Below are 129924 nucleotides of genomic sequence, written 5' to 3'. Positions count from 1 at the left end.
GCTACAGGTGTTTTTAATATCTGGGTCACCTCATCACAGATCTGACCTGTAACACTTGGCCTACTGGAGTCACTTGTCTCCATGGAGAAGGATTAATTCAATGCCTTACTGTGAAACATTCACATACACATGATCACCTCTAAATGATCAGGAAGTAGGCTAATAAATGACACATGATCAAGGCAATAAAAGCTTTTTCTCTGATTCAGATTCAAAATAATGTATGGCCAAGTGACGGTCAGGCTAGTCTTACACTTAAATATTCTACTCAAACTTACTCTAGTGACTTTAACTGAAGGCTTTTGTTTGTTATACACAAAGCATTGATATTCATTAAACCAAACTTGCCCTTGGAGGCCTTAATCCCTTCTCAGTTGTGGAGTCAACAGAAGGGCAGGTCTGTCAGTCATTATGTCACCCTAGTACCCAAATATAATAATTTAGAACACAAATGCATACAGTTTCTTGAGAAGAATGAATGAATTAATGTATGAAAGACTTGAAAGTGTTTTCACAAGCAGGTAGAGTAAGTATTGATCCGGTAACCTTTGCATTGTCCGACATCAGCCCTGTGTGTTAGTCAAACATTTCACAGCAGCTGCAGTCCCAAGGGAGAGGCACTAATCCCACTCGATATAATAGCTTTTCATTAATTATCCCAGTTAGTAGTGCCCTATTACCTAACGTCTACACTATTTACTTGACGATATGGCTGAGAGATGGGCCCTAAAATAAGCCAAAGACAATTTAAAACGATATATAGATTTTGATCTATATATTCACACACACACACGCAGGAAGGAAGGAAGGGCTCTCCAAACCTTAGAATAAGACTTAACTCTTTGAAACAGTGCATTTGGATAACAACACTCATCAGGGAAACAACTTTAAATGAAAGCAGTGACGCTGCACTTGCTCTGGTCTAATCTAACATGTGAGCCCATGTCTATGCCAGGGATAATCTGGAGTTCACTCTCCAGTGCCTCTGCTCGGGCCTGCAGCCTGTGTCACATCAGTGATTATAATGAGATGAGCTGAGAAGCCGAGCGAACAATCATTTGTTGAATGACGAATAGATAAAAATATCTGACAGCAGCTGACATCTCTGGCACATGTCAGATGACAGTAAGAAAACTGTTTGGGTTGGTGAAATGTTTCATTTTGAAAAACAATACATTTCAGATACATGTGATGGTACACTGAGCCACAGACAGGAGCACTCATAATTGAAGGGTTCACCTTAGCTTTGTATATTTTCATGTTTTATGTATGATTCTGTTTCCCTAATTTACCAACACAAGAACATCTTTCATTAATAAAGTATAGAGCATCCTCTAATACATCAAACACGTTCAGTCTATTTATCACCACAAGATGGCACAATTGACTCCAAAAATAATAGTTGTGTTGTTTATAATGTAAAATAAATGGTACACTGTTGCATTGGGGTGCAAATGTGTGGACCCATGGTCTGAAGCATCATGTAAAACAAAAGCCCAATGCAATGATACTTTTGTTCCACCAACAGGAGTTTCCATGTGCACTGTGCCATTTACCTGTGGAGTGCCCCAGGGGTCAATTCTTGGGCCCCTCCTCTTTACTCTAGTTACCCGAAGAAATGACATTACCTTTAATTTTAATGCTGACGTCAGCCAATTGTATGTACCACTGAAATATGTATACTGCATAAAGCAACTCTTAACAGTGCATTGATTAAATTATCATGCATGGATGTCTTGAATTGTGTTTAGACTAATTGTTCAGTCCAAATGCTGCCCCCTGCGTCGATGTTGATTTTGAAACTAGACAGTGCTCTGAAACTTGACACTCGCTGTGGTTAAATCCAGCTTATTCAAGCTCTGGCAACTACCCAAAGCCAAACCGTGTGTTCCATGGCATCAGTTTGAGATTTTAATTAATGCGTTTATTACAAAAATGGTTTAGATTACTGTAATTATGTTATGTCGGGCTTAACAATCCTCATTGGCCCGACTACAGCATGTCCAAAATGTGGCTGCTTGGCTTTTAACTGGCACTAAAAAACAAGAGCACATCAGCCCAAACTTAACATCTTTGCTCTAGCTCCCGGTTTCTCATCACTTTTGTTTTGTGTGTTTTTAAATGTCTCCATGGCCTTGCCTCTCAGTATCTGTCCAACCTGCTGCAGCTCTACACTCCATCACGTTCTCTCAGGTCGACTCACCAATCTTTAAGTGTTGTCCCAAAAACAAAGAGAAATACAAGGGGGGACTGAGCTTTTTCTGTTGTTTCAGCTTTGACAGATTGAGTCACTTTCTCTTTTTAAGTCTCCTTTAAAAACACACATTTTCTATTTGGCTTTTAAACACAAGTATTAATGCTGACTTTAGTTTTTTTTTTATGTTTTTTCAGTTGTTTTACAATGCACTTTGGTCGACTTTGTTGTTTTTAAGGTGCTCTAGAACATAGTTGAATTGGCTTATGTTATTTTTATTAAATCACTCATTCATACATTTAAAACAGCCTTAATTTGTCACAACAGAGTGAACATATTGCACAGCGCCAATTTCTCATGGGTATATATCTGTACCCGCTGATTCATCTGATCATTTTCCATTAAATTGGATGTAGTTAGAAGTAAAAACAAATACAATCATATGTTACAGTCAACGATGAAGTTAATGCATTCCCATCAGACTTTAAACAGTTTAGTGCATCTTTAAATTGAAAGTAATTTTTACATAACAAGTAGAAAATGAGCCTTTGCGTCACAATAATAAACAGTTGTATATTTATACTTTGTCATAGTCTTTTTAGAGTGAGCCTCATTCAGACCAGAGACGTGGTGCTTTCGGGGTTGATCCGGACCGGTCTGGTGCTCTTCCTCAGGTCGTGGAGCTGTTTGGCAGGTTTCCCCACGCTCTCCTCGAACCTGAACTCCACCACGGGCAGCACCGTGTCGTGAAGGAACGTGGCATTCTGGATGATGAAACTCTTCTTCTCGGGATCCTGCTCACAGCGGAGACTGTAGTCCACGTGCTGCACTGCCACCAGGATGATCTCTCTCAGACTCTCAAGTAAAACCATGTGGAGTTCAGGGAAGTACAGTTTGAGACCTCCCTCCAAGAAGCTCATCATTTGCTTGGTGAAGGCGACCACAGTGTAGCTCAGGTTCACCCAGCAGTCCTCGCCCGTGTACTGGTCGAAGGTGCCGATGCCGCAACTGCGCATCTCGTCCTGGAAACGTTCATGGAGGTGAGTGAAACTTTCAAATAAGTGTATATGGTGATATTTTTGCACTGTTGTGATTAATTTGACAGGCATTTCACATTTGTCTAATAATGAAACTTGAAACTAATACACCTATAGACATGTTTTAACACATTTCTTTTGGAGTGACATCATATTATCAAGAAACTCCCAAAAAATATCTAGTGAAATCCATTTTAATTCATTTTCGTCCACCCCTAATATAGCTAATTCTTATGTGTAAATTTCAACCATGTAAATATGAGACCAGCAATAAAGCAATATAATAATTCTCACGAACTGGATGTACTATTCTATCGAGATCCAGAAAAGTGTGCAATAATAATAATAATAATAATAACAAATATAGCCGCAAGCGGCAATGATCGGCCCTCGCTACGCCGCCGCCACGCCGCAAGAGGAAGGGGCGCTAACGCGCCCCAATTGTCCTTTTATTACGCCTACTGCTGAATCTGTGACGCTGTCACATCTTCTCCCCTTTGTTTTACCATCAAAAAGCAATTTTATTTTGAATTCTTGGCAAAATGTGCGGCTTTGCCGCACAGACACCGTGACTCTTTGAATAAAAATGTGGATAACTTTTGATGGTCCACACCTGAAGATGAGTCTCACCAAATTTCAGGTTAATATGTCTAACGCCCTAAGAGGAGTTTGTGAAAGTCTAAAGTGTAAACATGTTCTGGCGATTTCCCCATTGGAATAACATGGAAGGTTTCGGTCATCGTTACGGCAACGCCATAACAATTATGACATGGGTCTCATTGACTTTTTTGATGGGGATGCTAAAATTGAGTTGTGTGTCAAATTTCATATAATTTCGCAAAACTAAACATTTAACCTCCATATAAAATCTGTAGGGGGCGCTGTGGCGCCACATTAATTTATTTCACTTCAAGTAGGTTTAGGGCAAAGAGTTTAACAACTGATTCTAATTTGACGCAATTCAGACTTTATCTGCGCAAACGGCAGAAATTTTAATTATGGGAGATTTCTGAAATTCTAGCTACAGTTTGCAGCTTCGCCGCACAGAGACCGTGAGAGGTATCAATGTAATTTGAATAACTTTTGATGTCCCACTCCTCAGTAGCATTTTCACCAAATTTCAGCTTTTTAGGGCCAACGCCCTGGGAGGAGTTCGTAAAAGTACGACGTTTGGAAAAACTCTGAAGTCATGTTTAGCCACTTTTGAAGCAATATGGCCGACATTTGGTTGGGCGGACGGCGTTGCCGTAATAATATTTTTTACTTCTCTTGTCACCATCTACCTCTGCGCCAAATTTCATGATTCTACGATCAGATTTTTTTTGGGTCATTTCCCATCTCTCAATGCATTTTTGGTACATTTGGGGGCGCTGACGCGCCAATTTTTTTATTTTAGAAAAGGGAAATAGCCAGAATGTAGAGAGGCACGATTTTTAGAGGTGTGCAAATTTTTGTGACTTTTCGTCAATGTTCACTGGGTGAAAAATAGGGGGGTTGGTCCCGAGAAGAAGAAGAAGAAGAATATTCCGATGCGAAAACAATGTTTCCCATTTTTCAAATATCATAAACTATACATTTTCGGAAAGCGCTCGCGCTTTCCTACCTCATGGTGTGGGTCCCTGGTCACTGACGGGTACTTTCGTTAATTTTGAGTGGGCTCCGCCCACTTTGTGTTTTCAATTTTTGCATTACATGCTTATATGCACGGAACATGCAAGATATGGGGAACGTATTCGTGAGCTACTTAGTGCAAATGAGTGCTTTATATGGGGATGACGACCGCGAAATGTAGAGTGCTCGTTTAGTGCGCACTTTTGCACGGGCTTTGCCCGTTTACAACGGTAATGTTCCATTTTCCTACTACTAATTAGTATGCACGGGGCGTGCGTGAGTGAAGGAGTGCGTTAGTGAGTGTTTGGAAGTGGGCGAGCGCTTCTACGTGCGCACTTTCACAGCCGTGCTTTGCACGGCCTTACGAGATTAATAGGCCTCTCGCCAGCTTGTGGCGCTCGGGCCTAATAATAATACTGCAATATACTTTGGGTTCATTTTCAAGACGTTGATGTCCTAAATAGCAAAAGGAAAAGCCTTAGCTCTACAACATACAACAATTAACATGTTACAACTTTTGACATTGTAGTAAGAAATGGGATTCAACTTGGTGCGATAAGAGAAGACATTTGACGTTGGGCCAGTTTTGCTTCATGTGAAGTGATTCAGTAATTGGAGATATTAACAATCAATCAGGTCAAATCTGCAATCTTAATTTTTTAAAGGCAACTTCTACTATGGAACTCTTAATTGTTCCCCATCGCAGTCATAATTTCATTAATCTGAACACAACCCATTATACACATACTGTAGGCCTAGTCTCTTACCAAAAAAAGTCTTAGTCCCAAACAACTACAATAGCATTAGCCATATTCCAATAGTGCAATATATTTTTTGTGTACCTTTAGTTTGGCCAGTGCCTCTGGTGTCATAAGGTTCATCCTCCTCCACATCTCTTCAGAGTTCCTGTGCTTGGTGGCTTCAATGATGATGTCCTTGTAGCTCTGGAGAGCTGCTTTGATGTCTTTGACCAGGAGGGACTGCAGAGTGAAGGTCAGGTCCAGCCCGATCTCCGTCAGCTGTTGGCAGTGCTCTTTGGCCACTTTGACACAGTCGGCCGCAGTGGACAGGCTTTCTTTACTGTCAAACACCTGTGAAAATGTACTGCAGTTAGTCTTGTAAAGATCAGATACATTAACAACCAAGACTATTGTAGAAAATGTATCAAATGAACAATGTTTTAAAAAGATGTTTTTTGACATACATTTGAAACGTCCGAATGACTTTAAACAGTGAGGGATTACACTGACTGAAACCAAAACTATTGTAATAAATGCAGATTCATTTTAGTTTTCATGCGATTAAAAAAATATATAATCAAGAGTCAAAAGATGTTTATCTAATTTGGGTCAACTTTTAAAAACAGGTTTATCATCATCATCATTTTGCATTTGTACCATTGTAAAATAGAATTGTGGTTCTAGATTTCTTTCTTTTAATGCATCTTGTTACCGCATATTTACTTGAATATTTACACTCTATAGGCAGTTTTACACTCATTCCATAATTTCTTGTCACCTCTTATCTTTTATGCATACCTGCTTACTGAAGGCATTCATAAACATTTTCATGGCCGATCCAGACCACACGACGAAGGCCGAGTAGCAGCCTGTGTTGCCTGCAAAGTCCATCTCAAACTCCTTGGCCGTCTCTAACAAACTGGTGAAGAAGATGTTGCAGAGTTTGTGGATGTACAGCAGAGTGGCGCCTTCGATTCGGAGCTGTCTGATCGCAGTCTGGACCGCGGCAGCACGATTCTTCAAAAACAGCTCACAAGCCTTGGTGGACTGGCCTAAAATATGTTCAAAACAACACAATTTAGATTCAAACATTACAAGTTTTTGGACAGGAAAGTCTCTACATTATTTTATTATTTATTCTCACAGCTTACATTAAGTTGTACTGGGGCCATGTGTTTTATGTGTCAATTTCAGTCCAAATACAAAATGACTTAATTTAAAAGTATTTACGGTATACCTGCCTCATGTTACTTAAGCAATATACATCTAGATCTGATAGACCTTGCAAATCCTTACTGAAAACCTATACATGAAAACACTCTTATAATAAACAACAAACTGATTGATTTGAGTTTGACGTATTCATTTTAAATTAAACAGCCTGTTTGAAACGGTAGCATTCAGCAATTCATACTCACGTACAAAGCTTAAGCTGTTTAATTTGAGTAAGTTATATATTTTTCTCTAAAACAGACATGAAGCCACCTTTTTGGTTTGTATTTTTAATTTCCTGTTGTTTTGTTAATTATATCTTTTAAACCATGAAGCGTGAAAGAGTAACTTTTAAACTCTTTGGTCGTAATAAGTGCAACTCAAGAGCTTGTAAATGTGCTTGTAAAAGGCAGAATTGACAAAGCCCATAAAACGAAACAAGAGCAGAGCAAAAGAGCATAGAGAGCACCTAGCCTGATGAGCTGGGACACGGCTCGTCTGGTGGCTTTGGGCCCCCCTCGCAGTGACCGATCTGGAGACAGCTCAAACACCAGCACCTCGGTCAGCTGGCGCACCCGCTCGTCCACTTTGGCCCTCAGATCTTTGACTTTTGGCGTCACCGGCTGGTCTTTCAGATACTCGTTGAGCTTGTCCAGAAGATCCACAGCTCCCTCAAAATCCCTCTGAGCAATGCACACGTCTAGGTCCTCGGGCAGCTCCTGGATCCACTCCAAATGCAAATTCACATAGTCATCTGCGTCTGCTGCTGGCTCGTCGTCCATCTCAAAAGGGTTGGTGGACACCTCTGCCCTCACCGGAGAAGTGGGGACCATCTCCTCCTTTATGTGCTTATCTTTTGACACTTTATTCTTCTTCGTTTCGTCCAAAATCTCAAGCCATTCCTTTTTAATCTTGCTGTTTTCTGCTTGGAAGATGCGGCTGTCTGGGAACATCAGTATCTTGAACATGTCTTTCATTGGGGGGTTGTCTTTCACATTGACCACAGCGAAGCTCTCCAAGTCGTACAGAGCATTATATTTATACTTTATAGCGCCTCTGCGATTTGGGAGCCATGTGGCAATAAGTAAGCAGTCATTCATGAGGAAAGCGTGCACCCTCTGTATGGGGGACATGTTATCTACATCAAACTCAGCCAAGTCTCCATTGTAGATGAGATGTCTGCCTGGTGTGTCCATGATGTTTTTAGCACCTTCTACCTTCTCCAGCAGTGAGGTCAGTGTCCTCTGCTTGACCTCCTCCGTTTCTTTGGGGAAAGCTGCTTGCATTTCTTTGGAGGTCTCATCTTTATCAGCAGAAAGCAAGGCCTGCGTTATGCTTTCCATGATGCTCTTTTGCTCGGTTAGGATGTGACTCAACTGATACATCTCGCTTTCCAAATAGGAGATCTCCTTGGCGGTCTCTATAAACTGCCTGTAGTTCTTGTAGACGTTCTTCTTCAGGTTTTGCGCCGTTTCGTCCGCCAAGTTCTGGATCTTCTGGCGGTGCTCTTGTAAATCTCTGTCGCCATCGGACTGCTGGGAGAGCTGCTTCACGTAGCTCTGCGGCTCAAAATTAGGCGACTCGAGAAGTTTGCGGAGTCGGTTGCCAGTTTCCGACATTTCGAACGTGCTTTTATTACTATGAAAGACAAGGAAAATAAAGGTTATGCAGACGCGCGCAAAAAAAGCATAGAACGGTCCCTGGTTAATTTCCGTCAAAAGGCAAAACAGGAACTGGGGCCGGAAGTGCCGCTCCAAGTAGTCACGTGACAATCATCACGTTAGTTTTTAATTTTATTTTTCTATGAACAGTTTCTAAATAGAAACGTTCAACATTCTTCCACAAACTATATTCATGATATTCATGAAATGAATAAAGACTACAGTGTTTTTACTAAAACGCTTGAAATTTGGCGTCATCCATATTTCAAATAGGGGGGAAACGCTGAGAACGCTACTTTAAGATTTTAAATTCTTCAACACGCGTAAATAGTTGTGTGTTGATTTACAATGTACTTTTGGAAACACAAAGCGTTTTGTAGTTTCAAAATTGATTAACAAAGTATGAACACAATCTCCCTAAAAATGTGAGTTTTGGTATCGCCCACTTCCACCACAGTGACGTTGGCGCTCGCTTAGTGACAACAAGCTCTTGTTATCCAAATGTCAAGGCTCCTATCTCTGTTTGCAAAATGTGTCATCGCTAGATGCTCTTTCTGTAAATTGAGATGTTCGCGTTATGTTTTAGTGTGGGTCTTAGAGGATGTTTTGACAGCTAACGTTAGCTGATTAGCAAACTAGCCTGATCAATAGCCATAGCTGCTGCTTGCATCGTTTGTTTCTTTCTTTTGCCATGGACGCAGATTTGCTACTTGCCATAAAGCTCCAGGAACAATTTGACAATGAATACCAGACATCCGTATTCCCCTCCGATGGGTTTGAAGACAATCCGTTCGAGCAGAGCAGCAAGAAACGTAAAGTGGAGACGGATGGAGGAGGTAGCGGCGGTGTTCCCTACTGGAAGCCGAAAGTTCAACCCGAGAGACCGCTGTCGATTGTGGACCAGACCTGGGAGACGCTGGACCCGAACCCCGATGTCAGATCCATGTTTTTGGAGTTTAATGACACGTTCTTCTGGGGGAAGCTCAGTGGGGTCGAGGTGAAGTGGAGCCCGAGGATGACACTGTAAGAACCTGCACTACACTTGAACTAACTTGTGATTGAGCTGCATTATAATGCTGTTTTGCTCTGGTTTTGCAGGTGTGCAGGGGTGTGCTCGTATGAGGGCCGAGGTGGGCTGTGCTCCATCAGACTGAGTGAGCCTTTGTTAAAGCTGAGACCCAGGAAGGACTTGGTGGAGGTGCGTTGACTGTCAAGGAAGCCACAATGTCCATGTGATAAATGTTTTTGTGAAGAGTTTTATCAGGGCCGATGCTGATGCTGATGAAAGAACAAAAATCACATAAATAAATTTGACCTTTCCTGAACAATTCGAATGATCCTCAGCTCTAGTATAAGACCACATGGAAACAAAAAGAAAGTACTATTGTTTTGTTGACAATTACACTCTATTACTTTATTTTTAAAATAATAGACTTCTTATAGAGTGGTACTTATTATCATTATGGTATCGACTTGAGTATCAAGCCTTATTATCAAAACTGAGACATTTTTGGGCTGACAACTCTAGCCAATATCGCTGTTTTTGAAGTGACGGCAGCCGAGTTGTTGATATATAAGATAATAAGATAAGATAATCCTTTATTGTCCCACATGGGGAAATTTCATTGGTGCAACGCAGGTAGATACAGAGGTAGATACAGAAGAACAGATCACTTCTGAAAAACACTTTCAGTAGAAGATCTCCTATAAATAAAAACTCCCACAGACAAATAAATTACATACATAAATACCATTGCATGTGATCACGACAGTAATTGCACATGAATATGTGTCACGACAGCACATGGATTGCACATGAATTTAACAGTAATTGCACATGAATTCCAACAGCAATTGCACATATGACGGAATTGCACATCAGTATTAGGTTAGGTCAGTATTGCGAGTGTTCAGTACTAACAGTGTTTGTTATAAAGGCTGACAGCAGCAGGAAGGAAAGACCTGCGAAATCTCTCCTTCACACAGCGAGGGTGGATCAGTCCCTCACTGAAGCTGCTCTCCAGAGCGGACAGCGTGTCCTGCAGGGGGTGACACTCATGGTCCAGCATAGATGTGAATCTAGCCAGGATCATTCTGTCCCCCACCTCCTGCACCGAGTCCAGAGCACAGCCCAGGACGGAGCTGGACTTCCTCCTCTCCCTCTCTGTGATGCTGCTGCTCCAGCAGGCCACACCGTACAGGAGGGCTGATGCCACCACAGAATATATAAGGCAGATATTGATAATTTACCCCAAATTGCACGATCTTTAATCAATATAAGCTCAGTTACGTTACTACAGGGCACTGCTCTACATAAACAGTATAATAATATAATATTTCTATAGTGATTACTTTTTACATTTGTACTGTGCTTTCTTCTAATGTTGTGAAGTTAATGCTGCACTGCAGTTCAAATCTCCGTTAGTGAGACTTTTCCAAAAAATTGCTAATGCCAGATATTTTGGGCCTGTGTCTTGTCCAGATAAGCTTGTGAATGTTTTGCTTTGTCTGTGTTTTCGAGTTCAAGGTTTCAAGGTTTTCACTGTATGTCCTGTATGTTATTGTAATGTTGTTATGTTGGTGTATGTTATGTGAACTCTGTGCAGGTTTGAAATATATATACTGTATTCTAACATTCTATAACCACAGTATCAGCCAACCTATATTTATTGGTCTTATCTCTAATAAGACATTATATTATTTACATGCCTGTATCTCCACAGACACTGCTCCATGAGATGATCCATGCCTTGCTGTTTGTGACTCAAAACAATAGAGACAGAGATGGACATGGACCTGAATTTTGTAAACATATGAATCGTATAAATCAGGACAGCGGGACCAAAATCTCGGTGAGCATTACTGTACAAAAGGCCCGCGGCCCCTGTGTTCCTGTGTTCTTGTAGTTCCTGGAGGTGGCACTCATGGTCCAGCATAGATGTGAATCTAGCCAGGACCCTTCTGTCCCCCACCTCCTGCACCGAGTCCAGAGCGCAGCCCAGGACGGAGCTGGACTTCTGCTGTATCTACCTGTGTGCCTAAATAAAGCTACCACCAGCAGCTCGTCTCTTCTCGTCTTTCCGATCCTCATTCCTGGACTCCAGTAGTGCTCTGACCGGCGCTCTCGGGCAGTGACTTCTACAAACCAGAACCAGCACCCTACAGTCCACCCAGTCCGGAGTTACCTCTCCAACAATTACAATATAATAATCAAACTTTTCACCACATTTCTTAAACTTTAATGTATCACCTCACAAATACAGCATCATCATTTTAAACCACATTCAATTACTATTTTCCGTAACAATATTTTTTTCATAGAACCATCATATTGTTCTTTCAGATCTACCACAGTTTCCATGACGAGGTTGACGTTTACCGGCAGCACTGGTGGCGTTGTGATGGTCCCTGTCAGAACCGTAAGCCCTACTTTGGTTATGTGAAGAGGGCCATGAACCGTGCCCCATCCCGCTTGGATCCCTGGTGGGAAGACCACAGGAGGACCTGCGGCGGAACCTACACTAAAGTAAAGGAGCCTGAAGGATACGGCAAAAAGAAGGGCAATAAAAAGAATAAGGCTGCTCCAGAGAAACCAACTTCTATCTCTGGGAAAGAAACGACTGAAAATAGCAAGAACTCAACTTCAGGTGATTGTTTTTTCCTATTTAATGGTCTAGTGTTTTTATTTTCTGTATACTCATAGATTTAATCAACACATAATACATACAATAAGTTATAAAGAAAACTCAATCTATGCCCACTTTTTGCTAATTTTAAATCTATAATAAACTCTGCCCTCTGCTGGGCTTTCTTGACATGACATACACACAGCTTTACACATAAAGTTACAATTTGGCTTTTGAAAAAAATACCACTGTATTATAAAATAAAATAATGAATAAAGTATTAGTTGTATTATTTTTAACCAAATATTGATCTTGCTCTCAGGTTCTCAGGACATAAGAAACATAATCCCATTTAGTGGAAAAGGATTTCTTCTTGGAAAGGCCCTGCAGTCCACATCCTCCTCTGCATCTTCTCCACCATCAGCTACTGTCTCCTCTCCTCCAAAAGCACTTATTACATCTCCTGTTAAAGTCTCCACCCCTTCACCGATTCGCTCAGGACTAGAAACCAAAGCAAACTCCAGTGCCTTTCCTCCCGTGAGACCAACTCCTAAATCTCCAATAAAACGGTCTGTAAGCAACACTAAAGTTTTTGTTAGCATCAATGGCTCCCCTGTTAGAATATCCAAACCACTTAAAAGCAATACAAGCAGTGATGGGACGGAGAAGGTGCGCCAAAGATCAATTGGAGATCTCTTCAAGTCAAACTCTCAGTCTTCAACATCTGTCCCGAATATGACCCAACCCAAATCGACGCCGAGCAAGTATCCGCCGGTCATTCCAGCCGCTGACAGTCCAGATAAAGCGGCACGCTCCAAGTATTTTAACGAAACAAATGCCAATAGAGCTTCAACCAGTGGTCAGGGGTCAAAGAAGAGGACGTGGGAGGAAAGCAGAAGCTCCGCCAGCATTTTCGACTACTTCCAAAAGACTGTAGGGGGAAACTCGAGGGATTCGATAAGTGCAAACTCATCCAAGCCAAAAAGCGATACAGCCGCAGCTTCAGCCTCATCCTCCTCTTTGTCAGCAGTGATGGTCAGCTGTCCCGTGTGTCAGGTCAGGGTTCAGGAGGCCAAGATCAATGAACATTTGGATTCTTGTCTCTGCTGAAGTCCAAGTAGTTTGAAAAGTTTTGAAAGTTTTTTTAAAAGTACTTTTTTAGCAGTGCTTGCACAATAGTTAGTTTTGTCAGCTGCCAGGGAAAAGTTCTTGCTAAAGGGGAAATGCATCATTCTTGTTCTAGTGATTTTAGTTATGTTTGATGTGTACCAGTGAACTTGAGGTGACACTGATATTCGACATCCTATACAAAAAAAAAACACAATATAATGCAAAATGGTAAAATATGTTAAATTCAGGTGCCATAAATCAAGTTCTGGCAGAGTTAAGTTGACCGTCTAAGTGCCTTTGACCTATAAAATGCCAGTGTTTACAAAAAAGAAAAGTGTTATACTTGAAGTGTTGTAGACATGATACACATATTTATACAATTATAATCTTATCCACTGTTTTAAATGTGTTTTATTTTGTGTTTGGTTAATTGTTTTAATAAAATGAAAAGCTCTTGAAGTGCCTTTGATGGTTTATCAATCAACAAAAACAAAGATTTTTACTTTCAATTTATATTTCAGCTCAGTAAACTCACTGCTTCCTTTGAATGGCCCGGCAGCATAAAGATGTGGAGTGTACTCGGTGTACTCGGTGTACTCGGTGTACTCGGTGTACTCTGATCCTGCTCCAGAGCTCACACTGCTCTCCAGAAGCAGCACTGACCTCTGCTGATCTCCGGAGTCTGGTTTCACACTCGGCACCACCTGCACTGCCTCACATTTATCATGCAGCTCGACACCATCTTTGCGCCCATTCGAATAATACACATAAGATCTCTGGATGAATCAAATATATGTGCATGCAAATGAGAAAATTATTTGTAACAAGCATTGATTTTGCCATGTGTTTTACATCCGATGACCTTTTATAAAGAGGACTTCCATTCATGTTACAGCCGTTTTGTCTATGCATTGTGTTGTTGATGACACGTGGCTAGAACTCCATCTAATTTAGACTTCAGAATCATAATCAGAAAAGAGAGAATTCACAAGACTGGTTACATGAAAGTTAAATCAAATGCACAAATAAAGACAAATCCTCCATAAGGTTAACTCTAAGGTGGCTCTACCATCAGATTTAGTATAACGTTATTCAATGCACTGTAGACTCCCAATTACTATGTGTGAAACAACAGCCCTATTTATAACAGCCACATGACATCTGAAGTGATATAATTTACACCTAGAGTGAGAAACTGTACAACTCATACTCTATGTTCATGCACACCACACACTCGTCCCATCATCTTATTGACTAATCTTGTTTTTTGTCTATTTTTGTGTTTTCAGCCGGCCCACAGACCACACACTTCCACCACAAAGCCTGACTCATCTTTCACACTCCAAACACGGGGGAGCAGACAGCAGACTGGCGGTGGGCGGGGTCACACAAGAGGGTGGAGGTCAGAGGTCGCCGTGGTATGAGACCAGCTGCTGTTCGGGACACGCCCCTCGTGTCTCTGCAGACGTGGGGTTGGACTGGAGCCATTCCACCACTGCATTTCCTCACCGTCCGGAGGCAACAAAGTACAAAGGTAAAAGTGCGGCAAGCCCACATAAGTCACTTTTTAGTGGATACTTTTTCACTTTTACTTCACTACATTTGAGAGCAGGTTTCTGCATTTTCGACTCCACTACATTTTTGTACTGGACTGAAAAGATGGAACAAATTGTTATGTGGTTTTGAGGGATTGTTTAATGAATTAAAAAAGTACTTTTACTTGAGTATTTAATACTCAAGTAAAAGTACTGTAAGATGAAAAAGTAATAATATTGCACATATATTTTGAGAACTGTCAAAAGTCATGATAATGAAAAAAGAATTAGCAGTTAAAATAAAAAAAAATTCCCCCCTAGTACCGGTAGTATGTATATTTAGTTTTTCTCTGGGATTGGAACTCAATCCTTCAAGCAGGAGGTCACCATGAATACACCAAAAATAACCCCTGAAAATATTTGGAAAATACTTTTTACTTTTCAGTCCAGTTTAAAAATGTTGTGGAGTCCAAAGTACAGAAACCTACTCACAAATGTAGTGAAGTAAAAGCAAACATTATCTAAAAAGATTTACTGAAGTGCATATACCTACAATGTTACTTAGATACAATACTTTTTAAAGTACTTTTCCAGCACCGTACCTCATCAGTGCATGGCAGTGTGGGTGTTATTGCTCTCTGTGTTGAAATGGCATAAGTCAACTGAAGTGTAATTTATGCTGAATATATTTTTTAGTTTATCTGAGTACGTTTACATTTAAATAAATACGTTGATATTTTGGACAGGAATTTCTTTTTAGAATCTTTCACGAATTGAATTGGGCACAAGATAACTCTATTTATTCAGACTGGGCCAATAATAAAATGTAAAAAACAAAATACTGGTTTGTGACACGTGGGCTACGTTCACAGATGTCCATATTTGGTCCTGGTTTTATCCCAATTTAGTCCTGATGTAGAGCTATCTTGGTCCAGTCCAAGTTTAGATTAGTGCCAATTTAGTCCCAGCGCACCCTTATTTCTATAGACTTATACATTATTTGTCCATTTGGATACAGTATTATCTATGCGAGCAGATGCTATGCAGCCTTTCTCTGAGGGCGTCGTGGACATAAATCATTACTAACCGTGGGCCCTGACATTCACCTACGGGGCATTTTTAACCGGAGAGAGCAGGAAAAGTGTCAGCGCAGCAGCTGTTCTCAGGGTCTAAACTCCTTCTTGACTTCACCTTCGGAAACTGACCACATCCACTACATCCTGCCTTCTTCCTTTGGCTTAAAGAAGGAGTATAATTCTTCCTTCTTCTACTGTCATTTCATCTGCACATAGAGACAACATTCATTTGTTCATATTTCACAATTTCACCCCCCATTTCTATCCTTTTATATGTTGTATCTGTGTCTAATTTAGTTTTGTTCCAACATGTTTTCTTTGGATTCCACTGATTAAGAATGTAACTGTATCAAGCTGGAACATAAGGGGATCTCTTTATTTCTTTATTGGCACGACTTTTTCAAATGATCATTGTGATGAGGCAGATTTGACCCTGGCCTCCTGCGGTTTTGCGCCCGGGAGGCACAACATGCACCTAATCTTTTCATCTCCATAAAGAGACGTACGCTGCGGCTGTTTACACCAAAATCTTATTATTATCTGATTTTCGGACCTTAAAGAGTATTTCAATGACATGCAAACAGCAAAATGTCATTTGAGTAATCATAGTGACTAGAAAGTAATGATTATGTCATTTTAAATGCATGATAATCACATGTAACCACAGCCACTATTGGAAATATCCTTGGAAATACTATTTATTTTAAGATATCTAATTTGTGCTCTTTCTAGTTTTTTTTACTTTTGAACTTTTTGTACTTTTATACTTAAAATTTCATAACTTCAATGGATATTTACTGGCCCAAAGTATGTTTCTCTTAGTTGAAAAGCTTTGTAATTTCTCCTACAATAGAGAATACATCTTGGCTCAGTCCATCTGCGACCCTTATGTGTTCGTGTGTGTGTGGGGTATAACTCCTCTCTTGTTTCTAAGCGTGTGTGGCTCTTTTGTGTGCTCATTTCAAGGTTATTGTTGTGTTATTGTTGTGACGGCTCGGCAGGCTGGGGGCTGGAAGTGGAGCCTCCATCTGTCCTTTATGCCCCAAACCTATTGTCCTCCACGGCACAAAAACTGTCACGGCCTCCTGTGCTCTGTCTGCGAAGACCAGTCAACATAATGTGGCCTGACACTGGACACAAACGCTATAGTCTTTTAGCTTTCTATTGTGCATTGTCCTTATAATTTTAGATACAGTAAAAGAAGCTTTATTTTGAAATTGCAGTGTGGCAACAGAAATGAACAAGAGCAGCAATAAGGAGGCCAAAACATGTCAAAAATATTCAGGTTAAAAATATTCATAAATAGTAACGCATCGAGGTTATATCTTATTTCCTCATTTAAGGCTATATATTCGTTAGTTTTTGTTGTTGTTTTTCCCTGTTCAAAAACGTTTCAAAGACATGTTTTGAATACAGTCCAGAAGTCATTTTCAATCTTGTCAAACCGTCTCAATTTCGAAGACAGTGTTTGGATATTAATTTCATAACAATAGTGATGAAAATAGTAGCAGTACTCGTGATAATAGTCCAGCTAAAATGGAAGAATAGCACTACTATTTGCACATAAAATCGGGATTGGAGCCGTTTGCAGCCTTTTCTCACTGTCCTCTTTCAAGTCTTGCCAAAAAGCCTGCAGTTCAGCCCCAGAAAATATGCATTGGGTTTGCACTCGCCCCACATTCGCGCCAACATAAATCACTGTGGAATCCCTATCACTTTTATCTTCCCGGCAGAGTTTGCAACACCAAAGCAATGGAAGGTGTACTTTTACGGACTACGACAGAGTCTGAGGACTACGAAACGTCTGAGGAATAAAGTCTGGCGGTAATGCAACACTCGGATGCCAACCGCCATAAAACAACAACAACAACAACAACAACAACATTTCTTCAGCAAAACAGCCTCCCAATTCCCACCTCAGTGTTTGTTTGATTATAGCTTGCATTTCTCTTTTCCTTTGAGGGTTTTTTGACATATCAGCTGCTAACTGTCTCCAGATGTGCAGCACTGCCTGATGCACACCCAGTACAGAGAATTACATGGTTACGGCAAGATAATTAAAATTTGTGAAAGCACTTTAAGCCATTTGAAAGTGTAACTGACTGTAGTTTTGAGTTTTGTAGGACTGGGCCACAGTAACAGGTGAAGATCAGTCAGTCTTTGTCACTCAAACTTGGTGGCAGGGAGTCGCCCACATCAGCCTCTGCATTAAATGGACAGGAAGAGGATTTTACTATTCAGACAGAATCCAGAAGAGTCAAGTTTGCTGCAGCGCACAGGAAAATCAGGCTTCATCCTTCAAAATAAAGGTGTCAAGGGCTTGCGTTAGTCTACAATCTCTAAAGTGTGTTACGACAAAACACTGTGCGGATTTATAATAATAGAACAGGTAAACTAAATATTAGGGTTTTTAATTAGCTCCTTTAAAAAAAAAAAAATTGTCATACCACCAGCAAATTTGACCGACTTTGACAACATTTGAATCTGTGATATAACTGTGCCAAACTATTAAACATTTTATTCCAAGATAATAAGTAATATTGCTTTTTATGTTCACGTCACTCATATCAGGTTCATGTAAAAGAGTGTTTTTTTTTAAAAAAACTTCCTATAATCTGTCCTTTCCTCCTGTTCTACTGCGTTGTAACAACGAAATTTCCCCTTGTGTGGATATTAAAGGATTATCTTAACTTTGTACCTGCAGATATAATTCATTTGCATACATTATCAACCAATGCGGAGACTTAAGGTTTCTAGATCAAAAACATTTACAAATAAAATGGATTATTGATGAAAATCTGAAATGATTAATGCTTCTTAGACATTTTGATTTATAAATGCCACAGTTTTTATTGTTAAACGGTCTTTTCGTGTGTGTTTTAGAGTCTGAATGGTCCAGATAATGACTGATTATCCTGAGTAAAGATCATATTAATAGTGGTTTAGCCGATTATAGCTGCAGCCTTATCAATAAACAAGGATGATAAACCTCTTCTAAATACTCAGTCAAGGCAAAGGAATGCACGATAATCTGTTGGGTGCTTTTATTGTGACAGTCCAAGGCGGATCCTCTCGCGTCAGTTGCTTACGCCTGACGTGGTTTCGCTCTTGCCTCAGGCTCAACCCCGGACAAACCACGAGTGTTGCTTTTGCTCTTCAGAGAGTGGGAGTCTGTGGGAGTCTGTAGTCCACCTCCAGTCCACCCCCAGCCTCGCCTCAGCCGTATAAACCCGCGGAGTGTCGCTCTCGTTTCTCAAAGGCGCCGTCAAAACTCGGCACGATGAATGGGAAGTCCACGAACGGGACGCCGGGGGGAATGGCCTGCATCGAGGGTCTTCCGCCGCTGCCCAAAAGCCTGAGCGGGCTGCTCAACTCCAGCGGCGGCTCCTGGAGAGAAATGGAGAGGATGTATGTGAAGAAAACCATGATCCAGGACGATCTGAGCCGAGGCAGGAACAACCACGACAGCCTGCTCGCGCACAAGCCGGCCAACCTGGACGCAGCCCTGGCTCTGCTGCGCAAAGAGATGGTAATGTTCGAGGCGTTTCTTCTAATTTTGTGCGTTTGCGCTGCACGCCTGGAGCGATCTAATCCCTCACAGCCGGACTCCCTTAGGTGCATGTGCAGTTTCACCTTGACTGCCTCTGTGACTCTTTCTCTCTGTGCACAACATCCAGTATAACACATTTTGCAATATTTAAAGGCTCTTGTGCTAAATTCGGCACACATTAATTTTACATTGCCTACTTTTCTCCTTTGCATAGTGACTAATCATCAGTGCACAGTGGCATGAATACCAACCCAATGGACCTAATGAATTGTAACAGCATCTATGTTAAAGAATACATCATTATGTATTAAATTGTTCAGCTTGTTTTGTGATACAATGTCTACTGTGCAAAAAAAAAAAAAAAAAAAAACTCACAAAAAGCTCTTCTTAAATCCCCTCCACCTCAGTAAGAATTCACTAAACTTGTTCTTCTGGTTGCTGTGGACCATGTTCCTACATATTCAATACAGTGAACACACCTGATAATAAAGTAAATAACATGATGCAACGTCTACAGAAGGGGTGTCCAAACTTTTTCCACAGAGGGCCACATTTTGAAACATGTGTGGAGCAGAAGGGGCCACAGAGAACATAACAAGGAAGTAAATCAGGAGATATTTTTCATTTGATGTAGTTTTGCACATTTAATAAGGCTTGGAACATTAATAATAGGTCAATAACATATCAAAATGGTTGTTATTTAGGTTATGAGAGATTAATCTTTCCAATTTTACAGTAAAGGGCCACATTTTTCCCTCGGCCCATAGTTTGGACACCCATGGTCTACTGTAAGCATATGTATTATTTTTTTTTTTAAAGTGTTTTATTTTATTGCTAAATTACAATTCCTTTACATCGCCTCCTTCAATTTTGATTATGATTAGTTGGTCTGTAACTAAATGGTTGTTTTCATTGGGTTTTTGTAGTTTCCCTTTGAAAAAAAACACTTTGAATAAGCTGCCATCACTTTAAACCTTTTGGCTTTGTTGCAGACTTTCATGAATACCTTTTGGACTAGTAAACAAGTAGCTTAAAGTTAATAAATGACTACAAATTCAATTCCCAAACTGTCTCTACTTGTAATCTTGGTTTCATTTTCTGACGTGTATAATCTAGAGCAATTTTTCCTCAGCACCGTCTATTTTGGTAGATTTTGTTTTCAGACGCTGTAGTTTGGCCGGAGTGACACTGACATCACTGTGTGTCCACTCTGTCATCTGTTTGGGACAATGCCGTGATCGGCCGCAGATAGTGCCCCGTCAGCTGTGTTGTATTCAGAACAATGACCCCTTTTAATTTGACTTTCCCTCTTCTTTTGTTCTGCTCTGTAATGACGGGACCGACTTTGTTACAAACGCAAATTACAAATACGCTGAATGTGGAGGAATGTGTGGATTTGTTTTGATTTGATTTGTTTACATTCGGTTTGAACTAACAAGGGATAAGGACAATTGACTTTCCAAGCGTGAAGCCTTCCCCACAGCAGAGAAGTTCAACATGGGTTCATAGGTTTTGGTTTCAGTGATTGCAGCGTTATAATCTAGCGCTCTCTTGTCAGTAAAGATAATTCCTATTGATTGGCTTAACATGATCCAAGACTACCAAACCACCCAAAAATTATGGGTCCACCGCCTTTGTTATCTTGCCCTGGATCGGAACAAACTCTAAACTACAGCAATCAGGCATGACTATAAATACACTGCCTGTCAAAAACGTAGCAAATACAGTAGGTACGAGCCTCCTCCTGTATAACTGTTGCAGGTGATGATCTTTCTGCTGCAACACGGTATTTAAACCCGACTGAGTGGCTTCTCATTTCTGAAACAACCATGTGGAAAGACAAATCCCGTGGTCGTGTAAAAGATGTCAGCATGTGTGGGACTGGTCAAATCATTGGCATCAAGCAGAGAAAACATCTAAGGAGAAGCAGAAACTAATGTGCTCCAGATCTGAAGTGAGAGTGTTTGTGACGAGCTGGAGAAGGCTTTGTGCAGCGGTCACTCTCTCACATCAAGACAAGATCAACTGTGGAAAAGAGTGCAACACTGGATGGAAATAAACCTTTTACTATTGAAACTTATTAAAACTATGCCACTGTGAATGTGTGAAAGAAGGCCCTTCTTAATATTAGGTGTGTGCCTATTTTGTATGACATTTGTAAGTGGTATTATGATTTTTTTTTTTTTTTTTTTTTTAATTTAATCTAAATCCAGATACTGAAAGTTGTATTGAAACAAGATGCACAGTTGTACGTGAATCTACATGGAGAAAAAATTGAGGAAAAAAATTGAATTCATTGGACAAAGTCGGACCTTGCCAGTTTTAGAATGGTATTGATCTATAGTACAATAACTTTAATAACCTGATGAAGACACTACTATTGTGTGTGGAAAACTACATTCTATTGACTAAAAACATCACTGATTATTGAGCCCTTCCCTAAGTATCGAGTAGACTTCAAAGTGCATCTCTGGAGGGGTTTTCCGGTTTGGTCTGCTCTAAGCCTGTCCCAAACACATTTGGAAGCACAATATAGTATTGTTAAAGAAAATGTCACGATAAACAATGTATAACCCTATAGCAGGAAAACTACATGTACAATATTGTTAAAAGGCATGAGCTGCAAGTAATAAATAGTGGAATAAAACGATAATTGGCCATCGAAGTTAGTTATTCATCCCTCTACAGCTCAAATCTTATTGTATTACCAAAAAAGTAATGAAATAATGATAAATACTGTCTTATTGCATCTAATGTCTATTGAATGATAAGTCTATATAGTATTTATCGTGATTATTATTATTCCTAAGGTTGTCAGCACTGTTAAAAGTTAACAGGAGTTCCCCTCTTGACCCTGTGCTTCTCTAGGTGGGCTTGCGTCAGCAGGACATGTCTCTTCTGTGCCAGCTCTGGTCCCTCCACGAGTCCATCCAGGAGTACAAGGGCAGCTGCCAGGACCTGAGCGCCGCCTCCAGCCTCAGTATGATGGATAACGGGTACTTCGACGAGGATGACGAGTTCTACCCGGAACCCGGAGCCACGCCCACGGGGGAGCAGCCCGACGGGGGTCTCGGAGGCGCGGCCGCGGATAAGAACGGCGGCGTGAGCAAAGACGACAGCTGGGACTCCTTTCACGTCACCATCTGAGGCCTCTGCACAGATGTAATGTTAGTGAAAGGTTTGGATCATTTCGCTCCCATGAACTGGTGGAAGAGCAACATTTACGGCTTCTCGGGTTGAACTTGCCGCGGTGCATTTTCTCAACCACAAACAGCGAGACAAACTGAAGACTCTGTTATGCACAATACGGCAATATCCGTGTATCAATCTTTCTTCTTTTCCTTTTTTTAAATATCTGTTGCTGCGTCCTTTATCCAGCAAACCCCCGGCAACGGAGCAGAACCTTTATACATATAATTCTATGAACAAAGTTTTATTATTTATTTCATATAATAAATATCAGATATTTACTTCTTACCAAGTTCACACTGTGCCCCGGTCACAGTCGGCTCAACGCAAAGAAAAGACATATGGACTCAACCCGGGATATTTCTTAACATAAATTATTTCATAAGCTCTGGACCGAGGCTATAGTCCTAATGTTGATAAGGTGGCCACGCAATCCTAATCGTGATGAGGATGAGTTGGTTTCAAAGCATAAACTGATGGTTAAATTGGTTGTGACGTATAATCGTGCTCCTAATATACTTTTAGTTAGGTGAGTCAAAACCTCTGGGAGTCTGTGTGTGTCAAATACTTATGTTGGGTGAATGTTGTTGTTGTTGTTGTGTAACTCTAAATGGCTTCTAGTGCGCTGCAACTACACTAAGCTTGACCTGTGTATGTTATTGGTCCAGACTCGCTCGTGTAAATTCTTTGTCTTCTACTAATGTGAAAATACTTCATCTTAGGAATAACCTTTTTTGCCTTCTAAAATGACACTACTCTGAAATATGAAATGTCTGAATTGCTGGAGTAAAATCTTAGTCTGAAACCACCCAGTCTATTGCAGCTTCATATAATTATCTTCACTTATGTCTGTCTGTAACTGTTCGCTTTGTGCGGGCAACAGTCGTAGTCTATTACAGGTCTGTAGCGACGTCTTAAAGTTTTACCCAGCATTCATTCTGCTCGCTCTGCGCTAATCACCAGGGTCTAAAAAGTTTTAACACTTAAGTCACTGCAGCAAACAAAAAAATGCAGTGGTTGCGATTGTTTTTTGTATTTCCTTCATGCAAAAAGTGTAAAAAGTATTCTATTTTGCTTTAAACATTGCAATGGAAATTTACCGTATTTTCGCACCGGAGTATAAGTCGGACCAGCCAAAAAATGCATAATAGAGAAGAAAAAAACATATATAAGTCGCACTGGAGTATAAGTTGCACTCCCGGCCAAACTATGAAAAAAGGTGTGACGTATAGTCCGGAAAATACGGTATGTACTACACCATTTTACACACAGGGTAACGGCATTTTTAATATTGTAACTATGAAATGTGGGCTTTTGTATTGGTACCATTGGCTACAATACGAAACGCACGGCGACGTTAAGCCTGTACACGGAGTACACTAACCAAAGAGGTCCCGGCTGACTAAATGGAATGAGTTTGGTTTAATGGGGTAAATGTTCCCGCTTTATTAGTCACATCTTAACGCTTTGAAGAATGTGGTCACAGTTGCATTGCTCAAACATCCTTAATCCTCCTCTGAAAGCATTACAAATGTCCGTGTCATTATAAATATCGGTCAGATAAAACATTTAGACCTTCTATTTATGCCTAGTTTAGTGTCATATCTCTGTTTTAGATTGTGAACTGAATGAATAGCTCTTTGAAAAACCACTCGGTGTAATATTACTGTTTGTATTTGGCGCTTGAATGCAACGCAGTCACGAAATGTCAACCATGGCTCCTCTGCCGTGCGGCTAATCTGATGCTAAGAGCGCGCGCGGCGGTCGGATCGATGCCAGTAAATACCCACGTACTACCTAGTGCCTTGGCTGAGCTGCTGCTTGGCTCTCGAACAGAAATTAGAGTAAACTTAGCCGTCACGACATCACAAACGCAAATCTTTCTGACCTCTTCGATACGTTGATGTCTTACACGCGACATATCATCCGTCGTGTAGCAAATGGCGATCTAAAAAAAATAAATAATGGCCTTAAAAGTGTGATGTATTGTGTGCACTCCTCACTTGTCTGTGGATGTTGTGTGACTATTTGAACTAAAACTACCTGAGTCCCTTGTTCTAAATGCATCACTTAAATCCAGCACAAGAGAAAGAGCTTTTTTAACACCAGCAAGTGTTACTAATACTTTTGCAGCGTGTCGTAAACGAGTCCCTGTAACGATGCAAGACGTAGTGACATGACAAAGTGTGAGGTTCAAAATTGTAAGTTCATAAGATACGGATTTCTTTGGGGTTTTTGCTTTTGGTAAATGAACCTTGGTTAATGCAGGCTTGGGACTGGTGCTACTATACATGATTATGAATTATATCATTGTGGAAAATGGGCCACAGACCTGATGTAGATGGCTGCTTTTAGCCTATGTTCCAATGGAGTATTTAATGGTGCTTCTCTCCAAAGAGCTGTTGCCTGAAATGTTCCTCAGTAAAGCAATAAATGTATCCATACTGCATTCCTGGGGTCGGCAGTATTGACAAGAATTAATATTGTGTTTTTTACAGTTATGACGTTTCAACAAAAATGTGTTCAAACAGATTTTTTAAATGTATCAGTTTTGCATCAGACAAATGAGAGTGAGCTGTAAAATTACCCTCAAAAGAGAAATATCACGCTTATTTGCCAGTTAACATAAGATGTGGGATCTTTTTGCAGCATTTTTGTATTGGAAACAATATTATAATTTGCATATCTTCAAAACAACATTCACAACAATATAGATCATTTGGATAATCTGCCCACTTCTCAGTTGCTTGTATTCATTTGAAGGTATTTTATTGCTCAAAAATACTTTACAAATGTGCATTCTTACTTTTAATGCCATGCTGTGGAACATTCTGAGCAAACAGTTCACCAAATGGACATGGAAAAAGTGGTTACTGTTACTACTCGCTCATTCCAAGTTGTTAAAAAAAATCTTTATTCAGGGACAATAATGCTTGCTATTATTCTAAATGCTTTTACACTTTGTCAGATGATTACGTGCTGCATTATATGTGTCCTTTTTGATATGATTGTTGGATGTTTCATTGGTGATGCCTCCTCAGGGTCAAACTAGTGGCAGTGTTGTAAAGTAACACGGTGGTTGATATTGTGTGGACATATTTGGTGCTGTATTCATTTGCATGGGTTTTTTGGATGGTTGAATATTGGACCATTGAGTGGCGGTGCAAACCCTTTGATAATCTAAGAGCACAACTTTGTAGCACCGTGTTTCGTGTTTAGCCCAAATGCAATTCAACCATATTACAACTGGATGTAAAAATGACGATTGTAACATTTTGGTAGGAAATGTATCTTCAGAATTTATTTTTACACCAATTTGGTACAACGCTATGAACAAGATAGTACTTGTCAAACTTCCCCCCAGTGTTTTAATATCAAATATGAATTTTGTGTTTTCTGACCATTTTCCCACTGCTTCTGTCATTATTATGCCAGATTGGTGAATGAAAAATAGAAGTGGTCAAGTTGTCCACAAAGTTTAAAACCGTAGTATTTTCTGTCATTTAGGTTTGCATTTAAAAAGAGCCTTACTAAAATAAATGGCCACTCCTTCTTTACAAATACCGGTTCATGTATGAGTGTTTCGCCATTCAAATGTTATCTTGTGTCCGTGTAATTCCAAGTGGCTGTGAAAATAAGAAGGCTGTGTACATCTGTGGTTCAACTTTGACCTACTACTGTTTACTAGGACTATGTTAAGTCTCTGCTATCTACATATCGTTTAATAAATGCATTCTGTACCTGTTTGTTTATTTGTTTTTTAAATGACTCTTATTTTTGTCAATACAAGATAAAAAGCGCCTTCATTTGTCTCACAATTAAGACAATTCCAGTTAAAAAATGTGAATTGGCTTAAATATATCCATTTAGAGTATACTTTGAATAGAGTTAAGATGCAAAAAGGAATAAGAATAATAAATACAACACTGGATGTGAGTAAAAAGGCTGTTTATGCACATATGGACAAGAATAGAGATCTTAATTATATCATTTGTATTTATTTTCTAATTATTTTCTATTTATTTTACCCAATACTTAAATTTGGAGTAATGATTTATATTTAATCACTAATAAAGTATGTTTTTTTCATCACTCATAATTTAGCTTGAAAAATGTCAGTTCCATTAAGGTGAAAAGTGGTAAAGTGGGCCTTTTTTAAAATTCTCGTTTCCACCTCTCTCTTATCTTCCATTCAGGCCAAAGCTTTAACCAGCTCGTGCTTGTTTCCTCCTAAGTTGGCTGTCCTACTTTTTGTGTTCCCTGAAGTGTCTGAGCTGCATTTCAATGCTTCATCTGCATTTTGGCTCCGCAGCGCTTCCTCTTTAATTGATCATTACTGCAGTGATAGAGGGAGAGCAAGGCAGGGGGAAAGGTCTTTGATCTTAAAACTGTTTAGATTCTAATATATCATCCAAACACATCTAAACTTCAGTGTGAGAGTGTGAAATGTAGGTCACTTTAGTCAAGCTTTTGGGTATGTCTAATACAGTCAGCGTCTTGCATACATATTCAACATCAACAACAAAAATCTACAGTTTTGGTATGTGCTAAGGCAGTGATCCCCAACCTTTCTCCTCACAAGGACCGCTACAATCAAAATATTTCTTTTCAGGGACCAATTGAAGCCAGTAACAACAGCGTCAAATGTGTACATATAACTTTTAAAATACCTTATTCGTTATGTTTGCTGTTTATTAGAATGGCTCTATATTTTCATGGTGAAACACATATAATATTGAGACAGCAACAGACTATAAAACTAAAATAACACATTGTAAACATTTGTGGTTTGGGGACCCCTGTACTAAGGCACTACAAACAGTTATAGGTTTTAATATTAATAGCAATGCATAGAGCTAACAACATCCAGCAGCTGCTCTTAATACTAGAGTGTGCTACTGGGCCTTTTTCTAGTACACCACAACTGCTTTAATAATCCAGTGTCGAAAACTACATCAGAAATGTACTGGTTTATTTTGGTGAAAGTCTGGGTTAGAATATGCAGTTTATTTCCAGTTCTCCTGTTGGACTAGATGCGAGTGAATGACTGAAGAGCATGTTTTGACTTTGATTCGCTGCAGTGTTGAGTCTGTTTGTTGCTGCTGCTGTGTCCTCAGTCCCAGAGCGTCTGTTCAGAGATTAGAGCGGATTTCCATAATCTTCACTCAGCGCAAATCCAAGGTACATCACTCTCTCCTCTGCTCGGACTCTCACTCTCTATTCATCTCCCTCTTTCTCTGTGCAGATGGATGCAAGGTCAGAACAGGTTTCAAATGGTAGTTTCGGGCTCTACACATAAAAACATGTTATATCTGGATTTAACAAAAGAACTGTCTAGGATCGGCTACATTGGATGTGTATAATTCAGGCGTTAAGGTCTTTATCTTCTCCTCATTAGAGACACTTTCACCTTGAACTGGGACGACAAACACGGACAACATTAGCTGACACATGCATGAAGTGCACTCAATCCACCGTTAACTCATTAAATGGTAACGCTTTATAAAGTTGTACCTTAAGCGTGAACAGTAAGTTGTTTAGTCAAGTTGTCCAGTGCCATTTCCTTGCAATAAAGGTCAATCATTCCTTGGACAGTTTAGCTTTCAAACTCCGTCCGCCCTCACAAAGGTCTTATAAAACTACAGAAGGGCGACTGTTACAGTAATCTGATTAGTCAAACCCAGACTAAACATCTGCATTCCACATCCATGACCAATACTACGGAACACAAGTCCCTGTTGAGAGAAAAATGTTTATTCTTATTTGTTAAAATACATTAAAACTTGGATGCAGCTCGGAGTTTTGTGCCTGAGGTTTATTCTGTACGAGTAAGAAATGTGCAATTTGTTCACCCATATTTCATAGATCGAGACGACTATTTTCAAAAACACTAATTACACTATTAGGATAAAGGGGAAATGTATTTTCTTTTCAACCTAATGTTCAACAGCATGTTTTGAGGGTTTCATTTAGTCATTAAGTACCAATATGTTTTTAATTAAAATGTCTACAATCGTGTAATTAATAAAACTATGTATGAACGTGATCCATCGAGGACATTTCGAAACTGCGCATAATCTCCCTCACTTCTTATCCCTTTACGTTGCATAAGGCCTAAACTGGAGAGGCTTACAGCTTGTTTTGCTATAATTTGCTGGTTTTCTTAAGTGTCCAGTGCTCCGCCCAGATTCCTGCTCGATGTGCTGTCTGTCAGATATTCACACTATTCACAGGCCTGTCCCAACACGCTGTGGACACGCGCCCCGAGAGCCTCAAACATAATGGAGACATGTCAATCAATTCATGTCAGAAACAAATGGGATCTTATTAGCGTAGTCTAGACTAGATCAACAACTTTATTGTGTTTTTCTTTTTTAACCAAGCATCCTACGCTGATGGATTGAAACAACAAATCACCAGGGTATTTTGGCATTTTTCAAGACAAAATGCCCTTTACACTGACATTGTAACTAACTCCAACGAGGTACAAATGCGATCATTCCCAGCAGAGTGGTCACTGGCTTCAAAGTTTCACACTTTCACAAAGTTTAGGGTAAGAAGTGTTTGCAGTGCACACAAGTAGCAAATGACAAACAGCCTCAGGGTTTGCCTGTGCTTTTAGTGGTTGACTGAAGTATTCCAGAAGTAATTAGGTCCAGAAAGAAAAATAGTAGAGTACAACAATCATTTATTCAACGCCACAAAATTAAAATAAAAAAGTTATGGAGGTTTTGTAGTTTTTCCTGGCCGAGAAGGAGGGACAGCGGACCTTGGGACATTGCCAAGTCCCTATGAACATTGTTTAATCCGTTTTTCACTGTCACACTCCGAGACTGCACAAAATCCCAACTGCTGTTGTGATTTTGGGCAATACAAAAATAAACTGAATTGAATCATTTCTTTCACAGTTTCTCTTGCAACAGCATGAGTCCAAGCATCAACAACAAAAAGAACCCCATTACGAACAGGATTTCTGTCTGCCACTACAAAGGGAATGGCGACTTTTCTTAGTCTTTTGTTGAGTAAAAGAGTCATTCAAAGCTGAGCATCTCTTTGAAACCCCAGGGCAGACTCCTGCAAAGCTGCGCCACACAGGTTTCTGTGAGAAGACCAACGCATATGCTCAACATGGAGAGGCGCCTGCTGCTATTCAGGATCACTAGAAAGAAAGAAGAAAACTGACATAGCATCAACAAGAACATATTAATCAATGAACAATTCAACAACACTTTATCTGAAGTTAATGGGTAACTATTGCATAGTGTTTGCACTTCCAAGTAATTGTGAAGTGAAACCCATTTCAAATCACAAACAATAAAAGCGATCATTCTGGAAAGAGAAAAGGGAATGTAAAAAGTAAACTATCGTATCTCATCTGAATTATAAGATAAGATAAGATATTCCTTTATTGTCCCACATGGGGAAATTTCATTGGTGCAACGCAGGTAGAAACAGAGGTAGATACAGAAGAACAGATCACTTATAGGAAGTCTGAAAAACACTTTCAGTAGAAGATCTCCTATAAATAAATAAAAACTCCCATGGACCGAGAATCGTGTGTTTTATGATTGAAGATGCTTGTGTGACACATTTAAAACTTGTGTTATAATTTAGGGAACAAAACTATAAAAAGGTGTAAAATTGAGACTTACAGTTTTTGATCTGCTGTTTACATTGAGAAAAAGTGACTGATGAAGTTTGTGTTTATGAGAGTGAACTGCTCCCTACAGGAATTACTGCATAATACAGTACCCTCAGGTTTTGTTAGTATATCGATAATTAACTTTTCTGACAATAGTACCAAACCTCAACACATAAAGGTTAATGTGTGGTGTTTTTCCACAAGATCTCATTCAGTTTTAGTTTGAATTTTCCACACATTTTGAGAATTAAACACAGTGACGTCTGACCTCGGATGGCCTGGGAGTTAGACGTCAGCACTAGCAGTTTGATGAGAGCGAGGCAGAGCGGGGAGTAGTCGTGCTCCCAGATGACGGTGGGGATGAGCAGCACTTTCCCGTAGGAGGAGAGCAGCAGTCCCTTCAGGAGGAGGCCACGCTCTAAAGTCCTCTTCTGCAGCCCCGCCACGACCAGCCACAAGAACAACAGCACGCTCCCGCAGAACGCAAACAACTCTGAAATGAGGATTGTGATTATATGACATGGAGCTTGCAGTGACTTTCTGGTTGAATAATATTTTTAAAGAAAGATTTTCATGTGCAATAATGTAATAAGATGATTAAGTGTGCAAAAACTGTGAGAGTCGACTACAAAAATTCAAACAGTAAGAGTTAAACAGGCTAAGCAGCTACGTGGTAAATAACACGGTTGTTTACGGTCCAAAAAACAAATGTGAAACTTTACAATCTTCTCACATCTGTTCAATACTGAGTCAAGACATTTACAGGCACATATTAGATACATTTTGGATATTTTTCACCCGTTTGTTCAACAATGACAGCTTCAGTCTTTGGCGTTGATAAGCCGTTCATACCATATAAGACTAGTTTGCTTTTCTTACCAAGGGAGGCCAGAGCGAACATGCCATAGAACTCCCACTCCTTTGTGTATCTGATAAGGTCTGCTGGGTCACTGCTCTGCTCCGAGGAGTGGAGTAAGGACCAGCGGAGGTATGCCTCACACAGCAGGCAGAAAACACACAGCTTCCAGTGAATCTGAGGATCAACCACAAGGAAGAGACAAACATTTACAAGATGGAAGACAACTAACGTCATTTGCATTATAAATTCTACTTACATTGAGGCTTGTGTTGAACAAAATGTGTCTAAAAGCCTGTGTTTTGCACAAAAGGACGTCAATAAGAATGATCACAGGGTCATATTCAATGTACTTGTCCACAGGTTTCTGGCACGATCCCTTTAACAAAAAGAGAGAAAACAAAAATAATAATTACAAATGATGAGTTCAGGGGCTGTCACAGTAAACCCTCTGCCTGAATCTATATCCATAAATATTCTTACCCCTCTTATCTAACATTGAAGATGCATTATGTTTCTGGTCGAGGATCTGCCACACGCTATACTTGAATTTATCACTTTTTGAGGGAAATTCATTCGCTGCATTTGACCCATCCTTCAACAGGAGCGGTGAACTTCTTGTCTCCCTCAGCGCAACTAGGTGAGGGATCCTCCAATACAAAAAGGACACAGTGCACCTTTAAATTGCCTTTTCTTTCTTTGGTCATCCACTCTAAACACTCCATCCCAGCACCACACACTCCTCCTCCCTCTGTACATGTTCAAAATATCTCTGGTCTGGTTTCTGTTACTATTTTTATTACTTATTCTGATGTTCCTAAACCATACAGATGCATATCCACCCCTCACCCATCATCACTATTGTCTAATATATATATATATATATATATATATATATATATGTCTTTTCCTCAAAATCTAAAAGATAATCCCTATTAATGTATTTTCCTCACTGCAGCTGTCTACAATCTAAAACACCTTGTCTCCCCTCAGCACACTCTCCCTCCCCAGACTGAGTAAAACACAGTCATAAGAGCATAAATGGCACGTACGCATATGGTTATCTTCAGGATGCCGTTGCTGTAGTCTCTGTGCAGCTCCGTGGCTTTTTCGTTACATTCAACACATCTGAAGTCCTGCACTTTCGCCATGCCTCACTGTAAACAGACCACAGTCCAAAACAGACCCTGAACCCGGAAGCAACAGCGCCGAGGCTCTTCTTTGTGACTCGCGGGACCTGTAACTCTCTACCGCCCCCTCTGTGTGTGATGGAGGCAGTGCACTTAAAATAGGGAGATGTAAAATGTACTTTTATGAGCTTCTTTTTTATTGTATTTTATTCATCCGCTCAGTCAAAGTAGTATGACAATTGATTAATCTAAGTACTCCAGTGCCAAGAAAATGTCTGTTTTCACCTACCCCCTATCTCCACCCACTTCTGCTGTATCTACTTACAATTAGTTGTGTTCAAGTTCTAGAGTTTGATGATGCCATAAAGAGCGTCTTTTTCCAATTTATTGCGTTGGACCATGAAATAACTAAGTGGTAAGTTCAAAAATGTTGAACTTGATGATTTTTCTTGGTGAATAGACCTAGAAACGCATTGTATTCATTAGTATAGGTGGGGTACACCTGACAGGGGTCAGCTCTTTGCAGGCTTAACACAAGAAAATTGAAGTCTATCAACTGGACAAAAGCTTTAGGACTGAAGACGTTTCGCCACTCATCCACTTTTTTAGTTCCTCTGAATGGTAAGTCACTTCTTCGTTACATTACCGCCACTTACTGTTGTTGTACATCTTAGACTTTATTCTTTAGGCTTTATTCTTCTCCCCCCCCCCCTCCTGTAAACAATAGCTTTTGTTAGTTTGAGTCACTGTTCTCTGTCAGTGGAATTATTGAGTGGTGAAACTTTGACAGTCCTAAAACATTTGTCCACTTTGCAGAATTTCATTTTCTTTTGCTTTCGTGCTGTTAAAGTCTAGGTTGGTTTTAGAGCGTGTAATTTTATTCAAACGCTTGTGTTAGGGGAAAGGCAAATCAAATTTTACTTTTGAGATTGGTTTGACAGCTCAGGTACTTGTTCGGATATGTAGTCTCCGTCCTCGCGCGGACTAAAAGGGGCGTGTCACAATATATTCTTCTTATTTGGTATTTTATGGCGGTTGGTATCCAAGTTGTTGTTTTTGTGTTGCTTTAAATGGGGGTTGGCAGCCAACTGAACAGGTGCATTTACCACCACCTACTGTAGTTGTACGGCTTCAAAGTTTGTGTTTTACACTATACTGTAAAAAACAAAAAAACTTGGTATCCAAGTGTTACATTACCACCACCTACTGTAGTTGTACGTCTTGTTGTTGTTTTTGTTGTTGTTTTATGGCGGTTGGTATCAAAGTGTTACATTACCGCCAGACTTTATTCCTTGACTTTATTCCAGCTGAACTCCTGTACTTCTGAGTTCAAAGCCCACGAGTTCAAAGAACATGAGGACTTCTTCAATATATTGAGGAAGAAGATGGGGAAGAGAGAGAAGAAGAGGATCTCATGTGCTTGGAATTTGTGGGCTTGGAACTCATGTGCTCTGAACTCGTGGGCTTTGAACTGAAGAATGAAGTCTAAAGAATAAAGTCGAAAGAATAAAGTCGAAAGAATAAAGTCTTACGGATAAAGTCTAGCGTTAATGCAACACTCAGTGTAACACCAAAGCAATGGAAGAGTGGAGGTCCCAAGTGTGCAGGTTCCAGAATTAATGAGAATACCCTGGTTGTGGATAGAGAGGATTTTGTACTCTTTATGGTGGATGTTGTAAACTGTGCTGCTCAGACTCAAAGCAGAACTGAAAGGATCAGGATCATTGCTAAAGCTGCAGGGAGATTCCTTGGAACAAAGGAGCTTGATTGGGCAGATATAGAAAACAGGCTAAAGGCGCTAAATGGGAGTCGGAGTGATGGGGGTCTGCTTGTGGGGAGTCAGAGTGATCAGAGTGACGAGGTGGGGGTGGTCTCCTGTCCTCGCCCAGTCTCGTAGACGCACGGCTACCAAGCAGCCTGAAGAATAAAGCTGTACGGTGGAAGCACCGAACGTCAAAGAAGGAGAGGAAGATGAAGAAGAGTCTCCCTGGAATAAAGCCGGTTGGTCTCTGAAACAACAACAACTATTCTAGTCACAAAGACATATCATGACCTCATGGGCTTTGTAACACCAAAGCAATGGAAGGAGTACTTTTACGGACTACGACAGAGTCTGAGGACTACGACAAAGTCTGAGGAATACAGTCTGGCGGTAATGCAACACTTGGATGCCAACCGCCATAAAACAACAACAACAACAACAACAACAACAAAGCAATGGAAGGAGTACTTTTACGGACTACGACAGTCTGAGGACTACGAAAAGTCTGAGGAATAAAGTCTGGCGGTAATGCAACAATTGGATGCCAACCGCCATAAAACAACAACAACAACAACAACAACTATAAAGTCTGGCGGTAATGCAACACTCGGATGTCAACCGCCATAAAACAACAACAACAACAACAACTCGGATGCCAACCGCCATAAAACAACTACAACAACAACAGCAGCCATAAAACACCATAGAAGAAGATTATACTACAACCAATACTATAATAGATCCATGACTACAACACATTGGAATCTTGCGCGAGTCAAGAGAAAACGATATTTTGCTTTCGGGATATGTAGTCTTCTGTCCTCGCGCAGATTGAAAGGGGCGTGTCACAATGTGTATTACTGTCAATAATATAATAGATCCATGACTACAACGCATAAAACCTATAATAGTATTTTGCTTTGACAGCCCAGGTGCATGTCGGGATTTGTAGTCTTCTGTCCTCGCAGATTGAAAGGGGCTTGTCACAATATATTATACTACAACGGAACTCTTGTGCTTTTAATTTGTGGGCTTTGAACTGAAGAATGAAGTCTTAAAGAATAAAGTCTAAAGAATAACGTTTAAAGAATAACGTCTGGTAATGTAACACTCTGTAACGCAGACGAGGTGTCTGAGGACTACGAAAAGTCTGAGGAATAAAGTCTGGCGGTAATGCAACAATTGGATGCCAACTGCCATAAAACAACAACAACAACAACAACAACTTGGATACCAGCCGCCATAAAACACCACAGAAGAAGAGGAATATAATAGATCCGTTACTACAACGCATTGAAACCTATAACATTATTTTGCTTTGACAGCCCAGGTGCATGTCGGGATTTGTAGTCTTCCGTCCTCGCGCAGATTGAAAGGGGCGTGTCACAATATATTATACTGCAACGGAACTCTTGTACTTGTGGGCTTTGAACTGAAGAATGAAGTCTAAAGAACAAAGTCTGGTGGTAATGTAACACTTGGATACCAGCCGCCAGAAGAAGACAAAGAAGAAGAAGAAAAAGAAAAAGAATTGAAACTTATTATATTATTTTGCTTTGACAGCCCAGGTGCATGTCGGGATTTGTAGTCTTCCGTCCTCGCGCAGATTGAAAGGGGCGTGTCACAATAAATCACGCTACAACCGATAACATAACAGATCCGCGACTACAACGCATCGAAACCTATAACATTATTGTGCTTTGACAGCCCAGGTGCACGTCGGGATTCGTAGTCCTCTGTCATACTGCAGGGTCGGAGGGGGGGGCGTGTCCTCTCGTCGCCCGCTCAAGCCTCCGCCGCCGCCTCCGCCGCTGCTTCCGCCCCGTGCGTCACACATGGAGCCCAACATGGCCCCTGCGCGCCGGGCTGTTGTTGTGGTCGCGCTGACGGTGCTGTACCTGAGCGGGGCCATCGTCTCCACCGAGTACTTCTCCTCCTCCTCCACCCTGTCGCTCTTCAACAGCGAGCTCCACAAGCAGGGCTGCGGCTCGCTCTCCGACTGGGAGGAATACGCTCAGGACTGCGGTAAAGTGTCGCCTCTTTCGCCCGCTCCGTGCCACGTCCTCCTCGGTGCCGACTGTGTGTGACTTTTACCCGGGCTAGCTTAATTCTCCCCCCCCCCCCCTCTCGACGGTGGGCCAGGTGTAATCAGAGCGGGGGAGATAACGCGGATAAGCCCCGGGTCGTGTTGTTTTAGAGGCGAGAGTGGCCGGAGCATCGAGCGCAATGACGCGAGAGTGAAGGATCTTTTATGATGCACACACAAACTTCAGCGCGATTGCGGCTGTAGCGCTCACGAGCTGTCCGAGCTTACGAATCACTTTATTTTCATTTCCAAGCTTCAGATGGTAACCTGTAGTCCTATTCAGTAGTCCTGCTATTGAGACTGAAACGGTGGTACTTTAACTTTGACCATCAAATAAAAGAGGTGGCTGTCTAAGGATCACCAGAGCTACATCAGGTGTATAAGAGGACTATTTTAGGGGTAAACAGTGGCTAAACCAGGTCTTAATTAAGAGTACACCATTGCCACAGTAGTTTCCCCTAAGAAATGACTCAAGGAAGAGCAACATATATATATTTTTTTTCATCATGTAGATGTTTAGAGCATTTTAGGTGTAGTTTTTCAGGAAGCATCGTAGGTTCTCTTTTTTGTTCTCGTACATTGGTTCTCTCTGGTACATTTGTTCTCTCTTGTACATTTATTCATATTATAGGTGTGTTGCAGGACTCATGACATGCTATGGTTGTCAGTTTAGTTGAGATCTTGGTCAGTTTCTTATAAAGCTTTGCTGAAGTCGCGCTGGACACCCCAGTTTAAGTGACCTTATGGTAATAAATCTCTAAAAGGATTATCCCATAGTCTCATAGCATATAATATTTATTCTATTTGGATGAATGACATTATGCAATAGCAAATTATATTTCCAGTCAAGATTTAATTATAATGAGAGAAGACTAGAATATAAACTAGTAAACTAAGACGAGGGTCTGAAATTAACCTGGTCTAAACTGTGGGATCAAAACTATCCCATAAAAAGGAAAGTTATGTTTTTTTTGCAGAGGACATTCTGTATACAATTATAGCTTTTGCAACAGGATTTGGTGTAAAAATCAAGCGGGCATAAAGGCAAATGGAATCATGCCAATTCCAATTGCAGTTATGATTTAACAGTTTTGCATGTAATAGGGTTTTAAGACACATTTTCATTTCAGCACCACGTTTAAAACTATTTTGTATCTTAAGAGCATTAAATATCTGATGTCGGAGACAATGTGGCAGATACAGTATGTGGTGTGAAGTATTAGCTGTGATCTTAAGGATGGGTGTGTGATAACTATGTTTTTATCGTCCCAGAGTCATCCATTTTGCAGCTGGAGGACCCGGACTGTGAGGAGGGCAGTAACCCGCCCTGTGAGTCCATCTTCTCCCTCAACGCAGAGAAGATCCTGGTGAGAATTTAATGCACTCGTAAAACAAAACAGATCTGAAGGTATTAGTCAATAACTTATAGGTTGATAAGTGAACATAATTGTGTTAGTATAATACTTTATCAAACAGTAGCAGTTGGCTGCATTATGGTGTTGTTTTGAAGTTAGCTCTGCACAGGAAATGCTTTTTGACACTTTCCATTCACGTGCTTCTCTTGATGTGTTTTCTCCATCTCTCACAGAATCAAGCTCGACTGTTTATAGAACAGAAAAAAATCCCCTTTCCTGTAGAAAACCAAAACTCAAATGAAGAACTGGGTAATTATTAAACCTTTTTAATTTTGTAAAAGTTGAATTTAGATGTTTGAATGGACTTGTGCCTGAAACACACACAAGTTTATGAATAGACCACCGGGTCAATGGCCCCCACACATGCGAACAGGAGAGTTCCTCACTGCCTCTTCAGTAAAAGGAGCTAACCTTTGGAACTCTTAAATGTTCACATAAAGACTATTACTAGACTTTCCTCATTCAAAAAGAAGACTTAAGTCTCAACAGCAGCAGTGATCCCGTGTAAAGCGTGTGTAAAGTGGGCGCGCGTAAACGTGTAAAGTGTGCATAAAGTGCGTAAAGTGTAAAGTGTGTGAGTATGTTGCATGAATGTTGCCGAGTGCTATATTTGGTCTTCTTGACATGTTCACTATATTTATTGCTTTTTTAATTGTTTGTAAACCCATCTAATATTGCATTTTGTGAAATCTGATCTGTTAAAAGCATCTTGAGGTTTAGTGTTGCCTCAACCATAAACACTTTGTGACTTTATGGTCAGATTTCTACATGTTGTATTGGTCCCTATCAAATAAAGTATAAGTGAATACAGTTTTACATGAATGATTAATGGTGGTGTCTTTGCAGCTATTGGCTATGTTCTCATTGGTAACGGCCTCTATGATGAAGCCATTAAGCACTTCTCCCTTTTATTGCAGGTTTGTATCCCTGATTACTAAGAACTATTGTCATTATATACTGCAAATGGCTTTGTTGAGCCCAAGCAAATCTATATTGTTTTTGTTTTAGGGAGAACCAGAGTTGATCAGTGCCATCTATGGGAGAGGGATCGCTTATGGCAAGAAGAGTCTGCAGGTAAAATTCAAACTGGTTTCAATAAACAGTCCTTAATTCTGTTCATTATTCACATGATAATAGTTGGAAGGGAATGACATAATCTGTAGACACAAACATGTACACAAAAGCATAGAATATGTTTAAGCATTGCATAATATTTACATAGTGGAATTCTGGGAGAAGAGCAAGAATTACATTAAAATGGCTTCGTATGTACAAATAGTTTATACGCCATCATAACTTCCTCTAGGTCAGATTGAATAAAACATTTCACAGTCCAAGCAACTAATTGATTCATGGGATAAATAATTGGTAGCTTAATCACTAAGGAAAATATGTATTTTTAGTGCTAGATGGAATGATTTAAAGATGATTATTCATTACTTGATGTTGGCCTGAGCTGCTCAGGACGAGCGAACATGAAGACAGGAAATTAATTCAGAAGTAAGTGTATTTTGTAATTTTTCTCAACAGGATATAAAGAATGCAGACTTGGCTTTGTTCGAGCTCAACAGAGTCATCACCCTGAAGCCAAACTGGCATGAGGTGTACGAACAGAGGGCAGAGGTAAGGCACTGGGTTATACTGGCGATTCCATACTTTGGACAATTGCGATTTTAATCACAGTCACTGCCACTGCTGCTCTTTAGGATAAAGCCTACAATGCCTATGAGCTTTAATGTAGGTTGGTTTAATAGGATGTCATCAATGCTATTACATTTAACAATTGCATGTTTTATTTTCATCTTGACAATAGTCTTTCTGTAAATCTTTTATTGGCCTCTCATGTCTCAATCCAGGTCATGTAGACTTCACTGCCCTGTCTCCTGTTCTCTGCACTCTATTACTGCGAACGCATCTCATATCTGAGTCTGTCAGGAGTAAACTCGTCTCAGATCTAAGAGTTTGTCAGGAGTAAACTCGTCTCAGATCTAAGAGTTTGTCAGGTGTAAACTCGTCTCAGATCTAAGAGTTTGTCAGGTGTAAACTCGTCTCAGATCTAAGAGTTTGTCAGGTGTAAACTCGTCTCAGATCTAAGAGTTTGTCAGGTGTAAACTCGTCTCAGATCTAAGAGTTTGTCAGGTGTAAACTCGTCTCAGATCTAAGAGTTTGTCCTTTCGTTGAAAAAAGTTGCAAAGTGTGAAAAGGGCTGATGATTGTCCGCTCGGCGTGACACGGCACAGGTGCCCCATTTTTCACATCATAGCTTTATTAACTAATTAATTATTTACAACCCTAGGGGATACCAGACTCAACAGTGTGTTTAAATGTCCCTTTATTTTGTCGAGAAAACCAAATTATTTCAGTCAAATGAGATCCTAAGATTGTGCCGAGTCCAACTGAATCATCCATCCATTTTCTACCGCTTGTTCCCTTTTTTTTGGGGTTGCGGGTGACTGGAGCCTATCCCAGTGACTTCGGGCCTTAGGCAGGGTACATCCTGGACAGTGGCCAACTTGTCGCAGAAACTGAATCACTGAAATGCAAAACGTATGAAAATGTCTTCTTTTACCCAAATGTCACTGTCTTCCTGTGACACAATTACACATGGTGTATTACACACAGTTTCACCGCCTCATACATACAATACAATCATGTTTTGTCATTAGTTACACATACTTCTGCAACACTTTGAATATTAGATTGAATAAAAAGGTAATAGAGCGTAGCACCTTGGCGTTGATCGGCTTTTTCTTTTCTTTTGCGTGTTAAAGCTGTCTGTTTTGTGAAGATTGTAAGTGGTTGTGCCGTGTAGTGCTTTTTTCAAATTTGGGTAGAGGCGTTTCTGTAGTTTAGAAAAGCACACACTAAACCTATTTATGTGGTCTATTTAAATCGATTAACACATTGAAGCCCGTGTGTTTCAGATCCTGTCTCCTCTGGGCCGGATCAGCGAGGCCCTGACAGATTTGACCAAAGCCATATCTCTACAGCCTTCAGCTCGTCTCTACAGACACAGAGGGACGCTGCTCTTTATATCTGAGGTAAACAACACTGTAAGGGGAGTCTGATTAAAAACTCAAACCCCCAACGGCTTAAAGCTGTAAAGAGAAACGTGACATGAGCCTGTGCTGCTGGTCATGAGGGTTAGATTCTGGACTGGATTGTACTCTTTCTGAGCAGGACTATGTGGCGGCTATGGAGGACTTTCAGCAGTCACTAGAGCTGAAGAAGAACCAGCCCATCGCCATGCTGTACAAAGGCCTCACATTCTTCCACAGAGGCCTGCTCAAGGTAACAGACGTGCACATCATTTATCGCACTTTCCAGAGTTCCAGATTGGGTGACTAGACCTTTGGGAGTTAGGCCTGATGCCATGATTACTATATCAACCCATAGTTAAAAAAATTGTATATGCATTTGTATGAATATTTAGTGTTCAAGATTAGATTTAAGTAACATCTAATGAAATGACTGGTTTTGTATTATGTTTAAACTATATTGTACAGTTAGAAAAGGGTTCTCTGGGATGATCCTGCAGAGGGCGTGGAGTAGTTTGAAAATCCTTGTTTATGGTGATATTTTATGTAACAATAAATCACACTGAAGCGACCATAACAGGCCTTGCGGGAGCTGTTTCGACATATGACGACAGATTTTCGTGTTTTTTGTGTAGCAGTCATCTGAGTCTGCTCTCAGTTGCTAATACGGTTTCCTGTCAACTTTATGTTCTTTCACAATCGTCGTTTCTTTTTCTCAGGAAGCTATCGAGACTTTTAAAGAGGCACTGAAGCTGAAGTCAGACTTCATTGATGCTTACAAGAGCCTTGGACAAGCCTATAGGTATTTACCATATTGACCATTACACACAGCATACAGTGTAAATATATTATATAATATATGTGTCCAGTACAAAGAATCCACGTTTTGTTTCCTCAGGGAGTTGGGTGATTTCGAGTCGGCGATGGAGAGCTTTCAGAAAGCTCTCATGTTGAACCAGAACCATATCCAGTCTCTGCAGCTTCGAGGAATGATGCTGTACCACCACGGGTCGCTACAGGAGGCTATAGGCAACTTCAAGGTACCGCGACGTACAACGTCACCCCATGAGGGCCTCTACCGACTGTGATCAAGTTTAGATATGTGCCAAATACTATTCTGTCTGTCCCTACAAATACACATTTTACTGAAGGGTTTTCCACATTATCTCTTTGAATTATGCCTCAAAACGACAAACTAGATGTAGTTTTAATATAATGTGTTTGTCAGTTCTTCATTAGTTATGACGTTATGGCTGTTAATGTTCTTAACTCAGTTCCACCTGCATCTGCTTTCTTCAGAGATGTCTCCAGCTGGAGCCGTACAATGAGGTGTGTCAGTACATGAAAGGACTCAGCCACGTTGCCATGGGGCAGTTTTACGAAGGCATCAAAGCTCAGACCAAAGTGATGCTGAACGATCCTCTCCTGGGACAGAAGGCCAGCTCCGAATACCTCAAAGTCAAATACCTCAGAGGTCAGCCGCAGACTTGAGATGTTACACGGAATATACTGAATAACATTGACAGTAACGAAAAGGAAAGGGGATTATTTACTATTGCATTATTTATGGAGTTACGGCCATTACAGTTAAGTGTCCGCCCCAAACCAAATAGTGACGATATGAGACATAACAAAACAATGTCTGGCTTAATTATATAAACGCACAGACGCATTGAGAACTGGGCGTGACACGGGTGCACACAGACTGGGGCCGTGCAGAAAAAATGTAGGGGCCAAAAATCTGCTTAATGTTCAACATTGGATAATCAGAATCAGAAAAGGTTTATTGCATTGTCAATGAACAGAATTCACAAACATAGAAACTTGCTTTGATGACTTGGATGCAACATAAACAGTAAAACAATTATAAAAACAACCTATATCGGGCAAAAGAAAAAACAATTCAAATCTGCTATGGGATGAAAAAAAAATTGTTATAGCCTATTTTTATTTTTATCCCATAGCAGATTTTAATTGTTTTTCTTTAAAGGCGCAATGGACGATTTTTCGGCGATTTGAGAACTCGGGTGGAAGTGTGCATGCGCACTCCCCCGTGTGAACTGATACAACACACACATGCGGTTGTTTATTAGCGCGACGGATCACATCGCATCTCTCGTCTCCCGTAGATTTCCGTCCACTTCTGCGTCAGCTCGAACAGTCTTTCTCCGTCTTCATTTTGTCCCGTACACTGAGGGAACTATATTATGATAGATCCATGCGCTTAGGCACGCGGAAACGTGGGGACGAGCCACACACGGCTGCAGGTGAGCGGTAGGTGCGTTTTATGATTGATACGTGGCAGGACTAATCGGCAGTCCACGCCACGAGGAAATAAGACTTAGCCAAAAAAATCGTCCTTTCAACCTTTAAGATAAGATGGTGATGTATGGGAAAACCCTGGCGGTTCAAATACTGTGCCATTCACATTTTCTATATACTTTGTTTCAGTTCAAATGTTGTGTTCATGGAGTTAATATAGGATTAACGCTTTGTTTCAATCCTGTTTGCGTCCGTGTTGTTTGTATTTTAAAGCATTGTGCATGTTTGTTGTGTTGTTGGGCTGACCGTATTATCTTTGCCCCAGAATACTCTCGCTACCTGCACTCTCACCTGGACATCCCTGTGGCTGAGTACAATGTAGACCAGGACTTGCCAGGAAACTTTAAGAACCACTGGGCCAAAAACCTGCCTTTTCTTATAGAAGACTATGAAGAGCAGCCGGGACTGCAGCCGCACATCAAGTAAGAGCAAAAGTATCATCATTTACTTTAGAACAACACTAACATTTTCTACCTTTGCATTGCTAAATTCCTACATTAATGTGAATCTGTCCATTGTAGAGCTTTTTTACATGTATTCTTTTACAGGGATGTGTTACCTCAGAACTTTGAAAGCTACAACAGTGAAGCGCAGAAGTTAATCTGCACTGCTGACCATCTGGGGGCTCTAATGCAGTACGACACCCCAGGTTTTCTCCCCAACAAGAGAATACACAGAGGTATGTGTAATGAGACCGCTTTACTGTGAAAATGAGTACGTTTTAAAAAGTTAAAGTAAACTCTTGTGCTGTTTAGCCATGGGTTTGGCGACGCTGGAGGTGATGCAGGCCATGCACAGAACGTGGAGCAATTCAAAAGTACGGGTCAACGGCAAAACCCGACAAATGCAGTGGAGGGACATGTTTGACATATCCGTCAAGTGGAGGAGGTGAGGACGTTTAACAGTCACATTATTATTTTAAATAGTTTGTGATGACTCCATCCCTTTTTTACTGCTGCTGAGAGTAACCGAGAGTCTCTTTTCTAAAATGATACTGTCCTATACTGAGCAAAAGTGTGTTTACTTCCACTGCCTTACATTTGCTTAGCATGAGATGGTTATTTTTACAGAATTCATTAAAAGTGGATATTTATTAGGGCTACACAATATTATGAATAATTTCTATATGGCTGTTAAGAGCTGTGATATTTTTATTACAATTAGAACAAATGTAGGTGCCAAATATCAACGTAAGTTTTCAACATTGGATCGAGATCGATATCGATATCTGGGGAAATCCCCGATATCACAGATAACCGATATACCATTCAATGCCTTTTAACGTGTTGGTCACACTCTCAAAATAAAAACTTGGACAAAACTGAGATAACTCGAGCCTGCCTTTTTCTTCCAACTTTTATCCTTTGAAAACTTTGGTGTTACTGCAATATCAGGATCGATTATTGCCTCAGCGAGTATTGTGATATTGATACTTTTAATTTATTGTGCAGCACTAATGGTTAATGTCAATCATCCTGGTGCAATATTTTCTGTCCATATAACAGCTGTAAATAAGAGTGTTATGCGTATAAGAGGTTTTTTTATAGGACTGTTATAAAGAGTTATCTGTTTTTTTATTATTATACTTCTGTGCCTAATCTGTGTTGCAACATTGTTATTTCCCCATTGTGGGACAAATAAATCTCGTCTTATCTTATCTTTTTGAAGAGCTCCGATCATGTCTCAAATCTTCCTCTTAAGACTTCCCCAATGCCCTGACTCTTCAGTGTCATTTCCATCAGTAGAATCGGGTCCAAAGTTTGAACAGACCTTTCTTGTGTTCAGGATCGCAGACCCGGACCAGCCGGTTTTGTGGTTAGACCAGATGCCAGCCCGAAGTCTCAGCAGAGGCTTCAACAATCACATCAACCTCATCAGGTAATAATAAGCTCGGATCATTCATTTACCTGAACAGTCATTTATACAAAACATGACTGATTATCCCAAACGATAATCAAAGATGGTTTTGGCAACAGACGGCCAAAAACATGTGCAAAAAGTAAAAGTAGATTTATTTATGTTTATTCAAATCACACTGTAAAATTGTCTCTAAAACTTGGCATGAAATACAAACCAAATTCCGACTTTCTCTTTTCTGTCGGGCAAAATAGTAGAAATGTGTATGATAATTGGATAATTTGTCAGCGCTTGTCCTGAGTTATTACCTAAACTGTGAGACTTGTGTTTATGTGCAATTCTAAAGTGTATGCATCAACAATTATCCATTCATGTCTTGTGTGCAATGTGTCTCAACTGTGTTCCTAAATCGTCGTTAAACATGTTTTTTATTTTACTTTAGAGGACAGATAATCAACATCAGATACTTGGTATATTTTGATAATATCCTTGACTTCATTAAAGACCGAATACTGGTTTATCATGGGTAAGTCCGTTTGACCGATAGTGTTTTCAAAATAATGATAATAATGATGATGATAACGTCACTTGACTTTTTCTGTAGCGCATACAATCCCAGAGGGCTCCAAGAAGTTCGACACGCTCTTGAAAATGTAAACACGGTAGACGATTTACTTCCAATAATGAAGGTAAAAAAAAAGGTTCAAATCGTTAAGTTTACACATGTGACGTATTATTGATGAGGATCTGCATTTGTTTTACCTTTTCTGAAGCAGTTTAACAGTAAAACTAGAGATGGCTTCACGGTCAACTCCAAAGTGCCAAGTCTGAAAGACCCTGGAAAGGAACACGACGGGTTTACGATCACCATCACGGGAGACAGGTACAAAAATAAGCACTGATATTTGATTGTACAGTGCAAATTGTTTACACTAAATGAGCTGTGGTCAAACCGTCTCCTTTGTTTTTCGATTGTGAATGTGTAGAGTGGGGAACATGCTATTCTCGGTGGAGACGCAGACCACAGAGGAGCGGACGCAGCAGTACCAGTCCGAGATCGAGTCCATTTACAAAGACCTGACGGCCAAAGGGAAAGCCCTCATGTTGTCCACTGAGCTCGGGGTAAGATGCAGACGACATTCCTCTTTTAATCAGAACCACCGGTCGCACAGCGCGAGGCAGAAACCAGTTGCTCAGGAAATGATTATTTTAGCGTTTTTCATTAAGATGAGAATGTAGCATAGCAGTCGATCGTTTCCACTGTTTGATGTTTTTATGCCTTTATTTTGTCAGGACATTTGTTTTTTTTATTGTAATTCTATCTCCTGTATACAGTTCAGTCTTTCACTATTCTTTTTGAACTTGTACAAATGTCTAGAATACTAAAGGGACCTCCATAATTCAGAGCTGTAAAATTAGTTCATATATGCTGCTACATCCTTTATGATGTCATCAGGACAAACATGTAAATCATATCTAATATAAGGCAAAGTGTAATGCAGTAGTCTGAGGACTACGAAAAGTCTGAGGAATAAAGTCTGGCGGTAATGCAACAATTGGATGCCAACCGCCATAAAACAACAACAACAACAACAACAACAACAACAACAATAGCATAGAAAAATATGTTTGTATACAAATCTACGGCACCATACAGTTTACTAGTTTTTATTCTAATAGCTTTCTTCCTTGTGAAAGAGCTGCTTCACTAATGTGAGATTCTTTACCCATGTATCTGTTATCATTTCCACATTCCTTAAATTCTTCGAGTAGATACTCCTGGACAATCGTGCTATGATATTGGTGAATGTGTCTGAATTATGCAGCGTTAGTCTGTCTGCATGGTTCAAGTAGTACTCGCATGTTACTTGAGTATAGTGTTTTGTTTGCACAGGATGCAGATGCTGTGTGTAACCTCATCCTGTCGTTGGTGTACTACTTCTGTAATCTCATGCCCCTGTCTAGGGGGTCTAGGTAAGTACTGGGTCTGGGGATATTTGTAGTCCGAGCGTTAAAGAGAAGTACACCTGGCTAGTGCAGCAGTGTGAAAAACAAATGATGCACAACAGTACTTCTACACTGCCTGTCCAAAAAAAAAAAGGGCGTCACTTGGAGTCGAGTAGTAAAACAGTAGGTAGAGCCTCCTGCTGGATAGCGGCTGCATGGGTGATGATCTTTCACCTGCAACACGGTATTTAAACCCAACAAAACTACCATGTGGAAAGACAAATCCGGTGGTCATGGAAAATATGTCAGTGTGTTTGAGAAATCATTGGCATCGAGCAGAGAAAACGTCTAAAGAGAAGCAGAAACGAATCTACTCTACAGATCTGAACCCTAGTGTACTGTTTGGGACAAGCTGGAGAAGGCTTGTCCCAAACAGTACAAGTACATCAGTACAAGATCAGTATGTGAAGAATAATGCAACACTGGATGGAAATAAATGGTTTAATATTGCAGAAGTTTATTTAAACTATGCCACAGTGAACTATTGTTTTTGGACAGGCAGTGTATATCGTACACTAGAGCTAATATAGTCACATAACATGCATTTGTTTGTCATCAGCGTCGTGGCCTACTCTGTGGTGATGGGAGCGCTTATGGCCAGTGGCAAAGAGGTCACTGGAAAGATCCCCAAAGGAAAGGTAAGGACCAGACTAAACCGCCTCTCTTTAATGGTAACATGAATTGAGCTGTTGAGGCTTGGATAAGTGACCTCTAGGACTATTATTGATACTATCTTCTGAAGTGTTTAATTCTACAGTTTATATGCAACTCATGTTTTTAAAGAATAGTGTACATTTTAGAAGGGTTTATTGGATTTTCCTGCATTAGGGTCAGAGCCATTATGGCTTATTTTGATATTTTTGTAGCAATACAAACATTTTCAAATTGTGTTCTTGTGTCAGGCTTCTACAGTACAAGTCCTTAATAAGATGCATTGTGTCACAGTGGCACACAACTGACATTTAGCCTTTTGTTTCAACAAAAGCTTGTATTCATGCAGTTCTATGTCTTTAGAATCAGAAAGTGGTTTATTGCTATTGTCAGTGAACAGAATTCACAAACAATGAATAATATGTTGATAATTATAAAGGCATTTGTGTTTTGGCTTTGTGTACAGAAATTATCTGATAACGTTTTAAATCTCATTCTGCTTCAGCTTGTGGACTTTGAAGCCATGACCACATCTAATCCCGGCAGCTTCAGTAAAACCGCAAAAATGTGGATGAACCTCAAAAGGTACTTTAGCACGTTTTGACATCTTCACCAGTAATCACTTATTACACAAGCCCTTGTCCTATAAATATAATAACTAACATCTGTTTCCAGTTTGCCCAGCTGGTACCAGAGTCTTCCGTCTGTAGCAGAGACCTTCCCTTCGACCAGAACTATGATCGAAGTCCTCAACACAGACTCCTCCTCACACTGTCCAAAGAAATCTTGATACAAAAAGTCTTAAGAGCAGCCAATAACAAAACACTGGACAAAATAGGCCTGCTCCTCCTGTAACCCAAACTAACTTTATTTAATGTGATTATGGTGTGACATGATGCAATATGTGTGACCTGTAAGTCCCACAACACGTGTTTGAAATGTGACTACGTCGCGGTTAAATTGAACGACTCAATACTGAATTGATAATACGTTTTTATTTTACATTGATGGTAAAATTATTTTAAACAGATTTTTGTGCTTGGCCTTATTGATAAACTAATAATTTGAATAATGTATTACTTATTCATCATTCGCTAATAACACAATATCAAATTGGACAGAATATTGCATTATCTTGAACTTTAAAAATGTTCAAATTCAATTCCCAAAAAGGCTTTAGATAATCCTCAGAATTCATGTATTCTAAGTATGTTATGTTATGTATTTTAATACTTTAGTCACAAGTTATTGTGCACAATGTTTTTAAAATGAACGTCCTGTACATTAGTTGGTTTGGGATTCAGGAGTGACCATGTCCTGCCCTCTCCTCTGCCTCAAAAGCACAAACTCAAAGCATAACCTCTAAAAAGTATTAATTTTACATGTGGTTTTATTTCAGCAGAGTCAGCGAGGCTAAATGTCCTACAGGGCTCTTACCCTTGATACTTGAAGCATTTTATGTAGTTTTTTAAAGGTTGTGTCACTCATTGTGTGGGATTGGAAGTTAGTTTTAGGTTTGGACATGAAAAGGGACAACGGGATTTTAAACCCAAGTTAAAAAAAGAACACATTTTCACTACACAAACAAACGACAACGACATAATGGCATAAAAAGGGCTTATTCCTCATTTTATTTAATTTTTTTCAGTAATGTGCCTACATGGCCATTCAGTCTGAATTCCCCAAACACAAGTTTAATTGGTCCAGTATCAATTTTCTGTCTTCAGGGTTTTCATTGTTGTCAAATGTTAACAGACCTGATCTAAAATGGCCGTTTCTGTGGCCACTTTGATCGTCTGACTTTGAGTTTGGAGGTGTTTGGGATAGTGATGCGCAGGTTGTCTTTTGACCAGCTGCTCGAGTTAATTTAATAGATTGACATGTTGGGGCGGGTTTAAACTGCTAAGTTCCTCGTTAAACTAAGTTTTTCCATGAGTATAAGTCAGATTATAATAAAACTTGCAGCAGGTTTGTGAACGCTTGAATTTGGAACTACTGGACGTGGGTTGGGGAAAAAATGACCTGCGCATCGCTATTTTGGGATGCAAAGTACATAATATATTATGTATTACAGATGGTTATTGAGTGATGAATGAACAAATGTTTCGTCAATAAACAAGTTGACCTCAAGGGACCTGTATGTTTTTAGGCTTTTGTCTAAAATATTGACAAGTATCACTGATCTAATTTGTCTTAAGAAAGCTGGCCAACTAAGACTTATTGGACATAATCAATAGAAAATACAGAAAATAAACTTTCTATGGTTCCAACACAATAGCCTACACACACAAAACATGATTTTTAACCTGGGTCCTCTTGCAGTAGTGCCCTGTGCACAGTTTATTGCAGCATACAATACAGATAGTACAAAAACATGACAATTACTCACTTTGTATTTATAAGCATAACTAACGAACCTGCATTTAAACCGTTAACATAGACGAAACATATCGCCCCGCCCAGCGATGTCATGTGATCTCTGTCACGTGACCACCGTCTTTTATCCACCGGTGTCTAATCCCGCTGGACCTGAGCCTGAACCATGGCGGAGGAAGTGTCCGAGGCGGAGGACACGCTCGTGTACGGGCTCAAGATGCTCGTGAGCCTGGGCAAAGTTCTGCTCCAGAAAGCCAAAGATGAAGAAGCAGGTAACGGGTCATATTTTTTATATTCTTACTGTTCTTACTATTCGTACGGTGCCAAAGTATTTTAAACAGCATTCACAATAAAGGTGAACTTCAAATGTTGATGATCTTCCAAATTCATTTTGAAATGGATAATGTAAAGATGGGATCAACCATGATGTTGAACATTTCCAGCAGATGTGTCAGTGCTTGACCAGTAAGATTATGCCACAAACATGGACATCAGCATGAGTCTGCTCTCTGCTCTGGAAAGTGGAGCACCAGGATACAAAGGCTCCTCACAAGCATCTTTGTTTACCTGAGAAAGGAAAACACAAATCAATCAAATAGAAATTAAATATTATTTGGACAAATAATTTGTCATAATTACAGATGGACGGCTATGAGCCTTGGGGAAATTGGGACCCATAAATCATTTATGTTCAGTCTTTTAACAGTGGTTTAAGTAAGAACAAAAACAAGAACTTAAAAGTACATTTCAAGTTTACTCTCATAGACTTGGAAGTCTTTAGGTAGTAAACTAAAAGTTTACTTAGAAGTATATTTTAAGTTTTCATAAACTAAAAGTGTACTCCTAAAATACTAAAAAAATACTAATACTAAAAGTGTACTTATATAAACTTAAAAGTGGACCAATTTAGTCCCAAGAAGTATACTATGTAAACTATAGTACACTTGCATTGCTACACTTGATGTATTATAAGAAGTATACTTAAGTGTACTCAAGTATACCTAACAATGTTTACTAGAAGTATACTTATTTTTGGTAAGGGGAACTACTTTTACCTAGTCTTAGTCATTGTTTTTAACGTGATTAATTGTGTGAGAGTGAAACAGAACACAGCTAAAGTGGCCACTGTGGTATGCAGGTGTAGTAATGTAATCCTAGTCACGCTTGTTACAAAGACGGATCCCAATAATGGTCTCTTTGTTCCAACAGAGTCTTTGGAGGCGTTTCTGCCTTACAAAATCACCACAATGTTCGGCCTCATCACCGGAGGAACAACACTATTCAAAAAGTATTACACATATTGGGCCTGCATTACAACGTGAGATGTAAAACCGTGATCTAATGTTTAATATGTTTAGCCTCGGAATAACCAAGAAGAGTGAGGCTGAAAAACTCATGGAAAAGTCATACCAGTGAGTAAAGAGTTACAGCTTTAATCTGAAAAAATACACACTCAACGATTGGTTAAAGATTAACAGCGCACTTTAGCTGAGTATTGCAACACACTTAAACTACACATGAATAGAAACAAGTTGATTTGTTGTTTTTGCAGTCTGGAAGTCGTGAGGGAACAAGTGGATGCACTTCGACAGCTGGAGGTCAGTAAACTGTAATACGTTTTTATTCCTCACGATTGTATTTGAGACTCAACTGCCTAATCATCACATTATATTATTTGGCAGCTTTAAATTCATTCTGCGCATCTGATCTCAAGTTAATATGTCATGTAATTTATTTATCTTTGTTTCCCCTTTGCAGATTGAATGGGACTCATTTCTGGAGCACGTCGACCAAGGCCTTCTAACGTCAAACGCACAAGTGTCGAAAGCCGCGGAGAGCCTGGGCCCGGGCACGGCGCTCATCGAGGCTCGCTCTGCAAAGTGAGATAATCATTTAACCATATTTCTCCATAACGTTCTGTCAAATACTCAATGAATCATTCGGAGGATTCATGGCTTTGTCGATCTCTCGTTATGTCTCGAAGAAATGTGACTCTGGGTGAGTTCCTGTGTCCGGGACAGAAGCAGTTGCTGGTCCTGATCCGACATGTGGGATGACTCCCGTGACGGGACCACGTGGCTGAGCTGGCGGCCAAGCAGGTCTGACATCATATATGGTTATATATATCGCACTGAAGTATTAGGCGCATTTTTGGGGGAAATCTATGTGATAAAATCCAAGACTAAGAACAGACATTTCATCTTGAAATGCATTTTAAAATAATAACAGATTAGAGAACATGGTGAATAGGTGTACGTATGCTAACGCTAACACCTTCAGCTACATGACGCACAGACAGAACTGTGGTAAGTGTCTGGTATGTTAACGTAACATATGAACAGTTATTCAGATAACTATAGTATAAAGAACATGCTAACAAGTTTACCAAAGCATCAGTTTTACCCCAAATCACAAAATCCATAGAATTCTTCCTCTGTGTCACTTCTAAACAAGTCTGCAAACTCCAGAGGAAGAGGAAGTGCTGATTCTTCTTCTGCGTCGCTTAGCCTTAGAACCTAGAGCGCCCTCTTGTGAAATGCGGTTGCCAGTGTGAAAATAATGAATAATATCACATGTAAATTGCTCTGGAGTATAAATCGCACCCCGGCCAAAACTATATAAAAAGGTGCGACTTATAATCCGTAAAATACGATTATTTACTTGTTCAATGTACACACGCGTCGTTTTCAGTCGTTTTTCTTAATTTTATTGGTGAAGTATGCAGTGGTTTAAGCAGGTTTGCCAATAATGTGCACACTAGTTAGGCACACAAAGGTCATTCAGTGTCACTGTTTGCAAACTCGGGGCAGTTGAAAGTAAACTGTGCGGATGTTGTACAATAAAGGCTAGTGTTGCTCCATATTTATTCCACTCTGTACCTGACGTGAAGAGAGTATAATGACACGTTGATGTATTGCGTGTCCGCCATGTTCCTCTGAAATTGACCGGAGCCTCTTGTCCACAGGCTCTGCTCGAAGCTCGGTCCGTGCGCGTCCTCGTCATCTCCTTCAGCGTGTTGGAGGGAGCCCAAATTTGGTTGGAGCAGACCGGATGTGAATTCCCCATGTTGCTTGACCAAAACAGAAATGTAAGTGATCTGCTTTTCCTGAAGTGCTTGTCAAGCTTTTTGCTCAGTAATCGTACTTGAGTCACGTGTCTTGCGTTGCAGATCTACAGGAATTTCGGCCTGGTCTCGTCTTACTCTAAAGTGATGAAGTTCAAGTGCCTACTGTCGTATTCAGAGTTTGGCGCCGTGGACAGAGAGTTCCCCGACATACCACCTCGTCTACTGGAGGATCTCTATCAGGTCACTTATGTTTTGGATCTCTTAATGTCAATCCTCTTAATGCAGCATACATTATTCTGAGGGTAGAATATGGGGTCAATTACTCACTTATAAGTACACAAGTATGATGAAGCAATGATGTAGTGATTCCCTATATTCTAAATATTGCATATACCTTGTTTGTATTGATTATTTATCTTCTAGAATACAGAGATACATCTTGTAGCAACTTCACGATGCTTGTGTGTGGCATCACTGATAGTTCTTTTGGCCTTTGCGTTGATCCACCACAATTTTGCTATTGTACAGTCTGTCATACTCACAAAGTGTATCCATTCGTAATCTTTGAGCACAGAACTCTGCTTTCACCCACCCACAGCCTGTGACACTGTCCTCTTTTCATAGATGGGAGGAGACTTTCTGATTGATGACACTGGAAAGGTGATTCTGTGCCATCCATGTAAAACGCCTCTGGACCGGCCATCTGTGGAGGACATTTTGAAGGCTGCAGACTCGACCAGCTAGAAACGATAACTAAAACGTAACCGTTCAAAACAGCAACGTGTGGGACAGGAGCAGGTCTTTGCTCACTCCGATGAAGTCACTCCTCACATTCATCTCTATGAAGAGGTTTGGCTGATGTGAAACTGTGCTGCAAAGAAAACTGCTGTTCTTCACACGACACTGTTTTGACACATTTAATATAATACATTTATGACTACTGTAGTATCTTGTAGTTATGGAAACATTTATTTAAATTAGTTTATTGTTAAAACTAATTTAAAAAATGTTATATCCATATGAAGGATACATTATAAACAACATTATTGTTTTGTATCTACACTGGGCTGATCAAGTGATTTTATGAAAATCGCAATTTTAAGCATTTGGTGTTTACTCTTTATGAGGAATTACTTTGTGTATGAATTATGCTCTACAAATAAACTTGCCTTGAGAAGTTATACATGGTAAAAATAAACCTGCCGGAAACCAACTGGGAAAAATGTAGACCTTTCTGAAATCTTTGGCATTGGAAAGATGGCTTTGTTTTTCTTTCCGCGCTGTCAGTGTAGACAGAGGTGAGGGAGTCAGTCGACATAGCAACAGTTGTTTGTTAAACCTGCCAATGTACTGTCAAACACAATAACATGACTACACTGCTCTGGGACCTGATGTAAAATATATCCTGATATAAAACAAAAAGCTGTGGGTCAAGGAAACAAATGTTTTAAATTCCAACTGTGAAATACGGTACAGTTTAGCCCAGCTCAGACTTTGAGAGGTCAATGAGAGCATAACTTTGACCTGAAATGACCTTTAGGGCAAACATATGAAATATTACATAATCATAAACTGTAATAAACATGTTGAATAAATTACACTGCATTGATTTGTTTACATAATCAAAAAGCAGCACTGTTTACTGTTACAGAACATGAAAACCAACAGATTTGATCTGATGTGTTGTTACTGCAACGCTAAATATTGTCTGAAGGGTCAGATACCTTTTTTTTATATATTTAATTTTTTTTTATTTTAAAGACACACAAAACACGCCCTAAGAGCAAAAGAAAATGGCAATAATACAAATGAGAAAAAATAATAATGGCACAATATGATTAAACAGAAATAAAGGTATACCAAGTCCAACATAAACATTCCATCCCGTCCATAGTTTTTCATATTTGTCCATTTTCAAGTCAAGTCTGAAAGTCATTTTTTCCATTTGTCTAATGTTTGTCATGTCAGTCCAGTCCTTGATCGTCGGGGGGTTTGTGTCATCCAATTCCTTGTGATGGCTTTTTTCCTGCTGCCAAAATTATATTTCAAAGATATTAATTTATTGTGTCCATGGCAGGAATTCTTATGGGATGGAAACGTCAAATACAGCGTGTGCCTCAAAAGGTCAGATTCCATCTGAAACATCACATTACAGTCAATAGATTTGATGTCTGCATACAGTTGGTTTACACAAATATATATCAAGATATCTAAAAACATAATCACCACTATATTCTTCCACCTGCCTCTTTCAAATTGGATGTGAGGCTCTTTATGCAGGTGACACTTCAGAGTCCCACCCTGTCGTCAAACTCGCACAGGTAGTTCATGGTGCGGTCACAGTAGTGGTCCCACCAGTCCCCGTCGTCCGAGGACATGGCCACACAGTTCTCTCTCTTCCCTCCATCGGGCTGGCTGGACAGGAAGTGCCTGCGCCACTGGAAGTAAGACACTCTTGTGTCATCATCAAAAACGTAGGTCCCCTCTGAGCGCAGGTCGTTGATGCCCAGCCACACGGGCCAGTTTCCAGGGTGGAAGAAAGACTTGACATAGTCTGCAAGAGCCTCCTGCTCCTTCCGGTCCCGGGGCATGGCCATGCGTCCGCCCCGCTCAAGGCACTTCCTGGAGGCTCCGGCGTAGTCCTCTTTGCTGTTGTAGACCAGATAGCATTTGTACCCCATGCGGCGGCCCTTCTGACAACCTGAGACAAACAAAAGTGACTTAAAACAGGGAAGACGTTATGTTCTAATGTGTTTGGTGAGCTGCGGACTTGAAAGTCATGACTTTTGATGACAAGAACTCACTAAAATGAACTCAGGACTTGTTACTTGAGATAACTTGATGCTTCTCTCAAAAAACATAGCAGACTTAGACTTTGACTTGCCCGTGTTTGACTTGGGACTTGACTCGAACTTGAGACCAAACACTTGAGACTTACGTGGCTGCTCAATTTTCAATCAAAGTCAAAGTTTTTTTCTTTTTAAACTATTATGTATTGAACAATTGTGGTAGCAATGCATTTTCTATCAACATTCATCCAACAAGGAAACAATTTGTGTGTGTGTGTATGCATGTATAATTGTGTGTGTATGCATGTATAATTATAGTTTAGCTCTTGAGTGAATTTGCATAAAAGTGAACTATGTGACATGTTTTATCATGCAGATGTCACATGACTCTGTGTGATTAGTCTCTTTGTGTGCAGTTCTATCCAGGTTTATATGGTTTATTAATGCATATACAATCAAAAACGACTGCTGAACTACACAACACTTGAAAAGGAACTGCAGAATTTCAGATGAATTACCAGTACTACAAGCGGTACATTTTGACTTGCCTTCGAGTCTCCCGAGCTCCTTGCGGTTGTCTTTGCTGTGTTGATGCGCTTCTCGTATATCGTCCTCCAGCTCGGCCACTTTGACTGAAAACGAAAACGGTTATGTCGCGTTTCAACGAAGTTCAGATAAATGAACCAAAACATCTACCGTCCATCCTGGTGAGGCGGTCGATCAGCTGGCTGACTTTGACGTCCAGCGTGTATTGTCCCACGTTGAGCTTGTGGATCGACTGGTCCAACCCGGCAAGTCTGGACACTGTCAGGGCACAGACAGGTGAGCACGGCGTGCATATTTAGAGTAGAGCAGTAACATTTAAAAGACGTGAAACGACACACACAGACGTAGTTGTATGAATTTTCAAAGTCCGATGTGGGGATGGTTGGCTCGGGTTCTGGGAGGACGTCTGGGTTGTCTCCTCTCGCCCTTTTCACTTTTAATCCAGATGTCTGCTGAGATAAACAGAAGAAGAGCAAGTTCAATCTGTGGACAATGTATCACTTGAAACTTTGGAGGTAGTAGTAATAGCGTAGTAGCAGGAGTAGAAGACGAAGTAGCAGCAGCAGCAGCAGCAATAGTAGCAGTGGTAGTAGTAGTGGTAGCAGTATAAGAGCCAAGAGCAGAGTTTTACAACCTTTTTTTGAATGGTAACACACTTTTATTGTTGAAAAGACACTGGGACTTACATCCGCTAGAAAATGATAAAATAGCTCCAGTTAGAGAGCAAAAGAGGTGTAAACAATGTGTCCCACTGTGTCAGACACGACAGAGTTTGCTCAGGGCTTTAGGGTCTTTTTTACTGGCATTCCATCAAGGCTCACACTAGTTGAACATCACTGACCTCGTCCTGGAGTTTAGCCAGCTGTAGTCGTGGTAACAAATGTATCATGGTAGTGTGTGTAACACTTATGAGGGGAAAGTAACCTACCGTTGTCTGACTTGTCTTATCACTTCTCCCACTAGAGTAGACCCAAGTTTGATTGACTTGCATCTCTGAAGGCGGCCGACTATGCATCATCAAGACCTCTTTTACACAAGTATCTTAAAAGGGACATGCCAAAAGTGACTAAACTGACTCGTTGCGTTTCTCACCTGGGCTGGCGCAGCTTGGGACGTCCCGCGCGGTAAACAACCTCCCAGCGCGCACAGAGCTCCGAGCGCGAGCAGCGAGCGCGCGGCTGGTCCCATTTTCGGGGCTGCCTCCCTCCGCGTGTCCTTCCGCAGTCTCGGTCGGTCTGCTCGGTCCAGACTTCTCCTTTGGCCCCGTGTCTCCCTCTCTCTCTTTCTCTTTCGTCCACTCCCCTCCACCCGCGTGCAGAAGTGACCCGTGAAACTAGGCACACTTTCACACCAGTCCTACATTTTTCTCCTCCTCCCTCCTCGCGCGCGCGGCAGGAAACCCCATCATCATCATGTGCGCGTGGGTTCGGGGTCGTTGGTTTCACCTCCCGCGGCTTTAGATTTGTCCCGGGGCCGATGATGTGTCGTGTAAAGCTGTGGATTCACGTGAACAAAGATGCGCAACATCCGAGGAAACAACAATTAAAGCAACAACTACTGCATTATTATTATTATTAGGCCCGAGCGCCACAAGCTGGCGAGAGGCCTATTAATCTCGTAAGGCCGTGCGAAGCACGGCTGCGAGTGCGCACGAAATCGAGCGCGAAGCGCTCGCCCACTTCCAAACCCTCACTAACGCACTCCTTCACTCATGCACGCCCCGTGCATACTAATTAGTAGTAGGAAAATGGAACATTACCGTTGTAAACGGGCGAAGCCCGTGCAAAAGTGCGCACTAAACGAGCACTTTACATGACACTGGAAAGGTGATTCTGTGCCATCCATGTAAAACGCCTCTGGACCGGCCGTCTGTGGAGGACATTTTGAAGGCTGCAGACTCGACCAGCTAGAAACGATAACTAAAACCGTTCAAAACAGCAACGTGTGGGACAGGAGCAGGTCTTTGCTCACTCGCGGTCGTCATCCCCATATAAAGCACTCATTTGCGCTAAGTAGCTCACGAATACGTTCCCCATCTCTTGCATGTTCCGTGCATATAAGCATGTAATGCAAAAATTGAACATTATTACTGTATAGAGGGCCAAAAACACAAAGTGGGCGGAGCCCACTCAAAATTATCGAAAGTACCCGTCAGTGACCAGGGACCCACACCATGAAGTAGGAAAGCGCGAGCGCTTTCCGAAAATGTATAGTTTATGATATTTGAAAAATGGGAAACATTGTTTTCGCATCGGAATATTATTCTTTCTTATTAGGCCCGAGCCCCAGCAGGGCGGAGGGCCTATTGCTCCCGCAACGCTGCCGAAGGCAGCGTTGCAACTGTCTGACCAAACATGCGGGCGCCCCTGGCAAGTACAGTGAACTAGCCCATGCCGAAGGCATGGATCATGCATACTTACTCCTGCTATGACAGAAATAGTGAATGTGAATGGGCTACGCCCATTCACAAATTGTTGACAACAGCAGCGCGAAGCGCTGCATTCCTCCAAAAACCCTCCTGGCATCGTCCTGTACGCGAGAATCCATGCCGCAGGCATGGGCCATGCTTGTATCTGCTCAAATCAATGGAAGTCTATGGGGAGTGGGCGGGGCATCCCGACGGAATGGGGAGTGACGAGCGCGTAAGCGCTCGTAATGATGATTCCACCCCATGGCGGCATGGGGAAGGCTTAGAGCTTTCAAACGATGTATAATTTGTTGTTATAGTGGAAACGGCTATATTGTTTTTGCTAAAAATATTATTATTATTTTTTTTTGTTCTTCATCTGCGCTTTGAGCTCTAATTTGACCCCCTGAACATGCTCAAAAACTCACCAAACTTTGCCCAAAATTCAGAATCGGCGAAAAGTTAGATTTTTTCTGGGCCATTTTTTTTTTCGTTAAAAAATGGCGCGACAGCGCCACAGACAAAAGTCAAAATACATTGCGCCTATGGGAGACGCCCCGAGGTCAACTTTGGCGTAAAGCTACGAAATTCGGGACACGCATTCCTCTCGTGAGGATAAACAAAAAAAAACATTGTGGCCACGCCCCCAAACTTACCCTATGGCCGCCATCTTCCTTTGAAAATGAAAACAAGCTGAGTTAGCCATTTTGTTTACGTCAAACTTTGACGAACTCCTCCTAGGGCGTTTTGCCCAACGACTTCAAAATCGGCGTACGTCCTCTGGACAAGTGGGGCATCTAAAGTTATCCAATTTTTTGAGATACCTTTTACGGTCTGTGTGCGGCGCAGCCGCAAAGTTGGACAACTTATTTTGGAATATTGCAGATCTAAAAATTGCTCCCATTTGATCAAAACCAGTCCGATTAGGACCAAATTTGAATCAGTTGTTAAACTTTCAAGTTTGGACCAGTTTAGGATGACAAAATTGAAATGGGCGCGATAGCGCCTCCTACAGAGTTGCCTTTGAGTGAACATTGATGGATAAAAACTGGTTTTACACAAATGTTCCAAACTTTGCCCAAAATTCTATTTTGGGGTCCCGAGCAAAAGGCCAATCAAACTTATGCCTTAATTTTTACGGCGTAGCCGTAGCCATGACAGAAACTTCCCATGTATTCCCTATGGGAAAATCGCTAAATCTCTCGAATATCCACATTTTTACGCTTCACACTTTAACAAACTCCTCCTAGGGCGATTGCCCGATCAAGTTCATATTTGGGGAAAATCATATACACAAACGGGGCATCAAAACTTATCCATCTTTTGATTTTAAGTGGTACGGTCTCTGTGCCGTGGAGCTGCAAATATACTGTCACAGATGGGAAAACGCCAAATCTTTGAAATGTTCACATTTACGCTTCACACTTTAACAAACTCCTCTAAGGGCAATAGTTCGATCAAGCTCATATTTGGGGAAAATCATCTACACAAACGGGGCATCAAAAGTTATCCATATTTAATATTTTAAGTGCTACGGTCTCTGTGCGGCGGAGCAGCAAATTTGACTGACACTTGTGTTCATTTGCACTGGATTGGCCATGTCCAATGTGTCGCCGTCTGTCAAGTTCTTTTTCAATTCAACACACAATAAGGGCGCCATCTTTATCAAGTCGAAAGCGCAGAGTCGGAAGGCCGGCGGCCCGCGAGGGCCGTTGGATGCCGCTTGCGGCTTTAATTTCTTCTTCTTTCTTCTCGGGACCAACCCCCCTATTTTTCACCCAGTGAACATTGACGAAAAGTCACAAAAATTTGCACACCTCTAAAAATCGTGCCTCTCTACATTCTGGATATTTCCCTTTTCTAAAACAAAAAAAATTGGCGCGTCAGCGCCCCCAAATGTACCAAAAATGCATTGAGAGATGGGAAATGACCCAAAAAAAATCTGATCGTAGAATCATGAAATTTGGCGCCGAGGTAGATGGTGACAAGAGAAGTAAAAAATATTATTACGGCAACGCCGTCCGCCCAACCAAATGTCGGCCATATTGCTTCAAAAATGGCTAAACATGACTTCGGAGTTTTTCCAAACGTCGTACTTTTACGAACTCCTCCCAGGGCGTTGGCCCTAAAAAGCTGAAATTTGGTGAAAATGCTACTGAGGAGTGGGACATCAAAAGTTATCCAAATTACATTGATACCTGTCACGGTCTCTGTGCGGCGAAGCCGCAAACTGTAGCAAGAATTTCAGAAATCTCCCAAATTTTACATTTCTGCCGTTTGCGCAGATAAAGTCCGAATTGCGTCAAATTAGAATCAGTTGTTAAACTCTTTGCCCTAAACCTACTTGAAGTGAAATAAATTAATGTGGCGCCACAGCGCCCCCTACAGATTTTATATGGAGGTTAAATGTTTAGTTTTGCGAAATTATATGAAATTTGACACACAACTCAATTTTGGCATCCCCATCAAAAAAGTCAATGAGACCCATGTCATAATTGTTATGGCGGTGCCGTAACGATGACCGAAACCTTCCATGTTATTCCAATGGGGAAATCGCCAGAACATGTTTACACTTTAGACTTTCACAAACTCCTCTTAGGGCGTCAGCCCTATTAACCTGAAATTTGGTGAGACTCATCTTCAGGGGTGGACCATCAAAAGTTATCCACATTTTTATTCAAAGAGTCACGGTGTCTGTGCGGCAAAGCCGCACATTTTGCCAAGAATTCAAAATAAAATAGCTTTTTGATGGTAAAACAAAGGGGAGAAGCTGTGACAGCGTCACAGATTCAGCAGTAGGCGTAATAAAAGGACAATTGGGGCGCGTTAGCGCCCCCTCCTCTTGCGGCGTGGCGGCGGTGTGGCGGCGGCGTGGCGAGGGCCGATCATTGCCGCTTGCGGCTATATTTATTATTATTATTATTATACTGCATTATTATATTATGATACTGCATTATTATTATATTATTATACTGCATTATTATTATATTATTATACTGTATTATTACTGCATAAAAATAAAAAAGACAACACAAAGAAGGTCTATACAAATTAAATGTTAAAGTTTATAACGTTACTTCCTGGTTGGGCATCAGCAGCGGTGACATGAAACGTTCCATGTAACCGTTACCTAGCAACCATATTGTAAACAAACAATATAAAATCCATAGAAATTACACAATAGTTAGATAATCGGTTGTTTCAGGATGATGCCTTAATTTACGTTTTAAAATGAACGTTTAAATTGTCAGAACATTGTGTCAGTTGTGTGTAAATTGTCTTTTTTGATGGAATATCACTTATGGATGAATTCCGTTTTTTTTTATTTTTCCAATTTTTTTCCACAAACTGCCTCTTTAACTGATGTAAAAAAACATGATTTTAATGAAAATTCACCACACGCACTCATATCATATTCAAGTGATAACTGGAAAAACATGAGAACCTGTCATATGCACAATCTCCTTCATGCACCAGCAGGACACAATCTTCTTCATGCACCATTTGTACCCATAAAGACTTTACCAAACCTCATGATGCAGTACTGCTTTTTCACCTCGTGCCAGCCAAGTCTGTGTTTTACATGTTGGTGGCTGAGGTATGCGCCTGTAAAAAAACAAAACGTGCCACAAGAATCCAGTGAGTTTCCAGAGAATGGGCGACTACGTAGGACCAGGCGTGATGTTGGAAAGGTCTGGGCTCCAGCTGCTTCTCCTTTTCCAGACTATGCTTTGAATCCAGTCTGGAAAATATTTGTCATTCTTCCTTATAATTACATCATTGTTGTACTGAGCCGCAACCCTTTCTCTCCATTCGACTATAGCCTATTTTGCAAGCCTATACTTATCTACTTACAGTGTTAGTGGGGCTACATGTGTGCCTAAAAGCCATTCAGGTCTAAATTTGACTAAATGATGTGCAAGAAACAGAAAGCAAATCATTTTAAACGCAATCAGTTCAACTCAAATGCTGATAAAGCACGAACTAGACTATTCAGCAGCTTCTTAAACATGTTTAATGTATATTTCCGTGGCGTGATCTTTGATTGACCCAAACATTTGTGGTGAAAATAGTGCCGTGTGGACATAGAGCCATCTTTCATGGAGGTTTGGAGCGGAGCTGTGCATAAGGACTCCTCAGTTCTACGCCCAGCACCAAAGGCAATCATTTAGGCAGTATATCAGGACAGTTACACACATTACCTCCCTGACTGCGATCATTACTCATACTTGTGATTGATAATACATGTTGTGGTGCTACTACGGCTGTTACCACTGCATATATTGTAATCTAACTAGTAACTATCCTCTTCAGAAAGGTTAAATAATGCATTAGATTGTGTTCACGGTTAATATATGGACATTACACATACATAATTAAAGGAAAAATCTATAAACCAAGGCAAAATCGTGTGTGTGTCTAAATAGAATCTTCTTGATGACTTATTCAGATAGTAGCAGCTCTATTCTGTGTTTTCTCCCACATATTCATAATGTATGAAGTTGCATAAGGCCCATAGCTCTTAAAATAGAAAGTCCTCGGTTGGAGACATGAACTGGGCCAGGAGCTAGTTTAGTAGAGTCTCCTCTACGCGTTGCACGTGCAGTACGCTGCTTTTTGGCAATTTAAAAAAACAAAAAAGCATTAAAACATTGCAAACAATATCTTCTGGTGTGACTTTTTGCATTAGTGCCAGTTATACAATGTAGAAGAAGCCAAAATAAGAAAAAAAGTAAAGGAATTTGGACATTTTTGTGGAAATTAAGCAGATTTTGTGGTTGTCTGGAAAGTTAGTCAAAGGATTTTCTTTCCTTACATTTCACGCTGTTATTTATTTGTAATATTCACTTATGTCTAGTGCCATTTATTAATTTTGTAAGTTAACATACAGCAGAATTATACATTTTCCTTGTGAATTATAACCCTTTCGAGTCAAATGGAAACTGCATAACAGGATTTCATGCCAGACAAGATATATTCAGACTTTTATTTATACTTTTGCACCCTCAAAACACCACAAGTGCCATCTACATGTACTACATGTAAAGCATAGGATATAATAAGAGGACAAATATAAAAGTCAGTAAAATAGTTCTCTATGACACGAGTGGTACAAGTCACTTCGTGCCCGTCCTAAACCACGATGTACACGATCTGCTTCGTACACGCAGGGGTCAAAGGTGAAGGGGGCTGGGCAGGTGATGATGGAAATGTCTCACCAGATGCAATATTAAGGTTCATCAAACAAAGAAGAATCTTATTTTTTTACAAGTGCTACTGAAATACTTTAACTTTTCCACATTTAATAAAGTGACACAATGTGAGCTCACTTATTGATATGCTTGTGGTACTTCCCTTCACCTTTTAACATTAAAGTTTGTAGCAAGAATGTAGCAGAGCGAGCCGTTTTAACTCAAATCATAGTATAATGAGATATAGCAATACAAAAATAAATGCATGATTAAATAAATTGTAACAAAAACGCAAAAATAGAGTATAAAATAAGTAATCCCGTTAGTGCTGCGCTTCAAGTCACCCCCTGCGACACGCACATTCTCAGTACAGTAAATAACATAATAAAAAATAGTTTAGCTGAGAGAAGGGGGCAGGAAAGCACAATGGTTGATTTGATATTCTGTTCCTCTACAAACATGTTCATTGGATTGTCTTGATATCTACGCTCATATTAGCTAGCTACGCAGTCGTCGACAGTGATGGATGGACTTTTAGGCAGTCATCGGATTCTCGATGCAAGAACAAGATAAATCACACACACGCTCTTGATTATGGGTTATAAAATGTAGTCCTATAACAATCTGCGCTTTCCCGATTAAAGCTTCAATTACAGCGAGAACAGCTGCAGCTACATAATACTTCTTATACTAGTTGGAAATACTACAAAACGCAGCATAACCTGCGACGTCACGTTAGAAAGCTTAGTAGATGCAAATTTTGTTCATATCCCAAAGAATTTCACCTGAATCAAGGCAATGCAATTAATACATATCAAAAGGGTGATTAAATAATGAAGGAAAAGAGCAAAATGTCAAGAAATCGGGTCTAAACAAGCCACTATTTTTTTCTTTTTGAAACACAAATACATACATAAGTACAGAGGTCAATATTGCTTGGATACAGGTGGGAACAGTTTGAGTTGCGTAGTGTCATGGCAGTGTGGTCCTTCTTCAGAGTGATACCGAGGATAATAGACCGGCGAAAAGGGCTCCGAGTTTTACCAGTTGTCAAGGAAGTCGAATCCCGTCTTCAGGATCGAGCTGCTTGTATTGAACTGAGGATGAAGAACAAACGGGATGACAGTTTGTTTTGAACACGCTAAACGGACATAATTGTTCAAAGGTTAAAACAGCCACCAGAACATTGTGTTGCAGTTTGTTGTGAGCAAGTTTGAAGAGCTAAATAGTGATGGTTAGATGACTAGGTCGATATCAAAGTCAGCGCTAGTGTTGTAAAATAGGTGTTGGTCCTGACAAAAAGGTCACACAGAGTTATTTTTACAGAAATCGCTGCACATTAGCCCAATGGTCATGATGTTATGCCTGGTTAGCTATAAAGGCTGTGCAATGTGGCAATACAAATGTAATCATCAGCTCATTCCTGTGACAATCTGCTACTGACATATTGTGATTCAGTACTTTTCTCTTAAATGTTCAAAATGTGTCTGTAAATTGCTAGTTGAGGTTCAAATACTGCACAAAACATCCATAAAAAGACCATAAAATGAACCCCGAAAGTGCAGAAATATCACTTGATAATAATAAGGTTTCTGCCCACTTTTGTGCATATTTGTAATTGTGTTTAAATTATAAACAAACACCCAATATTCTAATTTTGTATATTTTTCAAAACAACAATTGCAGTATAATGGTGATATTCCATTTTTGGCATATCGCCAGCCTCAAGACTTAAAAAAAATAAAAAATAAAAAATTGCAGTTAATTTTTGATAGTTGTAATAAATAACTGGGACCATAAATGCATACAAAAATACCTTTTATACAAAACCAGTGACATTATTAAATCAACATGTTAATAATACACTAATATATTCTTTATCTAGCCTTGATAATGTATTTAACTTGTTGGGTATTAAAAAAGTAAAAATAAATCACTGACCAGTCGACTTCTACAATTAGTTACAGCGATAGTTAGTTACTTATTAGTTTAATTTTTCCTCAGTTACTCTTGCGCCGCTTACCTGGGAGAATGTGGGACTGCCGCCATCTGCTACTGGCTCTTCTTGCTTGTCCTTCTTCTCCGTGTTGGTGGGGATGGAGGGAGACTTGGACCGAGGGCCGGAGGAGAAAACCTCATCCACAGTGTTGCTGACCGAGGGCAGCGTGCTCTGTGACCGCTCCCACCCTGCCACTGTGGAGGAGACGCTGACGGGAGGCGCAGGAGTGCTGGAGATGGAGATGGATGCGGGCGTGGCACTGACGGCGACGGGAGGCTGGGGGGCGGGGGGTTTAGGGGCCCGATGTTTGATGGATTTCACCGGGGCTGGAGGAGGAGGAGGAGGAAGCTGGTGCTCTGCCACTGGCTCAAGCTCCTTTGTCACAGACGTCTCCTATGGGAGATCGGCGGAGTTGGATGAGATTCAAAGTGATCGGCCGTTACAGAAGAGTGATCAGCAATCTTTAAATGAAATTACATAAGCTCGACTAAACACAAATATATATCCAGGACTAATCAAAATTATGTGGTATAAACTCTACAAATGCTAAACCAAAGTAACAGTAAAATGGGACTAAATTGGATGGTATTTGCAAACACAATACAAATCACTGTATTGCCCATAGTCATATAGTTAGTAACAACCTTTTGTGTTGAATGAATCTGTAGTGGACTCTTCAATTTGAAACTGTTTTAACATGTAACACAGCGTAAGCAGGTTGAAAGGTAATATGTAATTATAATAATATACAACTAAATCGTAAAACCAAAAGTAGATTTTAGTTTCGCCATTGTCGCATTCATTAGTAACTTTGAAGTACTTCACAGGAGCTTGAAAACTGTCTGCCATCTGCTTACTAGTTACAACGTTCAAAGAGAGCTCAACACTGCAAATGTTTGGCTGGATTTACAGCAGCCTCTTGTGAAAACAGAGCTGCAACTAATACAGGGCCATTTCGTCATGCTTTCAAACACAAACATTTTCTAATAATATATAATCCTTTTTTTTAATGTAACAGGAGAATAATAAATCATCAATTTGAAGCCACCATTCAATTAATGAGAAAAGTTTGAGTCAGTCAGAGGATTAAACCAAAGTTCTTTGGGCACAGATTGCTCCACTGTTTTGCCTTAGGATTAAGGATTTGCCTTAGCGTCTAATGCAAACTCCACAAATAAAAGTCAAGGCTATGTCTTGTCATTTACCTGCCGTAGATACGAAGGAAGTGGTTTCTCTCCTTTCTCCAGTGATTTGATTTGACTCGGTGTGAGAGACTGGAAATTAGCCTTTTCCCCCTCCAACCTGGACCTCTCTGCACTGATCTTCCAGAAAGACGACTCCTCCTCTGGCATTCTGCTTTCAGTGACATTCACCTGACAAACGAGACAGGAACAAGAACATTTTAGATAATGAAATAGTCACAAATTACAGGCCTCTCCTCATGAGCCATACCTTATTTCCCGTTGTTTTGTTGGTCGGTCTTTGAATCTGAGCCTTTGAATCTGCTTGCGAGACAGAAGAACACTGTTCTGCCGAACCAGGGGCCAAGCTAAAGTCCAACTGGCTCTGAAAATGTACAATGTGTATACAATCAAATCTGTTAGTTTTAAGGGTGAATCAAGAACAAAATGAATATCCAAGCTGCTGTTTAGTTACCTTGGTTTCCCACGAGAAAGGTGCAGAATGCTCATCTTGCCAGGTAATATCCTAAATCAATTGAATTCATTAAGGATTTTACCATATGATGTTGTTGACACAGCCTAACCTGAGTGTGTGCCAATTGAAAAGGTCTTGTAATTGTCTTGTTGTTTTAGTAATATTACTGTAGAACAATAGAAGAGTTTGATATGTTTTATGGTAGTAGGCTGCGTCAGCTTTTCACGTTCATGTTTGGGCAGCTACGTGGCGTCAATCTCAACAATCGAACTAAACCTTACTAATAAACCAGCTCATCAGTTCCAGTTACCTCTTCTCCAAAGTGGACGATCTTCTGGCCCGTCTGAATGAGCAGTTTGGGGTAACAAAGCACCTCGTCGCGATCCACCCGGTGCATGGCGTATCTGGCTCGGATGTGCGGGTCAATCATCCAGTTATCAATAGCTTCATCCTGCTCTTCCGGAGTCATTTTCTCCCACGTCGAGCCGATCTTTGTTTTGATCTTCTCCCTCTCCTGCATGATTTTCTTGGCCATGGGGTTGATGGAGGAGAAGTAGTCAAACTTCTTCTGCTCCATAGTGTGCGGGTCAAGCCCGTTGCCGAGCCCATTGCCGAGCCCCGCTACCGTCACCGCGGCCATCTTCAGCTACAGCTGGTTTTTGTTTTCACGATGAGGAAAAGGAAAGGTCCGGGGCGGGACTTCCGGTCGTCCATTTACAAGTGAGGGCACAGCGACATCTGCTGGCGCTTAAGGGGAAGGGTATTTTAGAGTTGTTAAACTGGAAGAGTGTGTGTGAGTATGGAGCTATTATTGTTGCCAAAAGATTTGTGCAAAAACAATATATTTTTTTTAACTTTGACAGCAGCTGTACTATGCCCTGGTCTGAAATTATTCCCGTTGGTACGAACATATTCTGAGATTTTTTTTCATAACAGGGACACTACAAAATACAGCCCTGGGTTTTCAGGTTCTAAATTCACACCTCGTTGTCAATCTCAAAGGGATTATCGTTTGATCATCATTGATGTGGATGAAGCGGATTCAGCTGTTTCTAACTGTAATACGTGGCTGCTAAAGAGCATGTATTCGGACGAGGCACCAAGCTCTTTGTGACGGAAAAGTGACTTAAACTAAACCGTAAACCAAAAGCAATAACCTCATGTCATGGGATATGTATTCACACACTATTAAGTGAGTTATTTATAAGTATAAGTATGTTAACTTATTAAATAAAATTGTCTTTTTAGTAGAGCTGGGTTTCGATTCAAATTTCAAGAATCGATTCGATTCCGATTTCTCAGATTCCATCCGATTTGATCCGATTTCGATCTGATTTCCGATTCGATCCGATTTCGATTCGATCCGGGGGTTACTGTTATTAAAAATTAAAAATGTATTTGAACTGTTTCCTTCACTTCATGACTGTGTAGAGAAGCAACATTTTAAAACTAGTATTATATCAATATTAAATAGCAAATCTTACAAGTATTGGTAGTTACTGATACTGGAAGACTGATGAAAAGGTTAAGGGTCAATCTACCTTCAAGAAATATAATCCAGGAGTCCTGAATTATCTTTCTTGAAGCTAGATTGAAGTTCACTGAGGGAAATGTAGAAAATATTTTTAATTTAAAAAACAAAAAAAAACAAAATCGATCTTTGGACGTACGAATCGATAATCGGTCATTAATATGCAAATCGATTAAAAATCGGAAAATCGATTATTTCAACACAGCTCTATTTTCTAGCCACATGGTTGCACATAAAACATAGGACAACCACAATAAAGTATTTAAGCTACTTTTTAAAGACAAATTATTTTATTATTATTATTATTATTATTATTATTAGTGTAACGACATGTCCTTTAGAGGCACCACTGTGGACCACTGTGGTGCTCCAGTGTTTTCCCATCTAAATTCTAACCAGGCCCTGACGAGTTTCAGAGAGCTGACGAGATCAGGCATTACTTGCTTGGCAAAAAAAAAAGTAACAGTAATATTTTAAGCATCAGTCTCATATAAAATAATGCATTTGTAAAACATTAATATGTTATTTTTATTATATTGTTCAAATTATTCTTTATTTGTGTTTTGTAAAGGATTCCCTTGCAACGTGACACTGATGGTGTAACCTCACTGTTCCTGTCCTGACTGTCCATCAGAGGGGGCCCTTTGTTCAGGGGGCCTGGTTGGTTGATGGGGCTCCAGTGAACAGTGGGGTCTGGATCAGTAACACTGCGCAACAACCAGATGAGAACTTCCACATGAGCAGATCTCTGTCCATCAACACGAGCGACTGGAGCTCACACAAAGTGTTCACATGTTGAGTGTCTGTGCTCCCACAGCTCAGAGACACATCAGCAAGTCCCAGTGTGGGGCAGAGGAGTCCCAGTGTGGGGCAGAGGAGTCCCAGTGTGGGGCAGAGGAGTCCCAGGACCATTGGTTTCCTGTTTTGTAATGATAACACAGTTTGTTCCAAAATGCATCCAAATAAAAAGATTATAAAATGACTGAATTAAGTTTATTCTAAAATATTAACAGCTTCCTACTCATTTTCCATGTTGATGATTTTCAATGAAATATTTCACCATCGGTGAAGCATTACTGTCTCCACCTGCAGCTCCAAAGACATGACTTTTGTTTTAACAAAAGTAACGTGGCTCATTACAAAAACTAGTTTTAAAATTAAGATCAAGTTCCTGATTCAGGGAAGTGCAGGTACTTTGTGGTACAAGTAATGCTTCACTGATGATCCATAACCATGTAGTCATCAGTTCTCATCAGTTTTCTTAAATGATTTACATAAAATGTTCTCCTTCAAATCCTGTATTTATTTATAACTTATTTGTGCAGCACTTTAATAATCAGTTCTGCAGATGATTCCTCTAAGTACATTCCTGCCTCTTTAGATGATTCTTAAGCATCTTTGAGTGTCACAAAAAGTCCTATGTGAAAATTGTTATGTAATATTATTTAACATTTTCTTCCATAGAAATAATATACATTGAAAGTACAAGAGTCGCCTACTTTGTTAAATTGGGACATTTTAAAATTCATATAACACAAAGTGTATAAAACATAGAACATTAGTAAAAAAAAAATCTTATTTCAAAAATGCACATGGACTGTCAAAAACACTGAGAAAAAAAATAGATTCAATGTTGATTCAATGTTCATTCTCTTCTCAACTCACTCCTCACCCATGTGCTAACCCTTTATACTGATTTGAAATGGATTCTAAAGGTTTCCCCTCTGAGTCGTTAAACAAAGTAAATGTTAATCAAATTCACCCAAATATGTTGTATCAGGCCAAGAATTATTATTGAAACATTGCAAAAAGAATGACCTTAAAGAATGTTAGATATGTGGTAAAAGTTCTCAAGTCTCCCACACTTCTTCATGCTTTGCTGTGGCTGACATTCGTGAGGCTCAGTTTCTCGTTCTGCATGAGGCTGTTGCCGTTGAAGCGCGGCTGGAGGGCCAGGGCGGACGCATTCCGGGACCTGGATCGTCTTTTGGAGCGGGCACAGGCCAAGTAGAAGATCTCCATCACATTGAGCACCAGGGAAACACAAGCCACCACTAACATGAAGATTATGAATATTGTTTTCTCTGTGGGCCGAGACATATAGCACTCGACGATGTACGGACAAGGGTCACGTTGGCAAACAACCAGTGGCTGCATGACAAACCCATAGAGATAATACTGCCCCACGATGAACGCCAGCTCCAGGAGGATTCTGAAAAATATTGATGTCATGTAGTTGCCTAGTAGGTTCCCCTTGATCTCAATGTTGCCTTTTTCGTCGGAGTACTTGGGAATTTTGACTTTTTTCTCGCTGTGGGTGGTACTCTGCATGTATTCTCGCTGCTTCTTCTCTTTGTGGAGGACGTGCACGACGTGGCCCAGATAGATGAGGGTCGGAGAAGAGACAAAGATGATCTGGAGGACCCAGAAGCGGATGTGAGAGATGGGGAAGGCCTGGTCGTAGCACACGTTCTTACAACCAGGCTGCTTCGTGTTGCACACCATCTTGGACTGCTCGTCGCCCCACACCTGCCAAATCAAACATACTTTAATAAAACTTTTCTTATTATTTTATTATGTTTCTATTTTATAAGTGCATAGTTGAAGTTATGTTTTGTGTCATTTGCACGTTGCAGTATTCTTTTAGTCTCTCTAAGGTGCTGTCTTAATTCATTCTTGTATCATTGGATTTCTTTAGCAGACACGTTACACTGCATTAATAATTTACTCCACACTCGTTGATGGTGAGCTACTATTGTAGCCACAGCTGCCTTGGGGCAGACTGACAGAAGCGAGGCTGCCAAGCTGCGCCATTGGGCCCCTCCGACCACCACCAATTACTCACACACTTTTACTACACCAATTACTCACTGCCGTCATACCACGCGTTCCAGTGGTCTCCCATTCAAGTGGTCTTGGACCCCAGGGACAATAGTCATCACTTTTGTAAAGACTAATATTCAATGTTTCTCTAAACCTGCCAAATTTACTTCCAATCCTCATTTACTCCAAGAAGTACTGACCATTTAGGAATGCCACTTAATTAGAGGTGGGCAATATATTGCCATGTATATAAAATTGTGAATGTTGTTTTGAAGATACGCAAAATAAGAATTGTTCCTAGTAAAACATGCAGCGCTAATCAAAAACAAAAATGTAATTATGTTATGTAATTATAATAAGGGTATAAGGTTATATTTCTGCACATTTATGAGTAATTTGATCACATCTGATTCTTTTTTTGGCCAGCCGATGGCGCTATTTTTACTGAAGTGACTGAAAGACGAAAACACTTTAATGGTTTATGGAGAACTTCATCGCCTTCACTTTTATTGCATAAACTCTGACCTTCTCTGCTCCAGCTCCGAGGATCATGATCCTGAAGATGAAGAGAACACTGAGCCACACTTTGCCCACCACAGTGGAGTGGGACTGGACTTTATCCAGCAGCGACGACAGGAACCCCCACTCTCCCATGGCGCCTGCAAACCGGGTGCAAGGAGTTTACGTCTAAAAGCTTTGCAAGTTATTTATGAAGTGAAATAAATAAGAAAATAAGGTTAGTTATAACTTGTGTGGTATATTTGTATTTCTTTAATTACTTACGTACTTGGGTTACGGTAATTACATTGGCCTATTTATTCTTTGTCAATTTCAAAAGTACTAAAGAACTATGAATAAGCTAAGTAAGTAAGTAAGTAAGTAAGTTAGTGAGTAAGTAAGTAAGTTAGTGAATTAGTATGGTAAGTTTGTACGGTAAGTAAGTAAATCAATAAATAAATACTTAGAGTAGAGTAAGGAGTTTTTCTACCAGTGTTTCTTACAAGTTATCTATTTTTTATAAGTTATCTGTTTTTTTTATAAATTATCGGTTTTTAAAAAAAATATTTACTTCTGTGCCTAATCTGTTTCTGTACCTAATTTGTGTTGCAACACTGGAATTTCCCCATTGTGGGACAAATTAAGTTGATTTTATCTTAAGTATGTTGGAGTAGGACTCATACATGTGACCATGAGGGTTCGATGACAAGTTTGTTTACCACTTGTAGATGACAGAAATCCTTCTGTGTGTTCCATACAGAGCAGTCTATAATTATCAATGTCTTTATCAATAGTGATTTCAAATGTTAATTTGTTAATTTATATACTTGTCTTGTTGGCTAAACCACTTCATTGGAATCAAATGTAATCATAATGCAAATAGATTTTGTTCCGTAAATCAAATGACAAAATGATTACAGGACACATAATTAGAGGTCGGCAGATTATTGAAACATCGATAATATTGTGTATTTTATTTTATTTGTATTGATATAATACATTTATTGAGTATATTGTTTATAATACAAATTGATAGAAAAAGAACAGATTAAAGATGAAAAACAACTAGGTATAATTTAAAAGTCTTTTGTTGGTAATTGTATTGTCATTTACCATTAGTCTTTGGCTTAAATCTCAACTAATACTTTTAATGTGCACATTTCTGTTGGATTGACATTATTGTCTAAATATTATCAAGATACTCCAAAAAAATATCAAGATATGGATTTGTGTCAATATCGCACAAGCCTACTTATAAAAAAGTACTACTTCATACAATACTTTAAATGTTGTTTCTTACCTTTGAGTTAAATGCCAGTCGGGACACACAGACTTGCAGCAGCTCTTCAGCTCACTGACAGAGGGACCACTCTGCCAAAGCAATCCTGTCTATCAAACTTTGAACTTTAGATTTAGTGTTATTGTGCAACTTGTGCCACTTGTGCAGCGTGCACCTTGTCACGTTGTCCTGACATCGGGGAATGATAAATCTGAGGACATTTTTTGGGCAAAGCATTGGAAAAACAGTGGGAGTGGTCTGGTTAATGATTGGCTCTGTAATAAAAAACTTTTGATAATTTTTACATGTGTGTTAATAAATGACCAATTACCTGATACCTTTATTGATCATCACCTTAACTTCAACTTTGACGAAGGTAATGAAAGCCAGTCCTTTAAACCTGCTTAGTCATAAAGTTACTGCTACTACTGCAATTGTTACTACACTTTCCCCCATCCCTCTCCTCTTTATTATACTCCTACGTTAATGCTGTCTTTTAAATTACTATTAGTGTTGTACATGTCATATATTTTAGACCAAATACCACCACTACAAGAACTGAAAACATGGCTCAGGAAAACTGTACTTAATATTATTACTTGAATAAATGTAAAGACAATACTGCACTGCAAATACGACTCATTTTATAATTGCGTTTGCGAATAATATTAGCATCATAGCACTCTATTTATTTTACTGCTCAATCCTGTTTTTTTTTTGTGTTTTTACTACTCCTAGTGCTTTGGCTAAAATTTTACTGATGCACCAGATTTATAAGTAACTTTGTCTGTGTCAGTTGCTTCATGTGCATCATTTAAATCTTGCACACCTTGGACGGGCATCCGGAAACAGCGTCTGAATAAGTACTGGACGCTGTATATTGATACATAAAACGATGATAAGATACATGAGAGTGAACTTTTACACTCTTATCAACTTTCACCTGCCGAGTAAGTGATTTACTGTAGGTGTAAACTTATATAAGACAATGCAACAATACAGATATTTTTATCAAACTATTTTATTGAAAACAATCAACATAGAAAAAATATGAAAATGAATTTCAAATAATTTCGAATAATTTCAAATTTCATAATTTAATGAATTAGTTACACATCTTATGGCAATAACTTAAAAGACACATTTAAGTGGACAATTCTGCCTTTAATTGTACTTTAATACACAAACATATTGCATACGTTCCATGATTAGTTTAAAAAAAATTCAACCACCAATTCAAAACTCACATAATCACAGTGGTATTTCTACAGTGGCAATGCATGAATGCTAAGTTCATCATATTATAAAATATAGAGTTGGGGCTACACAGTACAGTGTAGTGCCAGTTACTGCATTGCTATTGTTTTTTACATTGTGCAGTCCTATTGATGATATGAACGTAATGAGGGCTCTTCAATGTCCAGTTAACAGCCGCTTCTCCTCTTTGGCCCCATCAAGGCTTCCACCGATGCTCTGGTTGCTCTCCATCTCCAGGTTCAGCTTGTTCTGCTTGAGCGCGTCTTCTGAGGTCGGCCATCGTGGACCAGACAGGCTGGCTGGGTTTTCCGGTGAGGTGATCTTATGGACCTGAGACCTGGATCCACACTTGACCCTGGTGCAGAGCAGGTAGAACACCTCAATGACGTTCAGCAGCAAGGAGACGCAAGCTACCACCAGCATGAAGATGATGAAGATGGTTTTTTCGGTCGGACGGGACATGTAGCACTCCACGGTGAAAGGGCAAGGCTTTCGGGAGCAGGGGAACATTGGCACCATGACAAACCCATACAGGTAATACTGTCCCACAATAAAACCCGATTCTACTATGATCTTAACCAAAAGCTGTGTAATGTAGCTTCCCAAAAGATTGCCCTTGATCTTAACATGCCCTTTATCGTCTGTGTATTTTGGCATTTTGACCAAACGGCTGCCACCAGGACTCAGAAGCTTCTCCCTGAGTTTGTTCTCCTTGTGAATAATGTGCATGGCATGACCCAGATAGAGCAGCGTTGGCGTGGACACAAAGATGATTTGGAGGACCCAGAAGCGGATATGCGAGATGGGGAAGGTCCTGTCATAGCAGACGTTCTCACAACCAGGTTGTTGTGTGTTGCAGACAAAATCTGATTGTTCGTCACCCCAAACACTCTCTGCCCCGGCTCCCAGGACCATAATACGAAACAGGAACAGGACGCTCATCCAGATCTTCCCGATGACAGTGGAGTGGCTCTGGACTTTATCCAGCAAAGACGACAAGAAGCCCCAGTCTCCCATCTCTGCTGCTGTTGTTCACTCTCTGGTCAAGACAAAGCACACAGCAAAACCTGTATTATCAGTTTTTCAGACGAGAAACTATTGCGCCCTGCTGTCCTATCAGACCACACCCTGTTAAATTAGACTTTAATAGATAATCGATCTGCTGACGTAAAAGGAAAAGCAGTTTCTATAACTTTGATTGTTGAGAAGTTAGTAATTGTTTAATAAAATGTTTAATCAAATCAGTTAGGCTTTTGAGGTTGCAAATACATAAATAAATGAACAATCAAAAGAATACATCCCTCTCCAATAGATTCCCCTTAAAATAATTTGTTTTATATAACAGTACATCTACAACACTTTTTCTTGGCCTTTTTTCAAGAGTTAAAAACAAGGGTTAGGGTTAAAAAAGACACACTACCATAGCATAAACACATGTCTTAAAAGAATGGGAATTACACATGAATTTAAAGCTGTAAATAAGCAGATGTTGACAAGACCAAAGTAGAAAGGTAAAAAAGACTAAATGTCTTTAATCAGGCTCTGTCAACATATTTTAATTTTAATGTAAGCTGCCGATATCATCAATAGTGACTATTTAAAACAATCCCACTAGTAGTGTATATTACGCACATTCAAATTATATGCAGCGACATCTAGAAGTATTCTAATTTTGCCTAGTTAAAATTAAAGATCACTTAATTAATAATAACGTTCACTCAATCATGTCGAAGTAGTTCTGAGCACTTCAACAACTGAGTAAACCAATGACAATCACGTTAATAGACACAAAATAAATACACAACATTATAAACATGTTTTGTCCAAATATTCACACAAACTCTCTCCTTTTGTGCTGGTTTTGAGGAGCGTAAAAGCTGGTCTCTTACCTGATGACCTGTCAGAGGACTGCTTCTGTGTGTGGCGTGGACAGATCGCTAACTGCAGTGGACCTTGGAGCATCAGAAACCCTGGTGAGGACGGCATTGCACAACAGCCGTGTATCTGCTCCAGGGTCAAGACAAGCCCAAAACCAGCAGGTGTAATGATTGACAGGTGGATGCTCACGCAGGGAGAATCTTCAGTCTGACACGTAATTTAAAAAATGCCTATATTAGGACTTTTCGTTATTGCATATGGCCTGGATTATGGATTAGCCGGAAAGAATGATGCAACTGTTGATTTATGCTGAGATACTGTATCAAGTAGGCTACATTCATCAACATTAAGTGATAAAGTAAGAATGTAGTCTTTATTGACCCAAAAACAAACTTGTAATCATACTCTAGCATTACATTGTTACTGCAGAACGAACATGGGACTCAGATCTGTTTGCAAAAGCTGGCCACTTCTCCCTCCCCTCCTCTCAAAGATCGTGGAACATTTTCTCATTGGTTATTGGGCTGCAAAGATTACGGTATTCGACAAATTGTTATTAGTAGTTGACTATAAAAAATAATAACTATTTTTATCATTGCAATCGTTATCAGGACTATACAGACTCTAAAACACAAGCAAAAAGACCTTATATAGACATTATTTGATCAAAATATCAGACAAATGCCAGATTTTCATCAATAATACACTTTATTCGTAAATATTCTCAATCTAGAGGCTTTCAATCACCATATTTATGTATATTTTTTAAAGGATCTTTTTGGCCCGTAGGCTTTATAAGATGGGACAGTTTAGCATGAAATGGGGATGAGAGAAGGGAGGACATGCAGTAAATTGTCTGATCCAGGATTTGAGCTCACGACACTGCGGCCGGCTGCACATGGAGCACGGCATATGTGCTGCCGCTTTAACCACTCGACCACCAGGCAGCACCAGGCACTATGTTTCAACCATAATTCGGTCAATCATGTATTTAAACAGTCTCAATGTTCAATAGAAATAATCGCTTGACTAGTCAAATAATCTCTGGTTACAGCCCTAGCTCAAAGTATTGAATATAAAGGTACAAACTGAGATAAACAGGGTTCAAATTGTCTACGTCAGGACTTAAATTGGACTGACCAATGCCTGAATTAAATCAAAATGACACCTAAACTACCACGATCCTGAAAGACACGAGACTTCCACGCACCACTGTCCGAGCCTGCCATTCGAGAAAACCCCAGCGTTAGATATAAACTTGCCCTATTTTCTTATTCTCTGCGTTCTTGGCGACCTCATTCACAGCCCCTCCCGACGCCGTCTTCCTGCCCTGCATCTCCAAGTCCAGGTTGGCACAGTTTTGGAGGATCTCCTCGTGGCTCTTGTAGGCCTTCAGCGGCGGCGTCACGGGCGTCACGGTGTAGTCCTGCCTCCGGGACACGCACTCTTTCGTCGCTTTGAAGAGCATGTAGAAGAACTCGAGCAAACACAGCGCCAGGGATATCAACGCTGTCACCAGCATGAACCATATGATAACGTACTTCTCCGTGGGCCTGGACAGGAAGCAGTCGACTTTGTTCGGGCAGGGGAATCGGACGCAGACGTATTGCGTCTCCAGTCTCAGGCCGTAGAGGAGGTACTGGCCCGCGATGAACAGAGACTCCAGCAGAATCTGGGCGACGAGGTGGAAGATGTAGCTGCGCAGGAGCCGGCCGCGGATGCTGATCTTCCCGTTGCTCTTGGTGTACTTTGGGAGCTTGTAGTCCTGGCCGTCGAACTCGATCTCCTTTTTCATCCTCTTCTTATGTTTGGATTTGAACATAGAAAATGGCACAAGTTAGGACAAACGCTTTGCACAGACACGTTTAATGTATGAACTTTGAGTCTGGGGTGATTTCAAACTGCTCCCGATGCTCATAAAAGTGCACCATGTGGCTTTTCTGGCCTGCTTGTCTCCATGGAGATGTTCTAGCGTTGCCTGTAATGTTCCGCAGTATAGCATTAAACTGCAGTTGTACATGTAAGATCGAGAAACCTCTCTTTTTTTCTTGAAGGCTGACAATTTGTTGTTGCGCGTTGTATTTTTTTCTTGACTTGTTTCGGCTGCAAGCTCTGAGGACGTTACCAGGATCGCAAGTGAGGTTTAACGCTCTACTGTGGAACATTCCAGGCAAAGCATCTCCATGAGAACAAGCAGGTGGCTAACTCTCCACCAGAGTTACCGTATTTTCCGGACTATAAGGCCTTTTTCATAGTTTGGCCGGTGGTGCGACTAATACTCCAGTGCGACTTATACGTGTTATAGTCCTGAAAACACGGTATATAGTGCACTTTTACGTAATCATCTCACTTATTTTAACATGATCTTGGATGAGTGAAAACAATAAGTCAATATTCCATTGCTTATGCTGGAACTGGTAGTTGTAAAAATGTACTTACCATTTGAAATATATATTTGTGGTTTTAATTAACCTTGCAGAAAAGTATGTTTATCTTCTAGGCTGACTGACAAAAGACACTCTCTATAAAAGATGTGTATAGTTGACAATTCTTACCTTTTTCTCAGCGTGAATGACATGAAGAACATAGCCAAGGTAAAGCAGTTTGGGAGTGGCCACGGCAATGATCTGCAGCACCCAGAATCGCACGTAGGAGATGGGGAAGGCCAGGTCGTAGCACACGTTCTTACACCCGGGCTGCTGCGTGTTGCATATGAAGTCCGACTGCTCATCACCCCAAACCTGTATCACAAACGAGAAGTCACGAACACGCGGTGTGAGTGACGAAAAGAAAAACAGATGGAGATTAGGGCGTTGCTGCTACCGTACCCTGTCTGCGGCCGTGTTGAGGACCAGGATGCGAAACACAAACAGCACAGTGAGCCAAACTTTGCCGACGACCGTGGAGTGGCTCTGCACCTTGTCCAGTAGACGGCCCAAAAGATGCCAGTCACCCATCCTGTGTCAGCAGCTGTTCTATTCATCAAAAATAATGAAAACATGATTACCGACTACAAGTAGCCCCTTTTTTCATAGTTTTGGCCGGGGTGCTACTTATATTTATACTTATATACTTATACTCCGGAGCGACTTATATGTGATATAATTTGTTATTTTCACACTAGCAACCGCATTTCATACTCCAGTGTGACTTATATATGTTTTTTTCTTCTATATTATGCATTTTTGGCTGGTGCAACTTATACTCCGGTGAGACTTATAGTCCGGAAAATACGATATATATTGTGCTGTTGTTGCCAAATTAAGTCTAATGTACACCACTTTCACTCATTTCGGGCACAAGTACTGAGTTGAATATCACTTGCACTGAAATTAAGTTTCCATCCCAACAGTTTTGCTTTTTCACAATCTATTCTACCAGTGTTACTGCAAGATTCATGCAAAATACATTATGCAAAATGGTCTGGTTTACTCTTGTGTAATTAATTGTGTAGCCGATGTACTAATAATAAAAACGAACTGCATTATTTAGGTACAATATTTAGTTACATTGTGTGCGAGTACAAGCACATAATATTCCCTCCTGCACACTGAGGACACAAGGCCAGCTTAGTTGCGGCTTTGCTGATAGAGGAAGGCACAGCTGCTGATTTGAAGTCTCCAAAACATAAAGTTATCTGCTGCAAAACCAGACCTTAACCTTGGTTTAAAAGCAATACATTTGGCTTCTGGCTTTTGCTAAAAGATATTGAGAAAAAGTAAATAAAAATGTATATCCTTTGTTTTAAAGTTGGTTTAAATGTTTAAGTATTTTGTGAATAAAAGGAAAATGTTAACCAACTAACCGAGTATATTGACATGGTTGACTTAAAGAGACATTTGTGAAAGCGCAACATCAGCGCTATCTACAACACTAACAACTTATAATAATAATAATACAATACAATACACATAAAGTAATTTGATGAACTTACCAATGAATGTAGCTGGTTGTAAGAAGAGAAGAGCCTCTTGGGAGGATGCACAGATGCACAGAGCAAATGCAGAAGCAGCTCCCAAAAGCTCATTGTTTCTTTACGTCACATCTGTTGAAGGACACTGATCCTAGAGAAACACAAAATAACACTTCTAACTGGCTCTTAGAGGAAAGCTAGCAGCCTCTGAGATTAGACTATTGAAGGAAGTGGTTGAGAATGTGATCGCAGATTTGGGAAAAAAATAAATTATACACAGCAAATAAAATACTTTTATTTTCAGATGTTGTTTATTCGAGGTTTAAACCCTAAAGGTATAATAGGTTGTCATGCACAGCTTCAGCGTTCTGCCTCCCGTGTGTGGGAAGCTCGTGAGGCTGGGCTCAGTGGCAAAAAGTGATCACAATGTTCTTTTTCTATTATTGAGAGAGAACACATGTGGTAATCTTAATCTTATGAATAAATGCTAAACAGACTTTGAATCAGTGGCATTTAACAGACAAAATAGATGAATTTTAGTCCTCCAAAATCCTATCCCTCTGCTCCAAACCATGCCTTAACTGACCTCTAAATTAAAAAGCAACAAGCTGCTCATTGAGGATTTAAAGATTGGATCTCAATTTGAGTCATTGCATGGCCCATGTAGCTATTTGTTTTTAATTTTCATTATGTATGGTGCAATGCATTATTAATTTGTGATGTCAATTTAATCTTTTTTGGTATACAATCGCCCTGCGACAAGTTGGCCACTGTCCAAGATGTGCCCCGCCTAAGGCCCGAAGTCACTGGGATAGGCTCCAGTCACCCACGACCCCGAAAGGGAACAAGCGGTAGAAAATGGATGAATGGTTGGATGGTATACAATCCTCACACTTCCATACATCTATACAATAAACAACTATTGGTTCTATTTCAATTATATATGAAACCACCCAAATGATGTGTTTTAATAGAGCTTTCTCCATCTCCAGGTGTTCTTCTGAAGGCCTCACGCGACACTTTCTGCTGCATTTACAAACATCCAGTGACCTGGAAAGCCACACGGCAGATAACTCCTGCTGACTGCTGCGTCTGGCCACGGATGTCAATCATTTACATTCCAGAGTTTAAAGGGTCCAACATAGTCACCGTGGCCTTCAACAGCACACAAACTCAACCTTTGAAATCACAGGTGGAAAAACATTTGCCAAGATAAACAGTTGTAGTTATTGTGCAAAAGAAGTGTTTTGGTTCTGACAAGTAAATTCTGTTAGAGAACTTCAAGATAGTATTTTCTCCACACATATTGAAGTGAATTCTGAACAAAAAAAGAGATTTTATTTTAAATCTGAAGAAAAAAATAAATAAATCAAGATATACATATTTAATTTCTAATACTTTTATTTTCAGTAGTAGTATACAATGGAGTGTCTTATCAGATTATAACGTTAAACATTAATTGGACATACATTTTCTCACAAACAAATTAATTTAAGCATTTTTCCCATAAAGTACAGAAGAGTTAAAGAATATATCCTAAAATCCATGGAGGGGAAAAAATAAAATAAAATTAACATATCGGTATAAATATACAGTGCATTATGTCATGATAGCAGTGTTCTCGCTGGGCTGAGGTTGAAGGATGGCGGTGGGACGGCGCTCGCGAAAAGTACTTAAAAACATTTTCGCGAGCGCCGTATGCCCATGTGCGCTGTGCGAGGTGTGCGCTGTGCAAGCAAGCCCTTCAGCGAGAACACTGGATGGTGCTTTGTCCTACTCTTCTTTTTAACTGTTAATTAGCCGTGATCCAAAAACCCACATCCAGTCTGGGATACACCTGATCAGTCCAAACTGAAAGAAAACAAGAAGAAACAACTCAGTAATCTACAAAGAGTATTTGAAGCTCGTTATAGTTGTTTGAACCTGCAGCGTATGAGGCCAGTAGCCAGTGGTCCGGTGGGACACTCCCAGAGTGGATATGGCATGCTGGGCGTAAACTTGTGGTTTTGGTACAAAACTGCTCTCTTTCAGCTTCCCTCTGGTTGAAGCAATCTGAAAGCAAACATATTATGCAAATTTACAAATACATTATAAATTGTTATTTTGACCTGATGATTTCAAAATCAACAGACCTGGAAAGGTACCAAACTCTGGATGAATATCCCTTTGCTGCTGTACTCAAGATGCAGCGCTTGAGAGAAATGGTCCAAGTAACCCTGAAATTATAATTATATCAAGCTTTTGAACATGACTGCTCTACCCTGGAATATTAAGAAAAGTATATATTTGGAGCTGATGTTCTTAAGATCGAAGTATGCTACTGCTAATGCCTACATACAGTAGCACAACAATTTCCCACACTTCCAAGTAATTTTCAATTGCTAAATTAACAGTTCACCAAATGAAAGGGATACGCGATTTGAGCCTGTGTCTCACCATCGATGCAGAGAGCACGACTCTTCCAAGCAGAGGTTTACAGCAGGCTCCAGTTGATATATTGACCACAGCTCCTCTGCTCCGCTGCAGCATCCCGGGCAGCACTAAGCGGGTCATCAGTGTCATCACAACAGTCGTCTTATTAACCGCTCGCATCAGGGCCTCCTCATTCACTTCGATCAGGTTTTGGGGCAGCGTCACTGCCTCTTCCACACAGTTCACCAGAAAACCAATGTCTTTGCCCCGTATGACCTCTTGGACGAGTTTGAGAGCAGACTGGTCCAGGGAAAAGTCAGCGAGAACGACAACGGTTTCCACTCCGTAGACTTGAGGTAGGGACGCAGTCATGTCTCTAACGGCGTCGGGGTCCACAGTGATGAAGATGATGCTGACCCCCTGACGGGCCAGCTCCTCTGCATAGGCTAAGGCCACAGGCGCCGCTCCATCTGAAATAGATCAGAGCAGACATTGATAAAATACATATATTGTAATCATCCATGACATTCAGACTGATGAGAAATGAGGACAATCAACAACTAAAACTGAAATATAACGTTTGAATGAAAAACGTGGCAGGATGTTGAATCCCATGAACGACGAAAGGCAATTTAAATGTACTATAAATGACTTCACAAGAAAAATAACAAACTCATACAGTGTTGCGTTTGTTTATGGTCATGATTTTGAGGTTATATTTGTGGTAAGAATACGATTTCAAGCATCCATCCTTACCATAAACAACAGCCCAGTCCCCAAATCGGTGGATTAGCTTCTTCTTTTTGGGGAAAATCCTGGGTAGAAAGTGGACTCCGACAAGTGAGCAGACGTTTCTCAGCAGTATGACCACCTTGCTGGCCGTGTACAGAGCGCCCACCAACGCCAGCGTTTCATAATAAAAACTACAAGAACGAGCTATTTCTTTGTACAAAAACTGGAAGCTGTCTACTGCAGCCATGCTAAAAGTAGCTCCTGCAACGATCTTTTCACATCATGGACAAAACTAGATACAAGAATGTACACCAATAGATAAAGGTAACGACATACTGATTATTTTACATGTAAACCGTGTGTTTTTTAAGCAGAAATATGGACCTTCGATTCACGGGGAGATGAGAATGCGGAACCAAAACAGTGAGCGTGATACGTCAACGGGGTCACGTGATCACGACTTTCAAAATGGATTCACAAACACCCGGAACAATAAACAGGGAGGGGAAAATGCACTATTCCCGTAACAGAAGATTCAGTTTTGCATATTTGAAGACACATTTACTTTGCTCAATGCCTTAGTTTTTTCTTATTTTATTGTTTAAACTCGTTTGAATAATGAGCGATTAATATGTTCAAAATGTTAGCCCTTTTCCGTTTCTCCTCAGGGTTGTCTGTGTGTCTGCGAGGAGTTTCTAATTTCCGACTGTCCCTAAAAGCTGCAGAAGAACCCAGAATTCTCGGCGATTCACGTTTCCATAGAGACGCTGCTATCAAACTGATGTTGTTCTGTCCAAAAGATATGTAGCGTGAGATAAACCTATTGTTGACGGGATTTAACAACGCTAATACATCGGGTCTGTAGTTTAAGACCTGCACATTTTGGCAGGTTAAATGTTGTTTTGTAATGAATCTATTGCATTTCTGCTGTTAGCTTTTAGCACCAGAAGGCTAAATTGGCACTGTTGTAATAACGTATCCTCATTTTACAGGGACTGGTAAATTAAAACATACATTTCATAATAATAACGATATCTTTTCATTTGGTTTATGTCATAAAGTATGTCACTGTTAAACAAGACATTTTGCAATTGGTAATTTACTCTTTTTAGATTGTATGACAATTTTAAGAAGTAGTGGTCTGTTTTAGTGACGTTAGGTCAGCTTACATTGTCTATATGTTAAGTATTTTCATACCCAATCATAGAATAATTAAAAGAGTACACTTTATCATGTTCTTATAACACATTATGACAATCAATCTCACATAAATGTATTTAAATAATCTTGTGTTTTTATTAAGAGCTTGCTGTAGAGAATATTATGTCTCAGTTGACGGCTGAAGATGAGCTGGAGCTGCAGTCCCTCCTCAAGCAACTCCTCCAGAGCATCAATGACAGGATTTCCAACGCACCATCGACTGAGTGTGCTGAGGACGTCCTTCTTCATCTGGAGGAGACCGATAAAAACTTCCACAAGTAAAATGTCCACCTTTTATGCAGAAAATCTCTTACACTGAATATGATTTGACTCCTTGCGTGTATATTTTGACAGTTATGAGTTTGTGAAGTACTTACGTCAGCACATGGAGACTTCACTGGGGACTGTCGTGGAGGAGGAGATCAAGGGTTTAACCAAAGGAGATGGACAACATGCTGTTGGATCGGGCCATGACACGGTGGTCCACTCTGTCACTCGGAAAACAAGGGAGTCAGCGGAGTAAGTCATTGTGTAGAGCGTGGAAGAGGCCCTTAAATTAATTGTATGTGATTAAAAAAAATGAAACTGCTTGAGTATTTACCCCCTTCTTGTTAATTTAAGTAAAGTTAATTTTTCAGAATGTAACATCAAATAAACAACCTTTGACAACAGTGAGAAGGTGAAAGTGTAAACATATTTGCTAAATTATTACAAAATCTACCTTTTTTTTGTAAAAAAAAAAAACTTTAAAAGACTATTACATATATTTTAAGATATTTAGAGATATGCCCCTGTGACCTGGTCCTAGATAAGCAGAAGAAAATGGATGGATGGATGAACAAAGATATTTATTTCTTCAGGTACCAGCAAATGATGCAAGCTTTGAAGAACACCATGGTTCTTGTGGTGGAGTCTTTGATCAGCAAATTTGAAGAAGACCAGCTGAGGAAGGAGGAGATGCACAGAGAGGCACAGCACAGTCAGTCCAACGCTCAGTACAACGACTGCTCCGACAGTGACTCCTCCTTCAACCAGGTCAGGCCACGCTCTTAAGAGGCAGCGAATCATTTTAATGTATTATCATAACTAAAGTGGTGTTGTAAGAAAAGATATTCAGAATACTTACTGACATATCCATACATATGACGATGTAAATGCTGTGCTCCTTACAACCTTAAGAAAACAATAGTAGACTGTAGTTTGTATGCTATTTTGCCTGACTGATTTTGCTTTATTCGTTTCAGAGTTATGCGTTTATCAGACAAGAGCAGCTGCAAGCCTTGACTGAAAACCTTGATTCAAGCAAACCCAAAGAGGTTATTCAATGCTGTGTGTCTTCAGTTGTAATACGTGGAGCACAGAACTGACGAAGCATGCGTCTCCACTCAGGTGCGATGGGAGGCTCTTCTGGTCCTTTGCTCTGCTCCACCATCAGACGTGCTGAGTTGTGAGAGCTGGAGCAGTCTGCGCAGAAACATGTGCGCGGCCCTGATTGAGCCAGACCTCAGCGTGAGTCTATGCACCGTTAGTGTCAAAATGTGGTTCACACTGTGCAGTCAGTATAGTAACACTGTATGAATGTATGTGTAGGATCATGTACTGCAGTTTTTTGCTAAAAGCTTTTCCTCATCACCACTGAATGTGACCAGAGAGATTTACACCAGTTTAGGTAAGACACAATAGGCAAGGCTCGTGATGCATTGTGTTCAATGCTCGTCCTTGCCTTCTACCAGTTTTAATTTGTTTCAGAATAATGCTGAGAATGTTTAAACTCTTGTTGCAGCTAAAACCGTAGAATCTAGTTTCCGCTCTCTGAAGGTTCCTCTCCACTCAAGTGGTATTGACATAACCAGACCTGAAATCAGTCAACTTCTAAAACAGGTAGAAGGAAATATTCAAGATATTATTTTATTCAAACAAATAACTTTAAGGTGTTCTGTCTATTTTATTTAGGTTCGGCTGATGAATGATTTTCAAAAAGAAGTGACCACATTTTGGATTCGTCATCCTGAAAAGTGAGTTTCTGTCCTTATTTGTTTGTTGCCAACTTATCCTTTTGTACGCATGTAACACGATTTGTGGGGTGCACGGTGGCAGAGCGGTTAGAGCTCTAGCCTCCCAATAATGAGATCATTGGTTTGTATCCCGGGCCAGAGCCACATCACATGATCTTTCTAGGTGGAGTCTGGGTGGAGTCTGCATGTCCTCTCTGTGTTCTCCGGCTTCCTCTCACGGTCCAAAGACATGCATGTGATAGCTAAATTGGCAACTCTAGATTAACCATAGTGAATGAATGTGAGAGTGAATGTTTGTCTGTGTGTCTACGGCTATGTGTTAACTCTGTGACGAGCCCCGCCTAAGGCTCCATGTCAGTCCAGTCACCTGCGACCCCTAACGGGATCAAGTGGTAGAAAATGAACATATGTAATAACAATTGTGTATTAAGTGTCAACTTTGGCATTTGACCTCCAGTGATTTACTGTTGATTTTTTTTTCATTGCAGATACATGGAGGAAGTCATTGAGAGCACGTTCTATCTGTTGGCATTTCATTCTGAAAGTGCCTCTGCTTCACCCAGATTAGAAAATCTTCTGGAACCGTTGCATCTCTTGGCCTTACTCGATATTAAAGCCACTTGGTTTAAAAAGTGGATGGTATGTCGGTTTTTGAAAGACAATATTATATAATTACATACAATCACTTTTGTACATGTACATTATAAGTCCATATGTCTAATTAAACTATCTCCTATCTCAGCATGGGCACTACAGCAGGACTGTGATTCTCAAACTCCTTGAGAAAAAATATAAGTCTTTGGTGAGTGACTCATTCAATAATCAATAACCTGAACTTCTCAGTTTTGTACTTCTTTGCAAAGTTTTCCTCAAAATAAACCAAGTTAACATCAAAAAGCCCCGTGAATTAATCTTTAATTCAAAAAGATCAAGGTTTACAGCATTTTTGATACTGTTGACACCTTGGGCAAAGTGTAGGAAGCTGTTACTTTATTCCTGTGTGTGTTGGCTTAGTATAACTACACAACCTGCACTTTTCATCTTCTGTGCTGCTCTGAAGTTTAGTGACACTGTGAACGTACTAGCAGACTTTAATATGAATCAATATGGAGACTTTGAGGATTGGCTGAGGAAGTTGCTGGTCATTCACAATTGATTGTTTAATCTCTTCATTTACGGTGTCTGAATAGCAATGACTCATGCCACATCAAGAGGGTCGCTCAGGCCTTTCTGTGCAGAGTTATCACTGTCGGAGCGTCACTCCAGTTCCCCATCAACTCAAAGCATGCACAGTAGAAAATATTTTCCTGCTATAAAGCTCTGGAGATAGGTCCGGAGCAGAGCGCTGTACTGCAGCAGTTTACTGCCCAGTGCCACAGTGGCACTGGTTGAAGGATGGGTCAAATGTTGAGAATGAATTTCCCTCACGAGGGAATAATAAAATGAAGTTAAGTTTGTTGAGTGGATTATCCTAGAATGATCAACTTTCCTCCAAAATAATTTTAACTTGTCTCGTTCTTGGAACCTGTGGCTTTTTAAATTCATTATTTTAATTTAATTAAAATGTATTTTCAGATTGTGGTGGCACTGCAGGAGTGCATACATTATAAAGAATCCTGTGCAAAGTATAATGAAGGAGCAAAAGAGTCAAATAATCAACAGAAAACTGGTGAGTAAATCTATGGTGCTATGAAGAGAAAGGCCATGTCAAGAACAAATACCAGCAATTATTAAAGCTGTACCATTTCCCTATCAGCCATATGTACGACACAATTTACTACTTCAGCTCAGTAAATATCAACATGCCATTCCTCATGTGAGAACCTTCTGACAATGAAAATGTCAAAGTCAGGTACAGTTGGACTCCAACAGAAAGAGACCCCTAAGACATGATCAAAACCCTCTCTATAAATAAAAATGAATGCAGAACAAATGTGCTAGTGCTTTTATGTTATTATAGATCTTTGACCTTCCCAAAGCCAGAATTACACTATAGAGATCAGTTCAGTGAGCTTCTTTTGCAGCATGCCTGTTGTCACCATTTAATATGTTTTACCAATCTTTTCCTGCTGTGAACCATGGCTTCAAATGGGAAAGAATAACAACTTATGAGACATTGTATTATTTCATGTAAAGTAGTATATTAATATGTGTTTTGTCCATATTTCCATGCTCAGGTCAGAGAAGTGTCTACACTGAAACAGAGCTTACATATGCCCTCTTTGTGCACTCACTGTCCTTGCTGGGGATGCTGTTGATCTACACCAATGGGAGAAAGCTCTTCCCAGTTAAAGTACAACAGTATAAAGGTAAAGTATTGTTCATTGTACTTCGAAGCTATTCATAGTTTAATACATACTTAGACATAAACTTCATGACTAATTGATGCATATTACCCTATGAAATATACTATAGCAATATACACTAAAGGCTTTTAAATAGTGCTTGTTTTAAAAACAAATAGACAATTACGGTTTATTTGTATCCAAGGTTGTCTCTCCCTCACTGACAACAAAATAATCTCAGTTTTTATGTCCACAATCTCAGAATGGAATGTCATTATCTTAGAAACCACTCTTCCGTTTAGTGCAGTGTCTTGAGACACACCACGTAATAATCACCTACACTATAAACTTTAATAACAAACACACTGTTTCCATGCGTGACTCGTCTGTAGTTACGATATATTGATTTCATATTAGGGGAAATTTTTTCCCGTTTCTTCCTTATTTCATAAATCTAAAGAAACATGATGGATCATGAATAAGATATGAGAAGATTGTCTCCTTTTATACCAGCATGTTTCTTTCTAACATAATCTTATAATCTATTATTTTAAACATTACTTTGAATGATTGCAATTTACTTTTGAATCACAATTTTCTTGGTCATTTGAATTGAATGTGGCTTTATTTACCAATTTATTATTAAATTAAGTACATATCGATGATCGGAGATGATTCACTCCAATTTTCTAGAGCACTTTTGAACTCTGAGTAAGTTCCTTGATAAAGTAATTATAATTGTTATATTTCAGATCCAGTCAGTCTGACAGAGCTGCTTGTCATCCTCATAAACATTATGTACCAACACCCAAAGGCGTCTCACAGAGATGTCTCTCCCTCAGGTGAGGTTCTGACTCCTCTTTGACTTTTGTACACACTGAGAATAGAGAGAGCACAATGACCCTCCTGTGAGATGTAGATACTCAGAGTATATCTGTTATCTCTGACCTCGTACTGAGCCATGCTTTGTCTTCTGACAGACCTTGTGTTACTACTACTACTACTACTACTACTACTACTACTACTACTACTACTACTACTACTACTACTACTGCTACTACTACTGCTACTACTACTGCTACTACTACTGCTACTACTACTGCTACTGCTACTGCTACTGCTACTGCTACTGCTACTGAGTGCTGAAGTTACATAGCTAAACATCTTTACTCAGTTACAAGTACAAGTACAAGTAGTGCTGCCACATTTGAACTTGAAGTTCATATGACACATGGGACTACTATAATGTTTTTCCCCTTGTTGGACATGAGCAGCAGATGTGAATGTAATTCCACAACTGTTACCCAAATTACACAATAGTTAAGGGTTTAGAAATATCAATACCTGATACCTGACACATTTATTTTGTTAAATTATTCTTTAGACCGTCAGAAAAATGTGTCCGTTGCTTGCAAATTGTCCCAGCATTTTGGACGGAGTCACTCACTGATGACAAAGATAAAGAGACTCCATTTTGAGCTCTAATTCCTATCATTTTCAACTTTGATTTTAAAAAATGTTCTTCACAAAGGTCCACTTGACTGAAATAAAATGATGATAGATATTTATCACTGGCAGCATCTTAGAACAGTCACTTATCCCAATCTTGATACATTTTAATGAAACGGTTTAAAGCTGAAAGTTTAAAACCACAATCTGCATATTCTGTGAGATGTGATGCTGTTATGTGTGCCATGTGCAACAGAATGGAGCAGGCAGCGGGGAAACAGTCGTGCATTAAGACAATTTGGGGCTTGAACTGTACTCCGTAACTCCTAGGATTTTAAATGTTACTAAATTGAATCATAGGGACAGCATTATACTCAATTACAAGTATAAGCTGGGTTTGAAACTACTACGAATCTATTCAAAAAGTACAATCATCCAAAACATTTTCTCGATTATTTATTTTTCACTTTACATGGTTCGTGTGTTCAATATTGTCCACTCAATACTGATCTAATTGGTAAGAGAACACAAGATTTATCCTAGCTACGAAGAGGTCAAACATCTTCGATTTCGGTCAATGATATTCATATTTCAACCTTTTTTTTTGGACGAATCAGTCAAAAAATAAACCAACTCTTTTCACACTGACTCTCTAATCTCTAAATTCAAAATGATTTCAAAACCTCACTGAAAACCAGTCGATCTGCCCGTCATGTTTTCCTTTTGCGTGTTGTATATTTCTGCTTAATATATCTGTGAATGTAGTGCTGCAGCTGTTGTTATGTAAATACACTTAACATTGACCTCGACTGCAGTGAGTTTCCTTTGATCTTGCTGTGTAGTCTCGCACACATGTCGTAGCATGTCGTGTGGTTCGCTTGTCCTCAGACTCCATATCTCCCAGCGGTTTGGTGATGGAGGTGATGTGGATGCTGTGTGAAAGGACAGAGTGTGCTGCGGACTGTCTACACCAGACTCCAGTCATACAGATGCTGCTGGCACCTGTTATAGCGCTGCTCGGTGGCCACAAGGTCAGACACGGTCACTTACAGTATATAAAATGATACCTCCCACACAATTTTGCATTGGTTATGTGAATTATTGTGTTAATTCAGTTTGAAGTTCATTATTTATCTTCTTCGTGTGTCCCAGACTGAATTAAAGTCTCCTCCAGTGACACTGACTCTCATCGCAGATGTTTTGGCTCGGATTGCCAACACCAACAAAGGATTAGATCTTTTCCTACACAAGAGGAATCTAGTGATGTCCCACAACGAGAGGTGAAACCGTGTTCAATTAGAAGTTACATTTTGGAATTGTATTAGATAAACAAAAGAAAATGCCTCTGTTCTTCCAGGACCTTTGCAGCACATGTCATTGTTCAGTTCACGTTGAAGCTGCTGAATGAAAATCTGCCTGGGCTGAGTGACCCAGAGGTGTCCTACTCTTTACGTGGAGCCTTCATATTTGTGTGTAGACAGATATACAACACCTGTGAGGGCCTCCAGGAGCTCCGCCCTTACGGCCTGCACAAAGCTCTGGCTAAAGAGTGGAAACAGGTAATTTACATCTGCATTCAACACGAGTAAGACATTTCAGTCAATGAGAAGAGCTGTACGTGGGCTGGTATTAATCATCTATAAAGACAAAAATAGTCTCATCTGCACTCATTTAATTTTTAATACATTTTTCACTTACATTTGGCTCTTGTGCTGCACGGAAATAATGAGGTTCTATTCTGATCTCAGTGCATGTATTATAAATATATTATAAACTAAACTGGAACAAAATATTATTTGTCAATACTATATATTTAATTTGTTATTTGTTTTATTTAGCTTAGAGAAGGGCTCCCAGCCCCAGCACCAGCCCCAGCACCAGCCCCAGCACCAGCCCCAGCCCCAGCCCCAGCCCCAGCACCAGCCCCAGCCCCAGCACCAGCCCCAGCACCAGCACCAGCCCCAGCCCCAGCCCCAGCACCAGCCCCAGCACCAGCACCAGCACCAGCCCCAGCACCAGCCCCAGCACCAGCCCCAGCACCAGCACCAGCCCCAGCACCAGCCCCAGCACCAGCCCCAGCACCAGCCCCAGCACCAGCCCCAGCACCAGCACCAGCACCAGCCCCAGCACCAGCCCCAGCACCAGCACCAGCCCCAGCCCCAGCACCAGCCCCAGCACCAGCACCAGCACCCAGTCAAGGATTGACCAGTGAACGTGAAAATATGTAAGATTGTCTTAAGGAGATTAAAGCCTAATTTTTGCTTTATAAATGTCACTTCTTCAGACAAAATTCAACTGTTGTCTCTAAACAATGCTTTCAGTTTTGAGATGTAAACTAAATTTGTACATTATTATTAGTGTATTTTTATACACTATGGTATATCATAGCATATCATTCACTGAAATTACCTTCAGTCAATGATTTCCAGGTACAATATTTGCTAAATGTAGTTGACACACAATTAATCTCGAGTACCTGTGACAGTTACAACTATATATTGTTTTTAAATGCTGCAGTTGATGATTCAAGTGCCTTGTGAAAGATAAAAGCAATAATAATATGTTACAATAATCTTTGCGCTACAATTATGGAGGTTTTAATGAGAACATTTGGCCTGAAAGAGATTAGAGCAGCTCAGAAACTGTTGCAATTAGTAGATGTCAGAAGAGAGATCTAAAATGAAGCCAAGGCTATTCATGATGTAGTTTAACTCATGTCACTATTTTGCATTTTACTTTGCACTATTTGTTCATTGAAAATCTGAATCTGAACTCAGTATTGCCATAGTCATTGAACAGTTCGCAAACATAGGAACTTGTTTCGGCGTTATGGTTAAACATAAAACAATGAGTAATAAAATAATAGTAATAGCAACATATACTATACTATATACTATATACAACTATAGAATCAAATATTGCATGCATAAATTAAGAATGTACTAATAAAATAAGGAAAAAATAAAGACTGAACATGTCATGTTCTCTTTGGAGCAGGCTCATGTGGGAGGAGACCATCCTGGACAGCCTGCTGAGCTTTGCTGTGACTCCTAAAGGTTTACTGCTTGTCCAGCAGACTGGAGCCATCAATGAATGTGTTTCATACATGTTCTCTCGCTTTACCAAGAAACTACAGGTACTCATCTAAAGGTTACCAGGAAGCACTTTTCATTACTTCATCATTTCTCTCTTTAAATGGATTTCTTCCTTGTTACTTGAGGAGAAGAAAGAAGGCATTATGGTGTAATCTTGTATTTTGTATAAGCTCAGATAAGATTCAGTCCAGTGTAATATTTATAGCTGCTATAGAGACAGTGGTATTATTTTATCACATTTATGGATGTCCTGAAGGATTTCACTTGTTTTAATCATTGGTAATAGCATCAATGTGTCAACGTGTAATATTGCCGGAAGCTATTGTAGAAACAGCAGAAACTGTCAAAAATCTGTTGTTGTCTTATCAACTGATAACAATTTTCACTCACAAAGATTTTTCCATTCAGGGAACATAGACACTTTAAATTGTACTGATGAATGTATTCACTAAACCTTTGTAACCTCTGTGGACAGTTTGTCAGAGTCTTTCTTTGCTTTTGGCTGGCATACGGGGCACATACTCCTGATTTAAATTGCAGACATGCACACAGCCTTTGCAGACCATGGCTAATTCCCTCTGGGCTTAATTTGCTTCCATTGTTTGTGCACTTCCATAATTGCCATCCTCAGTTTTGACTTCAATTATTGAATTAAATTATATTTTCTCTATTGTTTTGTGTTTTATGGTGCTTTTGATGAATGAAGTGTTTAGAAGCACATTGTTCTGAGTTGTTATGTCTTGCCTTTTCAGTTTGTGCCCAATGGTCTAGTGTGCAACATTTTATTCAGCAAAGTTGCACTCCTGTCCTACCCCGCTGAGCAGTCAGTTTGGAAAAGTGATTATTTTTGATATTTCTCGCAGGTGAGTCGTTGTGAAAAGTTTGGCTATGGGGTTATGGTGACACAGATCGCAGCGACTGCTCCTGGAGCGGTGGCTCTGAACAGCTCAGGTGACAAAACAGCTTAAGTTTTGATGAGATGTTACGATGATAATTGTTGTTACTTTTTAATGATATTTGATATTTCCAGGTTTTATACGACTTGTGGTGGTCGAGTTATGGTCAGTCCTGGAATGTGGGAATGAAGACGTGAGGGTTGTTCGTCCGAAACCGACACCTATGGATCCTATTGACAGAAGCTGCCTGAAGGTCAGTTATAAATATAAAACTGTTCTCTGTGTGACAACAGCCACAGCTACACATTCAACCATTAACTCCTAATACAAATATTACATAAAAATAAATAAATAAAGTAATACAGTTTTTTCTTCACAGATAAAGTAGAGAATGACCTTAACATAGGACAAAAATTTAAATTAAATACCGGTAATAGGAGTATAAAAGAAATAGAACAACACTGACAGTAAAATACTCATTGACATTGACAGACAACTTGATTCACTTTGGCATCAGTTCAAAATGTGATCTTTGGTAGATAGTTTTGAATATTCTTGATTCTCTTGGTTTATATCAAAACAAGATACTATGAATTATTTACTGGGGTTATTTAAAAAAAAATATTGTTTTATAACATTTTGGTATCAGAATTGCGTACTGGATCTTATGGAGCCAGCCACAGCGCTGTGAGTTTGAGTTTGGCCCTGACAGTTTGCTGCATGTCTCATCCCCATTTCATAAGATAAGATAAGATAAGATAAGATATTCCTTTATTGTCCCACATGGGGAAATTTCATTGGTGCAACGCAGGTAGATACAGAGGTAGATACAGAAGAACAGATCACTTATAGGAAGTCTGAAAAACACTTTCAGTAGAAGATCTCCTATAAATAAATAAAAACTCCCATAGACAAATAAATAAATAAATAAATACCATTGCATGTGATCCCGACAGTAATTGCACATGAATATGTGTCACGACTGCACATAGATTGCACATGAATTTCACAGTAATTGCACATGAATTGCACATGAATTCCAACAGCAATTGCACAGTGCAGCAATTTCATGCTGCACTGTCCGGTATAATAAAGCCTACGGGCCAGAAAATCCTTAAAATGTTGATATGTTAAGTATTAAGTGGATATACAGCAAGGATATTCAGACCTTGCTCCTGTATAAATTGCTTTGGGATTAGACTATTAATATTTTTTATAAAATAGGTTCAGGTTGCAATGTTTCTGATAGATCAACATTATTCTTTTTGTTGCTATATGGAGGTGAGTTTGGCTATTTTGTACAGACTTTTTGTTGATAATTGAGCAGACCTGCTATCCAACAAAGGGGGTACCTGGGCAAGGAGATAGTTGAGTATTTAGTAGCTTAGAAACCAAGGATTTCTTTTTTTGGATGCAGTTTGGCTGGAGTTTCATATATTTTGTCTTGTGTTTTAAGTTGGATTGTTTGTCTGCCCTGAGTGACACAACCCTGATCTAAACATTGAGCTCTGTTGTGGCCAGAGTGAGACATGACCTCTGCACACCACCTGCGCAGGGCAGTGTGCCATCAGGAAACACAACAGCTCCCAAAAAAGCTGAAAAGCAAAACAGAAAAGTGCAAAATTACGTTTTCCTGAGAGCGATATGGCAGAGGGAGGCAAATGTTAAGAGTGGTGCCCGTGTAGTGCGAGCCCTCGTTATGTACTGTATATATATGTCTACCAAAATAGGCAGAAAATGCATGTTAGTAAACTCTTCACTAACCGTCTTAATGTACAGGGCGATGCTTGAAATATACTGGGACACAGTTCAAGTTTTTTATATATATTCGTTTGAAGCTTTGGAGGGATGTGTGTGATATTTCTCTCTCAGCGATGGGGGTCAAATCGTGCCTACAAACTCTGCCTTATCAGCAGGTCATTATTAATCATGAATGCTTTGTTGTGCCATTGTTGTTCCATTAAAGCTTGTATGCGGTTTTCAGTTATATCCCTTTTTCATATATGCTGCTTTGCTCAAAGGTCTTTCATCTACAAAGTAGCAGATATATAATAGAAACTATTCATCCTGTCTTTGTTAAAGTATCTGGCACTTACAAAAGCAATTTTCTCTGAACGAAACACTTGGTAAGATATAATAAGAGAAAGTATATATGTAAATTCTCAACAGAATGTTTTTAGTTTACAGAGTATAGATTTGAATGCTCCTGCTGTGTAATCAAATTCACAAATGTTCTCTGTTGTGTGATGGATACAGTTTGACAGTTTGGCCCAATCATTTCCACAATTGTTTGTGACCAAAAATGTCCTGGCTGTTTCAGTGGCAATAATGTTTACGGTGTTGAGTCCGTCTGTATTTCATATCCTCTGTATTGTGAAAAGTACTAATTGGTTTGTGTGTTTTCTCTCCCTAGTCTTTTCTGTCTTTGGTCAACCTGCTTTCATCCTCCCAGTCTGTGTGGGAACTGCTCGGACGTCAATCTCTTGCTAACAAGGATGAATACACTTTGAGAGAGATACCGACATCCATCCCAGTGAGTCTATTAGTCGTTTAGTTGATTAATCGGTCAAAATTTGTAATAGTCGACTGGTTCTTTTAATTTAATTAGAAGGATTTACCTTGAACAACAGTGAAAAGGAGAAAACATGAGTTAACTAATGATTTGGGGGTGAATCACGAGTTTAATCTGCCTTTTTACATATAAATACAGTTTCCTTGTACATTTCTGTATAAATAGTTGTTTTTGTATGAACTCCAGTGCAGTTGTAGTCCTGTGAGTGCAGTTTGGGTCAGATAAAAAGAAAATCTTAATATTTTTGAGAGCTTTTCCCACGCTCCCTTTTTATATTGGCTGAGCATGTCTTTAGTCAACCACAGCCCTACTACAGTGCTTCATTCTGTTGAAACCTCCACAGCAGTGCCTCTTTAAACCACTAGAGGGCGTGTTTGCACTTCACATTCACTCACCACCCACACGCAGACGTTTTAAATCCTTTCAAAAATCCATGTACAAAGCCAGCACACTGTAGGTGATATTATATCCACCATAATCTTGATAACTACAGTTTTGCACCTGAGCCACTGCGATCGCCTTCACAACCTCTTTTTCTTTTGCTCTGCAGGATTTGATTGACAGGCTGATTGCTGTGAATTCAGATGCCAAGATACACTCACTGTTCCACTTCGAGCAATCTCACACGTTTGGCCTGAGGTGAGGCTGAACTATATTTTTCCATCTTGCTTAACACCAGCAGGGAAGCACACAATATCAGATTAGCACCTGGCAACAAACCACACAAGCATTGGCACTTGAAAACCCCTCGCTATGGCAGAGTGACATAGTTCTGTATACTGTGATTACCCAGCATTGAAAATATGATTAAAAAAAATGTCCGTGGCTCAGCTGGGCTTTGTGTATACATATGTGTCTTTAAGAATGAGGAAGACAAAGGGGAAAAGGTTTTTACTTAAATCTAAGTGTCTAAGGGTCAGAGATGTAGTTTGGGTTGCAGTGTTTGCTCAGAATGTAGAGCAGACGCCTTATAACACTCTCTCAATAACTTTACCCACCTGTCAGGCTGGATTTGGTGTGTGATTTAGAGATTGTTGGCACAGATTGGAAGCCATGTTTCCATCGGTCAGCCTCAGCACACCTGTGGCTACACTAAAAGCGTATTATCCCCAAGTGTGTAGAACAATGACACTTTTATCGCAATATGAATATAAAGTTATGTGTCGTTTCATCCTAATGATTTCAGACACAGGTATTTTAAAATTATACCATGAGTTCACATGTGGCTCACATCAGTACATTTTTAACTTAGTGGCTACTCTAGTGATTTTGATCTGCCCAACAGCATATACTTTGAGTCATTATTTAAGACCATCAGTTTCTTTTACAGCATCTAGTCTTTTATCCTTGTAACTGCCTATGCTTTGGTGGCTACTTCTGAACGGGCTTGTAAGTCCCAGAGGCTTACAATGTCTGTCTCTGTCAGCGAGCAGAGCGTCGTTGCTATGTGTCCCTATTCTAGTATTTGCTGAAAGAGCAGTTTGCCATTTACCAACTTCATTTATTCTGTCCTGTGCATGCCATTTAGAGGCAATGTCACAGTGCTGGCCTCAGATGAATCAATTCGATCCAGTTTGATGCTGTCTGGCAACATGGGCAAACCATGGCAAAATATCATCATCTGCTGTACAGAATACATTTGTTACATTCAGTGAGCAAAGTATTACGGTAGTCAGGTTGGCTTCTCAGCTCGGTGAGTGACAGCAACGCAACCGATAAGATAAATCATAATTATTTGTTTGATACATATACAAATTTAGATACAGGCCACTGCGTCATCGTCAAACCACTTAATTCACCTTTAATTTAATTCCGGTGTTATGCGACTGCAGAAGGCCAGTGCTACAGGTTAATTTTCTCAGCTGTCTATATGTCACGCACGTATAGCACATAATGAATAAAACATGCCCACTCCAGGTGGATGGTTTGTTTTCTCCACTAGGTTGGCGCATCACTGTTTTTTATTTTGATTCAATGATAAAAGTCACTCACCAAACTGTAATAATTTTCCGTCAAGAAACATTAAAATATTCCCGTTAATAATGTATTTCCTGCTCGTACAGAATGTAAACACATGCCCCGTCATCAAGTAACTCTTGAGCAAACCTTTGAAATATAAGCCCCTATTTCCTTCTCTGCTGATCTCCAGTGACTAATGAGATCTAAACCCCCCCCCTCTCTGTTCCCCTTGTTGTTAAAAAGCCTCTTTGTTGTCATGACAACGACCGCTCCATCTATTTCTCCCATAGTCAGAAGTTTTTTTTCCATCTTCCCTTTGATTACAACACACACAGCGGGTGTGAGACAAGGTGCGAGTTACTGTATATTTTAATTGGTTTGTGGTTGTTCAACAAGTTTGGAAAATGTCTTCATAAAATACCTGTTGCTTAGTTATATATCTCTCAATCATCATAGACCATACAGATTGAGGTTAATATAATGATCACGCGTACCTATCCCATTATGTGTTTGTTAGGCTTGGCTTTATATTGCACTTTACTACCGTGACAACTCTCTTAAATCAGTAAATCAGTCACTGGCTGATGGAAGCCACAGCTGTCTGGTGCTGACAGACAAAAGCGTGGCTGTCAATCTGCAAGCATGGCCTTTCACGATTCTATAATGTCTCGATAAAGGGCACATATTTTGATACTACACCGAATATTAAACGCATCATCTCATACAAGTTCTGATATGGATCAAAATTACTGTAGAATGGTCAAACCTTAAGCCTTTGTCCTATTGATAAGATTTGTTTTAGTATAGATAAGTATGGGCTGGTACTGTTACGTGTAAACTTGAATTCCTTCTTCCAAAAAGTGCATTGATGAGAAGACGCATTGAAGACGTTTTAGCAAAAAAGTTCCACCTAATTAAAACATAATGTGTCATTGATCCAAGTCTTATATTTGAGTGAATGGAATGGAGATGTGTCATTTAAAGTGCATGTGATTTTCAAATTTAGACTTTAATTGGTGTCTTGTAAGTGTTAGTTGCTATTTGTTGAGAAAAGTTAAAAAATCTGTTGAAAAAGGGACACTTACATTACATTAAAAGTTTATACACGAAAAAACAAACTAAAAATTTGACCCTCTAAACATTAATTCAACAAAATAAAGGTGCTCTCATACATTTGTAGTTTGTAGTAGTCAAATAATAAAAACTGTGACATTTTGGCCCAGTGGTTGCTTGGCAAACAGGAAGTAAAAACACAAACCTAAAAAAATGGATATTCTGGGATACCTTTTTAGCATTCTTAGCAACATGTAAAATATATATTTATCTTAACCGCAATTTAGTTCAATGAGTGATCCAACGTGTAGCACTATGTAACAAAGCATTGTAACTAAGATGTAATGCTGTGTACTTATGACTTGTCGACAGCCAGGTTTCGCTCCACTTAATACTAAAGGCCCTATCTGACTGACAAAGTGCAGCGTCCTGGTAGTGTGTGTTTGAGGAGCTGGAGGTCATGGAGCCTGACAGCCTCTCAGCCTCTGGTGGCGCCGCTGTCAGAAGCACAGAGTGAACACGTCAGTCAAACCCTTCCAGTCGCTGCCCAGCACACCGGCAAATCCAACAGCTGTTTACCACAACAGACCCTCACGCACCGCCCATACAAACCACCAGCCAGGGAGATCCATCCGATATTCAGCACACACTCATGCCACATGCAGCGGATGTGGAATGGAAATGGCATTTTGTGAAACTAACAACATAATAGCCCTGACATTTATTTCAAGTTAATGCTTTTTTGTACAAACCGGGTTCTAATTTAGGTGCTAAAATAGAGGGAACAGTTGAACAAAACAGTTACATAAACTGTATTACCCAGAAGCTTTGTGATTTAAATGTTTATCTTTGAACATAAAAAGTATAATGTATTTTGACTTATGATTATATTTGTATTATTTGGCTTCAGAAAAAAGAAATGCAAAGGTTTTGTTTGATTCAACATGAATTTATTAAGGGCAAACTAGCTTTTAGCCGGAATTCAGGTGTTTAGTCTGACTTTAAATCTCTGAGACATAAGAATTTAACTGGGCTGGAGAGACTTTAATTAAATGCCAATGCATAGATGTGTTTTCACCTCTCATTTGACCCTTTAAATGTTTCTAAATTCTAAATTCCAAAATGGAGGCACAAGAGAAGTGGAACATGAAGCGATTTCAATGAAGAAACTGTGATTAACCTCAGAATATCACAAAATATGAAAAATCCAGTTGGTTTTGACACATGAAAACTACTCAGACACATGTGAGAGATATCAGCCTGGTTTGAAGACATTTACTGTTGTGTTTTACTGCATTTGTTTATTTAATAGGAGATTATAACAGCTACTTTGCATTTTTGTTGAAAAAAAGAATCCTTGAAAAATCCTGTTTGAAATGTTTTTTAATTTTATCTTCTAATATATGACATACTTTACCACAAAAATAAAAAAAACATTCACCCTTTGCAATAGAGATGGAAATTTCCTAGAAATTAAAATTGTTGCTTTTTATACATTTAATATCATTAACATTGAGATTTGATGTCAGTAAATCATTGAAATTGTGTTATGGTTTACTTCACTTTGCCTCCATTCCTGAACATTCCTGACAAGATCCTGACAATTTATAGGGTCTATTAACTGACTTTTATCTTTGACATACCCTGAATAATGTCTGAGGTTTGTTGGGATATATTTATTTTCACTTCATAAATAGACAAGTTTACATAAAAGAATGTTACATAATCTGGAAGTATGATGTTGTATTAGCCTTGACCAATCCCAACAGAATGGGCTGATCACAACAGTGTTGTGGGAAGGTTATCTGTCTTGCATCTTTAGTTTTGATGGTTCATTTATATTCATTGTATTTTTAATTGGTGTGATTTGATTATTTTTATACCGGGGGCAAAAGAAATGGCAGAAAAACAGCAATATCTTTCGACCGTGTTCTCTTGTGTCTCAAAAGGCTGCGGCAGATTAACAGCCTACTTAAGTTCAGTGTCATTACCAGCAACGGAAAATGAACCATGAAGCTTCTCCCAAGGGCTCCTTCTTTACAAAGCCTCCAATTGGCTGCGGCTGACATTTGGAGAAAAAATGTGTTGACTGATCCAGCACTTGAGACCAGACACACACTAAAGACAAAAAGGAAAAGCAAATGAAGTTATGTCTGCTTTGTTCCTACTCTACATTTTTATTTTTTAAACCTCTTCCAGCCAATATCTCCACCAGCCAGACCTCATTGTTTTTGTATGCATTTGTGTATGTTTTGTGTGCAGGCTGCTCAGCGTGCTTTGCTGTAATCTGGACACGTTCCTGCTGCTGGAGAGTCAGTACAACATCTGCTCTATGCTGCTGCAGATGCAAAAGGAAAATGTCGCTGAGTTGGACAGCGGCGGGTACAGACTCGACATCAATGCACTTCTTATTATTACATGTAGTTTACTATCAGTCTCATAAAAGTCAGCTATACGACTATCACTTCCACTACTACTACTGCTGTTGCTGCTACTAGTTATTACTGAGAACAGAGTGTGTTATCTCATCTTCTTATCTGTTCATCTACTGCTGTTTTGTGATAGTTTTACTGTTATGCAAAAGCTACATCAATGTTTGAAGTTAGTGCAACAAAGGAGCCAGTAGTTTTTTTTTAATTTTATGGAAATATACTCAAACTTACAAACATGTACTTAAGTTAAACGTTTTTATTGAAAACAGTATGTTTTAGTGAATTTGGGTCAGATAACATGATGGAACTATTAAAATGTACACTGGTACAAATGAACCTCATTTAAAAAGCTTTACAACTTGAAATTATTACGGACGTTTATTTAAATTTACTGTGTGAGTCCCGAGTTGGGTGTAGGGTTATTTTGGGGGTCCCGGTCTGAAAAGTTTCCCAAATGTTTTACTATGCAACTAAATTAAATTGATAACGGTAATAATTTCAGAATCAGAATCAGAAAAGGTTCATTGCCATTGTTAATGAACAGAATTCACAAACATAGGAACACGTCTTGGTGATTCGGTGCAACATAAAACAACGAACAATGATACAACAACCTATATAAGTCAAAAATAAAGACAGTTAAACTCTGCTATAGGATAATAATAGACTATAAGATAAAAAATAAAACTAGGCTTACTATGTACACAACATTTAAACTTAATAATGTATAAAATGAGGTTCATGATTGTTCATTTGCATAGTTTTCTGTATTATTTCACTTAATTTGACCAAATTAGACTGTTTTCCAATTAAAAACAGATGCATTACTTGACTTTTTTCCAACAATATCTTGAGATCATCTGACGACCCCATGAGTGGTCTCGATCCTCACTTTTGAGAACCACTAATTAGAAGAGAAGTTCACGGATAAGTATTTCTTCTGCTGGTGGATTAAATTATTATTTTTTGCCTTTTTTATGATTATAATTGAATGTCCGAATGTCGTTGTTTTAAAAGTTGATCTACCTCGAGAGAATCCAAATCTCACTCAAAGAACAAGCCTTAATTGGGTAGATTATACAATTTATTATGAAATGAGTTGTGTGTGTTGAGTGCACTCTGTTTGCGACACCACTGTTGTAATAACATAATGGACAAATATCCAATTTAAAGACCTTCCTCTGCTCATGCTGCTTGGACTGAACCAAAAGTAGCTGCCTTTTTTGTATGGTCTTCATTGAACTCTAGCTCAAAGCTCACAGTACAACCTTCATATGACACTTGTGTAATCAGTGAAATGTAATCATTGCTACTGCCAGTACCGTCTGTTTGCCTTATTTGCCTCATATGGCATAAAGTACAGCACAAGTATTTTTTTTTATTTTTTTTAAATGTATTTATTTATTTAATATGGACATAGCATTGTCATTGGATGAACCAGATGCAATTTTTTAAGTGTTATAGCAGAATATGCAAATTTTCAACACCTGTCCATAGGGCCAATTTAGTGTTGCCAATTTTACCTAACACATGCATGTCTTTAAGTAAAAAGTGCATTTGTGGGAGTGGGTGCTAAAGAGCCCGTCTCCTGGTAAATGGCTGGCAGAAGTCTGGAGATGGGCGGTGAATAGTAAAGAGGCCGTGAAATGCCAGGCCACATCATATGTCTGAGTGCTGGCCAGGTCTTGATTGTGATGATTTATAGCTCTATTTCCTCCTGTTGGCCCCTCTTCTGCTCTCTTCCCGTAATGGCCCCTGGCACCATTTATTCTCTCTTCACCTCAGCATTTGGCCACTCAAAGTCATCACATTTTCACCTAGAACTGTAGTGTTATGTCATTATTCATTGTCTAACTAAGTATGGATAAGAGTTGTGAATTATCAAAATAAAGCCATTCTGTTATAGTTCATAGTTTTGAAATCCAGGTGCCATCTCATGAAATATTTGGCTTTTCAAGTATCACCACTACATTTAGCCAGAATGAATAAAACAATTGTAAAAATTGTAAAATGTAATTCAATATATCTCATTTGAAGAAACTACAACTCCCAAAGATTCTGAGTAGTTGCACAGATATCACTAAACTAAACTAAACTAAACCAAACCACTTAACTTCATTGATCATGTTCATAATACAACAAAATACAAATTGTTGGGGATTAATACAAAGCCCTTATTCTTTTCCTGCACCGTGTAGTGTTTCAGGCAAAAAAAACAACAGCATGTCATTTTAAAACATATTTTCTGGGACTTCTTGACAGGGAGATCATCTTGGACAGTTTATCGGTGGAGAGGAACTACTTGCTGGTTTGTGTGAGTGTAGTTGGTGGTCCCTCGGAAAGGAAACTCCCTCCTCGGTCCATACAAGAGGTAAGTACTTTGGTTATTATGTTTTTTTTATTTTAATTGCGCGAAGTGGCAGAGTGGATAGTGCTTTGATAGAAAAAAATAATAATATTGACCAATACATTTTTTTCAGCGGACCCAAATATATTACTTAAAGATTTAATTAAAAGTTGTCCAAATGATTTCCTGTAGCTGTGAGGATGTTTCTGGCATAGTAATCAATTATTTAGGTGTTGTTTACAAGCTCTCCTCTGAAGCTAATTCAAGATGAGGTCACGGAAAGGATATGAAAAGGATTTTATGCCAGAGTTTGAAAACTTTTTTTGAGTCCTGATCTATGTGCTTCAACTAAAACAAATTGATCTTATTAAACAACTAAAAAAACAGTCAGCGGTTTTCCACCTAGGCCTTTAAACCTTTAAACTTTCGCATGCCGATCACTTTAAACATTAAAATCTTCAGAGCAATGCACCTTGAATGCTGGTGATGAAAGATATCGGTGCTCAAACAATCATTAATTACTCTGCAAACAAGTGAGTGGGTAAATGAGAATGGAAAAGACTCAAAAACAAGTGCTGAAAATGTATTGATATGTCTCTTAATAAGATTTATAAATGCTTACATCAGTCATTAGTCAGTTTGGGATGTTTAAATTTCAAACAAAAGCTAAAAAGCTAATTCCACTAAATGGGGTTAAACCAGTGTCTGCAGATAATTTAAATTTATTATCTTTCTTTTTATTGCATGTATTGTATTTAATGAATTGCTCTTTCTTACAGGGGGATGAGCCTTTTCCTTGGCCTATGTTCAGCTGCTACCCCGTTCCACAGTGCTACACTCTGGAGTTGAAAGAGACTGAGCAAATATCTTCAGGTAGTTTGTGAGCGGGTCAGTACTTTTTTAATCCTTTGGTTTTAGATTTTTCTTTGTCTTGTACAGCTCCTCAGCTGACTACGTTCCTGGCATCGTCTGAGGATATTAGTGATACGAAGTGGATGGAGGTGTGCAGAAGTCACTATCGCAGGATTATGGCAAAAACACCCGCCGTGCTTACAGGAGATGGTAAGGAAGGAATACATTATTTGGTGTATGTTTACACTTCATGCAGAGGTTTATATTTAGTTGGTATAATACAAAATAATTCAGAATTCTGGAGAAGGCATGGAAGGTGAAGGCGAAAGTGGTGTCCGTGGTCATCGGAGCACTCGGGGCAGTGACCCTCAAACCGGAGGAGTGGCTAGAGCAGATCCCTGGACATCTTAGTCCGGAAAGGGGAAGTGAAAGTGAACAGAAGAGATACTGCGCAGAACCCTCAAGCTCCCTGGCCGCTGATAGAGGACCCGAGCTTAGAAAAAAGGGACAAGACCATCTCTGGAGGATGGGATTTGTTTTGTTTTTTGTATAAACAGCTCAAATCTCCAGGTTGCAATCTCAATGGGTTTCTGACCTGGTTAAATAAAGGTTAATAAATAAATGAATACACCATTATTATTCCTGTTCTATAAATGGCCAAACTCTCTATATCCATTTCTATCTCCATAATATCTAATATTCTGATGTAGATATGCCAAATTCTATTTATTTCATTTTTATCAATCCCAAAAGATTTTAATTTAGAGTTTATTGAATCTGAGTGAAGATATAAGAGGTCATTACTTCCTTTTTGAGGGTATTCAATGTGTTATAATATCAGGCATAAAAGAACCAAATATATAATTATGTGACTAAATAAAGCCACCTGCCTCTTCATAGTGTGTGACAGCTGCACTACACAGCGCCCCATAGATTAGCTGCATTCTATGTTCATGAATTTTTGAAACACCAATCATCAGTGCCATTTTCCATTCTCCTGCTTTTTTATAATCATTCCTATTCAAAATGTGAGTGCGTTGGCAGTAACATCATTAATGCATGCATTGTATTCTGATTACATCTTTTATGGATTCAAAGCAAACCCTATGCTCAATTTGGACCTTTCACTAAATGAGATTTTCTTTATTGTCTTTCTAAAGATCTACTTTTGCGTCATTTGTAAAAGGAAATTGTGCGTGCCGTTAACTAAACAAGCTATTTCCTAAGCATTTTATTGGCTCTGATTTTCACTTGTATCTCTGACAGGCTCCTTTTCAGCAGCAAAATGATTAACCATAGTACAGTATCAAGCAATCAAAAGCACTAGTGATTAGAAATGCTTGAGTGTTCAATAACCCTCCATCTTGCCAGTAATGATGGTTTAATTGGTTTGCCTTAACAGAATACCAATGAGATTCATTCAGTGTGGGTCTTGTCAGTGGCTAGATCAGATTCTTTTCAGGCCGAGCAGTCAGTATCACAAGAAGTATTTTGAAGCAAATCAAGCTTATGTACAACTCATCATACTGAATGAAAGATGTATGAAATCAAATATCCCACCACTGCTATGGTAATAGTACAAAAATAAACAGCACAGCATCAGTGTCCTCTTTGACATAAACACAATTGTAAAGAGCCATCATCTGGTGCTTCACAGTAATGATAAAAGTCTACCAAAAAGCAATTCAAAAAGATGAAAATTGAACTTTTAAGTGTACTGAATGACCAAGCGGTTACGCTAAGGTGCACTATGTAACTTTTCCAGTGGCAGGTGTGTCATTTGATTGTTTCCATGGTGATGTTATTGCTATCCCTGGAATGTTCCACTTTTTGGCACGTTGGGGATTTTCTACCGAAAGACTTGTGAACTCGATTCGATTGAGGAGCAAGGTTCCAGTGTTGTGTCTTTCTCTGAGCTGGTCTGACGCATCTCCCCCTCAACTGTTGAGGCTCTGTGTACAATATCAGACAAAGAAATGACAGGTAAACATGAGGAAAAGACTCTGCCTGATCCCTGTCACACAAACGATCCTGGAGCAGCACTTTAGCAGTGTTTGGACAACCAACCAGCTGTGCCATATACGTGTACGAATGGTTCACGTCTGCGTGAGCACGGGAGCACGTGACGGCTGCGAGGCTGACGGAGAAGCGTAAATCAGCCTTCAACCATTCGAGCTTCTGTTGAGCTAATCATGGCTTTAGGTGCGTTGTGGGAATTAAATTGGTTTATTTTGCATTAATGTATTTACTGGCACAAGAAAGATCATGTTAGGCTTAGGAAAGTTGTAAATATGACAAAAGGAAAGTTGTAAATATGACAAAAGGAAAGTTGTAAATATGACCAAAGGAAAGTTGTAAATATGACAAAACAAAATTTGCAAACTATACTATAACTAAATGGGTTGAAATTGAACATTTGCAGTTTGTTCTATGTTTAGAAAGACTGTTGGTATGTGTGGCATGACATTTTTGCATAACTGGCATTACACCTCTCCATGGAGACCAACAGGTGCCGCCGCAAAGTTTACAGGTTAGATCTGTAGAGAGGCCATGACAAAAACACCTGAACTTGAAAACCGCTGAATACTCGAGCCAAACCAATATAATCTCCATAAAGACAAGGACCAGAAAAGTCACATAGTGAAAATATTCCTGTAAACCATGTCATGTGAAAAGTCTGGCTCCTCTTACGCAATTAAAAGCATATAAACTATAGTTGACGTGAACTATAATTACAACAGGGAACAAAATTACATACTATTACTATTGCAGTGTCATTATAACTAAATCTATACTTGAATGGTAAATCTGTGTTATGTCATCGGTAAAAAAAAGTAATTACAATCAAATTACCTCAATTATAGTTGTGCGATTGTCCTGTGGAATTATCAAAAAAACTCTATTACCTTTCTTTTTTATTTGTTCCCTTAACTACGCTTTTATGTTCCCATGTAGTACCCACGATGGCTATGCTTTGCTTACACTGCAGCGTGATAAAACACCATCAGGGCTTTCTCTCAGGGGCAGTCAAGCCTTAAATGGATGTGAACGTCGTCCACAGATGGAGACAGTAACACCCAAGTCTCACTACACAAGAACCGTTTCATGTCTCAGAGGCCTATCCTTTAGCATTGTAATGGGTGGCATGAAAATGAAAACTTGAAATGCACTGACATTTACTTAATATTTGGGTGAACAGTTTAAAGTGATTTGTTTTTTTATGTTATGGTATAAAATACACACAAAAAAAGGGCACGGACTGTAATATTTTGTAGGGCTTCCGATTACAGCAAACATTCAGTGTAGCATAGTTTCAATAAGCCTTTGCAATATTAAAAGGTTTATTTCATCCAGTGTTGTATTATTTTTCACACAGGTCTTGTATTGATGTGCTATTGATAAAGCACATCAATACTTTATCAATAGAACATCTTTGTGCAGTGACCGCTGCACAAAGCCTTCTCCTGCTCTTCCCAAACACTCTCACTGAGGTTCAGATCTGGAGTAGATTAGTTGATGCTTCTCTTTAGACGTTTTCTCTGCTTGATCCCAATGATTTGACCCTTCTCAAACACACTGACATCTTTTACATGACCGCAGGATTTGTCTTTCCACATGGTTGTTTCAGAAAAGAGAAAACACTCACTGCATCAGTCGGGTTTAGATACTGTGTTGCAGCTGAAAGATCATCACCCATGCAGCAGTTCTACAGGAGGAGGCGCATACGTACTGTGTTTGCTTAGTTGACTGCGCAGTGTACGTGACAGATAACAGGTTTTGTAGTGAACTTTCTACTTCTTTTTATTGTATAAGAGGGTGCTGGTTAACCAATGGGAAGTTAGACTAAAAAATAAATAAAACAAATCTTCAGCATGATTAGAATAGTTTGAAATGTGTGTGCTATGGACTCATACTATGTGTATTATGTGTTATGTGTCTTCAGTGTTGGCGGATCTTCTGGAAAAGGCCGTATCTCATTCGTCCAACGCAGGCGGTGAACACTTTTTCCCTCAGCCTTTATACAAAGGTAAGTTAAGAAACCTCTTTTAGTTGAATAGGAAACATGGCATACTTAATTATACTTAATGATAGATTACAACAAGGCCACTTTGCATAAAACATTTAACACCGCATATCCCAGGTCTTGTTAAAATGTTCAAATAAAACTGTAAGCGTTAAAAGTTTTACCCACAAACGCGTCCTTCAGGAGAGTACAACATTACTTTCAAGTTCTAATTGGTGGCTAATTAGGTCTGCAAAAGTTGTATTATTTATAACATCCTGAATAACAATTTAAACTTTAAATGTTTTCCTTTGCTGAGCTAATGCTTTTTCAGTTACATATTTAAGTGCAAAGTTTTAATGGACAAAATATAAGTTACTTTGTTAATCTGAAGTTATTTCCTGCTGTTGTACTCTTGTTACTCTTATTACATTACTATTATGTTTTCAATGATATACTTCCTGTAACATTACTTCTATTAGCTTCTATTATCTATTTTATGTATTATTCATGTGTTGACTCATAAACTCAACCAATGCTATTGTTTGTACTTTGGTCTGTCCTGAAGTCAGCTCTGAGAGGTTTATCTCTTAATTGTAGGATTATTGGTCTTGCCTTTGTATAATAGAGGAATAAAGCAACATCTAATCTGTATCTCAATATATTAATTTATAGTTTATTGTGTATTTCTTATCTGTGGAATAAGTTTGCCGTCCATCTATCCTTGATAAAAATGAATAATTATACTGCGATTATTGCTAACACTTCTTTGTATACAGTTGGTATAAAGTAATTTGTATAATCTTAAAATCAGAAATGGCAAATCTCTCAGTAGAGCTTAAAAGTTCTTTCTGCCCACGTCCCATATAACTGGATGATTTGTGGATGTTTGTTTGTTTGCCAGTGGGATAAACATCTGAGTCAGACCGATGGGTGCGAGAGAGAAAATGTGCTAATTAGTCAACATAAACACCTCCCCTTTCTTAACGCTAATACGTATTTTTCATATTCAAATGTAACCTAAAATGCACTGAACGTGAACTGAAAATGTAATCTTAAATGAGTATTTCTTCACATCTCCTGCTGCGGCCTTTTGATGATGATTAGTATTCATTATTAAGATTTGTAACAGCATGTCTGCACTGGTGATAAAGTCAATTCTAATTGTACCTATTTGCATAACGCTGTGATACAGAGCTTGGTTATTACTGTGAATGTTACAGTACTGGGATCTGTTCCTTGTGTTTTATGTGTCCTGATTTTTTTTTTTTTTTAAGTTAGTGCTGTTAGTGCAATCATCAATTTAACATTTAAAAGTGTTTGCATTGTACAATTAGATGCAACTACAATGTGATGTTATTGATAGAAAGAAAGGGCTTGTCTAATTTACACAATAGTTATTATTTTGCAAATACAAAATGATGACAACAGCTTCTTTTGATAATTGAACGTTTAGACTGTCAAAAACATGTATTGATGAAATCTGGCACATTGATTATGACATTGATAGAGGCTTTCCTTTTTAGAACTCTACTACGCGCTACTACTTGCTTAATGCAGTTTTTTCTCCACAGAAAATTAGAAAGACATGTAAACCTGCCATATGCACTTTAAGATGACAAAGTTTTCATAACATTTCACTCATACACAGAAGCTGTTGTCTAAACCATCAAATATCAACATTTGGACCATCTGTAAATTTGGTTTGCACTTAAATCTAGATGTTGGAACTGTAGATTGCCTTCTTTGCCCTTCTTATTATTCCGACTTTCTGTCTACTGTTCTGCCTTTTAATATTCCTCCCACTGAAAAGTCAGAGAGGCAACCAGGCAGCTGTCAGGGTTCTTGTCTGTTCTCACAATGCACCGGGGAGCACGCGGAGGAGAAGCTTTGAGTGACGTGGGCAAAGTCTCAGCCACTCTGTCCTACCCCAGTGCTCCCATTGTGAAGAAAGGGCCCATTCATTTGCCAAGTATTAACCTCTGTCAGTCCACACTTCAGACTTGTGTCTCCACACTCTTCAGGCCCCAGGCTGATGTCCCACCGTCTCATTCGTTTCTGCTGCCCAGTGAAATTGGGTGGACAGACATCTTAATCGGTCATGTCAAGATCTAAGTCTCCACATTTTTGGCGCTGATCAAATGAAACTCCTCAAGGATTTTCCAGAATATGTATCTTTACTAGTTTACTAACCAGACTCCAGCTCTAAATATGGATTTGGTGGACTGCGCTGCTACCTGTTTTTTATGTTATTGCCTGGACTGTTCGACAGTATAGCTTTAAACTGATCTATTTTGCATTTTAAAATTCTGTCCAGAATTTCGAGGTACCATCAGGGGTGGGAGGAGGGTGTTCAGTTTGGGGACCACAGGATCTCATCTCTGCTGTTTGCAGACGATGTTGTCCTGAAGGCTCCATCAAACTCGGACCTGCAACATGCAACATGCGAGTGTGAAGCAGCTGGGATGAGAATCTGCACCGCCAAATCCGAGGCCATGGTCGACAAAAGACAAAGCTCTTACCAGTCGGTCTACGTTCCTGCCCTGACCTATGGTCATGAGCTTTGGGTAATGACCGAAAGGACAAGATCGCGGATACAAGCGGTTGAAATGAGTTTCCTTTGCAGGGAGGCTGGGTGCTCCCTTAGAGATGGGAGAGCTCAGTCACACGGGAGGAGCTCGGAGTAGAGCCGCTGCTCCTCCAGGTCGAGAGGAGCCAGCTCAGGTGACTCGGGCATCTGTTCCGGATGCCTCCAGGGTTCCTTCCTGGGGAGGTGTTGCGGGCATGTCCCACTAGGAAGAGGCTCTGGGGAAGATCCAGAATACACTATGTATCTTGGCTTGCCTGGGAACGCCTCAGGATCCCCCCGGAGGAGTTGGAAAAAGTGTCTGGGGAGAGCGAAGTCTGCTTCCCCCACGACCCCGAATAAGCGGAAGATATCATTTCGCATTTATTCAGTTACTTAAAAATACAGTGAAAAGCATGCATATTTACAGTGAGTGGGGTCGCCTCTCTACAGATCTGATCTGTAACTCGGCCTAGCTGTGCCAACTGCCTGTCCCCATGAAGATCTTTAATACCATACTGTAAAACATTTTAGGCAAAGAAATAACATTTCTTTGGACACAAGCAGAAAAGTTACACAGTGCACCTTTAAAGACGATAGAGGACTGTTGTAGGACATCATTGTAATGGACTCCAGCATTTGTATATTAAATTCAGACTAAGACATGTCCATCGTGTTTGTCGATGAATGTCATTCGCTTCATGAACCTTGTCTAATGTATCTAATAAATGGTTTTAATACTTTCCATTGCCTATTGGGGCACTCCATAATATTGAAACCCAAAGCAATATGGTGCAGTGCTCTAATATTTCTCATTAAAACCGTGGTTGTTTTTCAAAGCAAATGAGAGCAGTGTCACAAATCACCTCAGAGATGCATTGCACATGCCATCTTAAATTATTATGTTCATAGTTATGCAAAAACAGGACGGTGGGGACAACAATGAATGGTACGGGGAGGGGAAGAATACAATGAGGGAGCATTTATCTCCATTAGACCGTAATTGCTATAAGCGGATGTTAATATGTTAGAAATCAGGGCCAGGGAAAATGCAGTGTAGTGTGACCTCGTCAAAGTTTCATGAAGACCCAACAATGTAATGTCCAGAAATGAATCCACATGAATGAATCCACACTGCTCAGATCAGATATGAGAACGTTAACAATGTTGAATTAACACTATGGTAGATTATGACTGACATTTTGATATTCCCCTGAAATATTGAAATGCCATTAGTTTGTTCAAAATTGGATTGAAAGTTTTTCTTGCAACTGATAATGCCATGATATCTCTTTTATTGATTACTGGACTTGAACAAACCGCTGAAGCCTCAGATCCATGATGACATGCCGCAAATGTAATACTTTTGCAAAAAAACAAACACAATTAGCTTGTTCGTGAGTTTGTTAATTTCACACTGGTAGAACTAGATCCACTTTATTTATTTGCGCAGATTGTAATGTTACATAAAACACAGAAGACTTTCATTATCAGTTCCACTCTTGGATTCAGGAAACTACTAAATATATCTTGTTTTTCTAATCTCGACCCACATTGACAATTGCCCAAGATAGTTTATTACGGCTGGGCAAATAATACAATTTTCATCAAATAAAAACCTGTTTCAAAAAGTTCTAATGCCTAGGTTTTTAGAGACTTTAGATTAATACATTACTAACACTATTTTATTTGTTTTAATTAAACATTGTTAAAAGAATATGTGGTTTATGTTTGTGAAGTTGATACTGAAAGATGTTAGTTATTTATTTATTAGGATTTTTTAAGAAAATGTAAATCTAGTCAAAATAGTCTCTCCTATGGCGTTTAGGAGTTCTTAGTTGGCGTTAAGTTGGCTCCTTATCTGCTCTTTTTGGATATAATTAAACTCTATTGCCACTTTCGCTCCCCACACTCCCATTTGGTTGTACAGTATGTGCTAAAGGTTTCCCAAAGTCACCTTGAGTTCCTGCTATCACCTAAGTACATCACACTTAAACTCCACACAGAACAGCTGCTGTAAAACTGCTGCTGCTAAATAATATCACCATCATCACATCTGTAGAGTTTCAGTGCTGCGGAGCCTGGCATGGCGTATGTATCTGGTAAATCCAACCATTAGGAATCATTCACCATACTTTCCCCGCCCCTAAAAGCCATAATACATGTGAGGTTATTGGCTGATTCGACATTAAACACATCGTCGGTTTGTTTTATAGCGGAGGACAAGTCTGTGAAGCTCGCTGCTCTGCGCTCAGTGGAAGAGCTGGGGGTCAACATCTGTCTGAGGTGAGCACCACGTTTGTTAGTGGATCATAAATATGATTCGATTACAACAATAGCCGTCTGGGACATCTGTCAAATAGGTAAGAACAAATATGCCTGCAACATTTTGAGTCATTCGGATACAAATGATGAACAATTTCCAGAGCCAATTGCCCGCACTGCCCATCTTAATAATGTAAACATAACGCTCGTCAACACACGTTCTAGAAAATGATCAGATATTTTTTTTTTCTTATTAAGTCCAATGCTTCTTCTACATCGCAGTAAATATATGTCTCTTCTTAAAGTCGTGTTCTGCTGACCAAGCTCCTGCAGAGTGTCAGGTTTGCATTTCTGCCATAATCAGAAATGAGGAAAGTGCTGTATACACAACATTTGCATGCCTTGTAGGATGAGAGAAGTTATTGGATATTAATTCATAATTATTCCGTGACTGTGCAGGCCTCAGTCCCAACATCAAATAAATATGTATTTTTGTTCTGTAATGCACCTCTGTATTAAGTATGGTAGACATTAATGAGTCTGCATAAAATCTAAGGATGTTCAATACAAAACAATGTCACTAATCCCAAAAATATGACACGTGCTGCCACTGATCGCTGAAGCTTCAAGTTTGTGATTTTTGTTCACTGAAAATGTGAAATCAAAGTTAATATGATTATGATGAACTACTTAAACTGGAGTGTATATACTATAAAAATGTCTGATAGTCAGTAAATGGCACAATCAAAAATACTATAACTACTCGCACATAAGCGCTGTCCCCAGTCAAACGTTTATTACTGTTTCATAATTGTAATACGCGCAGGTTCTTGTGGTGAGTCTGTGGATCGATTACAGCCATCTACTGTGGACTTACCGAATATTGTGTAAATCACTGACATCAGGCCCATTTGACTGTTGCGTTCACAGGTACGGCTGCTACCTTAAGCTGCTCAGAGATGACGCAGTGGCTGATCTGACACTGCTGATGAAACAAGTGAAGGTCTTTTTGGGCTCTCAGAGAATCCAAACCACCTCACGACTCGGTATCCTTTCACAGCACTCTCACGCCTTTGCAACACACATGTAGAGCGCACTCACTCCTGCATCACTTGTGCTGAGGCCCTTGAAGAAGCCCATTAAACTCACAGAAAAATGCATTAACTATTTTATATCCAAACTATGGTTGCACCCTGGGTTAGGGATCTTCTCAAAATGGGTTGAAGCTGAAAAGACTTAATATTTTTCGTCTCTCTCTGGACCCCCTCCCCCCCTCAAAAGACTTAAGACTGGCTTCACATAACATTTTACACGTTGATTAAACGATAGTAGCTTGATAGACCCTGCTCACCTGTAGTGAACCTCCCTGAACATCCTTTGGTAAGTTTATATGTAGACGTTATGAACTCTCCAAATAATGTCACCTGTTGCACATGTTTGTTTACTCAATCCACATGGTCCACGGCGCGCTGTGGCCAGCACGGGGAGCGGGGCGCGTGCTCCCTCACACAGGCCACGGTGCGCTGTGATCCCCGCACGGGCCACGGCGCGCTGTGATCCCCGCACGGGCCACGGCGCGCTGTGATCCCCGCACGGGCCACGGCGCGCTGTGATCCCCGCACGGGCCACGGCGCGCTGTGATCCCCGCACGGGCCACGGCGCGCTGTGATCCCCGCACGGGCGAACATGGCGAGTCGTGCTCCCCGTACGCACTCACCGTGCTCCGCGCCCGCACTAATGTTGGCCTAATGCTCGTTGCTGAGAGAGTTTTTTAGCATTTCAAAACAATTACTGCCACAACGATGTATTGAAGCTTCAAAGCAACAAAAAGACGAAATGTAGGTTGGTCACCTTTGACCAACTTACTTACAGTATTGGTACCGTAGTTGGTTGCTACGATGTTTACTACTTAGCATCAACTGTGGTTTTAGGATAATAACTCCTGCTATGGTTTTATTTTAAAAATGAATGAAAAAAAACCCACATATTTGTGTTCAAACGTATAGATGTCTGAAGGATCTGAAAAGTGTTGATAGCCTAGGGTTGTTTTCTGAAATCGGGCTAAATTATCTTTCACTTAGAGTTAATTGCTCTTCAGTTCTCCTGACACCTGCATATTAACGCTGTTAAATGCTGACAGCAGATCTTGAATTATCAAACCGTATAAATTAAAATACCGCTGCAGGCTTTTGCATGATGTGAGTAAAAGTGAGTTTGAGGTGAGAAACATCAGTCAAAAGCTCTGTTTCAAATATACATAGTGCAGATTCCTTTGATGCAGAGTTTTTTAACTACAGTACTACCTTTCTTTAAAAAAGTGTATGGTTGTAGTTCTGAGAATTCTGTTACCATTTGATGAGTAAAATAACTTATTATTCAAATAATTTTATGCAACTTTTCAAAACTATGCTCATTTGTCTAACAAGACTCTACTTTCTGAGAGTTGGGGATCATGGATATGTCAACCAGCTTCTCTCACAGACACAGTGTTACGTTGCCAAGGCTGTGCACTTTTCAAGAGATGTTTTGGATGCCATTGTTCCATTGCCTCCTTTGTCTCCCTCTCTACTCTCCCAGAGAATGGGTGCAGAGATTTGGGTCCGGATAACATGGCAACGGTGCTGTAGTATCCCTTTTCATACAATTGACATTACTTCTCGCTCTGTCCCCATTTCAAGACTGACTCATTTGTTCTGTGGGTCCAGGGGATCCTCAGGATGAAGCTGTAGCAAGAGGTTTTGAACACTGTCACTCAGCGGCACATAGAATCCAGGCCTCAAAGCCTTATGGTGCCCTTATGGTGTATCAGTGTCCTTAAATGTCCATCTCCAAATATCTGCAGAGAATAGCTCATAGTCATTGGCTTGACTCCTTAGCGCCACCCTCAGTCTGTTTGCAGGACATCTACCCAGGACATGACTGGTTGACCTCCACAGTGTTCCTCATGATGAAAGGGAACATGGGCCGTGCACTGCGCCTGTTACTGGACCTTTCATCTCTGCTGGTCTCAGCTTTCATTTGGCCTGCCAGGATACACGCTTCAGTGAGTACTACATTAAACACACACTAGTGTCTAATAGTCCCATACCAGAGTTGTTGAAAAACACATGCAATATATATCTCATTTAAAATGTTTCCAATGTGTGCAACCTGAGGAACTCGCAGAACACAGAAAAACATATATAGAATAATGTAATACACATCTTTTTATATACAGTTAAAAAAACTTCTATGCCACAATATCCAAATACATAATTTAAATTTGGACTGTGTATTTGGGTTATTAGTAACATGCTAAATCTTCCTCAGCCCTTTTTGATCTCCTCTGATGAGAGATTTTTAAGTGGATTTTCTCATTTTGGATATATAAATGCAGTTTATATTTGGATAATCGCAATTATTACTGTTCTGTGGCGCTAGTAACAGCTTCCACATGTACTTATATAATTTAAGAGAGAGAAGTAAAGAGAGAAGTTAAAGAGTTAAACAGGCAAGAAAGCAGTTTATCCGAGGGGAAGAAGTGTGAAATGAAGCCTAGTTTCAATCAATCTAAATTGCAGGGGAGTTGTAAGGCACCAGATGAAGTTTTGCTTTCCCCACACCAGCCTCTGTCATCTTGTGGTCTTTCATCAAAGCCAATTACAACGCAATTGAACTTGTGTGTTTGGAGCCTGCTGTGTGTTTGATCGAGATGAATGCCGTTTCCTGACAATTTTCTGCAACACAGACAATTTGTCAATATCACAGAGAGTAGAGCGGCTGCTAATGATTTAAGAATACCGATTAAGGAATCGAAAGTGAGGTAAACAATACAAGGCATTTTTGGCTATTCTGTGTGATTATAAGTACCGGTAAAGGCCTTATTTTACGGTACATAATATGAATTTGCCGTGCAAAGATTAGAACATTACTGCAAAACTGAAGATTGGAAACCTTTTAACCTTGTAATATGGGTATTTTATTATTGGTAACAGATACCAATCCAGAAGTCCTCTCTTCCTTCACTCACACTATGACCACATTAATTATTCAACTTGCCAGATGGTCATAAAACTGTTTCAAGGTTTTTTTTCCTTACATAGTTTTTGCAGCATATGGTGCATCAATGCATAATTAAAATATATTTAAATGAAAAAAATGTGAAGTACAAATGTGTGCCATAAGCATGTTTAAAGGTAAAAATGTATGAAATGTCCATTTTATACAATATTAACAATTTAGAAAATGTTTCTAATGGGTGAGAAAATTATTTTTAAAAAAAGTAGTTTATAAACTAATATTTACCATTGGGACATACAAGTGTTATAAAAGGTCATTTAAAGGGGCACTATGTACGTTTGTAGGTGGAGGGTCTGATACCTTCTTTTCTCCTCAGAGATTGTTGTTTTACCTGGAATGCTCCACAGAATGTCATAAAACTTGCACCATTTTTGCCATCACAGTTTTAAGTCTGTGTAAGACTCTTTAATTGCGTGTCCTTCACCTGTAACATGTTATTCTGACAGGTCCATGTTCCTTTGGCTGTGGCCGAGTCTGGGATCGGTCCGATTTACTGGTGCACTGCGCACTATGTGGAGATGTTGCTGAAATCTGAGCTTCCCCTGGTCCATTCAGCCTTCAAGATCTCTGGATTCACTCCATCTCAGGTAAAGTAGAAGAAATCTTTCAAAATGTCACGCTACAGACATCGCGTAATATAGTTCAATTATATGAACTTCACACTTGCAAATTTCAACATTTTACATCTTTTTTTCTGGCTCTCTGCATTTATTTGTTTAGTCGGGTTGTTTAATCCAAATCTTTCATTAGTCAGCTAATCATTATAAGGTTTTATATGGACCACAGCACAGAGGAGAAAGCATGTAGTGAGTTAACTTGAGTTTTGGTAGTAACTGACAGAACAGTTTAATCCGCCGTTCATTTATGAAGTTCCCGTTTGGTACTTTTCTGTAGTATTGTTTGTGTGAGATCCTAAGCCGATGAATGGATGTACAGGCCATGTGTTTAGTCAACCAATTATTTCTTGTTGATTTTGAGTGGAAGGCTCATAAACATAATGATCATGTTTTTACTTGTGACATTTCACAGTCGATAACACTTTGTTTGTTGTAACAAAAATCGTAATGAAGTGTTAAGTCAATTTGTCAGATGACTAAATGTCAGACAGCTGAAATGAGCTTCTTCCAAGTGAATGAGGCTTATAATTTACACATTTTATTTTAAACATTGTTTTACACTTTGTATTTAATCTAGTCTATTTTATGATTCATTAATTGTTCCACTGTGTTGTGAATAACTTTAGAATTATAATTTAGGTGGAATGAAGTCAAACTGGCCTTGAAGTAGCCTATGTAATGGCGTACAAAAGTACCAACTGCTAGTGCCACTCACCACCAACTAAATTAAGAATGGTATACAGAACTGTGATTGTGTCGGTGTAATCCCTCATTGGGAAGCAGAACTGTAATTGCATAACAAAAAGTATGTGAACTGTTCCTATTTTAACAGCTTTTAAATTACAAATTATTTCACATTGTCTCTGTCAGTTCAAGATTCTCTTTTTCCCCCTGTGTAAAGTTGGCTCCTGACTCCTCTGCATTCAATTCTTTTGACACTGACTTCCTCTCCATTATCAACAAAGGGAAAAAAGAAAGGTTTCTACTTTGAAACCTTCCTTATTTGATCCAGCCTTCATGGTGTTGACAGTTAGGGTCTCCCATAATGCACAGGGACGGGAACGTCGTATAAAAGACTGTATTTGCATCAGGCGCTATGAACCTTCAGTCTCTAAGGTGGATTTTATATTCAGATCACTTCTTCTTTAGGTGCATAATAGTTGACTGTTTTGACTCCCAAATGGAAAGAAATGAAACGCAGATTAAACCTATAATACGAAATGAGTCTTTATAGTACGTGACATTGATATACAAGATAGGTAGTAAGAACAATTATAGCATGTACATGAGAAAACTTGCCTGGAAGTGAACATTAGAGATGCACAGATCCAGTTTTATCAAGTTATTCCCTTAAAAAACAACTACCTATAAAACCTGCTCTGAATGTGTTCATGTGTTGATGTAATTATTATTTATTATTCAAGTAACTACAGGACAGCTTTGTATAAATCATTGGTTCTCATCCTGGGGGTCTTGAAATTATTTCAGGGGATCCTCAGGTGTGAGAGGGATACAAATGACATATAATGCTAAAGTCTTTGTCCTGAAAATAAAGTATGAGGCTTTATAATTCTGTAGGTAGCATATGTTTTGTGTTTGGGGTCCACGCATCCCAACAGTTGTTATTATGGCGGTCTTGACTGCAGGTTGAGAACCACTTGTATGAATAACAATTAAAAGATTAAGTTAAGAAGTTCTGGGCCATATTTCAGCCATATCCTGGATCTAAAATCTGATCCAGCTTTTTTTTTTCTTGTATAGGAACCAGTGGTGGAAAGTAACTTTGGACCAAATTAAAAGTACTATTTTTGGTAGATGTTTTTGCAGTGGATAGGTTTTCCTTTTACTTCACTATATTTGAGAGCAGGTGTCTAAACTGAAAAAAGAAAGTACTTTTCAGTGTTTTGATGGTTTATTTTTAGCACGTTCTTGGTGACATGCTGCCTAAAGGTTTTGAGTTCAACCCAGAGCTTTGAGCAAACAAAAATACATATATAATATGATCTAGTTTGACCAAAGATGATCAAAAATCCATATGAAAATACATGTTACATGTTGTGACATGTACCGTAATGTACAATTCTCAAAATCTGTGGGAAATAATTAAAGCCTTTTAATGGGCACTTGAAAAATATTTCCTCAGAACTGTATTTTTCACTCAACAAAATCCAAGTGTTTTGGTCTTAAAATGTATGAAATTGTGCCAGTAACAAGGCTGGAAAAAATGCACAATACTTTCTGCAACCTTCATAATAGTTATTAGTGTAATGGATTTATATTTTTAAAAAGCTACTGACAAACTGATACATTAATACCCATGTCATTAACAACTGAATGCAATGATGGAGCCCATTTGGAGCCCATTTTTCTAGAACCTGAGCATTCAAATGTAATTCATATCTTTGGTCTTTGGGTGTGAAATATTTTTTATGGCTTAATTTATTTTTGCTGGAAACTATTTGGAAGCAGCTGTCTCATTAATATCACACATCAAAACATCATCAGCTGCAAAAATACACATTAGCATGCATCTGCTCCAGTCGGTGTCCCTGAGTCCCACCTCAATATCAAACACCAGAGAGCTTTAGCACATTTCATCTTGTTTCCAAATAACAGTCATTTACAAAGACCTGGTGGCACATGAAATGAATATACTATAGTCTCCAAAGTAAAGGAACAATCGGGACAAACAAATGGTGACTAACACATTTCCAATAATAATATAATTTCAATCCAATCATTTCAAATTGTCAATGGTATGCATGCATGATGTCACAGTTCCACATGAAGCAGGATTGTTGGTGAGACACAGGTAGAAATGGCAATATACACAAACCCACAATTCTGAGAGAAAGCCCACACAACAAGCGCTCTTAAAACAAGTGACAAAATACACTGTCTGGATTCAACGAAATGGGTACGAGCCTCCTACTGGATATTTGCCGCATGAGTCATGATCTTTCAGCTGCAAAACAGTATTTGAACCAAACTCATGCAGTGAATGTTTTCTCATTTCTGAAACAACTATGTTGAACAACAAGCCCTGTGGTCATGGAAAATATGTCAGTGTGATTGACAAGGGCATCAAGCAGAGAAAACATCTAAGGAGAAGCAGAAAATACTTTCATACCTGCCTGAAAGATCCTTCAATTCACTGACATGATGGGGTTTCTGAACCTGGAGAGAAAACTCCTCAATGTAGACTATTCAAAGAGGATAACCCTAAGGGCTAGGGTTAACAAGATGAGTTTATCACTCTGGAGTACTTTGAGGAGAGCAATGGTGATTATGCTAAATAGTTAAGAGACAGTATGGCCCTGGTTCAGAGGAACATCTCAGGTGACCCTCACTGTCCCACCACTGAAGAGGCCCCACAAGAGATGACAACATCTACCAAGAGGTAATCGATTCCCCCTAACTTGATCTAGTGTACTATACATTCAGGGAATATGAATTACTGAATGACCACCAGTCTTTTCTGAGACCCCTGAAGCCAGACAGAGGAGGTCTCACCCTCAGTACTAACTCTGAGTGAACGTGTGGTGATCGACTGCAGTGAGGACAAAGAGAGCTCATCGCTCACCTCATGCTTTTGAATTGTGGGCGTCTCATCCTTGAGGTGGTGTTAAATCTCTTTGGGGCCCTAAGATGAACTTTGACAACTTTAATGTCAATAAATAATAATACAAAGTTTTAAATATTGGAAGTTTGTCTTGTAGGCAAATACATGAAAGATAGTTTTGTAATCAGAAGAACAATCTATTTTATGGAAATTATTGATTTATTTTTTTCAGATGACAGCATATACTTTTTATACCTTATCTATATATCTAGTTGCAACATGAAGTTAATTCTGTTTTAACAGCAAGGCTAACAACAGCACTGATCTATCTTGCATTTATTGAATATTTAGTTGATTTCTCAAAAACATGCATTCTTACTGCGGAATCACCTCCACAGATTTGACCTGTGACTTGGCTTGGTGACTTCACCTGCTTGTCTCCCTGGAGATGGATACTTTAATGCAATACAGTGGACCATTCAGGCAAAGCAATAACATAACAAACAGATCTACAGTTGAATCATTGATGATAAAAAAGTATCGTAATTTTCTGTCCCTCTGGGGTTAATGGCATCACTGTGTTGACCCTCATCAGATGTGCGTCCACTGGCTGACTCAGTGTTTTTGGAACTACCTGGACTGGCCTGAGATCGTCCACTATCTGTCCACGTGTGTGCTGATGGGAGCAGACTACCAGGTCTACATGTGTGTGGCCCTCTTCAAGCACCTCCAGCCGGACATCCTGCAGCAGACACAGTCCCAGGAGCTGCAGATCTTTCTCAAGGTATGCCACAACAGCGTCCAGGGTAAAAAGAAATGGATAAATCATTTCCTGAATAATTTTAGAGTGATCTTGATCCATCTAAGAATAAGAGTCATACCTATACATACATACATGCACATACATATTGTGTTATGTTGAAAGAAATAGAGGTATACGTTATAGTTTTGATACACATTGTGATATCAAAACTGCTATTTGGGCCCGTTTGAAACTTAAGTACTGTTTAAAGTAGCCTCATCATAAAAGTTAACTTTTATTTTACGCAATGGTCTCGGCAAAAACTTGTATTAAACTTGTAAGTATTAACAAGTTGTTACAGTGACTTTTAATGGACCGACTGAGACTAGACAAAAAACAAAGCAGTTCCACACTTAAGGCGTGATTTACAAAGCGATTTAAAGCAAAAATAATCCTTTATTTCTCCCTCAGTGGAGATCTTCAGTGTTCTAGCTGCTCAGATCAATAGTAAAAGTAAATAAACACTGGGAAAATTATAGCAGAGTTTCCACCTTCTGGTTTGTATCGAACAAATATGGGCAGAACAAAAATATGTAGAAAATATGTATAATAATAATAATGCTCTTATTATATTATTGATCGTAATATAGTGAGACATTGTTTATTAACTGTTGTAAATATGATGAAATGTTTCAAATCTGCTTTAGCGATTACTCCAAGTGGAGAGTTACAATACAAATTTAGTGCCTCACAGCAAGAAGGTTGCGGGTTCAACTCCTGGTACGGGCCGTTCTGTGTGGTTTGCATGTCTCTCCTTGTGTCTGGGTGGGTTTCCTCTGGGTGCTCCGCTTTCTCCCATCAACATAAAACATGCACAAAAGCCTAGCGACCACTGCTCCTGAGGCGCCCCAGTGGCACTTCAGGATGGGCCAAATGCAAGTACCACCTTAAATGAGGCTCATTATTCAAAATCTACATCAGGCCTTTTTGTTTCTCCTTCTCATTTAACCACTCAACGTTGTAATCTTTATTCTTCTGTGGACAAGACGCCATTGCACCGACTGTCCCCGTGTTCACCGCTCCCCGTGTCATGCCCACTGCTCTTTACATGCTTTGTTCTGCCATTTTATTTTCTTAACTGGCGAATGTACGTTCAACCCGGAAGTGATTAATTCATAATTTTTAATTAAAGTGGTTTTAGATCGATATTGCCATTTAAAATGTCCAACATCTAGCATAATGATCCATGGGTGTCGTAGATTAGAACTATATAGCAGACTAAAGCACAATAGGGCTTCTTTAAACGGTTGTTCAAAGCGTTTATTCTCTGCACAAAAAACATATCTAATTCCTTTTAACAATCACTCACACATTAAGCTTTGCAGAAGCGGGGAGTAAGTTTAGTGTCTTGTTCATGGACAGAACATTATGACCAGACGGATCTAAACTCAATAAAACAATACTTCCCTGTAAAAACAACAATACAGTAGATTGAATTGCTGGTTCGTATCAGGCAATGTTGCATGTTTGTATTTTGGATGATGCTCGTTTCCTTTGTGAACGATTGTATATTGAATTAACTTGAGTCCAATCCAGAGTCGTTTCATATCAGAATGATGAGCCGCGGCCCCCTCGTCATTACTCCGTAAGCAGTGTCTTCTCTGATGGTTCCACTGTTCTGCGTCCCTCTCACACTTTTCTGAATAAAACATCAATTATGGAGCTTTATCTGTGGAAGCTGTGCTAATGAGTGGCTCTGCCCGTCACAAACTCACTGCCATCCTGTCCCGGTTTGAACCAAGCTGACGTGTGCAGAGAGAAAGAAAGAAAGAAAGAGGGGAAAGAAGAGGTGGCGCTCGCACAGATGTTCACAGATGTTGCTTCTTGAATTTTAAAACATTTAAACTCCCTCCAGGGCTCAACACTGCGGGGGATAAATCTATATTTTATTTCAATTAAACCTTGAAAAGAAAATTACCTGAGAAATAAAACAAACATTGATAGATATGAGATATTAGATCACAAATTATACTTTTCAAACCTACATGCCGTGACTGTATAGCAACGTCTGTCTTATTATTTGATACGTCTCGGTTAATATGATTTTGGAATATTGGAGAAAAAAGTAATTAGCGCACTTATTAGTGAGCAATAGTTTCGTTCCCCAAAAAGATTGGATTTTCTTTTCCAATATTGTTTAGGCAGATTACTTTGTCTAACAATAAAGTAGTCCGTCACTGTAGTAGCTGTTATTGATGTAGTCGTCTGCTCAGTCACTGCACTTATAATGCCACTCATTTGTCAAGTGAAGACAGGCCTGAGAAAAGGAGAAATCTATGTAATTAGTGCTTTCATTACTGCCCCTAATGATCTTATAAGCGCTGATATATTGTGAGAAATATAGAGGACGTTGTGGGGCTTATTCAGGAAACGGGACAGTTACTCTGGTTTGTTGGCTCTTATAGTAACTTCTGATTATGTGGCAATAGCCTCCATTTGAAAAGAAATATGAGAGAGTCAGTCTGCGAGTACATCTTCTATAATATTTATAATTAGACATGGCAGAGATATTGAAAAATGTATCATATCACATTTTATGTTTTGTAGATGCAAAACGGTCTATAATTTAAACAATTCAAAAAGATCTCTAACAGTTAAAGCAAAGTGTCATCTCCCAAACAATGGTATAAAGAGACATTTTTGCACTTTTGTGGTTCATTTTTGTCCATTCATATATTGTGAAACTTGAACATCAACCAAGACATTATACATTTTATAGACACATTTCTGATGCTTTGTTAAAATATCCTCTGACCATCATTATTGAGATAACGCAAAAAAGAATGAGATATGACTTTGCCCCCTGGGGGCTTGGTGCCAAGCAGCTAACTCTCTCACACAGCTAATGCTAACTTATTAAAATGTAAAATAAAATCCAATATTTACTTTTAAGTAAAGTATTCCTGATTGTTTTTTCATAGTATTCATAGTACTTCACTTTGTTATTTTACTTTGTTTTATTTTATATTTATTCGAGTGTCCTCCAATGCTAACACTGAGCTAGCCGGGGTCTGTGCACAAAGCCCATTGCCAAAGTTATTCTCACTTTATTGTATAATTTAAATCAATGAACTGATAAATATGATTTCAATTAGGATGTGTAATTAGCTGATGTGAGGAAAAGCAGGCCATGTCAGCTTCACTGTGATAATAACACACCACAAAGAACCAAGACAGATTAACTGTTTCCAGACTTTTAATGGACCAAACCCAGAAGTGGAGATTTATGAGAATTTATAATTTTTTTATTAAATCACTTCCTCTGCTTCATTATAGTTGTTTGTCACTGTCGCTGTTTACCTGACCTTAATAGGCCTTGAAATGGAAAAAAGGAAATTAGAAAACTAACCAGTCATTATTTTTTCCTTCATACACCCTTGCTCCCTCTAATCCTTTGTTTTGTCCAATAATACTGTATCTAAATCAAAAGTACGCACACGACTAATTCAAGCGTTCTTTTGCCCATGTGTGTTGGAGATGCTCGTCGATAACCACGCCACGTAAAAACCTCATTACCCGGGCACTAAGCCAGGATGTTGTTTACCGACGCCGCGCTGCCTTCAATTCACCAATTTCATCTGATTTCTTACAACTCGGAAATAGATTGAATGTAAAGCAATTTAATGAAAAGGTTTGCTTCAATTTATTCACACTGGTCTCAGCGCGTGAATGACAATCACAGTCTTCAGATGGATAAAATGAGATGTGTTTGTACTTTTTCATTATTTTGTGTACAGTATGCCAACATCATACGACATGTCATATTCTTGTCCTGCTTCAAAACCCTCTTGTGAACTGTGAAAAGAAAGCTACTTTAAGACAAATCAAGTGTCCACAACTCGAGGCAATGTTCTATTTCTGTCTCATTTGACACTGATAAGGATTGTTAGTCTTTGTTTATTGTTTTACTGAAGTAGTTTTTATTGTTAGAAGACAGTTGTTGGATTAATTGATTGTCGTTAGCTGTTTGTCTGTATTAGACAAATGTGAGCATCTGTCACTTGAGATAATTCTGAAATGCATTTGTTCTCTAACCCTGTCCTTCTTAAGTGAAAGGAGAAGGTTTGTAGTTTTAGATATTTTAACAGAACAAGTTAGTTTATCTATCTAGCACCATATATAAACCTAACCCTGTACATCCATTGTCCCTGGACAGGTTTATGCTACCAATTAAAAGGTAACACAATTTAAAACAGCAATTGACCTTTTTAAGTGAAAGGAGAAGGTTTGTAGTTTTAGATATTCCCTGCAAATGTATGAAATGGGATTTATGGTTTGCAACTGTTTTTAAGTAATACATTTTTGTGTTTTAATGTGTGTTGAAGTTATGACTGATATGTGCTGCTATCTTGGCCAGGACTCCCTTGAAAACGAGATTAGTAGCCTCAAAGATACTTCCCTGCCTTGATGTTTAGACAGACATAATGCCGGTCTTCTCTTGTCCCCACAGGAGGAGCCAATCCGAGGCTTCAGAGTTTGCGATTTCTTGGACTTTATGGCGAGTCTGGAGCACAAATACAGAGACATCGTCCTCACCGACATGAAGTCCGTCTGTAATCCCGCTGACTAGAACTACACTGCACAGCGAAACTTTTGCCTGCTTTTTTTACTGTGGCTTTTCATCAACGTCAGAGCGTTTCTCCCAGAATCCTCGGCTGCAGACTGCGTGCTGAATATGTATGCAGTCGGTGTTGTGTAGTGATGAAACGGCAGATGGGAAGACTTACAGATGAGAGAGAGCCTGTTGTCACTATAAAGACTGCTGCATTTCAGAAGACACAGATCCAACACAGAGGAACCAGGGCAGCGATGTTCGCAAAATGTTACAGAATGGGAAATGTGCAAAATGTGACTGCGACATGCTAGCAGACTCATGCTGTGACAGGGATGCAGGAAGTACACCAGAAATGTCAATGTCAAAGTTTGGCAAAGTTTTTCTGACGATTTTACAAATGCTTTACTGGCTTGTGAACTATAGGGAATATAATGCTAGGTAAGCATATTTCGGCAATTTGGAAATGAGACAATCTGAACTCCACTGTTGCATCTTTGTCTTTTGTAAAGTTTGTTAAGGTGTTTTGTTGTCTTTTTGTAAATAGCCGTATTTTCCGGACTATAAGTCGCACCTTTTTTCATAGTTTTGGCCGGGGTACGACTTATATTTATTCTTATATACTTATACTCTGGAGCGACTTATATGTGATATTATTTGTTATTTTCACACTTGCAACCGCATTTCATACTCCAGTGCAACTTATATATGTTTTTTTCTTCTTTATTATGCATTTTTTGGCTGGTGCGACTTATACTCCGGTGCGACTTATAGTCCGGAAAAATACGGTATCTTTCATTGTAAATAATTTCGTAATTTTAACTTAATAAATGCTGTTATTGTCAAACATGTATACCAAGAAAAAAAAGATGGATTAGTGTTACTTGTATATATGTATTTCCTGCTTACATATTGATCTTAAGTAAGTATTTTGGTGGAACATTTTTCACATTGCCTTGCAGACTTTTACCACGCTTCATCCGCTGAATAACAACTAACATTTTCCATATGAATCCATCAATAGCCTCTTATTGCATCTATCCAAGCATCTGTTGTTAACAAGACACTATCATTTCCATCTGTGTAAACATGTAAATCCCTAAGTAAATCCCTGAATATTTTCTATTCATACATTTCGCACGCAATCGGCACCTCCATTCTTGTCAGACACCTTCACTACTTTGTCATGTTTTGTGTGTGCTTTGGCAGGGCGGTGACCCACATTAAGGACGGGACACGCCGCCATCATGCATCATACCTGTTTGTGCACCCGCCCGCGCAGCTTTGGATATGAAAGATGCATGAGGGCGTCTCTGTGATGGTTATAAAGGCTCATTAGTAACCGCGCTCCGGCCTGGCTGTCCCTCGCCTGTCGTCCACCGCGCGCTCCGAGCAGAACCTGGTCTGAATAACAAATTGCTTCATCCATCTCCAGGTATGTGGATATGTTCACAGATGAGACGCGAGGAGTAATAGGGGTGTAAACTTCATCGGGCAATTAGGAGAGAGTGCGGCTTTTGCTTCTATCCCAAATGAAAATGGTTTAAATGTGCTAATAGCTTAGCGTAATGGCCTCAAGTCGCAGTGAAGCCTGAAGATGACCTATAAATGAGACTATGCTCTTGTAAAACCAAAATAATACTGGCCAGTTAATTTCAATATGCTTGGTTTTGTGGTTTGT

The 129924-nt window shown here is 39.6% G+C and overlaps 13 protein-coding genes and 1 pseudogene across 16 annotated transcripts; 6 read left to right on the top strand and 8 right to left on the bottom strand.

The window, feature by feature from the left end:
• Positions 1 to 2800: 2800 nt before the first annotated feature.
• Positions 2801 to 8473, bottom strand: exoc8 (exocyst complex component 8). The gene is made up of 4 exons (XM_072443755.1): positions 7264 to 8473; positions 6381 to 6634; positions 5685 to 5933; positions 2801 to 3216 (listed from the first exon to the last, which is right to left on the bottom strand). The coding sequence occupies exons 1-4, from the start codon at positions 8411 to 8413 to the stop codon at positions 2809 to 2811; spliced, it is 2061 nt and encodes a 686-aa protein (XP_072299856.1). The 5' UTR covers positions 8414 to 8473; the 3' UTR covers positions 2801 to 2808.
• A 526-nt stretch (positions 8474 to 8999) lies between these two features.
• sprtn (SprT-like N-terminal domain) lies at positions 9000 to 13362 on the top strand. Its single transcript, XM_072443742.1, has 5 exons — positions 9000 to 9478; positions 9554 to 9653; positions 11179 to 11307; positions 11799 to 12102; positions 12404 to 13362. Exons 1-5 carry the CDS (start codon positions 9147 to 9149, stop codon positions 13189 to 13191), a joined length of 1653 nt encoding a protein of 550 aa, XP_072299843.1. The 5' UTR covers positions 9000 to 9146; the 3' UTR covers positions 13192 to 13362.
• Positions 13363 to 19030: 5668 nt separating this feature from the next.
• Positions 19031 to 26281, top strand: fam89a (family with sequence similarity 89 member A). The gene is made up of 2 exons (XM_072443729.1): positions 19031 to 19331; positions 22221 to 26281. The coding sequence occupies exons 1-2, from the start codon at positions 19083 to 19085 to the stop codon at positions 22497 to 22499; spliced, it is 528 nt and encodes a 175-aa protein (XP_072299830.1). The 5' UTR covers positions 19031 to 19082; the 3' UTR covers positions 22500 to 26281.
• Positions 26282 to 29464: 3183 nt separating this feature from the next.
• On the bottom strand, positions 29465 to 32281 carry arv1 (ARV1 homolog, fatty acid homeostasis modulator). Its single transcript, XM_072443717.1, has 5 exons — positions 32092 to 32281; positions 31299 to 31418; positions 31063 to 31216; positions 30452 to 30676; positions 29465 to 29700 (listed from the first exon to the last, which is right to left on the bottom strand). Exons 1-5 carry the CDS (start codon positions 32188 to 32190, stop codon positions 29573 to 29575), a joined length of 726 nt encoding a protein of 241 aa, XP_072299818.1. The 5' UTR covers positions 32191 to 32281; the 3' UTR covers positions 29465 to 29572.
• Positions 32282 to 35740: 3459 nt separating this feature from the next.
• On the top strand, positions 35741 to 48875 carry ttc13 (tetratricopeptide repeat domain 13). 2 transcript variants are annotated; one of them, XM_072443704.1, is made up of 23 exons: positions 35741 to 35956; positions 37290 to 37384; positions 37606 to 37681; positions 38279 to 38349; positions 38441 to 38506; positions 38963 to 39055; positions 40357 to 40473; positions 40613 to 40723; positions 41190 to 41272; positions 41369 to 41510; positions 41770 to 41944; positions 43058 to 43214; positions 43341 to 43471; positions 43548 to 43680; positions 44578 to 44670; positions 45092 to 45175; positions 45254 to 45338; positions 45426 to 45532; positions 45636 to 45771; positions 46544 to 46623; positions 47216 to 47294; positions 47813 to 47892; positions 47983 to 48875. In XM_072443704.1, the coding sequence occupies exons 1-23, from the start codon at positions 35767 to 35769 to the stop codon at positions 48095 to 48097; spliced, it is 2499 nt and encodes an 832-aa protein (XP_072299805.1). In that variant the 5' UTR covers positions 35741 to 35766; the 3' UTR covers positions 48098 to 48875. The 2 variants fall into 2 exon arrangements, with proteins under 2 accessions (XP_072299805.1, XP_072299797.1); XM_072443696.1 differs by having other exon boundaries at positions 45423 to 45532.
• A 952-nt stretch (positions 48876 to 49827) lies between these two features.
• selenol (selenoprotein L) lies at positions 49828 to 53810 on the top strand. The gene is made up of 9 exons (XM_072443684.1): positions 49828 to 49955; positions 50893 to 50971; positions 51042 to 51095; positions 51236 to 51281; positions 51442 to 51563; positions 51668 to 51782; positions 52649 to 52771; positions 52853 to 52990; positions 53375 to 53810. The coding sequence occupies exons 1-9, from the start codon at positions 49850 to 49852 to the stop codon at positions 53492 to 53494; spliced, it is 903 nt and encodes a 300-aa protein (XP_072299785.1). The 5' UTR covers positions 49828 to 49849; the 3' UTR covers positions 53495 to 53810.
• Positions 53811 to 54526: 716 nt separating this feature from the next.
• clec11a (C-type lectin domain containing 11A) lies at positions 54527 to 57390 on the bottom strand. 2 transcript variants are annotated; one of them, XM_072443662.1, is made up of 5 exons: positions 57178 to 57390; positions 56426 to 56537; positions 56236 to 56343; positions 56088 to 56171; positions 54527 to 55451 (listed from the first exon to the last, which is right to left on the bottom strand). In XM_072443662.1, the coding sequence occupies exons 1-5, from the start codon at positions 57271 to 57273 to the stop codon at positions 55039 to 55041; spliced, it is 813 nt and encodes a 270-aa protein (XP_072299763.1). In that variant the 5' UTR covers positions 57274 to 57390; the 3' UTR covers positions 54527 to 55038. The 2 variants fall into 2 exon arrangements, with proteins under 2 accessions (XP_072299763.1, XP_072299773.1); XM_072443672.1 differs by having other exon boundaries at positions 56426 to 56534.
• A 6075-nt stretch (positions 57391 to 63465) lies between these two features.
• Positions 63466 to 68010, bottom strand: cunh1orf198 (chromosome unknown C1orf198 homolog). Its single transcript, XM_072443651.1, has 6 exons — positions 67650 to 68010; positions 67340 to 67390; positions 67136 to 67249; positions 66889 to 67056; positions 65708 to 66076; positions 63466 to 64781 (listed from the first exon to the last, which is right to left on the bottom strand). Exons 1-6 carry the CDS (start codon positions 67977 to 67979, stop codon positions 64725 to 64727), a joined length of 1089 nt encoding a protein of 362 aa, XP_072299752.1. The 5' UTR covers positions 67980 to 68010; the 3' UTR covers positions 63466 to 64724.
• On the top strand, positions 68010 to 69837 carry LOC140363750 (immunoglobulin kappa light chain-like; annotated as a pseudogene).
• An 897-nt stretch (positions 69838 to 70734) lies between these two features.
• On the bottom strand, positions 70735 to 73651 carry LOC140358644 (gap junction Cx32.2 protein-like). Its single transcript, XM_072443638.1, has 3 exons — positions 73492 to 73651; positions 72219 to 72352; positions 70735 to 71399 (listed from the first exon to the last, which is right to left on the bottom strand). The coding sequence occupies exons 2-3, from the start codon at positions 72345 to 72347 to the stop codon at positions 70740 to 70742; spliced, it is 789 nt and encodes a 262-aa protein (XP_072299739.1). The 5' UTR covers positions 72348 to 72352; positions 73492 to 73651; the 3' UTR covers positions 70735 to 70739.
• A 962-nt stretch (positions 73652 to 74613) lies between these two features.
• Positions 74614 to 76729, bottom strand: gja13.1 (gap junction protein alpha 13.1). The gene is made up of 2 exons (XM_072443624.1): positions 76617 to 76729; positions 74614 to 75766 (listed from the first exon to the last, which is right to left on the bottom strand). The coding sequence occupies exon 2, from the start codon at positions 75742 to 75744 to the stop codon at positions 74884 to 74886; it is 861 nt and encodes a 286-aa protein (XP_072299725.1). The 5' UTR covers positions 75745 to 75766; positions 76617 to 76729; the 3' UTR covers positions 74614 to 74883.
• Positions 76730 to 77836: 1107 nt separating this feature from the next.
• On the bottom strand, positions 77837 to 79596 carry gja11 (gap junction protein, alpha 11). Of its 2 annotated transcripts, none has more exons than XM_072443601.1 (3): positions 79434 to 79596; positions 79161 to 79346; positions 77837 to 78406 (listed from the first exon to the last, which is right to left on the bottom strand). In XM_072443601.1, exons 1-3 carry the CDS (start codon positions 79560 to 79562, stop codon positions 77852 to 77854), a joined length of 870 nt encoding a protein of 289 aa, XP_072299702.1. In that variant the 5' UTR covers positions 79563 to 79596; the 3' UTR covers positions 77837 to 77851. The 2 variants fall into 2 exon arrangements, with proteins under 2 accessions (XP_072299702.1, XP_072299710.1); XM_072443609.1 differs by having other exon boundaries at positions 77837 to 78403.
• A 2701-nt stretch (positions 79597 to 82297) lies between these two features.
• Positions 82298 to 84005, bottom strand: hsdl1 (hydroxysteroid dehydrogenase like 1). The gene is made up of 5 exons (XM_072443589.1): positions 83687 to 84005; positions 82955 to 83400; positions 82651 to 82734; positions 82442 to 82570; positions 82298 to 82369 (listed from the first exon to the last, which is right to left on the bottom strand). Exons 1-5 carry the CDS (start codon positions 83907 to 83909, stop codon positions 82304 to 82306), a joined length of 948 nt encoding a protein of 315 aa, XP_072299690.1. The 5' UTR covers positions 83910 to 84005; the 3' UTR covers positions 82298 to 82303.
• Positions 84006 to 84985: 980 nt separating this feature from the next.
• On the top strand, positions 84986 to 128986 carry tbc1d32 (TBC1 domain family, member 32). The gene is made up of 33 exons (XM_072443574.1): positions 84986 to 85140; positions 85217 to 85381; positions 85723 to 85897; positions 86107 to 86178; positions 86252 to 86371; positions 86453 to 86531; positions 86646 to 86743; positions 86816 to 86877; positions 87366 to 87516; positions 87620 to 87679; positions 88453 to 88546; positions 89055 to 89186; positions 89915 to 90004; positions 91500 to 91642; positions 91764 to 91891; positions 91969 to 92170; positions 92450 to 92835; positions 93609 to 93747; positions 94570 to 94657; positions 94737 to 94855; positions 97016 to 97135; positions 97725 to 97813; positions 102449 to 102568; positions 104881 to 104989; positions 105745 to 105838; positions 105905 to 106027; positions 109761 to 109844; positions 114603 to 114672; positions 115582 to 115697; positions 117540 to 117694; positions 119157 to 119297; positions 123485 to 123673; positions 128142 to 128986. The coding sequence occupies exons 1-33, from the start codon at positions 84986 to 84988 to the stop codon at positions 128259 to 128261; spliced, it is 4188 nt and encodes a 1395-aa protein (XP_072299675.1). The 3' UTR covers positions 128262 to 128986.
• Positions 128987 to 129924: the final 938 nt, after the last annotated feature.

Source organism: Eucyclogobius newberryi, unplaced genomic scaffold (genome assembly GCF_026437365.1).
Source record: "Eucyclogobius newberryi isolate DKJ021-1_F unplaced genomic scaffold, fEucNew1.0.hap1 SCAF_1, whole genome shotgun sequence".
NCBI lineage: Eukaryota > Metazoa > Chordata > Actinopteri > Gobiiformes > Gobiidae > Eucyclogobius > Eucyclogobius newberryi.
The sequence above is the reverse complement of the archived record's forward strand: the minus strand, read 5'-3'. Positions and strand labels throughout refer to the sequence as shown.

Excerpts from the sequence above, each read along its gene's own strand:
- LOC140358644 (XM_072443638.1), bottom strand. The coding sequence starts at position 72,347 with ATGGGAGAGTGGGGGTTCCTGTCGTCGCTGCTGGATAAAGTCCAGTCC. Across the intron at positions 71,400-72,218 it reads TCGGAGCTGGAGCAGAGAAG|GTGTGGGGCGACGAGCAGTC; the intron begins GTCAGAGTTTAT and ends TTGATTTGGCAG.
- clec11a (XM_072443662.1), bottom strand. The coding sequence starts at position 57,273 with ATGGGACCAGCCGCGCGCTCGCTGCTCGCGCTCGGAGCTCTGTGCGCG. Across the intron at positions 56,538-57,177 it reads CCCAAGCTGCGCCAGCCCAG|CAGACATCTGGATTAAAAGT; the intron begins GTGAGAAACGCA and ends TGTTTATCTCAG. Across the intron at positions 55,452-56,087 it reads GGAGCTCGGGAGACTCGAAG|GTTGTCAGAAGGGCCGCCGC; the intron begins GCAAGTCAAAAT and ends TGTTTGTCTCAG.
- fam89a (XM_072443729.1), top strand. The coding sequence starts at position 19,083 with ATGAATGGGAAGTCCACGAACGGGACGCCGGGGGGAATGGCCTGCATC. Across the intron at positions 19,332-22,220 it reads CTCTGCTGCGCAAAGAGATG|GTGGGCTTGCGTCAGCAGGA; the intron begins GTAATGTTCGAG and ends GTGCTTCTCTAG.
- arv1 (XM_072443717.1), bottom strand. The coding sequence starts at position 32,190 with ATGGCGAAAGTGCAGGACTTCAGATGTGTTGAATGTAACGAAAAAGCC. Across the intron at positions 31,217-31,298 it reads TGTTCAACACAAGCCTCAAT|ATTCACTGGAAGCTGTGTGT; the intron begins GTAAGTAGAATT and ends GTTGATCCTCAG. Across the intron at positions 29,701-30,451 it reads TAACTCCCAGGCCATCCGAG|TGATCCTGAATAGCAGCAGG; the intron begins GTCAGACGTCAC and ends CTTTCTTTCTAG.
- gja13.1 (XM_072443624.1), bottom strand. The coding sequence starts at position 75,744 with ATGGGAGACTGGGGCTTCTTGTCGTCTTTGCTGGATAAAGTCCAGAGC.
- tbc1d32 (XM_072443574.1), top strand. The coding sequence starts at position 84,986 with ATGTCTCAGTTGACGGCTGAAGATGAGCTGGAGCTGCAGTCCCTCCTC. Across the intron at positions 97,136-97,724 it reads AGATACCGACATCCATCCCA|GATTTGATTGACAGGCTGAT; the intron begins GTGAGTCTATTA and ends TTTGCTCTGCAG. Across the intron at positions 117,695-119,156 it reads CTGCCAGGATACACGCTTCA|GTCCATGTTCCTTTGGCTGT; the intron begins GTGAGTACTACA and ends TTATTCTGACAG.
- exoc8 (XM_072443755.1), bottom strand. The coding sequence starts at position 8,413 with ATGTCGGAAACTGGCAACCGACTCCGCAAACTTCTCGAGTCGCCTAAT. Across the intron at positions 5,934-6,380 it reads TGAATGCCTTCAGTAAGCAG|GTGTTTGACAGTAAAGAAAG; the intron begins GTATGCATAAAA and ends ACATTTTCACAG. Across the intron at positions 3,217-5,684 it reads AGGCACTGGCCAAACTAAAG|GACGAGATGCGCAGTTGCGG; the intron begins GTACACAAAAAA and ends GAACGTTTCCAG.
- cunh1orf198 (XM_072443651.1), bottom strand. The coding sequence starts at position 67,979 with ATGGCCGCGGTGACGGTAGCGGGGCTCGGCAATGGGCTCGGCAACGGG. Across the intron at positions 67,250-67,339 it reads CTTTCTCGTGGGAAACCAAG|AGCCAGTTGGACTTTAGCTT; the intron begins GTAACTAAACAG and ends GTACATTTTCAG. Across the intron at positions 67,057-67,135 it reads ACAAAACAACGGGAAATAAG|GTGAATGTCACTGAAAGCAG; the intron begins GTATGGCTCATG and ends CTCGTTTGTCAG.
- gja11 (XM_072443601.1), bottom strand. The coding sequence starts at position 79,562 with ATGGGTGACTGGCATCTTTTGGGCCGTCTACTGGACAAGGTGCAGAGC. Across the intron at positions 79,347-79,433 it reads TCAACACGGCCGCAGACAGG|GTTTGGGGTGATGAGCAGTC; the intron begins GTACGGTAGCAG and ends TTTGTGATACAG. Across the intron at positions 78,407-79,160 it reads TCATTCACGCTGAGAAAAAG|AAGAGGATGAAAAAGGAGAT; the intron begins GTAAGAATTGTC and ends TCCAAACATAAG.
- ttc13 (XM_072443696.1), top strand. The coding sequence starts at position 35,767 with ATGGAGCCCAACATGGCCCCTGCGCGCCGGGCTGTTGTTGTGGTCGCG. Across the intron at positions 40,474-40,612 it reads CGCTGCTCTTTATATCTGAG|GACTATGTGGCGGCTATGGA; the intron begins GTAAACAACACT and ends CTTTCTGAGCAG. Across the intron at positions 45,533-45,635 it reads ATCACCATCACGGGAGACAG|AGTGGGGAACATGCTATTCT; the intron begins GTACAAAAATAA and ends GTGAATGTGTAG.
- sprtn (XM_072443742.1), top strand. The coding sequence starts at position 9,147 with ATGGACGCAGATTTGCTACTTGCCATAAAGCTCCAGGAACAATTTGAC. Across the intron at positions 11,308-11,798 it reads ACAGCGGGACCAAAATCTCG|ATCTACCACAGTTTCCATGA; the intron begins GTGAGCATTACT and ends TTGTTCTTTCAG. Across the intron at positions 12,103-12,403 it reads TAGCAAGAACTCAACTTCAG|GTTCTCAGGACATAAGAAAC; the intron begins GTGATTGTTTTT and ends TCTTGCTCTCAG.
- hsdl1 (XM_072443589.1), bottom strand. The coding sequence starts at position 83,909 with ATGGCTGCAGTAGACAGCTTCCAGTTTTTGTACAAAGAAATAGCTCGT. Across the intron at positions 82,735-82,954 it reads TCGTGCTCTCTGCATCGATG|GGTTACTTGGACCATTTCTC; the intron begins GTGAGACACAGG and ends TTATAATTTCAG. Across the intron at positions 82,370-82,441 it reads ACTGGCCTCATACGCTGCAG|TTTGGACTGATCAGGTGTAT; the intron begins GTTCAAACAACT and ends GTTTTCTTTCAG.